This window comes from Cyrtonyx montezumae, unplaced genomic scaffold (assembly GCF_038088225.1).
Source record: "Cyrtonyx montezumae isolate F1298 unplaced genomic scaffold, pur_monq_1.0 scaffold_10, whole genome shotgun sequence".
Lineage (NCBI taxonomy): Eukaryota > Metazoa > Chordata > Aves > Galliformes > Odontophoridae > Cyrtonyx > Cyrtonyx montezumae.
Genome location: NW_027071826.1, coordinates 56,967,672 through 57,111,850, shown reverse-complemented (window position 1 = coordinate 57,111,850; position 144,179 = coordinate 56,967,672). Strand labels below are relative to the sequence as shown.

The 144,179-nt window shown below is 41.8% G+C and overlaps 4 protein-coding genes across 6 annotated transcripts; 1 reads left to right on the top strand and 3 right to left on the bottom strand.

Moving 5' to 3' along the window:
• Positions 1-862: 862 nt before the first annotated feature.
• HIPK3 (homeodomain interacting protein kinase 3) lies at positions 863-54,922 on the bottom strand. 2 transcript variants are annotated; one of them, XM_065755468.1, is made up of 16 exons: positions 54,765-54,922; positions 41,653-42,748; positions 17,273-17,396; positions 14,456-14,575; positions 12,733-12,819; positions 12,280-12,464; positions 11,354-11,513; positions 10,881-11,004; positions 9,118-9,239; positions 8,801-8,925; positions 8,534-8,695; positions 7,430-7,726; positions 6,418-6,558; positions 5,844-6,079; positions 5,439-5,566; positions 863-3,924 (listed from the first exon to the last, which is right to left on the bottom strand). In XM_065755468.1, exons 2-16 carry the CDS (start codon positions 42,744-42,746, stop codon positions 3,448-3,450), a joined length of 3,582 nt encoding a protein of 1,193 aa, XP_065611540.1. In that variant the 5' UTR covers positions 42,747-42,748; positions 54,765-54,922; the 3' UTR covers positions 863-3,447. The 2 variants fall into 2 exon arrangements, with proteins under 2 accessions (XP_065611540.1, XP_065611541.1); XM_065755469.1 differs by lacking the exon at positions 54,765-54,922 and adding an exon at positions 47,591-47,666.
• A 26,387-nt stretch (positions 54,923-81,309) lies between these two features.
• Positions 81,310-120,297, top strand: CSTF3 (cleavage stimulation factor subunit 3). The gene is made up of 21 exons (XM_065755467.1): positions 81,310-81,416; positions 89,528-89,629; positions 89,759-89,854; positions 106,928-106,960; positions 107,344-107,441; positions 108,827-108,893; positions 108,997-109,031; positions 109,136-109,262; positions 111,336-111,413; positions 111,596-111,758; positions 112,231-112,340; positions 112,750-112,866; positions 113,641-113,715; positions 114,484-114,627; positions 114,716-114,818; positions 115,120-115,189; positions 116,435-116,630; positions 117,668-117,821; positions 118,235-118,329; positions 118,455-118,515; positions 119,621-120,297. The coding sequence occupies exons 1-21, from the start codon at positions 81,387-81,389 to the stop codon at positions 119,821-119,823; spliced, it is 2,157 nt and encodes a 718-aa protein (XP_065611539.1). The 5' UTR covers positions 81,310-81,386; the 3' UTR covers positions 119,824-120,297.
• A 1,877-nt stretch (positions 120,298-122,174) lies between these two features.
• Positions 122,175-132,462, bottom strand: TCP11L1 (t-complex 11 like 1). 2 transcript variants are annotated; one of them, XM_065755465.1, is made up of 9 exons: positions 131,849-132,462; positions 129,878-130,010; positions 128,447-128,567; positions 127,846-128,066; positions 126,706-126,842; positions 126,097-126,284; positions 124,707-124,888; positions 123,924-124,096; positions 122,175-123,721 (listed from the first exon to the last, which is right to left on the bottom strand). In XM_065755465.1, exons 1-9 carry the CDS (start codon positions 131,997-131,999, stop codon positions 123,492-123,494), a joined length of 1,536 nt encoding a protein of 511 aa, XP_065611537.1. In that variant the 5' UTR covers positions 132,000-132,462; the 3' UTR covers positions 122,175-123,491. The 2 variants fall into 2 exon arrangements, with proteins under 2 accessions (XP_065611537.1, XP_065611538.1); XM_065755466.1 differs by having other exon boundaries at positions 129,878-130,006; positions 131,849-131,936.
• A 2,515-nt stretch (positions 132,463-134,977) lies between these two features.
• Positions 134,978-142,541, bottom strand: DEPDC7 (DEP domain containing 7). Its single transcript, XM_065755463.1, has 9 exons — positions 142,468-142,541; positions 140,437-140,824; positions 138,413-138,543; positions 137,528-137,717; positions 136,680-136,894; positions 135,899-136,041; positions 135,592-135,717; positions 135,425-135,503; positions 134,978-135,250 (listed from the first exon to the last, which is right to left on the bottom strand). Exons 1-9 carry the CDS (start codon positions 142,538-142,540, stop codon positions 135,033-135,035), a joined length of 1,563 nt encoding a protein of 520 aa, XP_065611535.1. The 5' UTR covers position 142,541; the 3' UTR covers positions 134,978-135,032.
• Positions 142,542-144,179: the final 1,638 nt, after the last annotated feature.

Here is a 144,179-nt window from a genome sequence, read left to right as displayed (position 1 = left end):
GAACTAGAAAGAATTACTATCGCAAACTGTAAGAGACATTACATCCATAAAAAATTTTCCCAGTCCTCATATTGTAATATTGCACAGTGCAATTGCTACATGGCGAACTAGTGTAGCATAGAAATCCAAAGCATAGAAAAAAAAAATAAGAAAAAGAGAAAAAAAGAAAGCCACGAGTCTACAGATTGTTAAACAGTAACAGTTCAAACTCATTAATCAAGTCTTTATCACTGGGTAATTCTAAAACAAGTCTTCCTACAGCTTGCAGTGTGATTTAACTTTTGCTTAACACAAACCAAGTTAGTTAGCAGTAAAAACAGAAAGTTTAAAAATTAAAAAAAAAAAATAATAATACAGTAGCATATTTGACCAATAAAACACCCTGAAGTTAAAAACCGAACACAAGAAATTCATATAAAATCTTGCAAATTAAAGTAATATGCAGATATGCAGTTCTGTAGTCATGCAGTGTTTTATTTAAAAAAGGCAATAAAACAGTAACGCGTATCAACGCTCCTCAGAGGATGACTTTTGCTCTCCTCCACAGAACGGGCCAGGTCCTCTGCCTAACGGTTTTGTTGTGTTTTTTTTCCCCCTGCAGATGGGCCCTGGACACAAGAATCCGTGCTGTCAGAATGCACTGCAGGATTGGGGGAAAGTCATCCAAACTAGGCTGAATTTGAGCTGTGGCAGAATCCCAATTACGGCGCCCGCTGAAATGCAGGCATGGCTAAAATTACAAGACGTAGAAAGAGCAGCAAGATCTAACGTGGGGCACGCTTACAGCAACTCTGTCCTGCGTAGGGTAGGGTACTGTTGACATACAGATAACTGTGCCAATCAAACAAGCACGGCAGCTTCAAGCACGTTAAAAAGGAAGGACAGTAAATACATCAGACCAATGACGATCCCCATGGCCCCGGAAAAAAAAAAAACCAACAACAAAAAATGACTTTTTTTTTGTTATCACAATACAAAATTCATTTACTCCATTTGCATTGGTGATTCGTGGTGTGTCCATTGCCTGCAATGGAGTAAGCACCAGAAAAGTGTCAATTCCCAGCACAAGGGAGCTAATGAAAAGCAATCTGCTGGACCACATAGCGCAAGTTTGAAGTGGGAAGGTGGATATCCAATTTGAGCATTCTCTCGACTCCGTGTGTTTAGGCTTTACATGTAGGTTGAGAAGATTTCAAATGAATCAGGATGCTCCTAGGTCCTAACACATATTTTGTATATACACTTGTACAAAATGCATAGAGAGTTGATTACTAAAAACACTGAAACTTTTGGGAAAAGTTAGGTCTCTTAATTTTCAGTGTGATTAAAAATGTACTGCTGGTATCTTATTTTTATGATCTAATACTGCTGTATTTTAGTTATTACTTAAAAAATAAATCAAATGTAGGCACATTTATTTCATTCAGACATTCATTAAATAAAACACTGCTTGTGTTAGTGGAGTAAAGAAAAAGTTTACCAGTTATTAGCTTATTGACAGAGTTAAACTCAAATGCTTTGCACTCTTATTCCAGTCAACATCGCAAAGATTGTATTCCAGATTTTGTTTTAAAAAAAAGTTAAGTCAGGCCTGCAAGATGCAGCTTCTTAAGTGTCTACACAACGCCAGTATGAAAACGTAACAAAAAGAAATTAACTTACACCAATACATCCATTTATATGCAGTGATGAGCTCAAAGTTAATGGAGATAAAATACTGATGCAAATAACACACACCCCCCCCCAAAAAAAAACAAACATATGCAATCATCTTTCCTCATTTACAGTATAGTAGTTACGACACTTCAAACATGAAAAAAAAAGATTAAAAAAAAAAAACAAAAACAAACAACCCAAAACCCGGCTTCTATTTCATGTAATTAGACTTGTACAGAAATCAGAAGGCTAAGAAAGAACTAGTTAATCACCTAATTTCACAGCTATCTGAAGTGGCAATCATTATATAGCAGCTTATCTATGATACATTCAAGATAAATGATACGATTTATTACTTGCCCATAAGCTAAAACACAGCCTCAGTTTAATACCTTCTTTAAATCCCATCTCTACACTACAGTATACTTGAGGTCTATGAAAAAAGTAGCTACCTTTTATAGGAAATGGATGATTAAGTCTTTGGTGCTGCAAAAGCAACTTCATTTGAACAGAACGAAAAACGGAAAGACACACCTCCTAAGGAAAAGGAAAATGCAAAAAGCATGTCATTTACGTCCCTGACGGAATGTATTAAATAAGCAAACACCCGCAACAGGCTAAAACAAACACTATCATGTAGAAGGACTAAAATCTCTCCCATGCATAAATGAAAGATTGCACACGAAGAACTCACATCTTTTCAAGCTTCAATAGTAAATATTCTGCTACGAGTTACTGAATACTGCATGGTTTGCTCAAGCTAAGATGAAACCGCATCGTGAGTCGATGAGCACTTGGCTTTTCTTTCACCATCTAGTCAGTCATGCCTACTGCTAACGTTCTCTTATACCCAATTAGACAAACACTTTGAAAACAGACTACTTTGATTGTATCGCAGTTCCATTTTACAGTATGGAACACTGTGCTGCGTGTCACTACTCGAGAGCTACTGAATCCATTTGTCTTAAGCACTACTAAAGTCTTTTCTTGAAGCTAGATCATTTCTGGGAAAAAAGACAGCAAAATTCAGCTACAGCAAAACATGCTGCCTTCTCGATAAGGAGAAAACACCAACTACTAAAATCATACCACACAAAACCCAAAATGAGCAATACGCTATCAAAAAATCAGCAGATCTGAATTTTTAAGTGCTGCAGTCCTCAACATTGATATATAAGTAATAACATTAACAACCTCAAATATTTAAGGCACTATGTGTGGGAACAGTTTACAATGCAGCTGAGATTATTAGGACGACGACATTTAAGAGCAATGTTTAGGCTTCTCTGCCCATGCAAAAGACACATGCAATGTGAAGAACAACAGCCCAACTCTTAGATAAGTGACTCAACATTTAAACACCAAGATACGTAGTACAAACAAGTTACTTCTACACCGTACTGCTGACATTATGTGCATCTGTTGCTCTAATTCTGTACACTGAATGGCTTCCAAATGTAGACGTGTCTTGCACTAGTTAGAAGGCAATTTTATAAAAAATAGCAGGAGCAAAACCAGATTTCTGCTCCCATAAGTCACCTGTCTAATGTTACTATATAAGAAGATAACATGACCAAAGACAAGTTATACCAAATGTGCAAAACACATTAAAAGTGAGTTTGTTTGTTTTTTTTTTTAAAGCTCAGAGTTGTTTAAATTGCACCCAAGTCTACATGATTCAAAAAAATAATTTTCCTGTTGTGCCATGGCTAATATTTAATAAATACCATGTTTCTTCTTAAGTCAAACTTCTGCGCCATTGAGCTTCCTCAAGATACTCTATTTGAGTTCTCACATAAAAGGATACTGGCTGAGTTTTGTTGGACTCAGTGGAAATCCCGTGTAAGCAGGTGATGCTGCAATGTACGAATGTGGTGGAAAAATAGGTTTGTACTGAGTCTGATGAATGGTTGGGGAAGGTAAAAGACGGGGATTTATGCCAACTGGAACCTGGTGCACTATACCACTGGGGTGAGAGATACTGTACGTTGGATGCTGCAGTAAGGGCCTCGAGGTACACGGTGAAGCAAGGAGGTGGGCAACAGGTGCAGCAGTACTAAGGGGTGCTGACGATGGGTATGGAAGAATAGCAGGCTGTCCTCCCAGGTGGGTGCTTCCAGAGAGATGTGCGTGCACGGTAGTGGGGTTTGGACTTCCTTGAGGAAGGGAGAAAGCGTGACTGGCAACGCTCGCTGGGATGTAGGCCTGCTGCCTTCGGTGAGCGTAGTTTCCATTCCACTCCTGCGGCGCAGATCCGAAAGGCTGTACCTGTCCGTGCACAGAGAAGGACAAGACTTACTATTTCTGAGTTTAAGGGCAGTCTGAAAAATGGAATAATGCACTAAAACTAATCAACTCAAAATCAAGAGGAAATATAGAGACAGGAATAATTAAACGCTTAAACAAACAAAAAAAAAAAAGAACATATTAGCTATTTAGATAGTAGCACAGACAGGAAATCTGACAATAAGAGATGATAAACAGAACACAAGTTATTTTAATGCTCTTGCAAAAAAAAAAAAAAAAAAGAATATGCCATGCTGGGCTGTTTTAACAGAAATACCATGTATCACATGAGCAAGGTGCTTATTCCACTCTACTCAGCACTGGCTTGGCATCAATTGGAAGTGCTGCATTCAGTTTGGGCACCATAATGAGGCACAAAGAGGACAAATAGGAGAGAAATTTTAGAGGAGAGCAGAAAAAATAATAAACGGATTGAAAAATATCTGAGACAACTAGGCAAACAAAACTCTAGGGCTATGGTCACAGGAAGATGTGGCAGTCATTTACAATTATAAAGACAAAGACTAAAAATCAATTACTTCCATTAAGTGACGTGGACTTTAAGCTACATCGGGCATCGAGCAAAGAAGGAAGGCTCAGCATAAACTTCTGTAATGAATATAATATCCTACAGTTTCTGCTAGGAGCTTGAGTAGTTGCAGCCACTGAAGAGATTAAAAATTAATACCACGCTGATCACATTAAGGTTTGCTTAGAATTCATTAAACCAATCCTTCTGCATAATCATGCTGAAGGGAAGGCAGTGTCACCACCCAAATGTTTCTCTCAATCTAAACTATTTAAGTCATTCTTGGTAAATCCTCTTATCTACATGTAGCATACTTGCATTTAATATTTGACTTACAGTTTAATATTCTGTTACTCTGAGAGACTTATGCAAACAGGTACTGTTCTCACATTAAATGTAGACATTCAGGTATCCTCCTCCCAAAAGCTCAGTGCAGCTACAGCTCAAAATTAATTAATTAAAATGAGCTTAAACTTAACGCTGCGGGTCAGCTTCAGTTCTCAGTCACAGCGGACACATTTACTACAACACTAGGTAAAAGTAGCTCCTAAATCAGCCTTGGGTATCTTCCAACACTGGACAGAACTATGATCACAAGCTCCTTCCACGCTGGCTCCCTTATCTGACCGCAAGGGCAAGGCAGAGCTGGCTTCTGCATACTCAAACTACAAGTGCTTTCAAGTACACTAACACAACAAAGACTAAAAGCTCACACCAGCTCCTAACGGCACGCTGGAAGCATTTTAACATTCAGATGTAGAAAATAAATACACCCATGCTTTTCACCTCATCCTGAGCTTATGACTTGTGCCCAGTAAGCTGCAATCCATTCCAAGATTTGAACACCTCTGCGCTCAAGTTGCTGAAAATACGCAGTTGCTATTTATGCCAATTCAGACTGTAAGTAGTCAGGGTGTTTGGGAGCAAAAAAGGAAAATTCTTCTGTGATGTAAGCAAGTGCACGTACCTGGCTGAAGTTTAAATGTTGCTGATGGAATGCTGATGCCAGTTTTTGCTGACAGTTTCCCACAGCAGAAGACTGGTTTACTCTTCCCAGGACAGACCGACCCTTTTTCAATGGCTGACAAGTAGCATCTTCCAAGATACAAACGAACAACATTACACTTTTGTTGTCTTTATTCTCTTCTAACAATTCAAAGACAAAATTTCATTTGCTTGAGCATACCAGGGGGAAATAATAAAAGAATACATTAATTCAAGTCTCGGAACCCCACAATTCAGAAGTGCTTATTTCAGATTAGCGGATACAAGAGTAAAACAAAATCTATTTAAGCATGGCTACTGAATAAATCATTCATGTTCCATTTTTGTCTACTGATATAGGAAGGAAAAGCCACCTTAACTCACTCACCCGTGTTCACCATCTGTTCGTCCAGACGCAGTCTGTTTTCAAGACTCATTGGTGGCACCACTACTGTGCAAACAGCTGATTTGGTTTCAGAATTAACTGATGCTCTTGCTTCCTTGTTTTTGTTGGTATTAGCTACAAAGCCATCTTCCACAAACGGGCTGTCATGTCCTGAAGAGTCTGATGTTGGAGAACCATCCACTGTATCGCATCCACTTTCCTGTTCATCATCTGACATACTATCAAAAAAAAAAGTAATAAACTCAAAAATGTCACAATACAGGCATTTTTTTCTTAAATAGCAACATGTATGTAAGAGAAATGACTTAGAAGTGAATAAAATGCTTCATTTTGCTTATACAAGGACAGGGATTTGAGATGGCAGTTGAATACTTACGACTCACTCCACCCACAAATGGTTCAGAGAAAGGATATAAATAACTTGTACATACAGATTTAGATGTGCAACTTTCACCTACTTCGTTAAATTGTTGTTTTTTAAAGTAAGCTTGAACTTATAAATCACCTGACTTTTTTTTTTTTTTTTTTTTAATAGAGAAAACTCCACAGCTTTTACCTGTTGGATCTCTTGCAAGGAGATGGACTAGACTGTCCCGAGGAGCTCGTGCTCAGAGTGCTATCAGGACTGCTTAGAGAACACACACGGTCAATATTCAGAGTATTCTGGCAGGCTTCACAGTCAAGGCTACCTTTGCACCTGGCACACAGAAAAAAGGTCAACAAACATGCAGTCTCTCATCTGTTCGTTCTATACACCACTGACCAAGGAGTTATTATAAAGGCAGCTCAAATATTAGAGAAGGTTCCCTAAATAATCCACGTAAATACTCCATTTGCTGCATTTTTTTTTGTTATTGTTTTGATGTTCTTTTTAAAGCATCCAACTCAGACTTGAAACATTTTCAGACTTCTTCTGGAAATTCCAGACTAAGCATGCATTTTCTGAAAAACAGTAAGTAATTATAAGCTGAAATGTTACAGAACAGTAGGTATTGGTTTTACTACGAAGTTCAGTGCCTTGATACACTTGGCAAAGTTTAGATTTAAAATAGAAGTTGCTCCAGTTGGGAAGTAAAAACAAGGGAAAATAAATTCAAATATCAAATTCTCAGGTCCTTACTTAAAATAAAATCCTTCCTTTATAGCTTTAAAAAGAAAAATCCTCTAGGAGACCGTGCTTTTGTAGTCAAGTACACACCTCTTCAAACTGCAAGCTAAGTCATTTTTGACCCTTATCTATGTGATGTTACCTACAAGATGCTGCTGCTAGAACGCTAACATCAGTCATACAAAGCCAGGAGATTGATCTTCAATACAGATACGAGGTATGGCAGTATTGAAATAAAAAGCATGCTGAACCTGAAAGTATTCTACTTCAAATAAGTCTGTTACAAAACAGCAGAAAACATAATTCTCCACTTTCAAACATCACACTGCTACAGAGCTAACTTCCGAGCGCAACTCAACTGAAGTGCATTCTTTATCACCTCAGATTCCTTGAAAACAGCAGCTGCATTGAGGCAGCTACAAGGAAGCAGAACTTAATAAAAGTACAGATCAGTTCTTACTCTCTCAGGGAACGTGTTTGATCCAAGTCATCTTCATCCGTGTCACTGCTGATGGTGATCACGCTGACTGCGGGGCTGGGGGAGCCTGCGATGAAGATGGCCTGTCGCTGCTTGTTGGAAAGAGATGGCTCAGGGTCCAGCCTGACCGACGCTCCACAGCAGTTCCTCTCCTGTCCATCTGAGTTATGATTGTCCTGTGCTTCTATACAGCTTATTCTCTTGACAGCCTTCAGGTTAATTATCTTTGGAGATATAAAGGCTGAATTTTGGATATTGGTATTCTGGAACACATTGCTCCTGTGAAGAAAACACACCATTTGGCATTTACTGCGTCTTTGCCAACCGACCTGAAAACTGTACTATTAAAAAAGTTGGCTGAAACACCCATTTGCACAAGGAGAAAAACACAAAGCATTCAACATAGCGATGAGTTTTTGGTTTTATGATTTTAGACGTCACACAAACTAATACGAAACATGCTAATTAGAAGCTGCATCGCAGCATCCAAAGTCAGATCTAAGAGTCCATTTTGTGACAAAATTCAAAATCCCATTTATTTACTCAGGTATTTTTAATTAGGAACAAAAAATAAAAGAAAACCCACACCTCTACAAATACTTCATATGGCAGTGAGATATTATTTTCTTTGGAAAGTAGCTGAAGTATTTTTGGCTCCTATTGAAAGAAAGACTGCTCTTAAGGCAATTGTGAGGCACAGTGCAGCCTTATTACCCAGCACCTCTTTATTTTTAGTTTTCTAAAGCTTGCATTTCCTCATGCATATAAGCTTAGGAGTATCTCATTACAGCTACCTCAGTATATTCTCACACCTTCCCAAAAGCAATAAAGACAACTTCGCTACCGTAATAGGCAGAAATTTATCAACAGGAGCTAAAACCTCTTGCTACTGCAAATATTTTTCCATCTAGTCTGTATGACCAAAAATAACACCGAATAATCAGAGCAGAAAGGACAAATTTTCCCAAAAGACATTTTTTTTTCCTCCCCCTCCCTCACTAACAAACATGCACTTCCACAGCTCCTACCCACTAAACAGCAATTACAGACATACTACCTTTGAATGTTAGAAATACTGTAACCCACCTGTTCTGACACAGTTTATTCCTCTTGGTAGCTGCAGGCTGAGGCCAGACGACATGTGCAATGCCCACACTAATGGGCTGAGGGGCAGAAAAGGTTATTTGATGTGTTAAAAGAGGCTGCGGCATCACTGAGTTGTAATGAGTGCCCTGGGTAATCATCTTCCTGAGGAAAAATAAGGGAAGTTTTAAACCAAGTCATTTGTATTGCATCTATCAGTCTTTGTTAAACCAAAGCCAGTAAGGCACTGCACAGAATGTGAGGGCTTACCCCCAGTCTCCAAGCCTTTGTGGGCCAGCCACAGGATCAGAAGCTAGAGATGTCGCAGGGGCCGCCACTGGTGCCACTTGCTGCCACGCAGGAACCAGGATTTGCTGGGTGTGGTTTGACCATGTCTGCCATGAAGCAGAGAAGAGATGATAACGCAGGGAATGACTGAACTTGCAATAGATCCTTCTAGTTCAGCACAATACAGAACGGGAATTGCAGTAGAACCCTACAGGGCATTATCGAAACGATTTTTATCAAACAATATTTGCTAGCTATTAGCAAAAACAAATTACATTTTTATTTTCAAGGAAGCCAACCTGAGAAAGGATTCCTGCTCGAATCTGTAGTGGCTGAATTGCATGGGCCTGGGTCACCAACGGAACTGCGTTGTCCACCCTCAGGGAGAAACTTGTGGGTTTACTATGGTTTGTAGTAACTCCTATCAGGAAGAAAAACACAGAGCCAGGCTTAAAGCAAAACATCAATCTTGCTTGATTTCTGAGTAAAGCCCAAACGTATTTTGTCTTGAGGTGTTCACTATCTAATCTTGTAATTCTGCCACCCAGAAAAGTATCACCTTAGCTCTGCCAGGAGTAGCAAGACTTAGCACTTAAGATACTCGACACAGTAGCCAAGCAGAGAAAACTTGAAGAGGTGCCAGACACCATTAATATCCCTTTCCCCTCACACCAGCAACTCGACTTGTCACCTATGTGATGAAACCAAAGAAAATTCCCCTTATCCAAGCTGTAGAAGAACTTCAGTTTGGACATACCATATTAAAAATACACATGTAACATTACTGAGAGAGTCTGCTGTCTCTGCCTTTAAAGAGATGAAGACTTCACGAGTTTTAAGTTTAGGTAAAAAGTAGGGAGAAGTTAGAAAATCATCTTAAGAAAAAAAACTTACAATAAAACTCATCATTTCAAGATCTGGTCTCTATAACAAAGTTGAACAATATCAAAACAGATACATTGCATTTTTGAAGATGGAAGACTATAATCAAACTAAAGGTAATAAGCAAACCATCCAAACTACCTTTCCCTATCCATAAATGACTGCTCCTGGGATAAGAAAGCTGTTTTTCATCAGTTCCTCTCTGATGGGCCTACTATAAACAGAAAAAAACCTACATTTTTTGGCTGATATGTTTTGCAATCAAACCAAACTTTCCAAGACTCCTAAGCAATAAGACCTGTGCTTGCATTATGCAAATGCATTTGTTTGGTAAAGAGGGGTCACCCACGTTACCATGTACCTGTCCAGAGGTGCAGATCTTTATCAGGTCATTTTCTACCTTACAGAAATGCTTCCCTGCAGGCCTTTCCACCTCACGTTCTTCAAGCTGTTTCTGATAATTAAGCCCTCAGCCAATTGTTTCTTCCTATACATAGAAAATTGTATACTCAAATCAAGCTCTCAAAGCTTAGATTGCTTTGTCCTGTGAGGAAACTGAACTCTTCCTTTACTAACTGAATTTTGTCCTTGTAGAAGTTTTTTAACCAGCAGAAAGTTGCAGCTGTTCTATGTAGTTGTCCTGATTGATCTTAACCATAGGACAGCACATCTGATACTACTTACACGGGGCAGCCATAACCTTAAATAAAGCCTCAAGATTCTAAATGTTTTGTTAAACACTAAATGAATCATCCAGATACATTTAGGACAAGAAGCGTTGTAGTTTCTTGCTCTTATTCCTAGGATATCCTGTATCTCTAGGGATATAGGGATAACTGTATCCTAGGGATACAATTGCAGCAACATTGATACTCTCCTCATCTTTCTTGTTTCTTTTCAAGTTTTATTTCAAGATACTCTCTCACTTTAGATTCCACATAAGGTGTCTCTGTTATATTCAGGTGTATGTATGTACATACATGTACACAAATGCAACAGGGGAGAGAGGGATAGGGAAAGCAGGAGGGTGCAGTGTATCTTATTTTGACTCAAACTATTTTTTCCCAACATAATTAATTCTTATAACACGTAGCTTAAGTAGATACAGTGGAAAACTCAAATGCTGCTATAGGAGAAAGCAACACACATTTCAGGAGCTAACAGCCACAGATAAACATACCTTGAAGAGTCGGAGGACATATAATCAGCATCTGTTGGAAAATGTCACTGCAACCAAACTGAGCAGTTCCTGCCTGCAGTGGTATTCCTTGGTGCAAAACTGAGTGGGCAGATGCAGTGAGAGCCTAAGGGAGCAGATTCAACACAGGCACCATTATAGCCAAGATGACACAATAGCTAGCATAATAAACAGCTAAAACGTTATAAAAATGGAAATTACAAATCCATTTGACAGGAAGCATTCCCATCTTGCCACGGGAGGGCACTGCAATACAGCAGAGCTCTACTACTACAATTCCAGCTTGTTGCAATTGGAAATGTATGAGATTCTAAAGCAAGTCTGTCTGGTTTCTCATGCACTACAGAAAAAAAGTAGCATAAAACAGAATATTTTGCCACTCATCAGATACACTTTCCTCAGTAATGAAATTAACAAAACCACATTCACTGTTTTCAATATAAAGATGTTTTTACCTGGCTTCTTAATGGGCCGATTTTGGTGAGGTTTGCAGTCAGATTAGCTGCACTGCCTGAGGCAACTGGTCTCATAAGTGATGCTTTATTGCAGTTGCTTAGGTCGTATAAATTTGATCTGCATTTGCAAACATCCATGATGTGAAAACAGGACTTCACTCTGTCACAAACAGAAGATATGCATGTTGTTTTAATTAGAATTGTATGCAAATGTACATAACAAATCCACAGAACAAGAAAAAAAAGTTCAAAGCTCACAGCTGCCAGTTCCACAGAGTGGCATCACATACAGAAGTATGAGTGTCACTGAAGCTGTGCTGTTACTGTGTCAAAAATCAAGACTTCTTAAAACTACTTAAAACTAAGTTAAAAAAAATCAGTAAAAAAAACCCCTGCAATTTTCTGCTCCTTGCACCCAACACTGTTTTCTAACAGCTGGATACAAGCAAGATAATCTAAATGGATGGGAAGCTTCCTCATTCCATACAATGTTTATATTTCAGGAAATGTACACTGAAAGATCTAGCTCCAGAAGTGCAAGAAAGCTTTCAGTATATCCTGTGTTAACCACTGTACAAAAGAAAGCACCTGAGTCCATTTGAAGAAGTGCCTAGCCTAGTGCTCCATGACTGACAAGAACTGTTTCTTCATACTTCTAAGAATCAAGCCCAAAATTTCTGCAGTGTTAGACTTCTATAATCCAGACAGAAAAATAACTTAAAACTCTTTGGTTTAATATTACTCTTCAGAAAAAATGACATTATTCAGACACTTGCTTTGACCTAGTAGATATATCTAACATGGCTAGCACATTCATGTGCTAAAATATTACAGAGATGACTGAAGATTTTTTCTCTGATAGCAGATGAAACACCAGTAATCACACACATTAATTGCTACAACATAAGACAACGTTTGGTACATACTGGTTGCTATGAGGAAAATCGAGGAGGTGCCTCATGGTAACAAAAGAATGGTTCAGTGTCTCAGCTGGAGTGATTCTTAAATCAGCATCAATCAGCAACATTTTCTTCAACAGACTGACAAACTCCCTCCTGTCTGCTTTCTCTGCCAACAGGTCACTTCCTTCCAAATCCATCACCATGTTCACCTGGCATTGAACGAAACACACAGAACACGCACGTTGGTTTGATTCCTTCTGTTATCAGACAAGTACCACAGCTTTACACAGACAATGACAAAGGTACATCTTTTTAGAAAGACAAAGTGACACAGCTGGACATTTTCCCCAGCACACCATACGTAGACACAGTTGGATAGGACTAACAGCAAACAAGAGTCTAAAAGACATTTACTTCTAAACAAGAATAATTGTTCTCATCCTTCCTTTTGCAAAGGGAGGAGGTGTAAATACTCACATGCACTATATCATCCAAACTGTTGAAAATATACTTCCTGGCCTCTTTAGACTTCATACCTGTCTCTGCCTCGTGCTCTTCCAAAGTCTCAAAAGAAAAAAAAAAAAAAAGTTGAATTTAGACATTGGTAACAGAGGACAACTGAAAGAGTCCAGCTCCTGAGTACATTTAAGCACTTACCAGCCTAAGAAGCCTGAAAAAAAGTAAAAATTAATTCCATTACATATTTGAGTTTTTAATATGCTTAACAGCTGACTACCTTCATTTTCTAAACCAAAATATGAAACTACTAAATCTCACAGTTAATTTAACACAGCACTGGATTACAATAGGTTTGTGAATCACACAGGAAACATTAAAAGCCCAGCAAAAAGGTTGGCTAATGATGTGTGTGTGTGTGTATATAGCACGTGGGTTATTATACGTCACAGGCTTTTCACCTCTTGTATCGTACTCATTTCCTTAAAATCAGACCCTCAATTACCAACAGCAGTAACATCATATTGCAGAAGGAGAAGAAAAAAGCAGGGGTTATACTTGGTTCAATTTCTATTTGCTGTGCCACGTTGTGTGATTGAAGCTAGCAGTGTAAGGAATTTCATTTTTTTTAAACATTCAGTTTACAGGAAAGTTTCTAAAATTAAGTTTGAAAACTCTGAGTAATGATTAGTGGTCCATACCAAAGCTACTTCTTCCCTCAAGACGGTGTTGAGACTGATGGGAAAAAAATGGAAATTCCTAAAACTGAAGAGGGCTGTTTGCATAAAGGACTCGTTCAGATTCTGACACAGAAAAGCCATCTCTCTGCTCAGAGCTGCCATCTCTCCATCAGCTGTGTGAACTGACTTGTTTTCAAATGGAGTAACCACAGCAGAATAATGAGAGAATCCTGAAATAGGGTGACCATGGCTGTCACACCAGCCCCAGCTACTCAGCCCACCACACACTGTGGGATTTACTGAGCTACTATGGGAAGTTATGCAAGCTGTGCTCTCAGCTTGTCAGCTGTTTGCTACTTCGGAGGCTTTATGTCAACAGTAACTGTTTCGTTACTCCTCCAAACCTCTGTAAACTCCATGAAACAGCAACATGAAGCAATTTAATTTACCCAAAACAATCTTTGCATGGGGAGTTATAACCATTTATAGTCACGTAATGTTGCTTAGAAAGAAGCAACGTAGACAAAATAAGTCTGCTTTTATGTTCTGTCTACTTTCACTGTGCTGCTTTCAGCCAACAAAGACTGTTTCTGTGTGAAATCTGAAGCAAGTGAATCATGTCACTTCTTGGATTCCTTTCTCTTAAGACTTCTGATCCTGAAATCATTTTTGAAGAACTCTTTAAGAGCAGTTTGGGCCTCAGAGACCAATTCTATACAGCAAAGCGAAAACCTGTGACTAAGCAAGAGGAAACCTTTGTTTAGTGCCTCAAGAGACACAAGGCTTAATGTGAAGCCCATGCTGCAGTCAGGCACACGTGCACTTGCCTCCAGCCTCAGCAGTATGAGAGCTGCACAAGTGCTCTCTGGCCAACCATGTCTTAAGGGGTGTCAATTTGGAGTGCAGCTAGTCAGAAATGAGGTGGGAAAGTGAACAAATGTAAGATACAGAGCAAGGACCAAAAAAAAAAAAACATCACCAGAGATGTGGAAGGGAGTTAATGCTATTGTAGGAAATCTGGATCTTTTTGGTTTCTCTGCTTTCTACTGTATTATACCGATTACCTTTAATCTCCAACTAGAATATGGTGCATCTGTTTCTCTACAGAAAAATCGTGCAGTTTTCGTTCCCATGCTTAACAACTGTTCTCCTGGCAAACCTTGAGTCTGAGAAATGTAACGAATCTGAGGAAGAAAAAAGAAATGCAGCAAAGAGTTTAGCTCCAGATTTTAAAGTACGAACCACGTAAGTTAAAAATTTACTTCAATTAAAGAAAAACAGTGACAAAATAAACCTGGAGTTCAACAGCTACATCTTACATGGGAGAAAAAAATAAAACTAAACATCTTATACTGCTTCTTCACTCTTTCAGAGGCAGCTGTGCAGAAACAAACCTCTGAACTGACCTATATAAGCAAGCTTTTCAAGTTCAGTCACAGCAACGAGGACCTGAGGAGAACTGCTGTCATCCTCAACCCACTCTAATCCTAAATATCATACATTAATTCTAAACATGAAAAATGGCACGAGATTGGCTTGTGTACGTAATTCTGATGGGTTTGTTTGTTTTTGCAAAGTCATTACTATAACTCCACAAAATCCTTTACCTTTTTCCACATTATCGTTGTTTTGTATGTCTGACACACATTCATTTCAAGTTCCTCTTACAAAACAAAAGCACGTACAATCTCCAGACAGCCAGCAAGAGATGCTCTCCTCATCTCAGAAAATGACTACTGAGCAGAATAGGAATGGAGCAGCTCTGCCTGAAAGACAGGTGCTTTTGTTCACTGAAATGATGATCATTCATTTATTTTAGAACTGGTCACTGTCCCAAACCACGAGCCTGCACAGAGGTGCAGTCACTGTAAGACTGACCCTGGTAAAGTTGGAGCAGTTGGGGTGTCCCAGAGAATGGAAGAAAAGGAAATCAAAAGGACAATGCAAGAAAACACCCCGAAGCAGAAACCAGAAGTGGAGCTGGATGGTAAATGAAGGACCTGAGAGCTAGAAGCACGGGAGAGGAAGAAAACTGGTGGGAAATAAAAAGGAAAGGCATCCACAAGGCTTCTGTCAAAAAAATAAACAGACAGAAACAGGGAAGGCCTGCGTGCAGCACCGCCAATTTCTGGTAATTAGTATCGTCTGTAACTCTTTACATCACAAAGACATTCCCAGTCTATCATAAATATTTCTAGATTGTTTAGTTATTACCTAAGAACTTTATATGGACTAAGAATTTAGGAGAGAAAAAACAAGGCATGAGTTCAAAAATTTAGCATTTAAGCATCCGGGCCATTGCTGGTGAGCATTAAAGCTCAGAAGATGTGGCTATTTCCTACTAAGAATATATTCACAAGCTCTGAGTTATTGCATTCATTTACTTTCAAAGGCTACAGCTTGTTGGTTGTCACACGCAGGGAGACAGGAAAAAGGCAACATAAGGCATGTGCCTGTTAATCCACTAGGTGACACACCGTATACCAGGAAGAAGGGAGTTTCCTTGAAAGCCATCTCCTGCAACTGCTGTACTCACGTGCACTGAGTGCAACACTAAAGCAGATTTTACTGCAGCACATTTTGCAGACCTGGCTGAGCACAATGACAACCTTGCCTAAAACAAGGTCATTGGTAGAGGTGCAGAGGAGGGGACAGCTTGTCTTCCAGTGTGAGAACCAAGTTGATATATGAGTTACCAGCTGATGCTTCTAGCAAACCCAATTGATAGAGCTGCCTTTAAAATGTGCCTGTGCTCCATACACAAGACTGCTGCAATGGGAGAAAGAAAGTGGTGGGTTTGCTAATTACGTATCTCTGAGAGACCACTTCAAATTCTTTTGAAATTAAATGTCTTCACTTTTTCATTAAAGAATACAATAAATAGTATTGCTGTTAGTTCCTTCTTTTTTCTTGCTCCATTTTAAAAGCAACACAGGGCATGTCCTCTACATGCTGGTCAGTCAATCCATGTTGCACTCACGGCTCACTTTCTACCCAGGAAAGTCAGAATTTTGTATAAAGGAGGGAAACAGTAAAATGAAACATAACCAAAACGTGCACAGCATCAATACATTCCCTGACCATGATTTGGACAAAAAGACTTTTAGTAAAGTAACTCTGGTCTTTAAACACAGAAAGAGCCAGAAGTCTGGGATATGAAGACCACGATCAGATTAACCTAAACAGTGTGTTGGACTAACTGAATGTTGAATCAAAGACACAAAAGTTAATAAGCCAGTGCCATTACAAAGGGAATTTTCAGGCACTTTCTTTTCTAAGTTCAAAATTGATAGGAAAAAACAGAATTCTGATTATGTCAAATCCAATTTTCCACATTATGCTGGAAAATAATACCTCTCTCTCTAAATGTTTTAAACAGTAACTTTTTTTTTTTTTTTTACAGCTTTTATTACCTTTTTTTTTTCCCAAGTCAGTTCACTAACACCAGTAGCTGAAAATTCCAACAAAGTAAAGGCACAGCTTCAATACATTCAAGCTTTACCACTGCACATATACAGTATTACAGCAACAGCTGATGCTAGATCCTCAAGAAGTGTACGCTCTCTGATTTTACAGCCATGTGTGATTTCCAGAGAGCAAATTCAAGTGCTCAGAAGACAACTGATCTTGACAACTCAAAAGGTTTTCCAGACTCCATCCCATCCTTGGCAATTAATTATTTTAAAGGATAAAGGCAAAATACTCAAGTTTAGATCAGAAAAGCAGCATAATATAGTTCATTCTAGAAAATTCATTCATGAAACAGACTTGAAATACTGCTCAGGAGGGGATGTTATTAGCATTTGAAATTCTGAGTTTAAGGATCTGAAATTAATAAACTGCATAAAGCGAGCATATGCTTGTGAAAGTTTTTCTACTACCTGGTCATATTCCAGTGCTCCTGGGTACAGTGGCCATCCAAGAAACAGCTCTGCAATCACACACCCTAACGACCACATGTCTATGGCTTCACAAAACGGCAATCCCAGTATGATCTCTGGTGCTCTGCAAATTAAATATGGTTACTGAATTTTTTTCCTTGGGGGAAAAAGAAAAGGAAATTCAACAATCCAACATGACAAAAACATCTGCTATTTGAAAACACAGGCTAATTGCTTCATTAAAACCGTAACATCAGAACCTGCACTTTTCTTTGTCTACATAACCAGCTGTAAGAATTTTGTCACTCTGGAATGTTATTTATCAGTTTCCTTCCTTTGTACATGAATATAACCAATATCCCTGAAAAACAGAACGCAACAAATTCAGTGTTTTTGCCTTTCCTCCAACATGTCCTGAACATTTGTTCTGTGTTGTACACCTGTGACTACATTCTAAACAAAATACAGAGATTTATCTCAAAGCAAAACAGAAAACAGCTTAATCTCAAAATGCACGTGCATACTTGCAAACTAAAGAGTTCACTCAAAGTTATTTTAAATATCAATTTAATTACATAACTGCAAATCCCTTATGCTCTCAAATTAATGCAAGATGAGCCATTTTTAAATCGCTTCAATGACACCACCACACTTGCTAAATAGACCAGGTCTTATTTTCCCACTTAAACCAAATGTGAATTATGTAAAAAACTGCACTGAAATTTATTTCTCTGCTCAAGAACTAGCAAAATTGGTATTGCTAAAGGGGCTTTTAACATTTCTGATCACATTGAAAAAAAACCTCAAGTTCCACAGACATCAGATTTAATTACATTTGCTCTTTTTAAGCCCTCCCCCCAGGTTGTTCAAGATATAATGTGATTTATTTTGAAATGACAATCTGTTCTTATCTTAGCATGTGACAGAACAGCATGAAGACAATTAAAACCAACACAATAATTCACGTTACAGCCGGGCTGAACAGCAGCATTCAACTGACCACGTTACGTGGTGCTGAGAAAAATCCTGATTGCTCATCTGTGTAAAAGCTTAAAAATGGCATGCTTCAGCATGTGTTGCTGTGTATTTAATATCCCACAGACAAAACAACCTCTTAACATATTAAATTCCCATTTATTTCATTTCTGTTCTTTCGCATTTACCTCCACAAAACATTCTTTTGTTCACAGAAATGCAATGTCTCGGGACCAAATTCCCGTTTTCATGCCATACTGGGACAAATTCCTATTTCATGCTATACTGGGATGAAGCTATTTCATAGCTGGAGAGCAGCCAAGAGCTGAACTATCTTTTTGACTTTTAGCATGCCTATGACCTAAAAGCAGCAATGGTTGGCCAGACACGCACGCTGACATACCTATGAGCACTGTCTCCAGGCCCACCTGTGCTACAGCTCATGTCTGCCAAATTTGGCTCCAAAGAGAGACAGATGTTCATGGTGGGGAAGGCTCCTGAAATTCTGCCCCATCACTGCCCAGCAAAAACCCCAAGGCTATGGGAAAAATTGGAGACTAACCAGCAATAAGAAATTGACAGGGCAGGACATTTTGTGAAACGTTGATACTTCCCACTTGCACCAATGCTTCACTTCTCACTGTGCTCACAAACCAGTTTAGATGCAGCTATATGAAGGATGAATCTCATCACTTGTAGGGAAACCAGCAGGCTCAGTTTCCCACTGTACTCAAAGATTTGCTTACGTTTACCTCCTAGAGCTTAAACATGCCTTTTTGCAATGCAGGATCATGACACTGCAGTAAGAATTAGCTAGTTTTGTTATCTGAGAAATAAATTTAATATATCTACATGCCACAAGACTGGAAATAGCAGTAAAAAAAAAGTCTGCATTCAACTGCTGGCTGGATGCCCCACTGCACCCCGTTGTTATAGATCTCTGTGAAAATATGCTTCCTTTTGTTGTATTATGTTTCAGCTCTGAATAGTTAATGAACATGCACAGAGCCTATGGATATAGCAACTTTAACAAATGCTTCTGCTAAAATAAGCTCTTCAGAAACCTCATGTATTTACTCAACAGTTAATATGCTTGCCCTACAAAAATAGCCACCGTCAGTCAGTCTGTCCCGCATCTCTTTTGAGGGATAGAATTGCAAATAAAAGGATACGGGTAGATACAGTGACAGAAAGCAGCAAGCTTTTACTGCATCTCCAAACACAATCATCCAAAAGTTCTTCGTGGGTACTCAGGAGCAATGTGATCCCACCATGAGTGTCACAGGCCCGGAGGGGGCCAGAGCCATGGCCCTCACAGCCCTACCAAAAAAAAGTACTTCGTTAAGCAGCAATTCCTAGGGGGTAAGATCTGAAATGCTTCTTTCTCCCTTGGAGCAGCACAACTCAATCCACCCCTCCTAAAGCAGACTTCTCCAACTGATGGAAATACATAGGTGGGAGATGCAAGTGAGTGTTTGCTTCAGTCTCATTGGGATGGTAACGCTTCTACTGATTGTGCCACAGAATGTAAATGTATGCCCTGCTCCACGTATATCTTGCAAACTTGTGAGAAAAAAAAGCCCCACCATTTCAGTTAATGTGCTTAATGAGCAGAACTTTTCATAAAGTGAGGTTCAGTGTTAGCCAGATTAGCACAAAGCAACAACAACAACAATCTGAAGTCAAATAATCCCTTAATAGAAGATCTAAAAAAAAGAAAAAAGGCAAAAGCTAAACAAAAAATTCAACTGAACAAAAACTCCCCTAACCTTCACGTTGGAGTAACAAAAAGAGCAAGAATCAATAACACCTCTGGACAAAAGGGGTAAGAAGCCTAAGCCATTCCCAATGTTCGTTATCTAAATAACACTGGTCAGAACTCTAACGTGGAGCAACAAGTAAATGCTAAAAACCAACAGTTAACTCCCATAATCAAAAGTGAAGAATAGTATAAACTACAATAAAACAGCAGCCTCCTAGCACTGCTCATACACACAAAATGCAGTTGAATGCAGAAAATCTTTCTGACACGTTCCCATCGAAGGCCTTGCGACAAGCACACCTCCTCACATACCAAAGAAATCAGAATGAAGATGTGGCAGACTTTCATTTTCTTTTCTTCGGCAGTACAAAGGCTGTTGGTACCCACTGCCCTCCACGTGGCACTGCTGTATTTATGGCACGCCAGGCTGAAGCACATATAAATAGCCCTCCTCCCCTCACATGTCCCACTCCTTTCAACACATCGAGGTTCTTCCCAAGACCAAAACCTTTAGCCACCACCTCTACCAACCTCCACACTTGCAGCTGAAGATAACAGGGCCTTATGAGGAAAGCAGAGCTGCTTCCTCTCCCCAGGTGCTACTTAGTACTCCAGACATGCCAAACACTGGGAATTCTGGCAGCTTGCCTCTTCATTACCAGTCCCACAGTAACGTTTTACAGCAATAATGCATTTTAAGTTTGAAATCTTAAGTAGCCCAAATAAATATTGTAATACCAGTTCTCCATAAATTTTGGCTTCTACACGTCTGGATAGATGAGGGCAAATGCAGACAAGGTTTCTAATATAAGAACGTAAGACAAAACACATACTCCTCCCATATAAGCCTAACATAACTACCCCTTCTTACCACTACTTCATTTCACAGTGCCTAATAATTCATCTGCTGTGGGTACAACGCAGCCACCACTATAACAAATACCACAGAAAGGAAGTCACCAAAAGGGCAGCACGTTTATCCTTTTTCAGTTGTTGCTAATGAGCAGAGTCAGTGTAATCTACACAAGTTCAAGAGCAACTGAAATAAAAATGGACTACAAACCTGGCTTTTTGGAACTATAATTACTCATAGAATGCAAGCATATACATTATCAAAGTAATAACAAGACAAGTGCTGTGAGATGTTCATCCTTCTTCCAAAGAAAGGAGGTCTAGGAGAAGAATGAAGAGTAATTAGATATAATAATTGGCACTCTAACCAATATTCTCACACCCAATTGGTCTTCTTCAATACCAGTTTATCATAAATGGAGGAGTACACATCTTAAGAGATCTGCAAGAACGTAGCAAAGATTGGAGGCTGGAGGGATCCTAATCAAATTACCAGCACTCAGTTATTTAAAAACACACACACAAGTACACTTAATAACCTGATGGAGGCAGTAAGACTGAATCAAATCATGATAAAATTTGCAGATGATGAAGGCTCTAAACAACAGCTGGTTCTCCAGTGTGTTTGTGATGGACTTCAGAAGGAATTTCAAATACATAATTGCAGCAGCACAACAACAGGCAGTAGAGCACTCACGGCGTACAGTAAAATATTGAAAATCAATGAAAATCATTAATTACTTATAAGAATATGTAGCTCACAAACTATATTTCCAATGAAAAAAATCTAGACCATTTGAAGAATTACTTAAGAAAAATATAATAAACTGGGACCAAAAATAATCAGGGTATCAGTTCTTATTTTAAAATAAGACATATGCCTTATATAAAACTAGTGATATCCCCTCACCTTGAATAGTGTGTGCTCACTTTTGATTTCTGAGTTCAGTTTTGGTCACCCCCATCTGAAAAAGGATACATCAAATAGAAAAGATGCAGAGAAGGATAATATCAATTAAAGAGCTGAAGAGACTCAGGTAAAAGAAGAAATCCTGATTTGAGCTACAAAACTTCAGGGAAGAATGACTAAGCAGTAACGTTACTCAAATTATATAAAAAAAATGGAAGAGAAGCAGCAAGGTGTTTTAATGCCCTGCCTCACATCAAACAAACCTGGGATCCCCCACACCCCTTTGAGATTAATAAACAATGCAAATATAAATATACTGTTGTGGGTTTTTTGTTTTAAAGCCAGAATTAAATTAGCCTTTCAACCATAGGTCAATATTGAGGTCCAGGTATACACTTTTGAGGAACAGACTGGCAGAAAATAAGATCCACAACTCCTCTAGACCTTAAACAATAAGGTTCTTACAGCACAAGGTTCTTGGTGTATTGACATACAATAAAACTAGGTAGAATAAGAACCTTCTGCTGTAGTAAGTTTTCCTGGACAAAACACCAGAGCCATGGATCCAATGACATGTATTTCTTATTTCCTGCGTACTAAAATTACTATCATTGCACAGAGGTAAGAGTTACTCAAGTTATCTCCTCGAGTCTTTGCTCTTCTTCATGGCTCTTTAACAGGTCACATTACAGGTTAAAATCAATTTAGTGAACATCTAAAGTCAAAACCAATCAGTCTCATAGTTCAACGGTCTTTTGTTTTTAAGCCCATCAGACATCAAAATACAGATTGATAGTGTTGTCTTTGTGTACTTTTTGTCTTTGAAATACAAGAACAATATACAAGCCAGATACTGCCCAACAACTAGTCATCCTCCTGGTCCTTTTAAGCATCATTGCTGTCAATGATGCTTAAAACAAAGCTTGATCTAAACACTCACAGACTGGCTTTCCCTGTACAGTTTTCCAGTGTACTCTCAACTATGCAATGATTAGACATTAGGCAGCACATAGCTAACAAGTTATGATTATTTTTGTTTGTTTTTAACTCTAAGGTAAGAGGATTTAAATTGAGAACAAAAACAAACACTCAGAAACAGACGCCAGATAGGGGCATCTGCTCCTTGGACATGGTAGGAAATAATCACAGATACTCCTTTACAATTCAGGCCATGCCACCATGTATCACAAAAGACAAGGAGGACAAATACGTGCAAGAAGAGATGAGAAGTAATCCCTCCTTCACAAATCCATTCCTCCTTGGAAGGAAGGCTGGGGAACAGTAGGCTGTGGCGTGGCAACTGATAGAGAAGACAGAAGGAGATGAGTCTCTATCTCATGCAAACTTCTAGGGGTACATTATTGCTGCAGTGTTGTCCACAGCACTGCACAAAAGGAATTTTTGTTTCCTGACAGAAGAGGCTTCATTTTAGCATAATCAAACTTTATTAGACAACGTAATACTCAAGTGCTAGAGAGACCCCAACAGCACCACAGCCTTCTACCACTACATACTTTATAGACATATATATATGCACGACTTAAGAGATTAATGTGCAGCTGCCACTAACTACAAACCTTAACCCTGAAAAAGAGAAAGGATTTTAAAACCCTATACAGAGCGTGACCCAAACTTCGTAGCTATTAAGAAAAAAGAAGCAATCACAGCAAAAAGAAAAGAAAAAAAGAAAGTTACTTTAAACATAGGGCTCAAAATGAAGAGGGAAGTACAACAGGCAACAGGAAATCAAAGCAGAAATCAGAAATTTACAAGTAAACAGTTGCCAATTTTATCAAGCAGAAGAATGCTACCCAAGTATTCTTTCCCAGCACTGATTAATTCTGACCTGAAGGTCTCATCACATACTTGTACCTTTTGATACACCTTCTGTTAGCACTCAAGTGAAGTACTACACACAGCATTCTAGAGTTTTTCAGTTCAGAGTAATAAAATAAGAAGCAATTTCAACTGATTCTTTCCCACTTGCTCACCATCTCTAGTGACTTTATTCAAAGCAAAAGACAGTTACGCTTCTGCCTTCCTCGTGATTTTTTTCCTTGCCTGTAGCTTACTAAGTCACTTATTTATGTACTTGATACAGTGAAGTGCTTTTGAACTAAATGAAAATTAAGCAAAGGAGCTACTGATGTAGCAATATAATGAAGAAAATTCCATGTATGGAGAAATTCTTCAGATGTTTTACTGGTGAATAATGTCTGCAACTTAATACCTTTTATCCATGTTTCAGATAGCACAGTCAATATGCAAAACACTAACTGAGCTTTCTTACTTCACAGTGGGTTAATGTAAGAGTAGAGGTTGGCAAAGGAAGGTGCCACCTGGACACAATCTCTGCCCTTGCCAGCAGCAGGCATCTAAACACAGCCCCCCACTGACAGACAGATTCAAGATGCTGCATGCAGTGTATGATTGAAAAGAAACCAAACACGTTCATTTCTGAAGAAAGTCTAGACAGAAGTTACCTAGCTTGAAATCTGGATAAAAGCTGAAGTGTGGACAAGCAGAAGGTGAAGTACCCAGGATGCACAGCCATCTCCACCTGGGCACAGTGTGACAACGTGCACACAGACACTGAGAGCAGCAAACAGTGCTCTCCAGCTCTAAATAAGCATGGAAGAAAAAGTACAACGATGCAGCCTGGCAGATTTGAAGGCTCCATACAGCAGAGTGCACACTAAGGAAAAGCAAGATCTTAATTCCCCTCCCTTTGCTTTGTTGTAATTGATTTTGTGGGAGGGCAAAGTACTTTTCTAAGTTCTTTAAGAACCTGCATGGACTTGCAGCACCCAAACATAAGCTGAAGATCATGACAGTGAACAAGCCATAGAGCTATCTGAAAAGCTTCAAAGATCTTCTAACATCCTCCTCCGTTGTGAAAAGAGTTTCACTGCTGATGTGCACCTGCCTGGATGATGCCCAGTGATAACGTGATGGAGTTTTGCAACCGACTGACAGCACTCGACTTAAATCACATTGATTGAATTACAGAAAGCTCACCAAAACCCAACACAAATATTTCTGAAGTCAGACTGATTTCAGGTCACTTATCTGCCTCATATTTGAGGAACACTCTGTATTCATACAAACTACCAGGTTTATCTTATTTACCTTTCTAATAACGTTCTACACAGTACTAGATTAAGAATTTCACTATCTACCATCCTGCCCTGTAAACTGAAGGTTGTTGCCTGTGACAGAGTCTGTCAGGAGAAAAAGAAGTTGTAATATCAGAAAAAAGGTCAGTGTTGTTATCTTATGCATTTCAAGCACAGATACTGAATTAAAGAAATTGTCACATCAGTGACCAAACACCAACAACACAACCCCAGGAAACTGACAGTAGTGTTAAGTCCCTCTGTTTAAAAAGACAAACAAGCAAAAGAGTTGTAGAAGAAATTAGCACTTAATAATTATATCAGATTAACAGTGACATTTGATCACTTAACATTTCCATATTCAAAGTATAGATAATCCAAAACAAAAAAACAAAAACAAGAACTGATGCCACAGCTCAACAGATGAGATCCACGTCCTGTTCCCCAGATAAACAGAGCACTGAAATTCAATTCACTTTGGATATTCCCCTATATAGCCATGTCAGCTGCTAAGCAGAAAAAAGAAAACAAGAAAAAAAATGAACAGAAGGATCAGTTCAATTATGGCAAAAAAAAAAAAAAATCCACAGAGCAGCAACTGGGGCAGGTGGGTAAACATACGTGAAATTAAATCTCTTTCCTCAAGGTTACCCTGATAGAGGCTTTTTGGTGAACAAAAATATTCTGAAATGCTTTCAGGTTCTAAGTTCACTGTTAACACATACGCCCAGCACAACATTTTACTCAGATCTGTTGATCCATACAAAAACGCACAAAAATGCTCCCAACATACAGTGATGTTCACCACCCTTTGTTTTCACTTGTGTAATGCTGTACTAATTTATGACGCTCTGGCAAGCGAACAGATTGGATGACCTGGTAAGTTTTTCCCCTTCTGGTTTCTATGATTAGATCTCTGGTGTAAAATACGACACCAGCAGAACAAGTAACCATTCTCACTAGTGTTTTAGTGACTTTTCAGACATCATCACATGGAAATACTACACAGCTTAAGCTTTGGGGCACCAGAGTAAGAAACTGACAGCACTGTGACTAAACTGGAAGTCTGAAAGGTTATTCCTTCCTCCCCATGCAACTAAACCTACAGACCACAGCAAGGAAAATTACTCGAGCCTATTTTTGTAGGCTGGACTGTAAGACTTCAGCCTTCCAGCATGCCACATCACCTGCTTGCCACCGTACCATGGCCTGCTGAAAGAATTCATACCTAACAGACCTCCACGTATTTCACTCCAGCCCTGAAGTCCAGCAGCCCCAATTTTGCACTTTTCTCCTTTTTTTTTTGTCTCTTTAGATACTTTGCTCTCTGATTTTTTCTCCCAACTTTTTTTTTTTCCCACTGGCATCACATTTTAATTTATTTGTCCTTTCCTGTTGAAAGGAGAGCCACTCTATTCTTAGAAGAGTTTCAGATCCTAAAATAAACTGCTTAACTATGTATCCATTACATCCAGATTGATGTCATATCAGAACCTGACAGCGTGCTGCAACAGGAATGCGACTGCAAAGAGCCCAGTGTTTCTGCAGGCTCTGTGCTGCAAATATTTTTAAAGCACCATTACGTACAAAAATTCAAGGCACTCTACCCAATCACTAAAGCACAGAAGTTCTCTTTGCCATTTCTTCTTCTCCCTACACAAACATTCTATTTTTCTTAGCTTCTCGCTCTGATTTCCCTTTTAAAGAGCTTCTTGTGTGACCTCTAGCACCAAGAGCAGGCCCTCCTACAGCCACACCAAAGAAGAGGAATGCAGGCTAAACTAGAATCCACCAGCCATTCGTTTCAATCAAGCAGAAAGTTATATTTTGCTCTCATGGCAAACGCAAGTTTAAAAGCAAACAGCACAGTTTAAAGAGGAAAAAAGGAGATAATGGCATCTCAGTAATAACTGGATAAAAATGGAGGACTTTCATTGAAGCAAATGCAGTCCAGGACACCTATAATTGGGAGCAGCTCATTACTTAGGGCTAAAACCCTTACTCTGTCCCTGCTACAGACATGCACCCAACATAAAGGCACACCTTTTGACAATATCAACAGAAGCAGCAAAGGTCGGATCCCCAGCAAACCCTGACTGCTCGTGGCCTGCTGTGGCCCCACAAGAAAAAGGAAATGTACACTAACTTCCCCGCCTGCTCTTCTCCATGTTCTGAGAAAATACAACACAGAATTTCACAGGAGTCTGCAGGAAACTCTGCTGCCCAAGTGTGAGAAACAATAAACATTTCCTGAACTTGGAAAAAAAAATAAAACAGCAGTAGTTATTTCAAGAACAAGCCTGTCCTTTCATTAAACTATGACAAATGCATTGATATAATACAAATAAGGATCATGAAGCATACTCAAATATGTACCAAACCAAGAACTGACATAAATACCACATAATAGCCATAATCCATTTAAGTACCATACTATTTCAAGAGTATGTGCTGGCTTCAACTATCAAATGACCGGCACCAAAATACAAAACCAAAACAACTCCAACTGAAAATTTACTAAAAATACCAACTGCTAAGAAAACCTGCAAAAATAAAACCATTGGGAATTCTCCCTATTTTATAGGCAACATAAACTTCTGCTAAACCCTGATTGCTGCCCTAAAGGCTAAGGTATTAAGGGAATCTAGACAGCAGGAATATTTATTCCTTTGGAAAGATGAAAGCTGAGGTTAGCTAGCCTCTTCTGGACAGGTATTTGTGATTTCCCTGGAGATGTGAGGGATTAATTTGGTTTGCTTGTAGCATTTAGGAACTCTGTAAGAAAAGAAAAAAAAAAACCTGCACCAGCAGTATCACCTTCTTCGTAGTAGCCCCAGGACCCATCCCTAACAAGGATGTGAGCAGAACTACTCTGACTTACACCCTTGCTCTTTAGTGAGGCTCCTGGCACCACTGGCTTCGCCGTGCCTTCAGTAACAGAGCCCACGTTCCCTTTAGTGTCAAGTCAGTGACATCCCTTTTAGTTCTTGTTGGTCACTGGTAATGGCCAAATGTTAACGGTGAAATCTGACAGCATCACTGCCATCATCTCAGAGGGGATTTCCCCACGATCAGTCTGAGACATTTGCCTAATGAAATCTAGATTTTAAGACTGACAGCAGTAAAGAGATCATTTTTTATTGACTAGATTGAAGAGATTACAGGCTAGCACGAACAAGTGGAAGTACAATACGCCCGAGGAAACCCCTGGCAGTAATTCCCATACGTTTGTCTAGGATTATCCAGAAAGAACTGCTGTCAAACAACTTTGAAGAGGCTCTATAAACAACACGTATGTTAATAATGTTGCCAGGACACAAGTGAGCAAAGTTATCCACTAGCATACAACCACTGAGAAGTTGGAATACTTGGGAGCCCTACATGGAAATAATATGGAATAAAGTTAGAAAAAAAGAGCTCCATCAGGAGTACATCAAAAACCAAGAGACCAGAGTCTGAGACCGGTAACATAACCTTATGAGGAAAAAAGTCCACTAGGGAACAATGATAAATATGAGTATTTTCATTAGCCATTTGAGAACAAGACTAGATGAGTGACTTACTGTTTTCATTATTATTTCCTGCCTCTGAAACTGTCAATACCCTCAGGGAAATCAGCTTGTACTCTGATTTAAGATGGGAGATTTTTGAAAACAGAAAATAACTAAAAATAACCAACTGGGAAAGACATAAAAACCAGCAGACGTCCAAGAAAAGCTGCAACTTTTCTTAATATTTTTTTTTTAAAGAATGGTGATCTGAAGATAAAAGTCACTATAGTTTACAAAACAAACGCATGCTGAGGATTTGCCAAGTCTTGATATGGTATTGAGAGCATGTAAAAGGCAAAAAGCTGCTTTGGTGAAGTACCAATTAAAAAGGTCTTCACCTGTTCAGAAAACTCAAGCAACTCATTTTTTTAGGGGAAAAATAAAAAGGGAAGGACAGTCCTAATCCAAAACAGAGATGATGACATTCTGCCTACCTTTTGATGTTGTCCAAGGACAGCCAACATAGTATCACAGACACTTCAATGTCTGTTACGTGTTACGTATCAATAAAGTACTATGATTACAAAGGTAGTTAAAACCCCATAGAATGAGAAGTGCTCACATATAGAACCATAACAGAGGATTATATTGATTTTGTTTAAATCTGATACAGGCAAGCTTATACGAATTACAAAACCGTAAGTGTGAAGGTTTCTTGAAAATACCAAATCATTTTCTAGATCATCATTTTAAACGCAGTAAAAACCTACACTCACTACCAACTGTGCATTGCTTATGCTCATACACATTTCATAGCAACAGTCCTCATTATCAGAGTTTTACTGACCAAGATGAAGCTCTTAACTTTGATTAGTTTTATGGGAAGGGAGCAACACAAAACAAAACCTGATATTCAGCCCTAAACAAACAGAAGCAATCTACAGCAGTATCCTTTAATCAACAACAGCACAGTCATCTTAACAGTGCATCGTGTTACCAGCTCTACCAAGTCAAAAAGAGCTACCACAAACAGGCTTTGCTCTACAGAATAAGCACATACCTCACTGCGTTGTATATTTCTTATCCCTCACTGGTGCCAGAATACCCACTGAAATGAGAGACAAGTGAAATCATAGAGTTTCTTTGTTTCCACTCTTCGGCGTGGATAAATAACGTTGAAACAAAATCTACAAATTCAGAAATGGAATTTAAAACAGATAACTGAATTAAGCAATCGCACATTTAACCTGGTATCTTCTTGATTCCAGCTGAATTAAAACGTCACTTAAGTGTGAAATTAATAAACTTGTCTTCATGGGGAAAAGAGAATTAATCAAGCTGCAATTTGGAGAATGTTATAGTGAAAATCCATCTCTGGAGACGCCCTCTTATAAGGCAGGCCAAGTACAGAGCACTAGCTTTATAAAATTCAGTTCATCAATATGCATAACTGCAAGCTTGCCATGATTTAAAAACTGTAGAAACACCCAAGTGCAATTACCATTGTCATACTGTTCACTATTTTCTAAATAGTAAAAGGAATGGGCAAAATCTGGTTAACTCTCATCGTTCAACACACTTCTAGATTTGAACATTTCAAAATTACTCCAGAGGCCACCAAGTGTGCTACCACTTGGACAATGAGTTACTGCTGTGCCATAAGCACATGAAAACAATCACAAAAATATTGAGGCAACGTTTACAATTTCTATGATTACTTTAAATGTAATTATTTAGCTAGACCACATGACATGTATTTCCCTATGAAAGGCTCTCTACTTAACTGGATTAACACACTATTGATGGCTAAATTCTGCTGCCAGAGGCTACTGTCAAGTCATCATTTCCAGAACAAACCTATAAGCTATTTTCTTTATCCCATGTACGACTACTACAACAAGCTCATCATGAACTGGCTCCCAAAATGCTCTAAAAATGCTGTAAAGAACATTCAAGAGCAGCATGACACAGGATTACCTGTTCTAATGAAATGAGAACATGCATCAGTCACAGGTTAGAAGGCTAAATACACTCAACATCTGATTTTTTTCTACATCAGTGGGTTTTTTTTGTGGCTTTTTTCTTGTTTAAACAGAAAAGCAATTCCAAGTTCAATGTCATAAAAATTGACTGTTGACTCACAAATAGGTACAGTTACTTTCTCCACCCACTTCTTAACACACACGTGCTACCTAGGAGATTTATTAATAGCTGGATAAGCAAGCTAGAAGGAGAGAACTGAAGCAACCACTTCTAGCACTGCCAAACACTTAGGGTAACATGCCCTCATCTCTGTAGGGCCTTCTTCTTCCTTCCCTTTCTGCAGGGCAGCAACAGAAAGAGAGAACAATTCAGAGGAGCTTCTGATGCCCTGTTTACACAAAGGGCCCAACAACAATTTAAATACAAATCTGCTTTTTTGTTAATTCATTTCCATTTGCAGCATCCGACTTATAATGCTGTAACACAATGGGAAACAGAGCAATGAGAGCAGGGTAGCAGAATCCCAGGCTACAGCAAGTGAGAAGCCCAAGTACAGCAGCCATGGATACAGAAACACAGGAAAAGGCTAAAGGAATAACATAAGGAAGCTCAGGAGCCCCAGACAGAGAAGCTGGGTGAACATCTGAGAAGCCACTGACACAAATGAACCTTCCTCTTAGCCTTCACTACTGCACCTCTCCTGAAGTTTTCACTGTCAGCCACTAGAAAGACTGAATACTGAATAGATCTTTGATCATTCAGAGCCAGTGTTATATTCTTGAGCAAATTATTAAAGGCAGATGCACACATTCTGAAGCCCTTTGCCCCCTCCCACCTGTTACTGAAGGGTTATACTGGAGAAATAATGAGATTATGCAGAGCCAGAATCCCACTGCCTTTAAAAAGTATATCCTACTGCCATCTAGGTCTAATTGTAAGACATTGCTGGCGTGTGCTTAACACTTAACTTTGTAAAATGTATTAAAAACACACCCCTACATCTGCATTTCTGAAACGTACACATTTCATAAATCACATTTTAAAGCATTTACCAAGTTTTCATGTGTCATAAGCAAGCTCAAAGAAAAGACCACGACTAACAGAAAGAACACACTCAAGATGTAGTTTGACTATAAACAAAAAGATGCCAAAGTTAAGAATCTTTCCTTAAAACAGAGTTTAAATTAAAAGTTAACATTCACAGAAAGAGGCCCCGTTTAACCACACCACTATGAATTAATACCCAGAAAAAGGGTAAGAATTCCTTTCAGCTATGAGTTATTTAGAAAGAAACAGCAGTCTATTCCACATGACAACAAAAGCTACACATAGCATAAATGAAGGCCAAAAGATTTAGAAGTAAATAAATAAAAAGAGACAAAAGAAAACTCAAAAGCAATGTTCTTAATTACACGCAGACCATATTCAACTCTTCTTGCATTCCCACCTCTTTTCCTTTCTACAAACCAGCATGCCACTGAGCCTCGAGCCTGCAAGCCGCGTGGGAAGGCCCCAGTTATGTAAGGTGTTATTACAGCAGCAAAGCTGTCTGCTTACCTGAAGATACTTAAATACTCCAATAATAATCACAGATTAGTGAGCAACTGCCAGAGAAAAGCATTACCTACCTGTAATGTAACCAAGAGCTCCTCAAACACTCGCCACTTGCCATGTGTAATCTCTTGTAGGTATGCGTGCCTTAAGGGCTTCAAGTTGAAGATGTTGGGTCTTGCACGTTTACTACAGGCCAGCAGGCAGAATAGGACCGAGCACTATTCTCTGTACACCCACTCAGTTCCAAGTTAAGGAGGATTCCCTAGCCAAGGATCTAATTATATCAACAAAGCCCATACACAAGCACATATATAAATTAAAATTAAAACAAAAAACAACAAAAAAAAACCTTGTTTTACAGGCAAAGTATTCTTCCTTAACAGAAGAAGAGGAACTCAGACTCCTAGAAACACCTAGCAGCACTCACACCCCAAATGAAGCATATGCTCTAGGTGCTTTGGTTACAGAACAGTGCCCAGTGGAAATATGCAAGGAATCCCACCCAGCAGGTCTTTGGGTGGTATTCTGGAACAAATCTGAGCCCATTTCCATTTTTCAAATTCTTTCTCATAGATTCAGTCTCACAGAAGTTTGCCACAAAAATTAAATACAGCTCTAAGAAGATCATTGGGAGCAACAATACAGAATAAATTACTAAATGTAAACAGAGCTGTGATTCTTAAGCAACTCGGTTGGACCTCAATTTACCCTCAGTGGGCAAAGGAGCAAAGCAGGCACTTGAAATGTCTAGCTCACGTCTCCTCTTGACCAACTGAGCCTTTAAATACAGACATAACATCTCAATAAATTACAGGCGCTGCGCATTACTTGGTCCAGTCTAACCCCAAGGTCAAGACTTTACAGGACTGTATGTCCCTCCACTTGAAGAGGACAATTTTCTTGCACAAATTTCCTTCCCATTTTCCATGTGCTCAGGTTGAGAAAAAGGACACTTCCTCTGTGTAACCTTCCCTTTCCCCTCTTCCCTTTTGGTACCCAGAACTCCACAGCCTCATAAACACAGGTACATAGAGCTTTTGTCCCTAACTTCCATGTCCTGACAGCACAGCATTTTTCTTGGAGTGGAACTCCCAACTATGAACTCATTACTTCAGGAGCACCACCACAAGGCTACCAACCTGCTTTCCTCACCTACTCCAGGTCCCACTGCATTCCCTACCAGCGCTGCAGAAGTGGATTAAGGGAGCACAATGGACTCCTCCAGGCACTAATGACTCATTAATTCCTGCTTATCCTTTTATTTAACACAATACAGTGCTAGAATTTTTTTCCCTCTAGTTAAATATCTGAGTGTTTCCTGCTATTTTGGTGTGTGTTAAGCCCATGCAGATCAAAACCAGCTGGTTCCAAGATTAAGCATTATGTTAAAGAGGGATATTACAGAGGACAAGACGTAAGTGGCACTGATAAAGGAAAATCTATATTGTGTGTCAATTCTGTGTGACAAAAGACTTGCACCATTCAACTGGTATTGAGGCAGTCAGATCATGACAGAACCAGCAAGAAATAAATTTTATTAAGAGTTAAACACATGATTTTTGTTAGCATCTCTGTATATAGAAATTAACAGGGTGATCCGTTCTATGATGGGAACACCATTATGTATTGCTATCAGTTTGCAACCTTCAGCATACCCTAACAGCTCAAATCAATTTTAGAACTTCTGAATTGATAACGCTGTAGTAATGTTCAGTTTCAGAACTTTTCATAAAACATTACTTATACATAAAAGCACGTTGTAAGCTCAACAGTGCACGTCGTTTTTCAAAGTTATATAGTGCAGGCATCTAGAACTTATCTGGATGGGGAAAAAGGCAAGATTGGCAACAGCCCCTAGGCTGCAGAGCCGAATTCCACAAACATCTGGGTTTCAGTACTGACAAAACTGCTTTCTTTGCAAGTATCCAACTCGACTGGATAAATCTCAACTGCACACAAACTGCTTTCTCTCACAGCTTTAGATGGTTTCAAATAAAACATCTAAAGCAGCTGCACAGCCAGGCAGGCACAAGGGGCTGCAAGTCTTCTGCTGGGTGTCAGGCACTCAGGCAGAAGGCAACCACAGAACAGCTCGCCTTCAGAGCCAAGGAAACATGCCAGGTGGAAAAGATGCAGACTGAGGTGCAGGCTTCAGTTTCCATCATGTTGATTTATATCTGCAACTTCCTGCTCTTACAAAAGAAAAATAGAGCCGTGTTTTCGAGACAGGCACAGTGGGAAGAGCTAGATGTAGTATTTACCAATACAGCTTGACAGTTTCCACTGCTGTTTTCTATAATTAAGATACCTGATAGACTCCCCCACACACAGAGACGTGAACTGAGCAGCAAGTCTTTGTGACCTATCAGGGCAGTGACAAAAATGACCACATCTAGGTAAAAACTTATGCTTAAGAAATAAAAGCTGCTTCTCAAAGCTTCCCTCGTGACAGATTTACCAGATAACCCCAACAAACAGAAATACAACAAGAACAGAGCTCTTTCTCATTCAGTTTTATACAGGTTCCCCCTTCTCTTCAAACTGTAGCAGTTAAAACACCAGAACTGGCATCTGTGCTCCCACTTAAGCTGCTGCTGCTACCATCACGATTCAGAATTCAGAACATGGGCTGGAATTGCTTGCATCTCAGTGGACACACAATACCTTCTAATGCTTCACGTGTGTTATGCCTGCTGGTATGACTCAGAAAACCTCTCGCTCATAAAAGCGGCAACCAGAAGGCTGGCCACTATTTCACCCTACCCCCTCCCCACCATACTCCTTCAGGACCTTGGAGGGAACAAGAACAGCTGTAAACATGCAGGAACCCCACCAGACTCTCCCACAACAGGAAAAATAAAATCCAAAAACCCCACAAAATACCCACCAAAAACTATTCTTGTTTTCTACTTCTGTTACAGAGAATAGTAAGTTACGAGAGACTACAGTACGTTGACAAGAAAATTAAAGTGAAACTACGTTTATTATCTCCTAGATAGATAAACAAGGTTTCAATGAGCCAAGATTGCCACTCCCAGAGGGCACTTTTAATGGCTGAGGTTGGGTCCCAGTACTCACGAAACAGAAGTACACAACAGGAAGTCAATTAAACAATTAATGAGCACTGCACACAAAGTGCAAACAGACACTTGCCAAATCAACAAAACAATTTGTTTTCAAGCACGAGCCTCAGAAGCTTATCTTAATATTAAACACTGGCTGCTCAGATAAGGAAATAAACCAGCAATCACAGCCCTGAAACTTTAAAGGGGGAAAATGGTTCGGAGCACCTCACGTTCACTCCCAAGAGCAAATCTGTACATTATCATGTTATCGGGACTCTCTTCTCGTCTGTACCACTGACAGTAACCATGCTGGCAAATCTAGCAGCTGACTTTGAACACGCTGACCTTGAGCAGGCAAATGACCTTAGCAGCATGTACTTCTGGCTTATTTCACTGCTGCAGCGGAGCAGCCTCACCATCTATAGTAGTCTAGAGCCTCTGGCCACCACCCCTGACTATTTTAAGATATCCCAATACACTTCAGTGATGCACAGTTCAAAGTGATAGAATAACATCTGCTAGCATATTTAAGTGTGAGTTGTTTACAGAGGAATTTTTAGCTTGTTCTCATACTTCGCTTCCCTGACAGAACACTCAAGTTTATTACCAGAGCTTTACTTCCTATTTCTATATCTAAGAAAAAAGTGCTTTTTTCTTTTTTTGAGCAAGAATCATAGGCATCATGAAAGGAGAAAAACAAGACGTCCCACTCCAGATGAAGCCTATTTTGAAGGTTCAAGTATGTGACAGCAAGGGGTGGACTTCAAAAGCAGCTGCTTCCTGAGACATGGATTCCTGCATGACTTCTCCCAGTGATAAAGAAAGCCTATACTCATGTTTATTCGTAAACCAGTTTTCAAAATGGTATTTTATACGTGTAAATTGTCTGTTGATCTGAAGTGAGAGCTAATTAACAAGTTATACTGATGCAATGGATTCATGTGCTACTGCTGATCTGTAATAACCCGTTATGCCTCCAATCCTAATCCACAAAAGGAAAAAACCACTGCAGGCAGGTACTGCTGACTGACACTCTTTGGAGTAACTGGAGCGACATAGAGTACACTTAATCACATTTAATCAAGTTACAAAGCCCATCGAGAAAACAAGTCTGGCCAAGAGCACGCAGACACCATGATTTCTTTCTGATTTCAAAGGGTGTGCAAGAGAGAAAACAGCAACTGCATAAAACTGAAATAGCAACATACATTCTTCCTGGGTTTTTTTTTTTCCTGAAGTTAAATACACAGGTGAATGCTTATAAGTAAAAAGCAGTCTGAGTGCAATAGTCTCAGAGCATGCACATAGCTCTCACTGTAGTCATGGATGGTAATTAAGGCACACAACTCAGCTGCTTTGCTTCTTCCCCCAAATCCTTTAAAAGGGAAGAGAGGGCACTGGATCCAGTCACTACTCCCAGCCACAGGACATCTATGGGCTGAGTAAAACCCACCTACAGCTCCAACATTTATCATAAGGGCAGCCTCGAGCCAGTGGCAGTTCTCTTGACAAGTATGCTGGGGTTGAGGAGGAGGGGATGGGTGTGGATTTATGTACCAGCAGCATGAGGACCGCAGAATGCAACAGATATCTCTTTTTCCATCCCATCAGACCCTCCATGGGAGAGGAGTGTAAAAGGAACTTGTGGAGAGGGGGCAGGGGAGTGGGAAAAGACTACTCCATCCAGCAGGAATACATCCAGCCGTGATTTTTTCAGCTCACTGAGCTCTGCTGCAACACTAGTGACTTTTGGCATTTTGTCTGGAACAGCTCTGTTGATTAGCAACAATCCTTAGTTGGAAAGCAGGAGGAAGGATATCACTGACTGATTCAAGAATGAGCGGACTCCACTTACTGCTTCTACTCATTTGCTTATCCTCACGGGCACACTGCTGAATAAATTGGTATCATATTTTACCACTGTCACCACTGGAGCAGAAAAACAGTTCCAAGCTGGAAGCATTCCTTTAGAGTCGAAAACTTTCCAGTCTGCAAGCAATACCCAGGGCCCCATGAGCCCACCACAGCTTCAGCCAGACCCTTATTTTATAGAGAGGTCACTTATGTCGCTTTCTGTTCACTTCATTTTCCCAGTTACTTCAAACAGTGTGAGCATGGATCTTTGGATGCCAGGGATAGCATCCTTCCATCAGGAAACCGATTCCTCACTCCCCAGAATTACTTTTCAAATGATAAAATTTACAGCAGCACAAGCTGAAGAGCATGATGAAGCAGGTGTGTTTTTAGAAGGCAGGAGATGAAAGATAGGAAATTTAACCACAAGTGCAAATACAAGCAATGAGATTGATGCACATTAAACTGCCTTCTGGGGCCACATGTGAGGAACACACCATGAATCACACATCAGTTCTTACACCCTCAAGTTTGTGGTGCTGAGGCTTTAGGAACACTAAGCATTGTAAGGTTTACTGAAGACTTGCTTTCAAAACCTCATTTTCTGGAGGACAACTGCAAAACAAGCCAACAGAAGCATCATTTCCCTTGGAAAAAAACCCAAACAAACCCAAACAAAACAAAACCCAAACAAAAGCTCCTCCCAATCAATGATGTTGGTTTGCAATCACAAAGCTCTGCCCACACCAACACTGATACAACACTGCTGCTACAAACTCTCCCTTAGCAACCGATGCTCAGCTTACAATGTAAATACGAGATGCATTTTACGAATTAAAAGGTAAAAAGTGGAAGGAGAACAACACTGGAGAAGAATGAGGCTTTATCATCACCAAACCCTGCTACGTAAACGCTATTAGATGCATCCTTTAAATAGTGGTGGTTTTTTTTTACCTGCTGGAATCCAACATTCTGAAGCCTCTCTTCTCACCCTCTTTTCCCAAAATACGTATAACCTTATGAGAGAGACAAAGAAAAGGAAAATGACTCCATGAGCAGAAGAATGCCATGCCTTGGAAAAGCTTTCTACCTCAGTGGATGAATATGAGACTAAAGACTCAGAAATAAGAGACAGCTGTTGATTCCTCTCCTTCCTAACCCACACTGGGGGAGGAAGGCGCTTTTAGTCTCGGATGAAACGCTCTCGTTTTCCTGATTTAGGGCACTGATGATCAAGAGAATAGATGAGCAACATGCTAACAACACTTCCATCTGTGACAAAGGCCCGATCACATACGCTGAACATAAAAGGCTCTTTTTTCTTTCCAAGAAGTATACACTGCTTAGATCGCTCCTAAAAGGTCAGCAGTCTTCAAGCGTGAGACCAACAGCAAGGAAAAGGCTTCAAATACCAGATCCCTCTAGTCCATAAATATTAAAACCCAGGCCAGCATGAAAACCCTGTGTAATCCAGACACCGTCTTTTAGGTAAACAGCGCTTGGAATAACACTTCAACTTTGAAACAAAAAAGAAACCCACAACTTAAGATAGCGCCTAGTGGTTAGCGTTTATTTATATTGACACTCTCTCTCCTTGCAAGTAAATAATCTAATTCCCAGCAGTACTTTCCAAAAGGTAATAAAAATGTAAAGAAGTATTTCTGTATTTGTTTTTAACCACACCTCTTTCTCTGCCATTGACTGAGAGAAGGTGAAATGTAAGCCAGCCCCATTGTCCATCCACCCGGCTGCATCCCAATCCCTGCTTTAACTCTTACTGTGTGTTACCACTTCTTTTTCCAACTTAATACTCACTTCCACTTACAGACCCCAAATACCACACTGCCACTCAATAAAAGTCAGCGTAACAGAATTTGCTGCCTCCTCCATTCTGGCAATGCTTCATTCATACACACAAGAAAAAAAACAACCAGCATTGTGATCAGATGAAAGTGTTTTTATTCACTTCAGCACAGTTTCTCCGCTTCGCTCAACAGTGGTAGGCATGTGCTTTCAGTACAGAAAACACGCATCTCATTTCTGAGAATGGCTATGGCATAAGTAACCCAGAAACCCTAGCAAGTTTGTATTTCTTCCAAAAGAGCTCCTTCCTTTCCCCCACAGCAGAGTACAGATTTAAAGGCATTTTACTCCATCCTTCTCTGCAGTCTTGGATCCTAACACAGCTGTTTAAAAGCAAAACAAAATCCCTCTGCTTCATACTTCCCTCTTTACATTCTTGAGCGTGGCAGGGTGTTTTTGCAAATCAGAATAGTACAAGTTTTACATTATGCTGTTATTTCCTAGACAGCGTGCTGTGCTTCTCACTCGGTGAACATAGATCTCATGTGCTGTCATCTCTGAACAGACAGAAGTCTCCACCAGTAAGAGCTACAGGTGAAGTTCATGGTAATACATACACAGGTTAGCACAGAAACAACTTCAGAAGGCTCGATACAAAAATACAGATGTGATCACACTAATAAGAGAGGCACTGGAGGGAGCAAGCATTTTTTAAAAAGCATTTCCCCTTTGAACTGTAAATGGGTTAATTTATTTTGAGGCTTTAAGCAGCAGGAAAACTCTGCATTTACTTCGATTCATAAGTGATTAAATAAGCATACAGCACCAAACTGAAGAAAAGGAGTTCTCAATAAGTCTCAATTGCTGCTCAATCTTTTTGAAGGGTTTGTTTCAACACGTCATAAGTCAAACCTGCACCATCACTCCCACCCTCTCATAACACAAACACATTTAAGCATATTTCATGTTTAAATACACAACAAAACCCACTAAACTCAAACCCATTTCAAAGTGACCTAAACCAACATTTACCCTGGAGATAACATCAGAACCATTCAAGTAAATAGGCCCTACCATAGCCATGTCAAACTCTTTCTCTCTTTATGTTAAAGAAATAAGTCTTGAGTTAAATGCTGCCTTACAGTCAGACTGTAAAAGGACACAGGATAAGGAGTATATTTTACTTAACAGTCTGAATATTTACAGTGCACTTCAGTGCCACTTAGTAACCAGGAATTTTAGGTGCACATTATATCTCTCTATAAAAATATCACTGTCTTACATAGGCTCCGTTCTGCATTAAGTTCCCACCCTGAGCCAAGGAGAGCACATAGGCCTACAAGTTTATATTTAAAAGAGGAGCAGAAATAATACTTCTGAACACCAATGACAAACCAGGCTTACACTTTAGCACACGTAACGTAGTGCAATAATCCAAACTACACACGAGGCACAGAGGCCTGCTCCATAGGTCAAAATCCTCTATGAAGCATAGCTGTTAAGGAACGTAAGGCCAAATAAAACAAAGCAAAGTTAAAATGTGTATATGAGCAGCTGAATAAGGTTAACAATGCTCTTCTCTTGCTTCGCATGGCTCACACACAGCAATGTGAAACTAGACTCCACAGAAAGGAGTATGACAATAGGACCACCCAGCCTGGTTGCCTACAGCCGCTTCCCTTTGTTAGTTGTTGGGCAGAGGGAGGGGGGGAAGAGATGGCAGCAGCTCACAGCCATCTGCAATCGTGTCCATAAATTAAAAAGGCAACATAAGTGCTTTCAGACTATGCATCTTGAGTATCTGCTGAATTATGGATCTGCACACAACAGCTGATGTTAAGAATTTGCATTCACATATAACCCTGCAGAACTCGCACTGCCTTTCCAGGACTTGCACACTTCTTCTGTCTGAGGAGCCTGAAATGGTGTACTTAGCTGCAATTTGTAATTAAATAATATGGAAATGCAAGTGATTAGGAAGAATATTTTAGGTAAGGACAGGCCATGAAATGTTCTTGTTTACGAGCTACAGTTAAATAACAGTTAGATCCTTCTGGCACAAACCACAATCACCTTCATTTCGTCAGGCCCAGAACTGCATTGCACAGGTTTTCACTTCCAACATGAATAGCTGAAGCATATTTAAAATTGCCTTTAGATTACTCACAGTCCCAGCTTCCTAACTTCTGACTGAGTTTGCAGAGACAGGCAATATGCAGGACACAAAACTGCCAACAACACAGTGGAACTGAAAAGGGGGTTCAATCCAGAAAACTCAGCTTATAAAGGAAACTAATGCCCTTCAGATGGTAAGTACTAATGGCTTTTCAACACCGATGGGACTGCTATGCAAAGAAAGGATTAAAAACAACATCAGAAATATACAACCATGTTGAGGCCAATGGAGAGTGCAACCATTTACCAAAACCACTTTAAATGCCCACCATGTAAATGTTTAAGTACCCTCTCTAATTCCAGAAGCTCCCCGAAGTCCGTGCTGCTGAAAGCACTCAATCAGAATTACATTTATAAGAACAAGGCAAAATATTTACAAGCACTGGAGAAAAGCAGAGTTCACATCATCTTTGGCAACAGTATATAAAGTAAAATATGGCCTTTCTAGTACACTGTCCAGCTGCTTACAAAAAAAAAGGTTATATTAGGAAGGCAGAAAAGGAATGCTAAACAAGCAGGTGAAGACTAATTTTTGTTCCTGTTTGTTTTTTCAAGTCTCATCAGAGGTGTCAAGATAGCAATTAGTGATGGCTTCAGACGGGGTAAAACAAAACACACGTCTAGGAAAAAAACTAGGGTTATGAAAATATTCAGGACAAATACTCGTGTTTAAAACGGTAACCAACCACTTAACCTTGGGATCTACATCGCCTTCCTGTTCCCCAAATGATTACTAATTACTAATTATCTCAAAGAGTAATTACTTAAACCCTTAACTTCAATAAATTAAAAAACAACAGCTGCCCATTAGAAGTTAGAAACAAAGTAAAAGACACCTACCTATAATACCGGGATTGTAAATAGGTTGAACAGATAGTCTTTGAAACATGGCTGGCAGACCCAAAATCTATTACTTTGACCCGGTAAGGCTGCCGAACAGGATCCACCAACATAATGTTCTCTGGTTTGAGGTCAGCATGGATTAAACCAAGACTTTTCAGTTTTTTCAGTGCAGTGGCCACCTGTTGCAGAATAGGCCGTATTACTTTCAGTTGCAGGGGGCTGAACTTGTTTTGCTTCAGGAAGTCGTATAAATTCTGTTCCAACATCTCAAAAACCAGACAAGTGTGGTTACGATGCTGAAAGCATTCGTAAGCTCTCACAAAATTGAATTCATCGGCATTTTCAGTACTTAGCCTTGCTAATATGCTCACTTCTATTTGTCCTTGGCGTGCGTACGAAGGATGATTCTTCAAGATTTTGATTGCCACAATCTCATTTGTCCCCCTTTTCCAGCACTTCACCACTTGTCCGAAGGTCCCTCGCCCAAGGAAATCAAGAACCTCGTAAGTATTTTTCACAGAGCACAAAACCTCGTGCTGTACCAGCTGGTAGTCTCCATCTCCACTTGTACCAGTTTGCTTTGAAGCCGCAGCAGTTGTCACAACTGTCACTGGGTTTCCTACATTGGTCTGCAACATCGCAGGCAAGATGGACAGCTCATCAACAATCTGCATCGTGCTGCTTTGATTCTCTAGCTCTTCGCTCTTACGCTTCAATCCACATCGCTGGGGTCCTTCCAGTATATCTACTCTGCTTCCTTGTGTCCCAGTCCGAGGTGCTTCCAGCTGAGCCTGCTGCGCCTGCGCTGCCAACGCTTTTGTAGCACCTGCAGTATTTTTTAAAGCAACAGCATTTGACTGCAACAAAATATTCTGTCCTCGAGGTCTGTCAAATGGGTTTTTAGTCTGAAGGAAAGCACTAACCCTGTGGGGAGAGATTCCAAAGTTTTTACCATTCACACAGATTGGCGGGTAGGCTCTTTCGTGGTACACGCAACTGCTTGGTTCTAGTTTGAGTTTTTTCACACTACAAAAGGCACTTGACTGGGTTTGATAAACATATGGTGGATAGACCAAGACTTGTGAGGCCATACCTACAGAAGGATAGAAAGAGAAAACACAGGTAAGAATTTTGCATTCAACATTTCTGAGGCTTGCAGCAGCTTCCTCGTTTAAAACAAGCAAACAATCGCTACAGAAGTATATTTACCAAGCTAGCTAACTTAAAGCAATCCTGCCTTTGGTTTCATATGGCAAAATGCAAGGTCCTGCAGCAGCATGCAGGAGGCCATGTTTTCACTCACCACACAGGGCAGAAGTGAGACAGTTCACAGCAGGCAGTGCTAATGATTTTTGATGTGGAGGGACAACCTTTGTGCTTAAGGACACAGTTCTCATTTCAAAACTTCCAGCATTTTCACATACAAAGACACCACAGTCTTCAACAACTTAATAACTACTTCAAAGTAAAAAAAAAAACTTAAGGGTCCTTATTTGTGAGGTGACTCTGCCCATCATCCTACCCGTTCACCAGAAGTACCAGCAGACTTCTAAGAGAAGATGGCCAAACCACACGACCATCAGTACTCCAGGAATTTCACTGCCAAGAAAGCAGCAGTGCATGACAGGGTCCAAAATACCTTACATGTGTACATGCTTACATAAACAACTGTCACTGCCTGGATAAACCAAAATGTAGAGTAATTACTCCACACACACACGGGCATATGCATATACACACATCTCTGCCAATACAGAGATTTTAGCAATCCTTGCTAAAAGAGAAGTGAAAATTAAAATAAAAACCACTGTTGATCATTTTGGCTTTGGAAGTCACAGAAAGGTCGAAACCAAAGGTTCAGTCCCATTGACTCTACCTTTCTCCAGGTCATCCCTCTTTCAACAGCCCTTACAGCTTCTCAGAAAGAGCCACTGCATCTCAGAAAGCACAAATAAAATCCTGCTTTGTGCAAAGTAGTGCCACAGGAGTTTCCAGGGATGGCCTCTGCACGGCACAGTCCTTTTCCAAACCCAAAGCAGAGTGAGCCAACAGAAAATCAGAGAGGAAACAGCAGCACCGTGTCTGCACATACAAACAATCCCAACTCCACCTTAAAACACACAGACAGAATACCTCACAGATGCCATACCTCCCAGCTCTTCCAACCCTGCTGTGTACCACTCCAGATCACCAACACAATCTCAAAACATCAGTGAACGTTCTCCAAATTCTGGAATCTTGTCTTAAATAACATGCCCCATTAAAAAGCACCGAGCTGTGTTCAAATGGAGAAATATTCCTCAGTAACCCCTACAAAGCTCTAACCTAGATAGTTTTTAGTCTATCAACGTATCTACACACTTGTGGAAATTATGCTGAGTTTATCTTCAGACCCACATTAACAACAAAAAGCAAACCACAATGCAAAACCTCCCTTAAACTAGATGAAGTTCATATATAGAAGGTAAAGCTTCAGATAAATGGACCTTACATTTGTTTTAAGTAGTAGCAAAAAGAGAAGGCTTTCTACTCGCATCAGACAACAGAAAAAACAGGAGTATTTCTAGTGGGACTGTGCAAAGCCCCCTTCCAGAAAAGTAATCATGCCTTGTCAACACTCACAAAGGAGACTGGGAGGGGGTAAGCTACTGCACACAGCTGTACTAGCTCCCATCCAGGCTATCAGCAAGGAACTGAGTTACCATAGCTCAGAAGGATATATCTGAAGCACAACTCCCAGCTCCCTTGGATGCTTTTTCCTCCCCTCCTAAGACTACAGCATAAAAAAAACCAGAATGAATAATTAAATAAATAAATTTTATTTCAGTTCGGCTTATTTATTTAAGATCAATTCTTCAGTGAAATCCTTCTAACAACAACAAAAAAAAACCCCTTGAAATCTTGACTCAGCTCAGGAAATGCTTTAAAAACAAGCAGCAGGCCTGGGCACGGCCCTGCAGCTCTCAACTGTCCCGACAAAAGGCAAACTCTCCACTGAAGCACTGCTGTTGCTATGTGAGATAGCATAACCTAGGTGCTGCCTGCTCCGCTTCACTTCCACACCCCCATAAAGCTCTGCTTCACACGAAGAGCACACAGGGATTAGGGAATAAAAAAAAGCCTGTCACAGCCACCCTGCAGCAGGCCCAGCCTCCCGTTTAGATGACAAATCTAAACATGAAGCAGACACAGCAGCCCAGCCACGTCACTAAGCTCCTGACAGCTCCAGCGCTCGCTGCCAAAGCTGCACCCCGTGCCCGACCCACAGGATGAGGGGCACTGCACTGCACCCTCTGTGTCTGCCTCAAGCCCAGACAACCTCACCACCCCCACTGGAGGGGCAGGTGTCCAGGTGGCTGCTTGGGGAAGGGAAAGCAGCCCCCAGCTTACAGCTCCAGCCTCCACCGGCAGCTCTCCTCCCAGATAATAAGTGTTTATTGAGCTATTAGATGACAGACCTGCGAGAACAACCTGTAACGCAACCACGGTGGACTGAACTAACAGACAAATTTCACTCCAGAAAAATAAAGAAGGGTTTTGAAGTTCGTTATATGCTCATAATCTCTTGCTTTCCCCTACCACTCTTCCCTCACCACCACTGTTCTGCTGTTTCAGACAGCGGTGCACTCCCTATACTAAGGCGAACGAAACGCAGTACATGAGAACAGCACGCAGCTCACTGGGCATGCTGCTGCACGAGGTCTCCACTTTGAGAAGCTAAGGATATTAAAAGGATGAGTTCTCCCCACCCAGCTGAAAACCCAGCTGCATACCCAGACAGCAGAGCACTACGAGCCTCAGAGAGAACAGGAAAACACCACGGCTTCCCTTCCTGCAACAGCACTGACACGGTGGTGTGGGGTTTTGCTTTGTGTTCTGGCGGTATTTTGGGAGATCTGGCTTACAACGTAGACTTACAGACAGCTACACTGCAAAGCAAAGATCATAGTGTTGCACTGCTGGTTTTCGTTGTCGAGAACTGCTGGCTAAAAGACAGCAGCATATTGCACATTTTCACCTGCCAGGAGCGGACTGCCCCCTACCTGGGCTTGTCACAAACCATTTCACTGAGCTTACCCATCTTTCAGTACGTTTCTTAACAAGACTGCTCCTGCTTCCTCATGCAAACTGCTTGTCAGATGACATCTATATTAACAAGTAGGCCAATACAACAGCACAGGGACCCACACGACAAAGCAGCCAGTGCTAAAGGAAATAAAATCATGCCATGCTTGTTTTGGGGAGCATACTCAAGCCTGAACACTCACGAGCAGCTGAAGTACATCTTCCAGTTACACTACATTTAAAACCAAGTCCAAACGTGTGCACAAGGCCACTGTAGCATGCAAACAGAACAGGTGGAAGAGTCACAGAAGAGCACAGTCCCCACACAAAGACTGCTAGAGCAGCTTCAGACCTGATTCTCACTGCCTCTACGCTCACAGACATCTGCCCATTCCCCCCCTCACATTTTTCCAGCACTCCTTTCCTTCCCCAAGCACGGGACAATCACTGCTCCATATGCAGAGGTGCACACACAAGCTGAAGGCAGCTCCTAGCTTGCCTCACATGTCAAACATGCCAGATGAGTTGTGCACAGGAAGATCTGTCTCACCACATTTACCCATTATCACAACGTCTAGGCAGCGCTTCTTCAAAGAGCATCAAGACATCTTGGCTCTAAGTTTAAAGTAGGTAGAACCGAGCAACCTGCACTTGGTCTTAGTGTTAGATTACACCAAATGAGCGATTTTCTTCATTAAAGACTGCAAATGTGTTCTCATAAAGTAAAGAAAAACAGGAGGCACTTTTCTGCCCGTCCCCTCCAGCCAAGCCTCTCTTTACACAAACCCAGCCACGAACCCACAGCCGTTGCCCGGTGGAACCGAACACTTCTGGTAAAGCACTGCTAATTTTCACCTAGCCGCACCAATGCGCTTTGCTAGATTCTTGAAACTAATTCTCCAGCCTTCTCAAGCAGCCCTCAACAAATCCATAAACATGACAAATTTGGCAGGCTGTAACAGCCTTGAGAAGCACAGGCTGTTCCAGGCTTGACCACCATTAATAATTAACTTCAGAATGACATTTCCTCCTGATAGAGAACGGGGGTGGGGGAGAAGAGTAATGAGAGTTAGTAAAAGCACTGTGCTCCAGTACAGGAAAAACTGCCACTGTGCAGCCTGAATTCTGAAAACTGAACAGGGCTTTTAAATGCCCCAGGGCCACAAGCCCTAAGCTGTGGGAAAAGCCCTGCAGCACAGCCTGGCCCCAGGCACAACCTAACGCTACAGTTAAAGTGTAACTACAGAAAACTTGTTTTCCCTCTTCTTTCACCTCCGGTCAGTGGGAATTGCTGCTAACTTAATGGCACCCTCCTCGCAAAGCAGCTGGACAACACCCATCTTCTGAACGTTCAGTAGCTTCCAGCAAACCAAGAGTCCGACAGCAGCAGCTCTGAAGCAGTTTATTTGCTTCATGCACCACTTAAGAACACTGTAAGGTTGCTAGCTACTATTATTCCAAGGTTAAAAAAAAAGCTTTTATTTTTATTAGGTGCCACTTGACTCTTGAAGTTACTTAGCAAAGGCACGACTAAATTAAGTCACCCTCTCTTTCCACTTTGGCTCTGGTAGCATCTCTGAGTTAGTGTTGGGTCGGCTGCGTAGCAGTACAAGCTGTACTGGGGACACTTTCATACCAGTGCCCTGCTGATGTCTAGGAACGCCCTTACTTCAACTGCACTATTTGTAACAAAGCGCCAGCAATCAAGAGAGCTTGGAATTTAAGAAGGAAAACACCACGAGTCCAGAAAGACAGGCCCAGGGAACCCAGCTCCCAGCTGTCCTGCAGCCATTCCTGCCCACCTGCAGTGAGTCCCAGCATGGCAGCAAAGCAAAGGAGAAGCACAGAGCGGCTCACCAACCAGCCCTACCTCAGGAATCGTTTCCTCCCAGCCCTGGAGCTGCAGACAGACAGGGACCACATGCCCAGAAGAGTGCGGAGGCAGACACACAGCCAGCACCGACAGGCACCTGGCAGCACGGCAGCGAGCCCTGGGAAGGCACAGCAGAGCACGGAGTATTGCACAGAAACGACGGGCAGGAGCTGGGAGTAAAGCCCGTCTAATTGTGAACAGACATCTCAGAGCTTTGGAATTCTTGTGGATCCTTCGCCTCCTGCCAGCACCGTGTGGAGTGGGCAGGGTCACCCAGGAGTTATAAAAGTCATAGCACCAAGCAAATGATAAAGCGATCAAGTTTTGCAGCTGTGAGATATAGAGTTACTACCTGCCCCAGAGACGTGTTACAAGGCTTGTTTGCGCAACATCTGAGCGCTTTCACAGGACACAGTAACAGAGCTGCAGTGATAGCAGAAATCATGCTTCACTTGCCCTGCTACATTCTTCAAAATAAAGAAATAAATCAGTATTTTGTCTACTCAACCCACACAGCGAGGTGTTCAATGCTGGGTGCCCGCACGCTTCAGGCCAAATATAGTTACCAGGTTGATTGAACAGCCTGCTTTGGACAAAAATAAAATACCCTGAATGAGAATGTGACAGATTCTGCTTCTAGCCTCTGAACTCAGGACTCGGGAAAGCACAGAGAGCTATCAGTGACTGGAGCAAATGTATTTCTGAGAAGAACCTCTGTTATTTTTTTAAGTAACCAATGCAAATAAATAATAATATTAAAAAAAAACAAAAAACAAAGCCCACCTCAATGGGAAGTACAAGCTTGCTTAACTGTGATACCAGCACCACAGCACCATCACCTCACTACTTGGAAACCCAACACCAGATACTTCAAACAACTACATTTCACATTAAAAAAAAAATCAGTGTGAACTCATGACTCAATACCACCACTTGTACCAGCAGCAATACTGGAGAATACAACCACTATATTCACATTTTCCACAAATGCCAACAGCTACATCTTATGATTCCAGTATGACTGCAACCACAGTTAAAAAGATAAATGGAACAATGTTTAAAGGAACTACTTCTATGCGAGGCAAGAAGCTGTTATGCAACCAAAAAGAAAGGAAATAAAAGTCCTATCTGCCACCCAATTAGACCACGCTCTCTACATCAGAATGTGCCATCATCAACACAAAAGGCACACTGCAACCATCCAGGGCTTCACCAGCCTAATCTCTTCTTTTAAGAGATTAATTCCATTTGAACCTGGAAATAGGAGATGCACTGAAATAAAAGTCTGTGAAGCCCTGACAGCAGCAAGGCCCTGCCCTCGGTGCTGTTTGCAGGCACAGGAAGCAGCATCCAGAGACATCAAATGCAGCTCCCCCTTGAATATAACCCTAGGGGGTATTTTCCTCATTGCTACTTCAGTTTGGAGAAAGGGGAAAAGGGAAAAGGGAGATGGACCTAAAAACAAAACAGCAGCAACAACCTGAGGAGGAAAGCTAATTTACTAAATAAGACATCGGAAAGCAAAATTACACAATATAATACAATATAATTGGAATTGAAGCTAATAATCAAATAAAACGAGCAAGAGAGAGTGCCCAATAAACCAAAGGCCTTATGCTAATGCTGAAGGCAAGATAGCAGTGAGCACCCACTGCTGGGTTGATCCCAAAGGAAAGAGAGTGTCCCGTGACCGCAGACAGTTTTTATCTTTCCCTCTGAGTGGAAATAGGTAAAAATACAAAGTCCTCTGCATAGTCCTCTGGGGAATGTAGTTCTTCTCTTCTGAGACAGGTATACCCAGAACTATCAATGGTCCACAGAGCTGGAGCATTAACTCCTTATGATGTGGAATACCAATACCAAAAATCATTAAGCCATTATAATTAGGCATTTTTATTTCCTTGTATGTAACCAAGAAGATAACACTGTCTGCTGACACCCCATTAGATATTAACTCCCTCGAAATGCCATCTTTCACTTCGTAGCAAACCAGTAGCAGTACTGTTATACTGTACTATTTCCCAAAGCCATCGGTGCAACAAATTTCTCCCTCTCCCCTGCACAGAACTTACTGATTTAAGCATACAGAAGGATGTGCAGAAGAGCGAGATTTATACACGTGATCCCAACAGCCAGAGCACAGTACTGCTAAGATTAAGCCAGTTTTTCACATGCTGTGTTCCCTTCCATACAATAATCTTCCCATTTGTAAAAGAAATTAGCTTTTAACATTCACTCTTGTTTCAAACCCTTAAGTTTAGGCACCTCCTTAATTGTGTTTTATAAGCACAGTCTCAAAGAGCACTTGTCACAAAGAGCTCCCAAAATATTCCTTGAGAGAAACACCCAGGTTACCCTGGCAGAGTCACAGTAGGACACTAGCTTACAGCATCGTTTCCAAAACCATACAGAAAAGGTCTTCAAAAAGCCATTTTGAGTATCATGAGAGCAACACATCCCTATCAGACTGAACACAAATTAAGTCCTCACCTCACAAAGTAAGTTTACACTAGTAGATAAGGAAACGGGGAACAATGAGCCTTTTCTCTTCTCTTAGGAACAAAGCTTGTTCCATCAGAAAGGATCCACAAGGGTTGCAACCACCAAAATGCCCACACTGGAGAGAAGTAAGTGATGGGGGTGGTTCTGGTTTCCTTGAGCTGAGTTTCTAGGAAAACAAAGGCAGGAAGACATTCGCAAGGCAGTGATGTACAACAGCAGCTTTTCAGTCCAAAGGTAGAAAGACATCTTATGTTAAAATAATAATAATTTTTTAAAAGTCCTGAAGATCATTCAAGTACCACTGATTATCTTTACCCAACTCAGGCAGAAGCAGAACAACACAAGAGGAAAAGAAAACTCTCCAGCCCCACATGGAGTGAGCTGTACTGTAACTGCAGTTCCAGCTGGAGGTGCCCAAGCAGAAGGTCTCCCATCCAGGACCAAGTTTCCTCTCTCCCCTCTTTATAACCAAGAGGTGGCCTGCTCCCATTTCACAGCTCATATTCCACACTGGAGTAAAGCACAGCTCGGGTACGACTCCTAAAGCAACCCAAGGCAAACCATCTCAGGTACCAGACCCAGCTCACACCGCAGCTTACACTCAGCAGTACTGTGCTCTGTTATTGGGATCATAGCTCAGAGCTGCAGCCACCCCCCCACACATGGCTGCTTTCATTCTTAAACCATGATGATGCAAGCAGGACTGTCAACAGGTGCTAGGACATGGCCTTTCTTGTCCTAGAATTTTCCACCTTTTGGAAAATAATAACCTGAATAGGGAACTACAGTCCTCACACACGTATCTGGTGAGTAATGGTTATACAAATAGGAAAGGATTTTCATTTGATAATAGCTGATGTTTTACATGAAAAGCATTAGTCATGTCTGTAACACGCTTAAAAACAGTACTAGAATAGTTTTTTAGTAAAGGTAAATCATATTAGTACCAATGGAAAGAGTCATATGAATGTGAGATGACTCATTTTAAGAAGAGGGTTTTTTGACAGCAGTGTCATTCATAACTATAATACAACATACTATAATAAACCTGCACGTAACAATCCTTTTAGTTTTTAATTATTAGGATAGTTCCTGTAGCTTTGGTGATACTAAAAATACACCAAAATATTTGCTCACCTGCTTTATCTGTGGATATTTCACTGCCTCTCATGTTATTGCTGTGTTTTAGAACTCAGGACTGCTCAGCTCCATCCTGTTAGACCCAAATGCTGTACCGTGCAACGGAGCCAGAAGGAAGGCCATACTCAGAAAACAAATGGCTTCTAAAGTTTCCTGAAAACACCAGGTAAAAAAAAAAAAAAAACACCATGCAAAAATTCACATATTTCTGAGTCTATTAAATATGTACAGTTAATAACAGTGGGAGAGTTCTGAGAATGAAATTTTAAACTGATTCCAAGTTACTGAGTAAGAGAAATTGAGAATTTAACTCCTTATCTCCCTTGCTATAGAGATGCTCCAGGTACGTGGCAAATCTCGTTTCTAAGCAACACTGCTAAAACAGAGATTGACCTCATTTTGTCTGAAGGTTACCCATTCTCATAACTGCAAGTAGCTCATCTGCTCGTCCACCATGGCAAAGTTAGGGCCATGAAAAGAAATACAGCTTCTGCTTCTCTAAAGACCTCTTAGAGACTGAAGCTCTAAATTAAATGGGTCTCTAGAAAGGGGCAGAAAAAGCCAAGAAGAGGTAACAGGATTTTCCATGCCTTATGCTTCATTCCAGGTTACTTCAGGCCGACTATAGGGCGCTCACTGCCTGCAGAAGTGAGAGAAGGTAAGCCACTGCTAACCCACTTCATAGCACTGCCTGCTGAATGTTGCTTTAAACGTTGCTATGGAGCCAGCAGAGCTTTTTAAGGCACGCTGCCCACTCAGCGGCCATCTCTAAAATGTTCAGTACTTATTCTTGGTAATTTCTTCCTATCTGAATTTGTGCGTGACCCAACCACAGTTCTCAAGTGGAGTTTTGGATATCTAGAGATCTCTTGCGCTTCACCCAAGAATGAGCTTTTCTTCCAGGACACAAACTAAAAGTAAGACACGCTTTCCACTCCTTCTCCCATTGCCAATCAGGAGAGCTGAAGAAGCAAAAATATTACTTCCATGACTTATGAGCAGAGACAGTAATTGTGTAAAAGTTCCCACCACCAAGTTCAGCTCTCTCCTTTTTCAAGTACAACAAAGGGTAAGAGACTGCCTCAGAATAAGTATTTGGCCAGCTGCTAATTTATGTAATCCATCTGGAGGAGCTTCATAACTTTGCTGAAGAAGTGCAAGGATGTTTTTTTCACCAGAGGAATCCTACATCAAGAGTTCTGGAATTCTTGCAGAGCTGCATGGCAGAGCTGTCAGAGGACAAGCAAACAGAAGCATACAAGCCTTTCTAAAGCATGGGAGGTAGGCAAGAGTTGACAAAACTCAGTGGTGAAAGCGTAACCAGGAAGCATTGGCATCACCACTGGGACACCCTACCTTCCAGCCTGATCCTTGCTGGATTCCCCCCTGGGGACCAGGCCAGCACCAGCTGCCCCACAGCACCACCAGTCAGCCAAGCAGCCCACCCCAGCTGTGACATTTCTGCACTGGCTCCCCACAGCACCCTGAACAGAAAGCCACGCTGCCCACACTATTTTGTACAAGGCACATCAGTTGTACACCACAATGCACTGAAGTCAGCTCAGACAGAAAGTTTTTTCTAGCATACAGCCCTGTGTTTAACATCAGCCTGAAATTCAGGGCACAGTGCTATTGTTTGGGCTTGAATATTAACGATGTGCTTTCCTCCTGCTTGTGCACAAAAGCCAAAAACAAAACTCTTGTTTCTAAAAGCAAGGCTTTGTTGAGAGCATCCCTATTTATATAACCAGCCCACTGGCGGAACAGAAACCAGCAGAAAGAGGATATATACTTCAATGAAAGTCGAAAAGAAAACCAGTGTAAGAGCATGACCCTCTAAAATAGCAGGGACAAGCACATTCCTAACCATGCAAGTTTAGGGAAGGAGGGCTCAACAAGCCAATGTGTTGGGGGGGGGGGGGGGGGGGGGGGCATTGGCAGCTACCTCTCTACCTCTGTTCTACCCACAGGGGGGTAAACCAGCACCGTGCCTTGGAAAGTCTCCATTTAGCTCTCACTGCCTTGAATGGGAACAATCAAACCCAAAACAGCTTCTTGAAAACCCCCTCCAGAACAGAAGGTCTGTTTTGAAGCTGCTGCTACAAGGTGCAGCATGAGAAGGGCAGCGCATGTGAAGTGTAAGACCTCTATGAATGATGCTGACCTCCAGGTGAGGAGCTGAAGACTGTTCCTCCCCACACCCTGTCTTTATTTTGTCTCCAGCACCTCGTTACGTAGCCTCCCTCACCTCCCTGCTTTACTAAGGAGCTGCTTCAGGCAGAAGAGAGAAAAGACACAAACACAAAAAGCTTCAAACAAAGGAAAACCTCAGAAGGCAGCTGAGCCCTGAATCAGGGTCAGCATCCTGAGCAGCATTTTAACCCCGCTTCACTGCCGGGGATGGCAGCCAGGTGACCCCAAGGCACTAAGACACACCAAGCAGTGCACCACAGCAGTCAGAGCATCTCCTCAAACACAGCTTCTGTGCACAGCCATGCCACACCCCACACAGGGAGCAGAACCAGCACCCCAAGGCAAGTCCCCAGAAAAAAGCACCGTGTGTAAAAACCCATCCCTGCTTCACATGGTCACATGCATCTCACCACACTGCTATAAATGGTTGGTGTGGGGACCGACAGTGCTGACACCACTGCCCCGTCCCTGTCTGTTTTCTCCCAGTAAGCCCACAGTAACACCTCACTCGATTTACTTGCGATCGCACCACGCTGCTTCATAATGCAGCCTTGACCTATTTTCCAGATGCTTAATTAATCTCTTCGCCGGCTGCCACGCTTACGAGACAGCTCTTTGGTGTGTGAATTTTAAACTTCGCTTACAGAAGCCTCCTGCAAATCATTCTGCTAAGGAACCGTCAGATCAGAAAGTAACTGATGCCAGACCAGCACTCCCGCATTGTTCTGGAGCCAGGGAGGGCATAAACTTTTTCAGCATGATGTAATGGAAGGTAACGCAAAGAAAAATCACCTTTTGGCACCGCCACGCCGACACGGCACAAGGGGCACGGCACTTGCCAACAGCAGCGAGGCCTCGGCGAGAAAAATAAATCATTTCTAGAAAGATAAACACGCAGCGTTCACGGTTGAAGGAGTTCCATGAATATGAAGCGATAATAATAACAAAAAACCTCCAAACCATACAGCTCCCTACGGTGCTAAACACACGCCAGTGTGACCATTTCGAGCGGGCGGACCGGTCCCGCAGCGCAGCCCCGCGGGAGGGGCGGCCCCGCGCTTGTTTACGGCAACCAGCGGCCAACGACGCGCCGCACAGGCCGGTAACGGCCACGGCGAGCCCCCGAGGAGCCGGGAAAAAAGAAACTTCGGGGCAAGGGCGGCGCCGGGGGTAAGGACAGAGGGGGGAGCGGAACCACCGGGGCCGAACGCCGGGCAGGCGGCGGTCAGCGCTCCGCTCTGAGCTCCTCGGCGCCCGGCCGTGCCGGGCCTCGCCCGGGTGCCCCTGCGGGAAGGGGCAGCGCTCTCGTCCTCGCCCCGCGTCCCCCGCCGCTCACCTTCATAGATCGGGCCGCGCTGGCGTCCGAGCCGGAGCTGCCGCCGCCGCGCCGGGCATGTCCGGGAGCGCCGCGGGGAAGTGCCGCGCTCAGCCGCTCAGTCCCGCCGCTCCGGCCGCCTCCCCGGCCGCTGCCATCTTGTCCTGGCGGCTGGAAGGGGAGAGTCCCTGCTCAGCCCGCTCGGCAGCCCGGGCCTCCGCCTCATCTTCCCGGGGAGGGACCCGGCCCGCCCCCGGCCGCCGCCTCCTCCGCCTCCGCCTCCTCCCGCCCCCGCCCTGCTCGCGGCGGCCTAGCGGCGCCGGCCGCGGCCCCTCACACCGCGGCGGCGGGCGAGGCGCCAACCGAAGGGACCCCGCGGGACGGGACGGGACGCTCGGGTTCGAGCCCCGCTCCGCCGCGGCCCCGCGCCCAGCCCGGGGGAGCCCTCCCGTAGCCGGGCCCGCGCCTCCGCCGCGCCCCTGCGGAGCTGCCCGCGGTACGAGTGTCCCTGTAGCGCCCCGTCCCGTCCCGCTCCGCTTGCTGCCGGCACCACGGCGTCGGTGTCAGGGAACAGACACTTTTCAGCCCCGCGCGACAGCAAACCCCAAACTCGTGCGCGGATGAAAGCAGCGCCCCGCCCGGCCCCGGGGTACCGCGCACCGACCTTCTAGGCGCAGGCTGCCATCGGAGGAGCGGACCCCGGCTGTTAGAGGCCGCCGTCACGAGCAGCGCACCCGTCCCGGGCCACAGCGGCTGCCCCGAGCGCCGTGCCCCGCGCTGAAGCTCACCACTCCGCCCCGCTCGGCCCCCGCCGAAGGAGCGGGATGCGTGCCCGGCAGCGGCGCGACCCCAACCCCGCGCATCGCTTAAGTAGCGGGGGTTGGCTGCAGGTCCGGCCAACTCCCGCTAACGGCATTCCCCACCCTCAATAGCCCTCAGCTGATGTGGGGCGAAGGAGGAAGCGCTGCTCGTACACGGAGCGCCGAGCCCCGGGAGAAATGGGCAGCCCCAGCCGGGCGCTTCCCCACCTCCTGCCCACAGCGGCCAGCAACTGCTGCACTTGCACAGCCACGTGCACCCGTGTGTTCCTCACACATAATTAAGGGGTGGGGAAAAAATAGGTGGGAGACGATGGCAGCAAATTATAGCTTTTACGAGCTGCTCACTGCATCTTTTACTAATATTACAGATTTTAATCCCGCTCATCTTCACACCGCTCCTCAAACAATCAGGTTCCTGCGGAACTGTTTGCATACACATTTCATTCCTGTGCCATCTAAGCTTCATTATTTAAGTACACAAACTCTAAAGCAGCTGAAGGAAGCACTGAGCATGCACCGATCCTATCCCTGAGTGCACTTCATCCATGAACAATGAAAGCATAAATAAATATATACCCCTTCTCAGCTATGAACTTGCCTTGGCATATTGTCACAACTGGCTTTTAGGAACTGAGTCAAACACTTCCCTTATTTTGGTCACAGTAAGCACACCCTGGCCTTGTTTCTCTGGTTCTGGCACGATGGGCACCCAAGGGGTTAACACGGGACCTCGTGTGACACATGTAAGCAATGCAGCCACCCATCCACGGGGAGTTCTGTTTCAGGGTACTTAGGTAACCTGGCACAAGGAGGCCCCTGTCATTGACATTCATTGATAGAGTTCAGTGCTGAAACACAAACCTCCTCGGGCTCTTTGTTCTGCCTCCTTTCCGCGATGCTGCCCAGGGTAAGAGTAGTTCAGTATTAGTGCCGCGAGTGGAAAGAAGAAACAGAAACCATGGAAGAAGATATTTCTAATAGATGCAAAAATATCATGCAGCAACAGAAGCTGTGAGGACAAAGCCGGGCCTGAAGCCCTTGGCAGCACACCTACCCATGACACTCTGTGCTATTTTGGTTATCAAAATCCCAAGCGTAGACAGAGACAGAAAATACTTTGGCTGGAACAATTTGTTTGACTCATTGAGCGGCTATAAGCTACATCGCCAAATTCTTTTTAAGGCCATTGTGAGTTGTTTATGTCAGCTCATGAGTTGTTTACATCTGCCAGATTCTTAATATTTGAATGAACCTGAGCATCAAAAGCCCTGAACAGGGCTGCTGGGGGAAGCAACACACAAAGGTAAGGCCCGGGGAAGGCAGGGCCCCACAGCTGTGCTCCCATCCTTCGGGACATTTGCAGCTGCTAACATAGGAGGGTGATGCCACAAACCAGTGAGCTGTTCTCTTATGACTTTCATGGCCTCCTCTCCCCCCACCCAGTTAGATTCTCCTGATGATCACCCTCCAGCACTGAATCCCCCATTTAGCAGATGAAGCACACCCTGCAAAAAAGTAGGCAGCTTTCTTCAGCGAGTCAAAAGAGCTCGGGAAGAAGCTCAACGAATGTCAGAGCTAACACAAAGAGGAAGGCAGAGCTTTTTCTCAGCACAGTGGTTACAGCTGCACTAACCTCAGTTAGGTTTTCTGGGGAGAAATGATGAAATCTAAAGAAGCCAGAAGCGTGCTGGTTGGGAACGCGCTGCTACGAGCACTGCAGGAGGGCTGGAACAAGATGATGGCTGAGGTCCCTTCCTACCCAAGCCGTTTTATGATTCTCTGAATCACTAAAATTCAGCCACAGGAACCCTCTGATGTCTCCTCTGATGCAACCCAGTGGAAGCAGGTTAGCAGGGTGAGCATTGAGGACCTGCAACCCATACTAAATGCACACTTCTCTCTCCTACATGCAATCAAGTGGTAACAAGTGGCTACCAAATGAGCAACAGCAGAACATGGGACAGCTGTATTTTTACATAAGAAAACTACAAACACATTGAAGGACTTGCTTCTATGACAGAGAAAAGTAACTTAGAAACACATTTTTCTTTATTTTACAAACTCAAGTTCCTACGATGCAACACTGGCTTTAAATCTTTTAATAGAAAATATTGTACTTACTACTGTTGTTTTGAGATGAGCATCATTTCCATACCCTACCCTTGTGAATGCTCACAGGGTGCCATCTACTAATATTATGAAGCAGTTCATTTTTTCAGTTGAGTAATGGCTTCTTTTTTTAGTGGCTGATACATTGCAAGATCAAGGGTTGCGGACAGATGAACACCACAAATGTTCTGGCTGACCTCACTTTCCAGAACACATCATTCCTACAAACAAACGTCATTAAACAGAAGCGGGCTGTCAGTTTACTGAATTTGAACATAATCTTGTGTTACTCAATGAGTAGATGCTAATTAGTAGCCTAATGACTTGAGTAAAACCACTTGAATAAGGACTTCTGGGGAAGTGCTTTTAGGGTATATTCCAAAGCACTTTGCAGGAAATAGATTCCCTAGCTCCAAGTAGGGCCCAATGCTGTGGTGTGGCCAAGAGGAGCAGTTCTGCCTTTGCTGAGACCTCCCTCCTGTGCAGCCTACTGTAGAGAACCTGGTGTAGCAAGGACCTTGGACTGGATGATCTCCAGAGCTCGCTTCCAGCCCCTACGATTGAGTGAAGCGTAGCTTGGCTCTGGCAGCACTGAACCAGATCTAAGTTTGCTGTGGAACTGCCTGGAAGACAGCCCCAGCACCTTGCCCTGGAAGCATGTGGGCACAGCCAGCATGTGCCTGCAAGGTCCTGTCACTCACCTGCCTGCAGGTCACTGCTTCCCTGAGCGGCAGTGCTACCAAGGGAACACACAGAGGGCTTCCAGCTGGCGGCCCACAGCCTCCCACAAGAGCTTAACATACAGCAACTCACCCTTGCTTTTTCTGAAAGCATCTATCTCTTGAAGTCTACCTTATTGCCCCTCCAAATGAGACGTCATTAGAAGCTATTTTTAACTGGCATTTGTCAAATATTTAAATTAACACACTGGAGACTCCGGTCTGGAATGAATAACAGAGCAGACACATTCTAATTACACAGGTTATGAAATGAGATCAAGCCATTAGAGGGGAAAAAAAACCCACTTCCTTGTTTATCAAACAATGTGTTTTCATATGAATTTGGTTATTTCCACATAAAGTATTGCAATTATATTTTTTCAAATATTACAAAATCATTCTGCACTTATTTTTTGTTACCTTCTGTATCATGTTGCATTTAAGTTATACCTAGTGTCCTGTCCCACACCACAATGAATGGTGTTAAGATAAAAACAGGTGAGAAAAAGAAGGAGCAGAGGCTGCAGAGCATCAGTGTTACCACTGCACCAGGAAGACTGAGCTTTGCTGCACCACAATGAGAACCTACTAAATACGTGCACGTTACATTATCCACAAGGTTTTGCACTGGGCAGTTACTCAATGTGTAAATTAATTGGTTCAAAAACAAAAAGCATTACCATATACTTATTTTTCTAGATGCAGCTCACAAAATAACGTTTAAATCAGAAAAAGATGTGATTTGAACGCAGCCAAACTTTTGAATTAAAAATTTGCATTGCTTCTCAATTCCGTTTTGTAAACATTAAATTGCAGTAAATGCTCCATGGTGCATGAAGCACACAACACCAAAAAAAAAATCAACACTGACAAGTGTTTTTATAATGAATAATCACTCAAAATGTGCTGAAAGGACTTTGTGTGAGGATGCCTGTCACCTATCACTTGTGTTTCACAAAACGGCTAAAAGCAGCTCGAGGTTACAGCTAAATGGGCAAGCATTAGGGCACAGTCTGAAATACCTAGATAGCATGGCATGAAAAAGAGCCATAAGAAAGCACTGATCAATAGGGATAGGTTTTTGAATGGAGTCTTCTATGTACATGAATTCAGATAACATATTTTAGGGTACTACTTCATAAGCCACAAGTACCTACTGTACATGCTAGTCCGGTTTCTGGAGGGCTTTACTCACTTGCCTGGGAAGGAGACAGAAGTGCTGGGGAGCACAGTCCCAGGCCATGGAAGCAGAGGGTGCAGGTGCCTGGGCAGCCCTGGGCATCCAGCTTCAGCAGTTACCACGGCAACGCTGCAGGGATCACACGGAGCACTAAACCCTACCTCCAGCAACACACCAAAAAGAGCACCCCTGCTGTCATCTCCTTTCTGCTTTCTTCTGCATGCCTCCCTCTCCCCTTAGACCTAGTTTTTCCTTCTGGATTGTTCATCACAAAACACTATTAGCATCACTCACATCTCAACATCCTCAGGAAAGGACCGGGGGCAGCAACACCCCACTGAAGCTAATGGACAGCTGTGGGCAATGCAAGCACTGCTGGCTAAGCAAGCTCCTGATGCAAACCCATTATGGTCAGTAAAATTATTTCCAGGGTGAGCAAGGCTCCAGATGCCTGGGGAGCCCTTCCCCAACGAAGGAGGACTGCCACAAAAACATGGGCACAGGCTTTCCATAGCCCAGCATCAGGGCAGCTATCTCCTGGTGAATTTAAAAGCAATATAAGTTTTTGGGTTTCCACATATGCAACTATCAATCCTCGAGCATTCTTTACCATTTAAATGCATTCCTTCAACAGATGCAAATTCATCTGTTACACTAGAAACTAACTACTCTTTCACAGCAGGGTGTGAGTCGCTCCTCATTCATATTTTATTAAACAGTTGTATCAATTACATGTGTGAAAGACTGCTCTAGCTGCTTAGATAAGGCTTTTAAGCCAGAATAGCATTCCACTCAGCAGATGATATTGAAAAGCACTAGTTGAATCCAATAATTACTACTTTAATTTTCTCATATTTCAATGCCAAGCTCAAAATATCACGTTAATTAAAAATACAATAGTTATCTACTTCTTCAGTGGTGTGCTTCTTAGCGTCAGGCACTTAAAACTCATTTAATCACTGTCTGTAGCCTTTGCACTAAGTGGTGCTTAAAATAAGCTGGTTAACTCCTGTCCTTTAACTGATTTGGTTTGTATACCTAAGAAACAAACAAAAAAAAACCCAGCTCCTGGCTGTACTTCTGATGATGATGGAGTATCAGGACTGCAGCAACCTGGGCATTTATCCTATTTCCCCTTGCACTTCAGTATAAGTATATTTCAATAGCAGCTTTCAGAATGCCTTCTGGACGAGCAGACTCAATGCTATCATTTCTAGCATCAATTGTATTGATGTTATTTACAATTACTTTACACTGATTTGTGTACCTTATCATCATGCTCACTAAGTGGCTGTAGAACCAAGCTTACTCGTGAAAACATCTTTGGCACAGCTCTTTTCTGTTTATTACTTTTCATTTAGTTTCTTTCCAGGGTATAATTTTTACAGCTTGACATTTATTACACAACCAAGTTGTGGGGATTCAGATGTGATTTATTTTTGAGACTTCTAACCTTCTAATTCAAGGCTTAATTTTTTAACTGATTTAACGTGAGAAAGTGAAACCTGTTTTTTATCCTATCCAAACTGAATATTAGCTCAGAGGACTATTCAATCTAATGTAGAAACCATATATTTTTACAATTAAAAGTAAGCTGTCACGTGGAATATACCCAATGCTGCTTTAAAACTAGTTAACATCAGGTCTACAGCAAGCTCCTGAATCGTTATTTTCACAAACAATGATGGGAATTATACTGCTTCTTTTCTAGAAACCTTAGAATAATTTGCTCTCTCTAATCCTCTGTGTATCAGTCTTGCTTAGTTGGTGCTAATGGGTACCTGGAAACGAGCTAGCTTATAGCCAAGAAAAAATCCTTCAAGACATATCTAGACAGCCTGCACAAGCGATGGAACTGAAGTACACTGGGAAGAAAAGTAATTCATATGCAGCTGTTTGATTACATTGCAACACGGTGACATTATTTATTGTAAAAGTCTATTAAAAAAATCACTGTACTCTCACGAGTCCTTCCAATTTCAATGAATCCGTCCTTCTCAATGGAAAACCAGATTTAATCACTATTTCCCAGAAAAGAATGGTAAACACTGCAAAACATGCTGAACCTTGGTTAGGCTTTAATCAAAACAAAAAAAAACGCTAATACTTGATTCTGCATGGGAACCCTTCAGACATAAATCCATCCCAGGCACTGGGAACGTGCCAGTCATGTACGTGTTAACAAAACCATGCTGCTTCTCCTTCCATCGATGGTCTTCTGACTATCATTAAAGCTCTAGCAAAAAATGTCTCACTAGCCCAGCTCCACAGCAGGGAGCAGTTAACCTAAAATGCCTCAGTACCAGTTTCAGACCAAGCAGCAGCTCAGGAAAAGCACGGCTGCTGCCAGTTGTGCATTCACCATAGAGCTCAGTTCCATCAAATGCTTCTTAGCAGGATGGGAGTGGTGCCCACTAACCACAGCAGACCTGGTGAGCTGCACCCAACCAAAACCTACAAGATGATTATCTCCCTCTTCCTAGCAGTGAGCTGATGCTATTTTGCCAAAGCCATGGAGGAAGAGCCAGACCACGCTCCCTGGGTCCACAGTAGCTGTTGCTTTATGTTACTGACAGTCCAACAGTGGGGCAGGACTGAAGAGCAGCCAGCAGTCAATCGAAGAGCAATGATGGAAAGTCATGCGATTTTTTCCGATTAGTAAGCTTTACTGTAAATTCACTTCACAATTCAGGGAAATAACAGTGTCCTGTAGCAGTCTGGCAGGATGTACAAAACCTAAGGTATTATCAGCAAAGTCTTGATTTTCACTGAATAAGAATAGAAGGTATTAATCTCCTCTTAAGAGCAGCCAGCACTTCAGAAATCTAGGACTGTTGTAAGTAACCACATTTAATCATTTTCTACACTGTATTAAGAACACTTTCTTCTCCTGGGCTGTGCGACTGTTAGTCAGCATTCAGAGCACTCCATCCTGCAAGTTTCTTTTTAAGCCCCTTTTCTTTCTCTCCCTATACCACAGATCTGATTTTCTCCCTGCCACTGCCATCGCTGCCTCCCACAGAGGTGCACTGCTGCTGCAATGCTCAAAGGAGGGAGCAAACTGGAGTAGCTCTCATCTTTCACAGGAACCAAATGAGCTCCTGCTTCAGTTCTAGGAATAGCAAGGCTATAAGGGCAGTGTTTCTTCACCTTCATTTCCTGCTTTGCCATTAGATGTAGTGTTCCAGTTGGACTTATCCTGCACCATAATACTCAGTTGATTCTCTACTACAGTGCATTGCATCCTCAGAATCAGATATCTATTGTAATTAGGTTTTACTTTGGTTTCGTCTTGGAACACAGCAGCAGCTAGCCCAACTCATTATTATAGATCATATTAGACGAATCACAGATGAAGACAAGTTTCCTAGGTCATTCAAGGTGAAAGAGAATTTCAGATTTAATGCCTTCTTACAGAACAAACAATACCATAGAAGAAATATTTGCAGTAAGTTATAAATAAACTGCGCTGCAGGAACAGTAGTAAAAACCCTAAGATACTGGTCTTACAGATTTTATCCTACATAGATCTTAACAGAAACAGAGCCTTGCCCTGCAACATACAAAACCCTGGATACCTGTATGAAATCCCAGCACTGGTGAAACTCATCACCACCCCCTGAAAAGCCCTATTCCTTCTGTATCTTTAGGCACCCTTTATTTCCTTTCTGTTATGATTATTTTGCTGCGCCATCTAGCTGCTGTCCTACAGCACCCAGTAGTTTTTGTGCCTTGAGGTGGGAAAGCCTTTGAATTCCTCTCCTTTCTCACCCCTCTTTCTCCTTCCTCTCCTTTCTTACTCCTAAGGAGTAGCATATTCTCCAGTAAAAAAGTAAAAAAATAAAAAATTAGGAAGCTCGGTTACTTCGTAGTGATGATATTACAAAAGCTCATTTCATGGAAATAAAAATCACAGTTTCACAGTGTAATGAGAGAGAAGGACAATTAAAGCGTGGACAGAAATATCAACAACATATGCTTTCTATGAAAAGCATGCTGCAGGAATCATCTGATCTCCATGAATAAGCATCTACTTACCCTTGTTAGCAGATACATATGCCTACTTGTTCTCTAATTTACCATCAAAGGCCAAATAAGATGATGTCATTCATCATTTGCTGAACAAAACAAATTAACTGCATGCAAATTTTACTATTAAAAAGACTTCTCTTCGACTGATGCCAGGTGATATTGTGCTTATTATTTGGAAGACCGTTAACATTTATTCAGTGCTTCTCCATTTTGACACAAAAAGGTGAGATGGAAAACAGAAACTGGAACAATCAACTCAACAGAAAGAAGTCATTATTAGGAGCAACCAGTGACAAACTCAAGTGTAGATCTAAGCGATGGCTAATCAAACCTAAGAGGATTGACTTAGTTAATCCTGTGTTGCACAGCTACCCAGATTGCTTTTCAGTCCAATCCATAATGTAACTACTCATTACTTACCCTAAGCTTTCTAGAAACAAGTGACGTATCACGTAACAAGCTAAACAGCATCACCTATTTTTGAACTGGTTTAAATGCACTGCAAAAATAGTTACAGAATCCCAAACTTTTCAGCTTTGACTTCTTCCTTTAAAACCACAAAACAAATGGTAACGGTAAAAACTGATTAATTGGACAGCAGTATTTACCCTTTAAAAGGGAACTGCTCCTAAAGAAAAAAAAACACCTTATATCTGCATTTCTCATGTTTAGTTCTGCATTTATCAAAGCAAACTCACGAGCTAACAAGTGCATTGTCAAAGAAACCCAAACGGTTACAGTTTAAAGGCCACTCTGATTGATAAATTTAAGCTATCTGACAAAGGAGCTTCAGAAGGCAGCAGGTGTGTGACATGTATAGTTTTACTGTCTAAGTAAAGCAAACATATGAACAGATTAAAAAAATAGATTAAGTGTTTTATAAGCTACTGCTAACCTACACTAGCCAGCTGAAGGCTTTAAATAATTTAATCCCTTCAGCAACTGCCAGTCCCAACTGCACAACTGAAACAAGGTCTGAATTCAGTTTGATACCCAACAGGTGCAGTCTAATACTGCTTCCTTAATTCAGCTAAGGATCTACGTTTATGCTTGCAGGGGACACCATATTCTTAAATTCACCATGGCATTAATTAAATTAGTCTAAGTGTTCCTGTTTTATCCCATCTTCTACTATCAAATTTACCTCAGACAGTACTCTGTTTCTGTCCCCTCCCTTCCAGAAATGCTCCTCATGCCAGATGGAAGACGCAGGCCTTTAAAATCTTTTAAAATAGGTTTTTCTTTGTATATAGTCTACATAAATGTACAAAACAGGTTGGAGAAACAACATAACACATTGAATACAAATACTAGTAGAACAAGCGTTAGTATTTAGGAATGGCAGGTCACAAGGCAAACAGAGCCTCTAAAGGTGGACCACCGCCTGTACAAGGTCACTTTGGATAACCCTGGCAATTTAAGTTGCCTAGCTATAAATGAGCTATTTCTCATTTTATATGCTTCTCATTAACACTGCCAGCATTTTCTAGCACAAGCTGACCTGCACTGACAGTAGTAAAAACTAAGCAGCCAACGAAAGGCAAAGAGAAAAGGCAGACCTACAAGGGCTGCCACAAAAGCATCGCTTCCTATTTTATGATGCTGGCCCACGACGTCAGAGGCAGATGTTGGTGGGCTGGCAGTAGAGGCTGAGCCTTCCCACCAACATGCCATTACACACTGTAGCTGTGTGGCAGATGGCAGCAGAGGGGCACTCTGACAGAATGGCATCTGACAAAGGCATGGAACTGAATGCCTCCTTGTGGAAAAAATGGCACCCACTGACATTCATCGATACTGAACGCTTACGGAGACCAGCCAGTGGATGTGAGCACAGTGAGGGGTGGGTGGTGTGTTTCTACAGTGGTGACAGTGGGTCACCTCTGTTGGTAAAGACTTCTACAATTGAGGCAGGGAGGTTCTTGTTCATCACTGGTGAACATAGCTAACAGTGGTGGTCTATGTTAAAAAAATAGAGTCTAGTAGCTGGAAGTTCGCCCAATCAAATAATGATATTGTGCTCTTTGTAGCTGCTGTAGTTTCCGTGGAAATAAATAGGAGGCATTACTTTGGGAGTGACTTACCCACTACAAAGCTTCTACTACAGTATCAGGAAAGGGCTTTTCCTCACCTTTCCCTCATAAGTCAGTGGCAGTTTTAACAAAACTGAAGTTTTAAGGCTAACCATCATTTTTCTGCAATTGTAGGACGAGAGATGAGGAACTTCCCACTGCCTCACTTCCACTCTGACAACAGTGCCAGAAGATGAGACAACTCCAGACAGAATTTCCCTTCCCTTTCTTGCAGCCTGGGGCATGTTCGTACTTGGAATGCATACAGGGAGCTCTCTCTCATAAGCAATTAAGCATCATGTTTGGCACATGCAAATGAGAGAGTAGCATTATCTTTTAATGCAAACTTAATTCAAAAAATTTTGCACGCTGAAGTAGTGAGCCACTGGAGCAGCAAAGCCAGCTCAGATAGCAGATCATAAATTCCATGCTATTCGTTCAATCAATCCTATAATATGCCATGCAGGCTTATGAAAATGAAAACAGATTAAATGAGTACCAAACCAAGATATTTCCCTAAATCCCAAGATGCTCAAGATATTAATAGATAGGTAAATTGCAAAGATTCCCATCCATAAAAAAATATTATTACAACAACAAACTGAACTTTGGTCTACAAACACAGATCTGAATTTTCAATAACTTGATCAGCACGTGAACAAGCAATATTCTTAAGTGCATTACAGGCATCTCTAAAACCAGACAAAGCATAATTACTTCCACTTTGGCATATGCATAAAATAACTTCTAACCACTATGCAACAGTAACTCTTTCAAGCATAGAGAGGTGTATTCAGACCTAAATATATGTCTTCTGGAATTTGAAATTCAGGCTCAAAGCATACTATGCCAGGATCATGATTTTCCAAAGAAGGAAGAGTCAGGAGGGCACAAAGGACAAGAAAATACACAGATGGTGGGAAGGCTTAGTCAGTCATTTACTAACAAAACCTAGAGTAAAAAATATCAGAAATCCCTAAACATACCCTAAATGTTATAAGTTATTTGGTATTATTTCAGTCAAATAAAATTTTATTCGCATTAAAACTCTTGATCACAAGAGCAATCACTGCATAGGAATTTCCAGTGTTATCTTCCAGGGGCAAGAATTTGGGGAATCATAACTTATTAAGTACTTAATGCACAGATGCTGATTTATGCTTCCAAGCATGGCATTGCAGTGGTAAAATAATATATTACCTCAGTTTTTTGGGGGGAAAATAGTGTCCTTATAAATACACAGCTCTACAGGGACACGCAGTATTGAGAAGGTGTGCAAGTGGTACCATGATATAGAAAGTAAAACAATTAACCAGACAAAAATCTCAAAATAATAATAAATAATGGGCTAGTTTAAATTCCAAGCCTTGTGTCTTTTAAGTTCACTTCTTTGCTCTCTTCTCTAAAACTGTTACTTAAAAAGAAAACTGAATTTAATATGTATTTTTCAGAGCAAGAAAAGCTACCAACTGCTATAAAACTTGGAAGAGAACCTCAAGACATGCCTGCTGCCTTCCATCAGAAGACATTGCAGCCTTCCCTTTCCACATCTTGTAGAAGACTGACATGGGAGACAGAATCTCCTCAGTCCTCCTGCCCATCTGCCTTCCAGCAATGCCTGTCTCAAGGCACATCTAGCAGGAGGAATTACTACTTTCCTACTTGCTGTGAGCAATGGGTATGCAACCTCATGGTAGCTCTTCTATCACCAGATGTATTTGCAACCTGCCTCTCCTTGAGAGCAGCATTTTCAGTCCGTTTTTCTCTCCATGCTTTTCCCTGCTGTTCCTGTTTTACTTTGCTGTAGATTTGTCCCCAGAAGAATACTGAAACAGGGTAGAAAACAACATCACTTGCTAGAGGCAGACATGACCCCAGCCACTACAGCATCCATTTTCCTCAGAGTTCTGCCGCTGTAGAAAATTACTGACTTGCCACAGTTCTGCCATTCTGTGTCCAGTCTTGGAATAAATGACAGCCTGAAAAGAGTTAGAACAATTTAAGCTTATACTTGTGGCAACGCCCAGCCCACTGCTACACTCCTTTGGACCCACTTGTCAGCATTTTGGGCTGTACAAATTTCTAAGGGATCAGGCATGATGTCTTCAGAGATTCCTGAATTCATAACAAATACCACTAAACCAAAGGGTGGCTCTAAAATGGCAAATAATAGTGCATGCCTTTGTACTGCATCTTCTAAGCCTGTAAACAATTTTGCAGATACACACACGTGAACGTTAGAAGACTGAATTTGTCAGTATAGAGAAATCCAGCCCTGTCCTACTTGCATCAGTGTGAGCTTAGTCCTTTGAAGTCAGTGGTGAAGCCCCAAGTGTCCACTACACCCCTGTAGAAAGAGTACTTATTAGGTTAATTATTAGCCTTGTTTTAGAAACACTGGAAATAAGACTAGTAAATCAATGCCTGCTCTCTTCGTTTTCTCATCCTACGCTCAGTGACCTCCACACATCTTCTTGTAGGGAAATAATGGTAGGACAAATATTTATCACACACAACTTGTTTCTTTGTCCCCTCCAGAGGAGGAAAAGAGAATCGTTATACCTCTTGTGCTTGGAAAAGTGGTTAGTTTTCTGTTAGCTCTTCATTACTGTGCCAATTAAGGTCAAAGGCAAACAGCAGCACCGGGCTGTCAAGGACTATAAGTGATACATGGTAAGTGATACATGGAACATAAGAAGCAGTCTGTATCCAGAACTGCACTCCTGCTACAAAAAGTATTATACCAAAGATGAACCTAAGCCATATGACTTCAGGTATTAGCCCACATCTGCCATAAAAATATACTGCAAAATGTCCAGGGTATGTATTTCTTCATTACGTGTTCCTAGGGAATAAAGCATCTGTGTGAGCTAACTCTTCCCCACCAAGTAAATAATAAATGAAAGCCCTTACAAAAGCCATCACTGCAACACACCTCCCCAGATAGTTAGTACATACCTAATTTTCAGCCCCTAACACAGCATTCCCTCTGTGTGAATGTGATCACTGCATCTTTCCCCTCACACAGTGGTCACGTGGCTCTGGTGAGCACCCTGCTGCCAGCCCAGCCAAGCCCACCCTCCACGCAGCAAGCAGTGTAACCCTGCTAAAAGCCAAGCATAAATAGAAGATAACATCCAAAAGAAGGTAGTCTTGGTCACCAGCAAACTGTGGCAAAAGAAGGAAATCTTCAAAAACTTATGATTTCCTTCAAGAGTGTATTTCAACTGTGTAATTTCATAAATATCTAGCACTCAAAAGTATTATTTTTCTCTCTTGACCTTGGTTTTCCACTAAAGCTTTCTCATTCTCACTCTACAGAATCTGTATCCAATTCCATTTCAAGTGTAGGGTTTAATCATCATCTGTTTGGGGGCCTCAAGAGAATCTGAATCATCCCACCTTCTGGGAGATTAGCAAATACAGCAATTACTAACAAAAATTCTACTGAATTTCCATTAATCGTGTTAATTATTCAATTGAAAAATATGCTGGAGTCATCAACAGGACATTTCCATCTAATGGCTGAACAGAGGAAAAAGTCTTCCAAAATTGCTCTAAGGCAATTATTTTAAAATTTGTTTCTCAGAGCTAATCTTTCTCCTGTACCCACATCCTGCTACAATAAAATCTGTGCAGGGGAGTCCACAGAGATAACAGCCCAAGAAGAAATGGCTCAGTAATTACAGAGGTCTGCCTTGGACACCACAGCTAAGACGAAGCCCTCACATATATCCATGTTCTCCTTCCCAGTGCTTTGAGCAGCATATGTTTTGTTTCTGCCAACCTTTTTAAAAACAGCCATGTAACCACATAATTAAACATGTAGCTATGATCAGGAACACACTTTGTAGTTAAACCAGGCCGAGAACCATCAGGAAGACGAGGTTATTCGGAACAGTTACTCTTTGTAGCACTTCTGAGCTTAAGCATTTGTTTTCCTCCCATTTTTGACCCTTCTCTTGGGGATCAGAGTGCCTATATGTTGGCTTACCATCTGTCTACAGTCTCAGGTGAGTCCACGAAGCTGGTGAGGAGATCCAGTGGCAGGTGGAACACTAGCCTGCGAAGGAGCCCTTCCCTATCAGGAATTAAAAATGCAGGCAATACATACACTGCAGTGCACTTCCTTTGTCTTAGGGACATGTTTAAGTGATGGTGGTGATGGGTTGATGGCTGGGCTAGATGATCTTGGTGCTCTTTTTCAACCTTACTGACTCCTGATTCCATCCAAGTATTTCTTTAAGCTGGCCTTAAACTCGTATATGCCCTCACAGTTTATCACCATGGTAAATTTAATTACTCCAAAACAACTCCAAATCCTACTACCAAAAGCCTGAACACACTTCAAAGGAACCTTTCGTTTCCAGGATCCATTTGTGGCACCTGCAGAACATAACGTGGAGAGCATTAGGCAACACACAGTGGTTTGCCAAAGCCATTTTGAAATGAGCTACCTCAACAAGCATGGAGGGTACATTACTTGTTTGATGACAAATATTTAGTCACTAAATAAAGATGCTCTGGAACCTTTCTGCTCTAGATTGGAGCAGAAAATGTGTCAGGTATAGCCTGTACATAGTTGCCATGCCATTTGCAGCTTCTGAAGGATAGTCAGGAAGACTTTCAAATGCAAGCCATCCTACAACAACATTACACATACCCTGCTTTAAGGAAGAAAAAGCAGATAACAGATGGCATATGCAGGAAGCGTGTCAGTGCAGAGTGCCATGTGCTCCTGGCTGCATGCTGCCCAGCTCACTATCAAGAGAAACACAAAGCACAGAATGGACTCTGAGGGACAGCAGATAAATGCTAGTCATGCAAACAAAACTGGGCAGGGATTACCACTAATGTGGCCTGTACTACATATTTGGACAGGTATTTTTATACATATAGTGCTTCAAAATACAAAACAAGGGTGAATATACAAGCTCCAGACTTTCTATTTTCAGGTGCATTAGCATCTGCTCTACAGATGCTAAAAGTTGTAAAGGTTGGACAAACAACTATATGCAATTTATGACTTAATATGAAAGAACTGCGTCAGCTGCCTATCTCTGAAGACTCTTCTTTCATTTGGGGCTAAGTGAAAAGGGTTGTACTTCCTATTTCTAGCCAAACATGCAAGCTCTAAGTTCAGTAAGACTACTTCTACCCCCACAACTGCACTCGTTTATAACAGCACACCCTATCTCTCAGTGGGTCGCAGTGCACGGACAAAACACTGGCGTTCCATGGAGAAATTTCTCCTTACAAAATGGTGTTGCTGCCAGCCCGACTTGGCAATGCTCCTGCTCAATCCTCATCATCACACTGCAGGTGAGGAGACAACCATTTGGTGAGGCCACTCACGCACCCACCAGCATCTCAGCTGGCCTGAGCTGGTGATTAGCAGCACTGCTTCCCCTACCCAAAACAAATTAGATACAAAGGGCACAAAAGTGAAGAGAAATGCACACATTTTTTAAAAAGCTTAAAGCGATCTTTTTATACGCTACTTTCATCTCCATTTTTCCTCAGTCACTGAGGGGATTTAACTACAACTAAATAAAAAAGGGCCATTCTCAGTCCATCACCAGTGTGTGTGTGCATAGGTCCCTGATCAACCCTTGTGACTTGTTTTTACAGGATCTGTACAGTAGTCTGTGTGCTGTCTCAGTAACAACTCCCACACCGGGAAACTTGAGGTAATTAGGGCATCATTTAATGAGTGCCATGGCACGTAGCCTGTAGTCCTAAAGCTGCCTCAGTAGTGGCTAGGATGAGGCTGTTTACTTGTTACCTTGACATTTACAAAAAGAACATGAAGCAAACTGTCAGCCATGACACACGTGCAAATCCTAGCGCTGTGTGAGCAACGTGACCCACTTACTGATATAAATTACACTACAAAAATGACCAGAGTACGTGCATCGGGTTTGGGGTTTCCTCCTAAACATCACCTACATTTCCTTTTTTATGCTGCTTGAACTCCAATCATTAAATTAAGCACTCTGTGTGAAAGAAGAAATGCAAGACAGAAGAAAATAGGCCACAAAAAAAAAAAAAAAGGAAGAATAGGAAAGACCTTGTAAGGAAAGTGTCCCAGCTCAGTAACTACTAGACCTGTAGACCACATTCTAGATTCCACTGCTGAATTGCCAAAGGAGCTAGCCTACAGTAAGGAAGAACTTTTAGACTGCAAGTGTACCATCAGCAGCACAAAGACAGCAATGAAAAAAGCAGGGCAGATGCCTTATGAATACCAGAGATGGATGTGGCAGGATCCTCAGAAGCTGGTGGAGAAAGTTGGAAAGCTAAGTAAAGGCACAAGCTAATACACCTTTTGCTGCTTTTACCTTTTTGCTTTATAATCAGAACCTTGTTGACAAAAGCTGTTCATTTCTCCCTCGAGTCAAACAGCCCAGACGTGCCACACCAGTCTGGACTGCCTGCTCTTATTTTTTTCTGGCCTGGAAGCTTGCTGAGGGTGGAGGTCAGAGTGACAATTCAATAAACATTTTACAATTTCTTCCAAAGAGAACATCAGAAAGCCAATTCCCAAAGAGATCTGAAGGGTCAAGGGATGGGGACAAGATGATGATGTTCTCACAGTTAAGGGAAACACACAACAGTCTGTAAGATCCAATGTGCAGAAAAGTGATGTACTCAAAACAAGACATACTTGGAATATGCAATAGCACATTTTGCAACCAAAATTCTGCCACCTAGGAGCGATTCTTAAAAGAAGCCCTGTAGTAAAATCTCTGCAAGTTTTACAACTGACTTTACTAGGATCAGAATTTCAGCCAAAGACAAGGACAGCCCAAGAAGAAATAAGGATCCTTCACTCAATATGAGATGATATCCGCACAGAAAGTGCAAGTTCTCCAGATGGTAGGTCTGGATTTATTCCTCCCTTAGTAACAGCTACCCGAGGTATGGCTGTTTACTGTACTTCTCAAATCACATTGCAATTTTAAGAAGCATTAGTTACTCTTCAATTACAGGTGGATTTGACTGTAAATTTCAGCCACAGTTCAAAAGCATTTACAGCTTGAAGGAGGAAGGATAAACAGTTCCTTCCTCCAAAGGAGACAGGCTTTGACACGTTGAAGATTACAGCTTTGTAGCTTACAGTTTTAATTTATAAAACTGGATAAAGAGAAAGCAAAGAAGGGCTATTAGTCTTTCCTACATTGATAACTTTGCAAACTAGTGAACCTTTCTTCTTGAGCACTTATTAACTGCTTAACTATGGCAGTTTCATTCTTACACATGGCAAAGTATATGAAATATAAACATTATTTCTGACAACTTCTTTTCAGTATGTGCCTCCCTCTCCCCTCTTCTTTTTTCTTTTTTTTAATTAGAAACAAACCACACCAGTCTCTGGTAAGAACTCAGAAGGCCAACAAGTCAGTTCTGTTCATCACCAGAAAGAAAGCTGGGCAACTCTTATAAAGGATACTCCAGATATTTACTCCTCTAAAGGATATTCTGCAGTGATTTACAGGTACTGACCATAGAAAATCATCACAAACCTTTATCTGAAATCCATCACCTTACGAGTACTTGAAGCATTGCCTCATAATACAAGCATTTCCATAACACAATTTTATTTTGAAAATATAATTGGAGAAGGTATTTATTCACAGTCTTTTGGAAATAAAATAATGATAAGTTCACATAATCATTCCTGAATTCGTAAAAAAATATACTATTCCTAAAGCTGAAGGTAAAATATTTTCCCTCAAATTGGCATTTCATTCTTCATTCTAATACTGGAATCCCACAGACATTTCTTGCTCACTGTCATGCTGATGTGTTACTGAAATGGACTGTGATACCACCAGAAAGCTGTGACAAACTGAATGAAATACAGTAGAATGAAGTCTAGGTAACTCTTTGATTTTACATGTGTAGATACAGGGACATCTCAAAAAACTGTATGGACATTTCCAATGTACTTACTCAAACCCATTCGTTCTCAGAGAGCAGTGCTTCTGCTTGATCATTAACAATGTGATCAAAGTAAGTTAATAGGAGAGGAATTAAATCACCTTCAATGGTTCTTAACATGTGATTTTCTTCTGAAGACCCAGAAGAGATGAGTAAATACATTCTCAAAATTTACTAATCATTGTAAAGGATCACTTCTGACCATACTTGCAACAGTGATGTTTTTCCTCATTACCTCTTGGTATTAATTCAAAGTTCTCACTTTTCTAAAGCAAGCAACAGTGCTTTTCCCTACAAACTCTAATATGTTTAGGAATGACATGCAAAGATTCAGTAGATAGAGCTGGCAGTACTTAATGCTGGTAACTAGCTCAAAGAGCTGGCTTCTGCAAGAAAAATGTGGAAGAGATCAATAATTCATAACACTATGAATTTTCAAAGCAAACTTGAAAAGGGGGATAGCAAAAGGAAGGAATGGGGTTTATTATGAAAAGCAGCAAGTAATTGTAATAGAACTGTATTACAAGAATGAGTCATACAGGAAAGGAAGAAGAAAAAAGCCAAGTTGAGGATAAAGATACAGCTGGATAAAAAAAAACAAAACATGTTGAGCTAGACCAACATACCCAGTGCAGTAAGCCTTTAAACTACTTTAACACAACCAGCCAAGCCTGCTATCTTTCAGCTTTTCTCAATATGATCACATCCTTTGAAGAGCAAATAAGTTACAAGACACTATTAGGTGCGCCATCCTTCAGCCTATCCCATATGCACACTGTCATCAGCCTCTCCTACTCCCTAAACATTTGTCCTCATTATGTGAGCCATAAAGAAAACTATCCCACGCTTTTCAACAGGGCTAGCATCCATACAACAGCACAAGGGCTTGCTTCGATCATCCTGTGACAACAATGATCCCTAAAGTGCTGCAGTGTTGAGAATCTGTTTGAAACCGGGAAAGCTACAGTTCTCACGATGAATACTTGGCCTCTCAAGTTCACCTGCATTGACAATACTCCCAGCACTGTCACGTTCACCTGGACTGCACTCCCAAGCTGTGCTGGGATGTGTTCACCCTTCCACGCTCTTAATTTCTAACTAAATACTCAAGTTAAAGGCAAGCTGTGGGATTCATCCACTACAGGTTTGGATTCCACCAAGATTTCACACGGATGTACACTTCTGATACACAGCAGATACTGCTCTGTCACTTCAAGGAACAGAACCAGAACAAACTACTGCAAGTGTGGTAATGCAATGGCTGAGCTATGAGAAACAGCATCCTTACATTCTGGATAAGAATACATGATAAAAACTGCTTTGTGGTCTGTGTGAGCAGTTCAACACTGGGGGCTGTAACTGCCTCGCTGTATAGCCACAGCAACTCTCCAGAAGTAATTGATAACATGTACCATAATCAGGGAGCAATTTTCCCCCCAGGAACTGTCCCCAGACAGTCTCTGGAAAATTACTGCCTGGAACATGAGCAGCAAATATGTAAATATGACTTCTGTTGGACATTTTTTCCACCTCATTGCCCTCAGTATGCTAATAAAATGAAATGACTTTTCCTAGAGTACACACTCACCCATTCATTATTTTTAAAAAGTCAAAATAATAGAGGAAAAAAAAAAGAAAAATGGATAAATGTAACATGAAATGAACTGTAATGAAACATTTGTTCCAAGTACAATCAATATGTAATTAGAGCTGCAGAGAAGAGGCAATATTTCTCATGCTGCTGACTAGAAAGAATATTTTTTCCTATATTTATGTTGAGCCATTTCCTTTAACTAAGATTGCACGCTACGTTAATTTAGAAAGAGAAAAAAACAAAACAAATTCTCCTCTAGCATGTGGTGGCTGAGCTGCAGTGCTGCTCAAAGGCAGTAACTTGACTGCTAACTACTAGGTTAGCTAATGAAGAAAATTGAAAAGCACTTCCTCCCCTTTGTGTACCTATTAATCTGCTAAAATACAGTGCATACCTAATACCTGAAATCACCTGTTTTACTACAGAACACAGCCCTGGTAACATGAAGCCTGACTTCTTATGAAAAGATACCTGGCACTGCCAGCTTATATTAAGTGCAAATTTATCTGTCTGCTAGTGCGATCTAATCACCATGGTACCCAAATGCTTTATAGATAACTACAAAAACATGAGCCTTAATTCAAAGAGCATGTGATCTGCCAAGGTAAATTTACAAAGGGATGAACTCCAAGCTGTAATTCCAAGCACAGCAGGCAGGTCTAAACCCAGCCTGGGTAAGGTCACCACTATGAGGGAATTTGCACAGAAGTCAGAAAGGTTTGTTATTTCTTCAAAATAACCTTTGATAATAATGAACTCTAATGGTAAATGCATTTAGAGATGTATCTTAAGGCAGGTACAACAGACCCAGCAGGACTGGAAGACGGAATGAAGTGAAGAATGTTTTATGGATCAAGTTGTCCAGCCTAAAAACCAAGTGTGGAGACAGGTGGTGACTGCTGTGCAAGCACCCAGGGGTACTGCAGTTAAGATTTGTCAATCAAGCCTGCCTAAAATAAGGAGATTCAAACAACCTAAGAATTCATTTTTTCTTACATTTATTCTATGACTTTAAAGGATTGGGACATACTCTGTTCACAAAATCAATTTTTTGTTTGCAATACAACAAAACTAACTTAGAAGAAAGTCTGATTGATTCTTAATGTAAACCCTGGTTTCCTGGAGCTGAGCTTTCAAGTAAGACATCAAATACTATAGTCGCATAGCAACCTCCCTGTCCCCCACACAGGTGGACTGGTTGGCCAGTTCCACCTTTCCTGTTTCTCCAGGCTGCACAAACACAGCACTTGACTAAGGGAGGATTTATGTCAGCAGGGTGAGTTTCATGCTCACAGTTTGTACTTCAGAAAGCAAACACAGGCACCCACAGCTCCATCAGGTGTTCAGAACCCCATGCAGTCTGATTCTGAACATCTCCAGGGATGGGGCATCCACCACCTCGCTGGGCAACCTGTGCCAGTGCCTCACCACCCTTACTGCCAAAAAACTTCTCCCTTACAGCCACTCTAAGTGAACTGCAATTAATCACTACTGTTTTCAAGGCACTCCAGCATTATTTCTGGTGATCACAATTAACAATAGGATCGGAGTTACTAAGCTTGTATCAGAAATAACTATTGCAATCCACACTGTGTTTTTAAAAGGCTTTGCTAAAAGCATAAACACACACCAGAAGACAACTGCAGCTGAATGCACATGAAAGCATGAGACACCAGGTAAGGGAAGGAACATTTCACCCCACTTCACTTTGTTCTCCTCTTTATTTGCTGGATGACTGTGCTAAATACTTGGAAATTCCCCCTTTGATGCCTACATTTTCTTTCCGCATGTTTCTGCTTCCAACTCTCATGACTGCTTAGGGCACAAGCAGGGTGCCACGACTCTGCAATAAGAGAGCCCTGAAGCCCTCTGAAGCGAGGAGAGCAGCAGCATGGTGCTCGGCCGCCGCCTGGCGGCCCAGTGCGGGAACACGGCAGCGCCCGGCTGCGGCACGCAGCCCAAGGCTTTACCTGGTGCTGCTCGCTGATCGTTAAGCCTCGTTCCGCAGTTGGAGCTTCCCTCGTTTTCTGTGCGTGTTCCTGCCTGCAAACTCCATCCCGACCTCGACCTAAATGGGGATTATGTGTATTTCGCTGGGAAAGCTGATAAGCTGCTCACAAAAATGTTAATTGTCACATGTTAAATGACATTAAATGATAGGCAATTCAAGCAAAGGAACTCATGATGGGAAACAGGAATTCAATCTATCACTTTAGCATCTTATGACACTATTCGAGTGCATTACTGCAACTATGCAGTTCACTACGTACCCTAATCATTCAATAATCCATTCATGTTGGTTCTCTCTTATTCCTAAACTAGTTTCCTTCCCTTAAACTAATTTTACAACTGGACACATTTCTCTGTTCTACCCAGAAGAAACTTCAGTTGAATTTCACCTACATCATTCAGCACTGCATGTCAGCAATTCTCCTATTTTAGCAGCAAATTAAGCATCATAGCCCTCTGTAGCACTGTGTAGAGCCTGACACAGAGACCAGGGAGAGAATATTACTCAGACAACAGATCCAATGCCACAGCTCCTACCTATCACATACTGATGCAAATGGTTTGGTACACTGACACTCCTGATAGCTGAAAGGCCATTACAGGCTCACTTTCAGCTGAGTACTGTTATATTCTCATCACTAGCCATATACCCAAGGTTGCTTCCTTCTGTTTTCACTGCAAACTCCAGCAGCGCCAGTGCAGACTGCAAGAAAACAAACCTAGCAAAGCTTCTTAGACTGGCTTCTACTTCCTCATCTCTGCAGTTGACACTACCAATTAGAGGAACACCTCACTCTAGAACAGTGGATGTCAATAGGGAGCAAAACCAGTTTGACAGATACATGAATTTAATTCTTAATTACAGCCTATGGAAATGGATGTTTAGACTATCTTCTTCAGTTTAGAGAATCTCCATGTATGTTGACAACTACAAAAGCCAAGGGACAGACTATAGGCTCAACAGGAGCACTCACCTCCTGCAGAACTCTCAGTTGAAGCAACAACGGGGCCTGGCAACACTCCCAAAAGCAGTAAGCTTGGGTCTCTTGGTTTCCAGACAAAGAACCCTTCACCTTACCCATGCTGAAATCCATCCTGGAGAACAGGTGATGAAACCTAAAAGCTTTCCGTGATATGATGATGGAGTAGCAAAGTCAATCCCCTCCACACTCAGGCAGGTTGAGGTGGAGCACCAACACAAATGGGAGAGCTGTTAACACTCTCTCTGCCTTTAAGCAATTATACCCGTGATTAATCCTATTCAAAACCCTTTCCAAACAATGTTTTCAGTAGTTACAGTTTTTTTTACTTAACTAAAACATTTAAGTACCACTGAATTGCTAGATGAGTAGTAGAAATCTTCAATTCTTGTTCAGTTTCAGATTGTTTTCAATTTCTGACGTGTAATTTCAGCAAGTCTCTTACTAAGCAATCAAATCCACAACAGTTCACCCACAGCCTGCCATTCAGCTTTGCATCAACTGAATCAAGCATGAATCAGAAAGCATCATACTTATTAGCAATGCCAAGCTGCTTTCATACCACAAACCATATGAAAATTGAAGTGTAGCATTTTCCAGAAGACAGGCCTGTAATCGTGTCTTCACCACTCCAGTTACCTTGGCTGGACTAGAAGCTGTGAGCTACTTAATCCACTCGACGTGACACAGCTTCAGAATAAACAGAAGGAATTAGCAATGAACCAGTTGTGATAAGTTCAGCTGCTGCATCCACATTACTTGCTCCCATGCCATTAGCAGGAAAGCTCCAAATCTGCCTGTCAAATGGCTCAACTACCACAACACACTACTGTACTCAAGTTAAACTTTCACACAAGGCCCCAGTAGAAGACACAGTGAGAAAAAACATAAGATAATTCCAACCTAATGAACCTATAAACCTAATCTAAGATTAAGAAACATTTTGAAGCTACTCTGAAACGTAACCTGCTGTTTACACACAGAAAAGGATATTGTCTCCTGACAGACTCGTATGAGAAAACAAATATCTTGGTTAACACTCAGGTGTGAAAAGCTTCACATTTAAATGCTAACCAAGGCAACCTACTAGGGCTGAAGTGATAAGGAATAGCATAACAATACCTAAATATTAATTTCCTTTCTATAAGTTAGCACTTCTTGGAATGTTCTCCAACTAATACACCAACTAATAACACATTACAGCTACTGCTTGTGCAAGTTATCACCCAACACTTGACAGAAATGCAGCACATACTGGCTGTACTTAGAGCAGCTGGGTTTTGTCTAAGGCCTATTCCATGCATGCAATTACACAAATGAAAAGCAAAACCAGTTTAAGAGACAGCACAATATTTATTTATTTGGGGGATGTGAGAAAGCACTGTAGGAGGTAAGGGATTGAAACTCTCACTAGCATCATTTATTTCCCTTTCTAATTTGTTCTAGAAGGTGAGCAAGAAGTCAGTGATGATGTCACCTTAATCATTTCAAGAAATTGAAAAAAAAGCAGCCCACAAAAAAATAAATAAAAGAAGCAGATGAAGCAGAAATATATGAAGAAAAAAAATACAAAGGCGTAGATCAGAATTTCACCAAGGCCACTGAGTCAGTTGACGTTCTACAGGCCTAGAAATAATATATTAGCTAATGAGCAGTTCCACCAGCATTGATTTAAGTAAACTCTTATAAGGATCTGGGTCCTACGTGGGAAATAGAACAACATAACACAGATGAATAAAAAAAATGCAATTTTTTTTTTTGAATGAAATTATACTCATATCTCAAACACTTTCAAAAATTGAATGTGGAATGGAAGACTCAATGAAAAACAAGTTAGCCAGGTATCACAAAGTTATCATTCTTTAAGAAACTTAAGAACGTAGATTATCTATCAAAACAGATTGATAAGCATACTTGTATTTCACCTCTGGCAAGCAAAATTAAAATTACATAGAGTTGAGAAAAAAAATGTTACAGACTGGTCAAATAAATGCTTACCATTCCTTTTGCATACTTTGATTTTAGATCATGATCAAGAAAAGGCAATGACTGTTTTTCTGATTTCCTTTTTGCACACGACTGCAGTTTAGCAAGGGGACTTTCAGAAGATGAAGGAGAAGGGAACAAAGAGTGGAAACATCATTTTAAGTATTTCAACATAAATACAGCCATATGATACAAGTTAAAGAACACTTACGCTGCTGTTGTGAAGGCAGCGAAGTCAGCTTTCGGTATCTGCCAAGTCTCCTTGAACGGGTTTGCTTCCTACAGCAGCCTATTTCTCAGCAACGGCCGTTTCACAGCCCCTCTCTCAGGGCAGACTGGCGGTTACTTGGTAAGAATTAAGCAGCGTTAGGGGGAGCCGCCTCTGGGTTCGTTGAGGTGTTAGGAAAGGAGGACGTCTCAGCCCGTCCCTTGAACTCACCTCCTCGGTTAACGAGAGCTCTCGTGAGGTGGAAGCGATGGGCCTGCCGCTAGCACACATCGCTGGCGCTACCTCAGAGAGGGCAGGGTGACAGCTGGCTGCAACGAGGTAACAGTTCAAACGGCAAAGCTTCGCTAAAAGAACAACACGCGACCAGACCCCTAGCTAGAGGCCTCCGAGCCATCCCAGTCGCTGCTGCTGCCCACTGTCCATCGGGGTAGGGACAACGAGCGCTCTCACAAGCAACGGGGAGCGAACGACGACTGAAAACGCCCGCACTACACCCGCTACAAACGCCATAAGCGCGACTTCCGCAACCCCGGGGCCCGGCAGGGCCGCTTTTCGAAGAGCGCCCCGCTCACAGCTCCGGGACATCCCAGCTCAGCACATGCCCCGGCGCCACACTCAGCCCCGACGTGCCGGGACCCCGTGCCCCGCAGCGCCGTGCAGCAGCCGCGAGGACCAACCCGCGAAACCGCCTCGCCGCCGCTTCAGCGTTCCCTCAGACGCCACTTCCGTCCGCCGCTGTAACGCACTTCCGCCCATTCCCGGCATGCTCCGCGCCGCTCCTCCCCTCTCCCCCCGCGGAGCGCAGTGCCGGAGGTGTTGAGCTGCCATTTTGTTGGTAGCAGCGCTGCAACTGCGGGCCGGGCGCAGCCCAGGAGCTGCCCACGGCAGCGGCGGCGGCTCGGGGCGCTTTTAAAAGGGATTTTAATCCCTCCGGGGCCGCGTGCCCCAGCCCTCTTTTAAATCCACCATGTCTGGCGACGGAGGCACTGGCGAGCAGGTGAGCAGGAGCATGGGGAGCCCGCACGCCGCTCCCTCAGCACATACGGGAGCCGCGCGCGGTGTGAGGCAGGCAGCGGGGCCTGCTCTTCAACGGTTCCCGCTCTTCAACGGTTCCCCTCAGCAGCAGCCGGGCCCGCGGGGGGAAGGGCTGCGGGGCTTCCTTTGATGAAGGGCCTTTTCGTTGTTTTTCTTATTATTTTGAAGGTAGGGTCGTTCTTACCTACGAGGAGGGTGTAATTCTTCATTGACTTTGACTTGGGTTACTTCGTGCGCCGGAACACCAATTTTCTTCTTTTCTAGAAAGATGTAGTTAGCTTTCTGTGTCTGATACTGAAATCTAGCATTATCGCAAAGTATTTCCTGTTTACAGATAGCATTTCTCAGTACAGATCACTTAGTTGTTAGGGTTATGCTTATAATACGCGTTATTTGGGATAAGGATGGTGGTTCCCAACTGGTAGAGAAGCAATTGATGCATTACAGAGTGCCCACATAGCCCTCAAAAATGCTTAAATTTCAGCTGCTGACTTAATACTTCTTAGAAGGTTTAATTTTGGACGAAAGTCTCTTTCCAAATTAGGTTTGTGTGTGGGCCTGCATGGTGAAAAGGTGGAGTGTAAGCTCTTGGTAAGATCCAGCACTTCTGTTGGGAAGTGTTGGGAATGTAAAACAGCCCATTTCTTTCTCATTAAGAAACCATGCCGTAAATGACTGCCCTGTATGCTCAGGGTTGCTCAGGTCAGTAAATGTGCTCGTATATGTTCAGGTGAGAGGCCCTTCAGCACGGGAAGAGTATGTTACAATGAAATGTTTGCAATCCTTTGTGTAGTAAGGATTGAATGTGTAATAAATTCCACATTTAAGCTACCTGCTGTAGTGGGTGTTTTTTGTATGTGCTTTTTAATTTACACTGTCAGGTGTGATTGTATAATTAAAACTCAATTAAAGCAGCGTGTTCATTTCTGTAACTTGTAATATACTACTTTTTTTGCTTAAAAAGAAAGTTAGCGCTGCCTTAAGGCTTTACTTTCTTTCATGAGGGAAGACATAATGTGTGAAAGATGGAATGACTGCATACTGAAGTGGAAGGTACTGTTAGGTGCAGTAACGTGGTTCTGTGTCATAGGGGGCTTTAGCATTCAAAAAGTGACAAATTATTTGTGGCACGCATGAGGTATAAAGTTTAATAGATGGCTTGAGGTTTTTTATGCCTATTAACTTTCATTCTTGATTGTGGTTTTTTTATTACTATTTTCACATTGGGCACAATTGAAATAAATGAATTAATATTTTATAGTTTATATACCATGCCCTTTATGAAGGCCTCTGTGCTCTGTTCTCCCAGAGCTTCTCAGAACTTGTTACAGTCAGCTCCTTCCATCAGTTTATTTCAGTTTCAGGAGGTTGCCTTCTGCAGTATTATTTTCCTTACCCTAACAGACTCCAGTTTCTTACTCCTGATGCTAAACTAAGGTTATAATTTTATACTGCTCTTTTGAGCAGTAGTACCATGAAGGTTCCAGGTTAACAACTGTCTGGTTGTGTTTTAGAGTAGGTGTTGATGAAGTAAATGTTTACCTAACTGCTGTCTTTACACAGTTATCTGTCGGCAGTGCTTCTGCTGGAAAAGGAACAACTGAGTGCTGTGGCTGGAGCAGCTGTGCCTTGCTCTCTTTCCCCACCTTGCAGCTGATACAGATCACAACCTAGTGCTGTCTGGAGGTCTCTCTGTACATGCAAAACAATCTTGTGGCTTTAAATGTACCTTTCTGTGAGATACTGAAGTTAGACAGTGTGCATCTGGCATTCTTCTTTAGGGCTTCCTCTGTTGACTCTGACCAAATTCTGGGTTTTTGAGTGCCATTATTGTTTGCACTCATATACTAAAACTGGTATAAGGATTGTCTGTACAGGTAACCTTCATCTGTATTGAGCTCTGAATGTGCGTGTAATATAGGATGTAGATGATAAAGTAACTGTTAGAGCTGACAAGTCACAGGGGTGTCTGCCTCTTGCTTCCCAGGCCTTAGGTTTGGAGAGGATTTACAAAGGGAGCCAAGTGAAAGACAGACTGCTGTGCTGTCTCTTGCAAGCACAAAGTTATGGCTGTGCAGGAGAGAAGAACAGAGAGTGGAGAGTTGGGTGTAGATATTGTAAGGTCAGAGTCCCAGCTGGTTTTTGAGGCTTCATTACACCAGGTGTGGTGCGGCTGAAACATGTTTTCACTGCCTTCGGGCTGAACTAAGGCACTGTTAGGCAACACACAAGCTGTGTAATGGAGGCTGTCTGCTTGCATTGCTAGCCTAGAACAGAAGGAAAGAAGGGAAGGGGTGTGGGATAAGGGAATGTGGCACAGCCACCACCATTGCATGAACTACCTTTGGAGTCAGAATAGTTTCAATTTTAGCACTGCTTGTTGTGTTGGACCCAAACTAATTTCAGCAGGAACAGATGGTGTTGTCAGGACTTAAAATCTGCCCGCTAAACTCCTGATGAGGTCTACGTGATGTTTATCCAGACAGAATTTCTAGGATTGGTTTCTAGAGCACCAAGCATTTATATCCTAGAAATCCATGTTTCACAGACTGGAAGGCTGTTAGCATTTGCCATAAAATTCCCTCATTTTATTTGACAAGTTGTGTGCAGTCTCTTCATTTGTCAGGGTTGAAAAGAGTATGCTCTTACAGCCATGTGTTTCTTTAGATTTTTCTGGACCATGATGTATCTAGTTTCCTTTTTCAAGGTCATTGCTTCCTGTATTCCTTACCAAGGCCTAAATTCTCTTCTTGCCTCTTTCTGCTTTGGCAGAACAAGTTCCCTTATCCATTTAATAAATACAAAGTTGCCAGACATCAGTTTTATCTGAAGACTTGATCAAATATTTGTTTTAGCCTGCCTTAGATGAATCTTCTAAGGCTGGAAGCATGCAGTTAAGGCTTCCTAAACTGTATGTGCCTTGCTCTGTGGTGCAGGTTACTGTTTATAAACCTGTTCAGGACTGAACTGTGGAAAAGGCTGTGCTGTCTCCGTGTCACTAGGAAAGACCTAAAAGCAGTCTGTTCTAGTTTCTTCCTGGTGTTTTCTGTCCTTTTCTGTTTCTTGTTCATACCTCGTGTCTGCTTGGTATGCTCTACAAGGTTTTGAAATCTGAGTGCAGTAGTAAACGCTGAGATAGTTAACATTTTAACAAGGTATATCATTGGTGAGCACGATACTGAAAGCAAAAGTTCATTTTTTGCAGGGTGACGTGGGCTGAATATCTCAGGAAGAGACATTTGGAAAACCAAGCCCTTCTATGAGCATGTTATTTTGTATGGTACATAGCTGGGTTTACTGTTACTGTTTATGGTTACTGTAGGAACTGCTTGTAAATAGAATGTAAACAAGGATCGATGGAGGGAGACTTTGAACTCAGTTATGCAGATGTTCTCAGATACACAAAGAGGAAATGAGAGTGGGAAATATGTCTCCACACTGACATTTGGGAAACAGTCTCATGAGGGAGGGATACTTTATCTGAAGCTCTGATTTGTACAGAGATAGAAAACAGCCCAGGTTGTGTGTGTGCAGGTTTTACCTGTAAAAGTATCCTAGTAAAAATTATCTGAGTAATTTACTGAGTTATATTTGCTAATAGTAACCCAGTGTTCAAGGGCAAAAATTCTTCCACAAGTGCATTGGCAGCTGAGTTTACAGAGCAGTAAAAAGAAGTCAAAACTTTAAGGATAGGTTTAAGTCTTGTCCATGGGAAATACCCTTCTCTTTGGTACTGTTTGTTGATCTGAGGACAGGCTGTCTAGTTTCTGTGCAAGGTGATCTGCAATGTCAAGTGGTTCTGGAGTAAGTGTCCAGCTGGGTACTTACTCAGGACTGAGTGGCTCTGTGGTGTAACCAGTGATCTGAAGCACTAGATGTGGGAACTGAAGAGAATGAAAAACTTGCTCTGTGCACGTATAACTGCAGCTAAGCTTTGAGGAACAAACTTAGGCTAGCCAAACTGTAAATGAACCAAACTGAAAAACCAGCAATACTTGCTGAGTTGAATGCTAATGCATTTGAAGTTACATTCATCAGCTGTGTTACAGGCTGGGCTGTGCTAAACCACAGCGAACAGCCCAAACCTCCATCAGAGAACATTAAACTCCTTCCATGTATTAATTCATTTGACTGATACAAATGTTAGAATTGCTTTCTTTTTGTGCTCAGCAGCCTGTCTGTCTTGTTTGTAGAAGATCTCGTTGCTTAATAGGTGGCAGTCTGTAAAACATCTTAAACAGCCACTTCACAGGTGAAACAACTGCTGCAATAAATCTCCCTTTTGCTGCAAAAATATCCCTCAGTGGAAACAGGATGCCTGAAACAGTTGGGTGCATTATGTTGTGTGAATGCCTGGGACAGGTGTTGGAGTATTGGGCATTGCACTCTGGAGTCATGCTTGTTTGTTCTCAGAGGCCTGGATAAGGTCTTGTTGCCTTTAGAAGTAAGGTTTAAGCCAAAGTTTTCATTGAAGGGGTTGAGAAAACTTGGAGTAAATATTAAAAGTCCACTCTGTTTCTTGACATTTTATGAATTGCGATGTGGCTTTTCTACAGTTGACTGATTTTGCTGTCTTGATGTCTATGAAACTAAGAATTAGTTGCCATTTATTTGTGTACAGATAATAAACGCTGTGAATCAGACTAGATGTTACAAGTGATACAGGCATAGGTCTGAGAGTGCTAAAATAATTCAGTGACCTTCAGAAGTTTGTGGGATAGGAGCCCAATTATGTGGTGTGAAATGATATGTCACAGCGATGGAGCACCTGGTGGGAAGGCAGGGCCAGCCCAGTGGAGCTCAGGTGCATGCAGTGCACCTGAGTGACCAGAAGGGTGGAGCCAGGATCCATCCCTACCCAGCCCTCATTTAAGGGCTGGCAGTGGAGGTGAGGGCATCTCTTGCTGGAGATCCCTGTGTGCCTGAGGCTTTCTAGAAGTAAGCAGCTCTTTTCCTTCATTTCTGTATCTGTGGTTGCAGCATTTGGGCTTGTTATCTTTGCTGTAGCCCAAGACTTTGCCACCCCACTATTGTTGTGGTACTTTTCATCCTACTGAAGTGTGACACACAGGAGGCTTGCTGCATGTACTTATCAAAAGAAAAAAAGTACTTTTCCAGATTGTATGCAACATTTTTTTCTGGATGTTAAAGAAGTGTTAAAGGCCAGTATCAAAGGGGGTTTTATAGTAGTTCAAGCTGATCTAAGTTGGAACTAAGTCCTATATTATTCTGAATCTTGTATTCTGCATCCTATCTGACTCTTATAGCTGGGAGCTGAGCTGGTGAGGAAGCTTACTGCTTTCCTAGTAGGTTTTTGTATGTGTGTGTGCTTTATTAGCTCCCTAGATGCCTTGTTATAGAATGAGGCATCTCAGTGTGTTGTAAGCAGCAGAAGGAACCGAAAATGCTTACGTAGGGGCAGGATCATTGCAAGGAACAGTGATTTAAGTATTTATGCTTGTGGATGGTGACTGCTGTGCAAATAGCGCACTTCCAAGTGCGTAATAAAAGTCACATGTTCCTACACTGATTAACAGCAACTCTAAGCACTGTGGTAATGTTCAGGTTGAAAGTTTCAGCTCCTTTCATTGCTTGCTTACAGGAGGTGTTAGTCCTCATAGATCTGATGTGTAACTGAATGCATGCATTAACTTGCATGCTGTGCCAATGTGGTCCAGGTCTTTCAGTTTTTCAAGCAAAAGTAAAAGTATGGCTTCTTACATGGATTAGTTATTCTGCTTCAAACAAAAATATATAAGATTATTTAGCATTATGCATCATGTCTAGTTATTTTTGCAGTGGTTTTAACTTGTTTTGGCTGTTCAGAGATGATTGCTTTAAAACCTGCAGAGGTTGGCTTGACTTCCAGGGAGCCCTTAAAGTGTTTCACTGTTGTGCCAGCTGAGTGTGTCATGTGGAAGGGTTTGCAGTAGTACAGCTGAACTGCTGCTACTATGAAGCAGTTGGTGTGCTACAATGCTTCTTTCTATGCTACTGAGTTTAAAAGTGACTACAGAACAGGAGGCTGCAGTTGTTACTGTAGGCTGCGTTTGTTTGCTTTATTGTAGCCAGCATTAGCAGCAATGCTGAGAACTTGGGGCTTCAGTGACAGTGAATCAAGAATAGTACTGGTCTTCATACATCAACTCCTACCAAAGAAATTCCGATGTTTTTCCCTTTTCCTTTTTACTCAGGACAGTTCTGCAATATGTTTGATAATTTTTCTGTTTCTCAATTAAGAGTCCTCATTTGAGGCAGTGTTTTAAGGGAAATACCTTGAATTATGTTCTGCTATTAGGACTGATGGCACAATTAGAAATGCTGACAAGTGTTTCTAAATACTGTAGCTTCTTGAAATGATGAATTTGAATCATAATGGAGAACATAAGCAGCTGTTGTCTAGTAGTATATTCTGGAACAAAAACAATGTATGTGCCTAGTTGCCCTCTTTCCTTTTCTAAGTGTAAAACGAAACCTTTGGTAGAGATGAGTATCAGTCCTCTCTGTCCCATATGCTACTTTTTGTCACAGGTCAATATTGATCCAGATCCAGTATTTCAATATTAAGAGTTAAAATGATTTCTTGGAAATAATCTTAAAACTGACAATTTTTTTTAGAGTATTCTGTACAGTCATCAATCATCGTGTTCATACCATTCAGAATGGTGTACTGCAGCTTGTATGGGAAGTGTTGAATCACGGCCTGAACCACTGATTGATCACCTGAGGTGAGCACTGAGTCAGCTGCAGGAGCATGGGTGAAGACAGTTCACCTTTGTTACTGGAAGGGATGGAGTCTGGCTCCACCTCTCCCAGACCCCATTTAAGGGCTGACCACCAGTGGGGAAGGATCTCTTGTTGGAGATCCCTCCCCTGTGGAGTTCCAGGTGAGCTTTGACCTTCAGTGACAGGTGAGCCCTTCCTAATTTACTGGTTGTCTTTATACCATCTGGATAAGCCATACAAAAATATACTGTCCATCTTCGTTATTTTGTGTGGGTACTATTCTTTCAGGGTATTCACCCTACACAGCTATAAATATGTAGTTGTAAAATTTCTCAAGATGGGTCTTGTGGTAATAAAATAAATGCAGTAAATGTGTCTTGCTAGTTGTTCTTAGGACAAATAATCATGTGACTTGGGACTTTGAACATTTACCTGAGAATGAATCAGGTTCAGAAAGTAAATAACGTTCTGATCTGAACTCCAGAAAAGTTATTTCCCATTTTATGCAAAATTCTTGATAGTTATGCTTGTTACAAGCATGCATTTAAAGCTTACGTGAATGTGATCATCATAAGTAATTTATTTTCATTTAACTATTTTATCTAGAACTAATTTTTACTAAATATTTTAAGATATATCCACCTATGTTTGGGGGCTGGAGAACACCTTCAACTTGTCTTCATAGCTACTCCTGCACTATAAGTTAACGTTCAGGTCATGAAGATTTTAGTATCCAAAAAAAAAAAGCTTTTAAACTCTTTTGAACGTCTGAGTGTAAGGAAAGCATTTCATGATGGACAGTGCCAAAGCTACTGGAGGGCAACTGTAAGAATTTACTGATTGAAAGATCAGAAGGTTAGCAGTGAAGTTGTTTGGTTTTTTTTGGACAGTGTGTGTTGCCACTACCTCCCTTGTTGTATGGTTGAATTTGTAATTTCTGATATGAAATATTTACTGTCTTGCATGAGCAGGATGACTCGAGCAGTAAACTGGATTTGTTTGGCTAAGGGATTAATACAGAGATGGTTCTGAATTTACTTTTTGCATCTTAACAGTTTCAGGTCAGTAAAACTGTTCGGAATTAATAGTTCAGTTAAGTTTTCTGTCAAAGTTGAGTTTGTAGTGTTTTCACAACATTTTGCTTGGTCTTGCTTTCCTCTGGCTCACTGGATACTTAGCACTTTTAGTAAACATACACAATCTTCCTGAAACAACATGCTTTTACAGAACAAACCCTGACATACAGAATGTTACGTTGTCTGAATGTTGGTGCTAGTTTGGTCTTGTAGCTGGGACTGAATTTGAGGAACTCTGTGATCTCTAATGTCTTCTCTTTAATTTTTCTAGGCTGCTGAATATGTCCCAGAAAAAGTGAAGAAAGCTGAAAAGAAACTAGAAGAGAATCCATATGACCTTGACGCTTGGAGCATTCTCATTCGAGAGGCACAGGTTTAGTGACATAGGATTACATTTCCTTATCTATGGTCCACTCACACTATTTGGTTCTGGAGTAAAATCAGCGTATTCATTTACATAAATCATAATATTGTAAATGCTGTTTTGATTTTCAATTTTTAGAATCAACCTATAGACAAAGCACGGAAGACCTATGAACGCCTTGTTGCCCAGTTCCCCAGTTCTGGCAGATTCTGGAAACTGTACATTGAAGCAGAGGTTAATATTTTACCATTCTTTCTTATGACATTTATTTAGAGTTTAAGTTTACACTCTCATATGCATAAGTAAGATAGGCACATAAAATCTAGGGGAAGGTGGGATTTTAAGTATACCTTGCATTTATTTTGTAAAATAGGTACAAAGGAGTAATTAAAATGAATTCTAAAGTATTTGGGTCTTTTATGAGTTGATGATTGTTGCATTATATTGAATTGCAACAACATTAAAACAGTTTCAATGGTATTGGAGTGCTTTAGCCTTTTCTTTACTTGTCGTGTCAATTTATTGCCTCCCGTGTCATTTATTTAGAGGACATTTATTTTTATTCATATGTACAAACTTATTTGAGTGACTTTCTGTGGATGCTTGGCTCTCTTAATATCTTATCTTCCATAGATAATTGAATATTTCTGTGAGTAATGTTTTCAGGGAGGGTGTGGGAGGGATGCTGAATTCTGGAATGGATGGGAGAATGTGTTAGCACAATTCATTAGCTTCTAGAGATATCAAAGTTGGGGTTGTTTACTTAATTATGTAAAACAGCAGCATTTGTGTTCCCATTAAGTGCATTAAGCATTTTAGTAGAGTGATGTGCTGCAAAATCCACTTCAGTGTGTCTTTTTTTTCAAGTTTCCTGTAACTGATATATAATTTTTTTTTTACCAATGCACATACGTTCATGGGTATATTTTAGCTGCACATATCTCTTGAATCAAATCTTCTACATGCTAAACTACAGTGCTGGGGTCCTGTGTTTCATAGATTAAAAACTGAGGTAATTTTTTGTTTGATTTCATGTGAAAATTGGTAATCAGCAGTGAGTGGCAAAACTGCATTGTGTAGGTGTCCTGTCTTATTCAACCTTAAATTACAAATCCAAGTGTGTTCTGGCAGTAAATACTTGAAGTGTCTGAAATAAAATTGGGATTGTGGGAATATAACTGTAAATTGTATCTTGCAGTTCATAGCAAGATGTAGCAGTGCAGCCTAAAATGATCGATATACCTAATGAAATACCCCTGAATTTACACTGTTTGGTTCCTAGTCATTTGTGGTTAGTGGAGTGTCGATGACTGGGTGTATTTGGGAGATTGTAAATGCACTAACACATCCAGGTGTGAATTTTTCCTTTTGGGACCCTACATCCACATCTGTTAGCCTCTCGTACCCTGCAGAATTTGCTTCAGAATCTAGTCTTTAGAATCTTAACTTAGTTTGAGGATTTCATGAAACTCTACTTGATTTCTGTGGGATTTAGGACTTATTTGAAACAAGTACCTTTCCTGTAACTCAAACTGAAGAGGTGAATAAGACCACCTCAGATAGTTTGTGCTACATTATCGATCTTTCATCAGAAAGTACTGTTATCTGTAAGTTTTCTTGTTTGAGGCTTCTTGTCCTGAACCACAATCAGAGATTAAATGGTAGACATTGCCTTCCTTAATCATTCTGATTTATAATCTGGTACTGTATACAGATACTAACAGTGACAAAGCTTGAGCAGTCCAGGATATAATTCTTAAGTGCTTCTTCAAGGAAAGAAGATCGCTTTCTATCCAGCTCATATATTAACCATGTAAAACAAGGTAAACTAGAGGAAGAGGCAGTTAGCATTAAGATCACTGTCTCATGCTTGTGTGCATGTGTCTGCAACTACATTCAAAATATGAGAAAAAATAGAGGACATTATTCTGTTAATAAAAAACATAAATGGATGAACGTGACCTGTGGAGTTTTGATAAAGGTTACTCTCACAAAGGGTTCTAGCTGAAAGAAATGAAAGAGAGGGCTCTTCAGAAATGTAACTAATGAGTAGATCTTTTTCTAACTGCAGTTAGTACTGAAGTTTTCAACTATAATGGTTGTGGTAACTTCTCTCAAAACTCACAGCATTACTGATATAACTGATAAGCAGCGTGCTTATTGCTACCTTTTTTTGGTATGTCTAACCCTTTGTAACTTTAAGATGAAATAACTTCCTGGTTCCTAATTCTTCTCTGTAAAAAAAAAAAAAACAACACACAATTGTGCACTGTTTCCAATGTTAAAGCTCTGTGTGTCCAATAATGTCCAAGTAAACAAAATATTCTCAATCAATCTTTTAACAGTGTGAATAGAAATGAAATTTAATAAGTTAGCTGGAGATAGCTGGAGGAATTTCTTGGACACTTCTCTAATTACACCTTTAAAATGTACTGGGAGTATATTCTCCCCAAAGCTGTATTTCCCTGGAAATCTTAAGTGTTCTTCTGCTGTCAGGTTTCTCTTGGATACTTCTTGTTCCAGCCTTGAGTTGGGAAAGTAAACTTGTGGTAAACCTTTGTTTAGCATTGCTTTTGGTTTGCTTTTTACTGTCATGAGTATTTAAATCTGGGAATTGCTGTATCTTCAGTTATCTGTAAGCTAAATCTTTCCTGACATCAAAACAAGCATGGCACTTTTCCTCTTTAACATAACTTATTTCCTCTTTGCACCACAGAGAAAAGGCCAGAGGGAAATGGGAGCTGTTTCTTGGCATGTTGTCTTAACTGGGGAGTTCTGTCCACTGAACTACCTAAGTCTGAGATTAATCATTACGTAGTGCTGTTCTATTATTGGAGGGTGAGCTAGGGTGGAGATGACGATTGTGGCCTTGTGAAAATTGATTTAGCCTTGTAGCTGATGTAAAAGTTTTATACGGAAGAAGTCTCTAAACTTCCCTTTGCTAAACTTGAGGAACATGATGGTTTTAGTCGCTTCTGTTCTTCGGGTAGAAATCTTTGTTTATAAGCTACATGAACAAAAACTTACCTTGCATATGTTAGCTTACATATATAAAGCTTACTTTATATAGTACAAAACTTTTAAGTGCAAACCTTACTGCTGTGGTTTCTTTTTTATGGCAGTTCTTGTTACTCACTGCTTTCTTTTTCCACGTGGCCTGGTTTCTTAGTGAAATATGTTGTAAAGCAGTGCTTAGCACTCAGTATATCTAATTCTGCTCTCTCTTATGACTTTTGGGCAGTCAGTCAAACTTGGACATTAACTGGAGAGAGTGTGCTTCCATAGTATGCTAATAGGAACTATAATATTAAAGTTGGAATTGGTCAAAAAAGACATTCTGTTTCTGAGACTGGTTCTTATCACTGTGTCTTGCATCTGCTTATTTAAATGTCCAAAATAGCAGAATTGGATAAAAAGTCTGCCAACTCACAGTGTTCTGGGGTCATAGCATTTATACCTAAGACTTGTGAGAATAGTTGATTTTAGTGGATCAAAGTTGTCAATTTTTCTATGCATTGGCAAGTAAAAATAGCTTGCTATTCTATTTAGCATCCCCTAAAATGGAGGAGTTAGGGCAATAATGTTACTGTTAATATTCAGGCTGTTTTCTCTAGTTGTTCAAAGCACGGTTTTCTCCCGATACCTTTTCTGTAATAGCCTACTTACAGAGAACTTGAATCAATTCACATATCAGTGCCTCTTTCACAATTTTAAGAAGGATCATGTAGGTCTCCCGTGTGTGCCATAATGTTAAATTCACAGATCACATGATCTGGATACTAGCCTGCTCTGCTGATTTGCTCTGACTTCCTGGGTAAGTTACATAACCGGTTTTGCCATGCTTAAAACACTGATACCTACCTACCTCACAGGGTTGTTGTGAGGCTCATTTTAAATGATTAAAGTGCTTTTGGCATCTGGCTAAAAGTTGCTGCACAAATGTAAAAAGCAACAATAAATTCTGTTGTAATACACCCTCTGATTCTGTAGGCCCAACTGTCTATTACTGTTTCTTCTGTCTCTTCAACTGTTTGACCCATCTTTTAGATGCAAAAAGATCTGATCACGCCTTTCATACACTTGAACTTTCACTTCACTGGCCACGTAGGTATTTCAGTAGTGCTGCAACCAACATTTGACACTGTCACCTTTTTTACCTCTAGTTTTCCTTTTGGATTCACCAGGTCAAAAATCTTTTCAAAGCACACTTATGAAACTGTTTGTATATTTGCAATGTTTTCTATGAATTTTCAGTTCCTGTCAGGTTACGTGGACACTTTAATCTGTAATTGTCCTGAATGCTTTAGGTCAGTTCACACCACACCTTCTTACCTTTTCTGTTGTTGAACATACCTTATTATGTCCTGGTCGCTTTGAACTGTTGTTAGTAGATGCTGAAAGGTTGCTACAATTAAAGATTAAAAAAATCACAAGGTAGTTGTGACAAACACCCCCCAACTCTAGAAACAATACGTACAGCACTAGTAACATGCATGTCAAGTATTTGGCTGTTGATATGAATTTTTTGCTTTGCACTTTTTTTTCCAAATAAGACTCCTGTGTTACTGCTCGTTCTAAAGAAATGCAACTAGATATATTTGTTCAGGTAACTTCTATCTGATAAGAACATTTGGGATTTTAGATGTCTCAGTAGGAAAACAGATGCTGTATGATGGATGGTTCAGGTGGTGGGACCAAAGCATAGGGCTGATTTGTTTTGCATTTCATCGTATGCAATACATCAGTACCTTTAATTCGTGTAATTTGCACTGGTGTGGATACTAGTCAGAATGTATCATTAACATACTTGTATATGAAAAATGTAAATAAAACCATTTAGAAAAATGATTGCTTTTGTTTAAAATGTTTTGTGTTTCTTCAAAGCATTTTCTTCCCCTGTTTTGCTTTGTTTCCAAGTTCAGAAAATGTGTTATAACTTTTGCATGCCAATATAATTCTCTCTGGGGAAAAGTGGGGACTGACATCTGTCAGGATGAAGTTGGAGTGATCAGAAGTCAGAGTAAAGTAGACTTCTTGACTGAGATTGCTTAGTGCTACTTTAAATTGTAAATACTGTATATATTCCTAGCTGATCTCTGTGAACTTCTTAATGGAAGATATGCACATTATAGCCCACACCACTCCCTTCCAAATGCCCACCTCTGCCTTTTTACCATGTTTCTTATAGTAAACTTCCAATTTTGAGAAACTGTTGTTCAGGTGCTCTGTACAAGCATCCATACTGCACGTTCTTGACTACTTCAGTCTGAGACACTAAATCTTTTACAACTGTATTTATGATCTTTTCTTATCCGTGTGTGGACTTGTTCCATTCCTGTTAATAAATGTTGTTCTGTCTGTGTGATTATTGTAGAAATTACATGCAGCTTCTTTCCTGTCTTTTCTACTCAATATGTAATTACAGACATGTATACCTTGCATAGTTGCTGTGGTCCTACAAGCTATGAAATATCAAAGTTACACACATAATTCATATTGGTAGTTTCAGATTATGTGTGGTACAACAGTAGTGGATTTTTATTTAACGTATTTCTGTATTTGATCATAAAAATAACATGATGGGGGAAGTGGTAGGAGTTTTAATTTCTGAAGTGGGAGTGATACCTGGTAAAGAGATGACTGTGGACCCTCTTGTGTGTATAGTGTTGCTGTTCTCACACAAATAAACATGGACTGCTTCCTGTTCTGTTGTATTCTTTCAAGGTGGGGTGACAGAAACGTTCCTTTCAGAAATACTAGTTATATGAAACACTTTTTCACAACACTCTTGAAATCTCACTTTCATATAATGAAGTCAGTGAAAAATGTTTTTTTGTGTGCTTTCTCTTTTTTTGAGGTCACATGCTTATTCTTCTACTCGTGTTTTTGAGCTCTGGGGGAATTATTTGTGTCAGGTCAGGCACAAACTTTGGCTGTTTTCTTATGTCAACCTGAAAGAACCTACAGTAAATACAGATCTTTCCTATGGATCCTATGGCAGCTACAGCTTGGTTATCTTCATCTGAGTTGATGAAGGAGCTGTAATTTGAAGTAGTCTGTCACAATTTTGCATTCCTTCCCACATCTCTTCCAGCAGTCAGCTGGTTGAGTTACCTGTTGGTCTTTCTTCAGGTTATCAGAAGCCCAATGGCTGTGAGAACACTTTCTGTTAAACCTTATCTCATAATGCTACAGCATAAGATAGTGCTTGACTTTAATTCATTCCAGAATGTCTTTGCAGACTGTGAAAAGGCTTTGAATTGCTGCTACAATGAGATGCAGTGGTTTCTATTAACTGTCAACTTCTGAGAAGGCAAGTCATTAATTCCCACGTTCCTGTGTGCTGTTAGTACATGTTCTTGGAGTGTGCATTGTTTTTTCTTCTCCTTACAGTATGCTTTTCATCCCTGATAGTTTGTGTTACATACCTGGTAATGATTTTGGGTTTCTGCAACTAAGTGTTGTGTAGCCAATATTATGAGCTTTGACATTTGTCCTTTCTTACATAAAAGAATTCAGAAGTGAGGAGAAATGTGCACAGTGTGCATTGGTACACGCCTACCATTGCACAGAAGGCATTGAAGCTTTTTTGCATGTTATATATATGCACCATTACCTACACGTAAGAAACTCTTAGAGTGATTGGGATCTGATTCGTATTGAAGTTTAATTGTAATTTTGTAATAACAGGCATTCATAAAAGCATGGGGACGTTTGCAGAGATCAGTGGAACTCTGCAGTCAGAAATATCTCAGTTTGAGCATAGGCATTTTGAGTAGCAAGATGATCTTATTTAGTTTGTGGGCAGTTTTCATACTGTTATAGTGTTACAGAAGTCTTACTGCATCTGGGTACAGGACTGTACAATAGGGCCCACTATTAACCTGAAGTGTGAGCACTGTATGGGGCTCTAGGTCTGTTCTCTTGGGATTATGTTGTTGTAAGCCCTCTGACCCACGTGCTAGTACTAGTTTTTACAAGTTCCAGTGAGCACTTGTTACTGCTCGCAAATGAAGAAAAGCTTTTTAGTAGAGCCTGTAACCAAAGGCTTTGTAGACAGACAGCTAGGCTGGTTTTCACTTCATGGTTGAGACATGCTCCACTTTCTCCAAAGGGAGGAAAGCTGAAGGTGTTGGGGGATTGTGATTTTATTTATGCTTTCCCCCTTGCTGTGTTTAAGTGAGACAGCTTATGGGTGTATCTAATTTGTATAGTCTTTATCATTATGAATGAATTCAAACTCTTCTCTGAATCAGCTGATTTTCAAAGCTTGGCAGTGTGATGATGGGTCAGCCATCTTACCTTGTTCCTATTGTATGACTGCATGAACCTTTCTAACTGGGACAGTTTGCTCTCTTCGTATCCCCTATTATTTGCATTAGCTTCTGAAAGAGAAAACAAGAAATAACCAGTGTGAAAGCAGAAAGAACCAGTACGTGCTTGGAAATGTTAATCTGTGAGCACAGCAGAACGAAGTTACTGAAAACATGCTATTTCATTTTTCAAATGCTTTTGAAGTTGTGCATTTGAACTAGGAAGATGACTTTCCTTGTAATGCGATTTAGTACTTTGGGTCCAGACTGCAACAATTATGAAGTTAGCAGGCAGACTACCTTCAGTGTGCTCAACAAAGCTACATTTTTTATGTAAAGCTAAGTATGTTTTAAATGGTTGTAGCGTGACCCAGCAGGAAGGAGAGCTCAGCTGCAGCTCAGCCTTTGTTCCCTTTTCCTGAAGAAAAAGGGAGATGCCTTCTCAAAGAAAAACATCCATAAATCTTTTTCCTCTGCTCTGTCTTCTCTTTCTTTTTCTTACTTGGAGGAAATAAAATGCGTAACAATTACATCGTTGGTGGTATTTTATGGTGTATATAAGGCTGCTGGTACAGTTTTCTTTGAAGTTCTTTCTTAATTTAGGAGCTTAATTAAGCATAGGAGTCCTATGCTAGTGTACTGTTTCTCCTCAGTCCTCCCCCTGCCTCTGAGAAACTGAGAGTATGCCTGTTTGAATTTATTTTTAAAAATGGGTTTGAATTGGATTTGACCTCGTAATTGCCTTGTCCTAGCTTAACAGTGCTACCATTCATCTCAGACCAGCTGTCAGGCTGCATGAAAGGCAGGAAACAAATGCATTTGGATTCTCAGATTCTGCATCCCTACAGCTTCTGTTGAGACTTTGGTGCTCAATGTGTACTTATGTTTATTTACTGACTAAATGATGGGTCAGAAGTCATCAAACAAGCATTCTTGGTACTTCAAAATGTCTAAAGCATCTGTCAAAGTCAACATTGAGAACTCCTTTTCCAAAATGGGATTAAATTAGTCGCTGTGGCTAAACTGAAATATAGTATAGGTTCCAGGTGGATTCAGGTTGTGTATTTGGGGACTGAAACAGGTGACTCCCAGAGGGCACTTCCAACCTGAAAATAACTTCTGTATAATCTTAAAGTTGAATCTATTGATCATTTCTGAAGTCAATTTTTTGTTGTATACAGCTTCAGACATTGAGCACGATGATGCGACTTGGTGCAGTATGTAAAGGGGGAAAATTGAGCTAGTTTTCCTGATTTACTTTTTTGATCTTGAAATTTTAGCTGAGTATTGTCCTTCCTTTTCCCTTTTCCTCTCCCTGTCCATCAACAAAACATTTTGGTATGTTTTCAGTGAAGAGAGTTAGAGGTGTGTTTGCTGAAAAATTGTGAACTCTATACCTTAGTGCAGTAGAAAGTGTCATGCCCTTACCGTGTACCCATCAGGTGATGAGGGCATTCCAAGAGTCCTTGTGAGGAAGCTGTCACTGGACAATTGAGATGTGTTTTGAATTTAAGAAGCATGCTTCTGCTTCCTGTTTTTGATGGGTCAGAAAGGGGGGAATGCTCCATAGGGAATGAGTAATGTATTGGTAGCGTTTTCAATTTTTCTGTAATTATCCTGATTTCTTTAATTCCAAAACTGAACTCTGACATCCTGATACTGCACAAGAAACCTAGTGCTCTTAACATCATTGAACTATGCTTGTGCATCTGCGTGGCTGCTGGAGAGATTGCAAGGATATGGTATTTGTCATAGGTGCACAGTTAGCAGCCTGTGCTGTGCAGTATGGTGCACGAACAGCTCTGGATTCAATTGAAACTGTACTCAAAATGTAAAATTACCCAGAGATCCCTGAAGTTTACTTACTCTCTGCAAATGGAAAGAAAAAGTATTATTTGTATGAAAGAATGTAAAGTTTCAAATGGACAGGCTTTGTATTGGGGTGACTCTTCAGAGGTACAAATATGTGCCCCTGACAGACTTACCAGGTTCTTGTTTGTAGTATAACTGCATAGTTAACAGAAAGGATGTGTGGATGCAAACCAAAACATTTTAAACAGAGGAGTGTCCCTCATCCCTTCCAAAAAGAAAATAAAAAAGGCATTGCAGCCCTGGTAAGTGCTAATTATCACTGCCTAGTGCTAATTATCGCTGCCCAATGGCCACTGCTCCTCAGGGAAATACAGTCAAGTGCTCTTCGTATGCTTATCCACTGAAATGCAGCACAACAGTACATGAGATGGGGGCAGTATAAGTAGTTACCTAAAACCTTAGAGCATTCCAGTGTAATTGCCCTTGATAGATTTTCAGTGATGGGAAACGTGAGCAAGAAATTGATTGTAGCATTTGCTGTTAAAGGTTAAAACTTTGTTTCTCCAACACTTAGCTGTAACTAAATGCTATTTTAAGCTTTGCATTTCTTGTATATCTGATTTAACATTAGTATTTTCGAGTGATATCACGTGCTTTTTGTGTGTTAGAAAGGGTTATTAAAAGAGAAGTAGTGTGGAAAATTAAAGTTGATTGGCAGTTTAATTGAGCAGAAGTGTTGCACTAAGAGCAGACAGAGGTAAGTTTCTCTTTTCACAGTTTTTTTTTTATGTTCCTTAAATTCAGTTTTCCCACTCGGAAGGAGTTTTGTGATATTATTTCTGATCAGTCTGTTTTTTAATAGCAGCTGCATTACCACAATATATACACCAAAAATCAGTGCAAACAGCATCTTCCTCTGATGCTAAGGTTTGAGTGAGAGGAAATTTACCACCTCCTCTTTAGAGCAATGCCTGCCTCACTTTGAACCCTATCTTCTCAATTTGGGTAGCTTACACCATATTTTAGTTGAGGTGTCCTGTATTTTACTTAGCCAGATATTTTCTGATGAGGGTGATTGCTTAAACTAGTGTGTTAATTACATGTCACTTGTACAGATGATGGTGTTTCTGTGGCTCAGTGTGCTTAGATGAGATCAGATGCTGCTCGTGCCATCCTGGTTTAAGCCAGGCAAATAAAACAAAGGAGAACTGTCGTGGTTTTATTTAAGCTGTGCATCTGTAAACTAGGTGCAAGAAATCAACTGACATTCTATGTAGTATTTTTTAATTCAATGCTTGAAACTGGCAGATCTTTAATGCAAATCCTTCCTGAACACATACTGTATTCTTCCATCCAGTCTTTATCAATATAACAATGTCTGTGTGCTTAACTTGAGGGGTAGGGGAAGGAAAATCAAACTGACTGTGTTTCTGCTGTCTTAAACAGCAGCTTCACAGAGTATGTTCAGTGCTGTACGGACACTCCTCAGTGTCAGGGTGTAGGAGCCAACCTAGGTTTTCATTGTCAAAAGCAACAAAAAAGTAAATGATTGATATCAAACTTTTCATTACTGATATGAATCTTTAGAGGGCTCTCTGGCCACTCGTGTTTCTTACTTCTGTACCGGTGTACGTATATTCCTTTCACATCCCTACTGGATGCAGGTTGTGTGTGTAAAACTTCTGACATAAGATTCTTACATTCAGAAGTTTAAAGTTGTCCTTTGAGAGTTGGTCTGTATTCAGATAACTCTTAAGTCCTTCAGTTCCCCTTAGCAAAGGTTTTGTTTCATCTGAACTGATGATGTGGATGATTTAAGTGGATTCTCTGTAAAAATATGCATAAATGCTTGTGCCTGTTTGTACAATAGATGATGTTTATGAGTAAACTACAGGTTACATCATTTAAACTTATCAAGTTTGAATTGAAAATACCTTAAAGATATTTCATTTATTCATTCTTGTGTAGGTAGCGTATTTAGCTTGAATGTATTTCCCTATACGTCTGGTATTTGAGTTTTGAAACGGGGGGCAGTGGGTGGGAGCTGTGATGTCACTTGTATTTTATCTGTTTTGCCAGACTCTGTGGGCCACAAGTGTCTGTGTTGCTTTTATAATGGGCTTTCACATTCCAGCTTTCTTGTGAAATAAACTGTAAATGTGCCTACCTTACTGTGGGTTAAATGAATGATAGAACACGACATTTTCATTTTGCTGAAATAAGTAGCTGGAGCAGCCCTTCTCACTGCTAATCTGCTACTTCAGTGTGCTTGTAAAGGCAATTGGCTTAAATAGGCTTTAATCTTAAAACTGCCTGGATTGGTTTTTTTTTACAGAAATCCCTTTGATCAGATGAAGAGTGGGAATGCATAATCTGTTTGATTTTTTCTTTTTTAGTTATTTTCCTAATTGAGTTTTTCCTCTATTCAGATTTGCTCCTTCAGTAATTATCCAAGCATAAGGTAGCTTAATAAGTATCTAAGCACCAGTATCAGCTCTCTTCGATTTAAAGTAGATACACATAGATTTGGGGCTGTGTGTTTCATGAGTAGTGTAACTTCCTCTAGATAAAGCCTAGCAGGCTTAGCTTTCATCTTTAAAGGCATCAAGCTGAAGCCTGAAAGAGAAGGGAAGCCACTTGAAAAGCTTTCATAGCACTGAGTTTAAGTGGAGGGAGAGAATCACGTATTTTAAATACACTAGAGAAGTGTTGTTTATGTACTAAGCAGTATGATAAGCTGGCATAGTAATTCATGATGCTCAAATTCAAGTGGTATGGTATCAGAAGTGCCAGAAGTGTTGGGCAGAGTCTGTATCTATCACGTAAATAGTTACAGATCAAATCTTCAACCAGACTGATGTCTGTTGTTCGTGTGGTTCCAGTTTGTGATCCAGATGCAGTAACTAGATAATGGGAATATGCTACAATAAAACTTGTGCATTGAAACAGACTATTAATTCTTAGCACTGAATGCTACTTCTGTAATGAATTTCAGCTCCATTACCAAAAAACAAAACCGTGACCGTTTACTTCTTGACTTTTCAGGTATAGTCATTCCCTGTTTCAATGCTGTGGATGCTCCTTTTCACTACTAACTGTGTGCATTCTCAGGAAGAAGTCAGTAGAGAAACCCTTTTTTTCCAACAGATGTACAAGGATTTTGATCGAGGCAGTCAGAAGAATAGGCTGATTCCCTTTACTTCAGTTGGAATGTTTCATTGCTGTACAACAAAAAGCAGCTCAACCAAAAGGTTCATCTTACGTTATTGAGGCTGTGATTATTTTCCTGTGTAGTAAATGAATGACAGAAATGTTTCTGCTCTGTTTCTTAGGACAACCACAGTAAAGCCAAGATCCAAACCCACATCCCTTCTTTACAGTGTCTGCAACGTTGTAGTTCAAGTGCACTTGGTTTCGTTTTGCTGTGTAATGGTCTTGTCAACTGCAACTCAGAACGTGAATACAATGCGTGCAGCCAAATTGCAGAGCATTACTTGTGTGTGATCGTTATTCTCCATTATTAACTTGATCATTTCCAATTCTTAATTTGCTCTGATGAGACAGTTGTCTTCTCTGGTTGAACATAAAAGCCCATAGGTATCTTTGGAGTGTTGGGACTGGCCTCCTGCTTCTAGCAGCCTTTGGCTTTGGACCACTATAGCAACAAAAACTACTGCCCGTGTTCCAGCTGTGGAGACAACATTACAAACAATTTGTTCTCTGCTGACAGGCCAGGCTAGTCTTGTGCTAGCATCCTAGCCATAAGGAGATTACACTGTATTGCTTTACATTGCATCTTCTAGTACCATTTTTTTCCCGTTTGAGAAACTTCTGTTCCTTTTCCAAACTTGTTTGGCTGTTTTTAATTCGGGAAGAGCCTTATTAAGACCACTTCCATGCTAATGAACAGTAGGAATTAATGCATGGTCTCTAAATGAATTCGACCCCTTCAAGGAAGTAGCAGTTCTTCCTGATCCTAAGATCTGATCATTTGGACTTAGTGGACCTTTTCATAGTCAGCAGAAACTCTGTGTAAGGTAACTACTCCTTTCTGTATGTTTTGTTTGGTTGATTTTTTAAGTACATAGGTATATAAAAAAATGCTTTAAAAAATAAGGCTTCTATGAAGTTCTGACTTTTTCATCTGTATCATGAATACATGTTGGTGAACGGATGGAAGGCTATTAAAATCTTCCACGTAAAAAAAATGAAGATTATTTTAACTTCACCCTATAAATACTCTGGAATGTAATTAACAGTAGGAAGTAATTACAGTTGTTAAACTTATTTTATGCAACGCATCAGAACTGTCTGTAGGCATGCAGAGAATATTGCAAGAAATCAACTACTGTCCTGATAAGGATCACACTGTCCCCATGAGTATCCTTTTTTCTGCAGTTACATGATCAGGTTGAGTAGAAAAATCTCTTTCTTAACAAATTTTGCTTCTTTACATTGACTGAGAGACTTTGAGGATACCAAAATCAAAAAAGGAGCTGGTTTTTTTTTTGTTGTGCACTGCAGTTATGAACGCTTATTTCCAATAGCTGTCAAAAGCAGCTGAAAGATTTTGAATCAGGGGTCTAAAGATAGATGTCAGAGCTTACTGTGTGAGATCTGTGGTGAAGCAGCTGGCTTTTAGTGCTGTTTCTTCCAGTTAGAGATGCTTCACAGGTCCCTGAAGTAATCTTTTACAGCGGTCCAATCCCTGTGTTGCTTTTAAGGTCAGTATTGCAGGAAACTTTTAGTTAGTATTGCTGGGGAGGTCAAGGCAGACTGTGTGTGTGTGCTTCTCAGTTTGGAGAAGTTGCTGTGCCTGTTACCCGTGAACTAGACAATAAAACCACTGGAGGAATGTGTTCCATTGCCAGTGCAGAGGGATTCTCCACTCATGGTGTGCAGATGAGGTAGATATCTGGTGTGATTTATCTGAGTTTGGAAATCGAGATTGATGGGACAAGTATGTTTTATGCTTACATCTTAATTCAGCTCAGGGCATTTTGTCACTGAGCTCTATAAATTTATTAGATTAAAACTAGGTGAAAAAAAAAGCACTGATGTTCTGTGAGCAGCATGCTCGCATAGTAGCATCCTGCTTCCCACTGCTTCTGTGAAGTAAAGAAGGTGTTGAGAAATAGAGATGAGAAGCAGAAGGGAGCTAAAATACACAGGAACAATGTGCTTGGGGCAGGAAGGCACTTGGCAGGACTGTGACTGTGGTGATGTCTTCTGCTGTGGCTTTAAAGTGAGTCTGAAATGAAAGAATAAATGAAGAGCCCTCAAACACGTTTAAAATTGACTTTTCCTTAAAGAAATTGCAGACACCTTGAGAGTCTCATTGTGAAATGTGGCTGCAAAGGAGTGGATGACAGGTTGTGTAGCATTTGCAAGTTGCATCACAGTTAATTTCAAACGTGATAGCAGGGAGATATTCAGTCAAAAAGTGTGATGATTTTTGTGATTTGGAGAAGATACAAAAGAATGGGTAAGGGTTGTAAATTGCCATATATGAAGACGTGTTGTACAATAAAATACAGACTGATACTGAAGCAATTGAGAATCAACATTTCTCTTAGAAATGTTCAAGAAAAGTAACTGTAGTGATAATGTATATGGTTGGTTATAGTATATAGCTGGTATAACATGGATAGATGGTTATTGAGAAGGAAGAAATGACAAATGGTCAGCACATGTGGATTCAGTTATGGTGAATTTGGTATAGACTGATTTTCAGTATTAACTTTTTAACAACATATTACCTAGTGTGGATGAACGATTTTTTTCTTCAGAAAATAGTTGCTGGAAAAGGACAAGGATTTGAAATACAGAAATATCCCGAGGCCTCTGGAAATTGTGTCACAGCAGAAGAAGCTGTGCTGATCCATAAGGAGCATGTGCTAACCTTACTTGCTTAGGAGCTTGGTCAAAGCCAGGAAACACTGAGAAGGTTAAACAAAACCAGTAAGCTTTTGTGTTGTCAGACAACTGCAGATAGTCTGAAGTCTCTACAGGACTGAAATGTCCTGCTTAGCTTTAAATGCTACATTTGTCTTCATAAGTCTACTAAAAACGGTGACGTGTGATGTCATCTTTTAATAGTATTCAAGAGTGGAGGGAAATGCATTAGTGTCAGTCCTTTAACACTCTGTATGCCATCGCTGCCTGTTCCCGCAGTGCTGAGCTGGGAAACCCCAACAAAGGCCCCCAGGAGAGCAGGCTGCCCTGCCCTCTGCACTGCAGCAAGCTGAGAGCAAGCGGTGGGATGCACGCGGTGAGCTTTGGCAGTGCTGCTCTTGTTTTGCTTTTCCTTTTTATGTTTTAAAATCCTGTTAATCTCCAAGCTCCTAACTCCAAGATCTCACTGGCAAGCTGAGTTTTCAAATACCCATATCAGAGTGCTTCTGTGGATTAGATGTTGGGGATGAGTAATGAATACGTAAGGCTGGCTTCAAGTCTAAGCATGGACAGCAGCTTTTCGTGTATCAGGTAACTCGTGTAAGAGAATGCCGTGTTGTTTGGGTCACACGCAAGAATACTGATTGTTCTCAGCAAAATATTTTGAAGGTCTTGAGGTGAAAGTTGGTTCTTTGAAAGCACGTGTAACCTGCTTGGTTAGCTGTTCTGCTCTGTCTTGTGCTGCTGCTCAGTGATGGTGCTGCCACGCAGATAAAATGCTTTGGTAAACAATTGAGTGGGGATGCTCTGTGCTTATCTGAGACCTTAACTTCGCTGGGATCAGTTTGAAGCACAGTGATGTTCTCACAAGAAGCCGTGAGAAGGCAGAAATGAGACTGTACGTGGACAATGTTAGCTCAGCACACGTAGGTGCTCCCTGCAGCACTGCCCAGCCCTCCTGGCTTCAAGTCATGCTATTGCAGAGCAGCAGCATCTCTGCAGTCTGTCACTGCTGTGGTCTGCTACCTCACAGCCAAAGAGTTTGCAGAATAAGCGTGTGAGACCTGTGTGAGGTGATGAGGTTTAACTCCCTGCATACTGGGGCTTGGTGAAATCATTCACACGTGGACAAGATGCTGCTCTGGTTTGAACAGAGCGTGAGGTCAGCAAAAATCTCTTCAATTCCTCCGTTTTTAATCTTGTTTCAAGAGCAAGAGATGCTGGGAACCTGTGCAGAGGGGTCTGGGGAGCCAGGGCACCAGCAAGAGCAGGGGAGCTGAGGAGGCAGCGGCCCAGGCAGGATGTGTGCTGTGCTGTGTGGCAGAGATTGACCGTAGGCCTCCTGCAGTCTGCATTTCCTAAAGCTCCCATTAAAAATTCTCTTATGCTTTAACATGAGAGTCATATTGAGGCTTCATCCCATAGTGCAGAACGGGGCACTGCTGGAGGAGTAAGCAAAAGGCAGTGGAATTTAAAGGCTGTTTTGGTGCTTAAAGAAATGCAGTGCAACGTAGCAAGTCCTCATCTTGAGAAGGGTTCTTCCTTTCAAAGCTGATAACCATCTTCTAGAGGCTGTGTGGACTTTCTTGCTTCCTCAGTGCACACAGAGTGTCCAGAACGCTAACATAACTGGAGCTAATACAGGAGCTGTGTGTCAGTGTGCTCCCTGTGTGTCTCACACTTCCCCGTGTCCTAGGAAGCCTGTTCCTTGGGGGCTGTGTCAGCCTGTGCCCTGTTGACGTGTGCTGCCTGAGTGCTTAGATGTGAGGGCTTTGGTGCCTCGGGGACGGGGCACTGTGGCTGTGAAGCATGTGATTATTCTCCTATTTAGCATCAGCATGGCGTATCAGAGTTCACTCAGAGAAATGAGCGTTCAAATATAAGTTAAGTTAAGCTCTTACTTTAGTAAACATGGTATTTTAACGTGGATTTATGAAACCTTGTTCTGGAGGCTTCAGTACCTAAGTCAATACGTGTGCTTAAGTCAACTAAGTTCCTCAAAATAAGGGGTTAAGTGTGAGCATCCACACCTGGGCACAGGGAAGCAGCTTTGCCTGCTCAGACCTGGATTTTGGCCACGGTGGATATCTACAGTTAAATATAAGAACATTTGGAAAGTTGGGTCTATGTTTTTTAAGTACTTAATTGTGTTTTTGCAAGATCATGTAATGGCAGAAATAAATTAGTTTCAACAGCCAAACTGGAATGCTTAGTACTGTATGCAGAATATATTCCTGCTATTCTTAAATAGTTTCTAAGTCATTTGTTTTTTTCTGCTTCCCTGTAGATTAAAGCAAAAAATTATGACAAAGTGGAAAAGGTGAGTCCTGTCAATATATGCCATATATCTCTATAGCAAGAACAAATACCTCGTGATTTGGCTAACGCAGATTGAAAAGACCAAGAGCTGCCACTGAATGTGCTATTGAAAACTAGAGATAAGAAGTATCAGTAACGTAGATTTTGTTGTAAGTGAGCTGTAACTAGCAAAGTGAGCAGAGGAATTTTCTCTGCTTAATTCTCTCCCGTCTCTGTGCACAGTGTACAGGTGGTTTTGTCAAAGGACGGGTCATTTACCTTACTGTTTCTTACAAATTTCAGTTTTAAATACAAAGAAGATTTTGTTTGATAGTGCATTGTGTTAAAAATAGCAACTTACTATTTTCTGGAATCCTGATGACATCTTCTTGATGTATTGAACAGTTATTTCAGCGATGCCTTATGAAGGTTTTACACATTGATTTATGGAAATGTTACCTTTCCTATGTACGAGAAACCAAGGGGAAGCTGCCTAGTTACAAGTAAGTTGACAGCATTGCTCCAAATTCTTCATTTTATATGAGTCACCATTTAATTTTTGATGAGGAGGTGGGGGGAACTTGGTAGTAGAGTGGTGTTTGTGGGTGATTACGTATAGTCTGCATTTCGGAAACACCTTATTTAAAGTTTCTCTAATTAAACTTGCTGGGTGAAGGTGCTTCTCAGTCTGGGTCTGTGTGGAGAGTTGGGATGGCAGCAGGGGAGCAGCTGGAGCACCCATGTGTTCCCCCACACCCGAGATTGGCACTTGAGCTCACCTGGAATACGCCTCAGTCACGGTCTTCACTCTTCTCCCCTTTCTTCTGTGTTTAGGGTCTCCACAACACTCAACGTTGCTTCCAGTCGAGGTGCTATGTTTGAATAGTAAAAGTAAACCATTGATTAGAGAGAGGTTGGCAAGGCCTACTGAGCATAAAAAAATCAAGGCGTTGAAATGTGGAGATCTCTTAATATTCATCTCTTCTTGTTTCCTGCACTTGGCTCGTTTATAACGCCACAGCCAGTTCAGCACTTCCCTTCCTCCTTGAGGTTTCCAGAAATATCAGTACCCTTCTGCACTCTATGAACTGTTTCTTTCCCAGCCTACCATAATGCATTCTACAACCATCAAAATGATTGCTGATCCATTCATGAAAAGATATAGTTTTTAATTATTAAAATACTCCTTTGAAACAATTTGTAAGAAGCATTTTCCTCTTCCACCCCGTATCTTTGACTCATTTAACTTCCCTCTATTTTTTTCCTGACAATACGGACACAAAAAAATGTGGAGAAATAATGAAAAATATTTGAGGGAAGGAAGCAAAAGATAGTGGAAGAGTAAAAGGTGTTTTCCTTGGAAGTAGAGCAAGGAAAAAATGCTGTGAACATCTTAGGAAAATCACTTCGATTTGGAGGTGGTTGGGAGATCTTATGAAAGACTTCGGGTGGGTTCCACATGTGGAGCTGCTACTCACTGTCCCAGGCTTCAGTGTTTGTAGAGAATTACAAGGTCTGGGAGTTTCTGGGAGGAAAAAGGGGACAAGGGGTACATCTGCCAGCTAGGAGCCTGTAGAGAGCCGTTGTCTCCTATCTCCTCTGCTTACTCTGCACTTCGTATGCTTGGATTTGCACATTCTTAAGGAGGGGGTCTCAGGAGCCATTAATATGTTATATTGCCCCCAATAAATGTGGACCAAACCACTTTCTTCTAAACAAAACTCTAAATGCAGGATTGAGAGATGTGCCAGTGTGCAGCTTTGCTCTCAGCTGTTGGGTGATGCTTTTCGTTCCTCAAGGTTTGCTTAGACTTTGCTGCACAAAAGAATGCAGAATAAAGATTTTAAATACTGAAGCATTGCTCTTTGGTCTTTGTTCTTTTCCTCAGAGAAAAAATGGCTCAGGCATATGATTTTGCTCTGGATAAGATTGGCATGGAAATCATGTCATACCAGGTATGTTTCTTCTATGAAAACGCAATTTATTTTTCAGTTTATATCAATTGAAGTACAGTTAGACACTGATTTCATTATATATTAATATTTTTTTCTTGCATAGATCTGGGTGGATTACATCAATTTTTTGAAGGGCGTGTAAGTACCTCTAAAGATTTTTTTTCTTAAGTTAATGCAGTGTTGATGTTCGTACTGGTTATGATCTGTAACAGCTGACATGAATCTCTCTCCCCACTGTTTAGAGAAGCTGTAGGATCTTATGCAGAAAACCAGAGGATAACAGCTGTCCGTAGGGTGTACCAGCGTGGGTGTGTGAATCCAATGATTAACATAGAGCAGCTCTGGAGAGATTATAACAAATACGAAGAGGTAATCAAAAGCTTAACACTTGTTTGTGACTTAATAAAAAAAAATAATGGCCTTATCATCAAGTATGGTGCCCAAAGCTGGGTAAATTAGGTGTAAGGGGTGACAGCTCCTCTGCAAAGAGGCACTGCTGTGTGCCCTGAAAGTGGCCAGACTCCAGAACAGGCTTCCTAGTGAGGTGGTTGGTGCCCCGTGCCTGTCAGTGTTCGGGTAATGCCATCAGTAACACCCTGTGCCTTCTGCTCAGCCCCGAGGCGGTCACGCTGTTGGTGAGCTCTCAAGGGCTCTTCCAAGGGAACTGCTGTCAGTGTGGGCATTGTCACACCCAGTAGCTCATGAAGGGACAAATGGCATTCAACCGTGATGGTTTGGACTTCCTCTGCAGTATTAAGTTGCACGTTCTCAAGTACATACGAAATGCTCCTCACTGTCCTCCACCTGAGGCCATTACAGCGCTGACTCAGGTGAGTCTGCTGCTGTCAGCTATGTCCTCACTGTCCTCAGCTCAGTGACCTGGAGGCTGGTCTGTAGCTGCACCTCTGCAGTATTCATAAACACTTCTGGTTACGGCCTGTTAACCCCCTCCACTCACTCAGCTGGGAGTGCAGGACCGGGAGTTGATGGTACAGTGCACACCCACATCCCATATAGCACCCAGCACTGCCACGCCATAGGTCAGCCACGTACTGTGCAGGGAAGAAGGGAGCATGTACCCTTGTTTCTGACGATGCCAGCTGTAGGACTGATGACAGGAATAGGGCCACTGTACTTGGCTGGCAGGAGTGCGTCCTGGCACCCACAGCCCTGAGTGTGTCCTGCCCGGTGCCACTCACCACCGCCACTTGGGAAGCTCCAAGTGATGTGCCCTCTCTGCAGGGAAATGCCAGCGGCCTCCCTGTAAACCCCTTCCTCTTCCCCTCCCACACAGTAAATGCCTCTTTCTATTTGCCCCTTGCTCCTACCAGTTCTGTTAGTACACAGGGACGCTGTCAGAACGATGGCCACAGCCTGGCCTGCACTCCCTGTGCATCTGGGTGGGGTGAGGAGGGCAGGGCAGGGCTGCTCTCCAGTCACCGCTGCTCACCTGAGGGCTCAGGGCGGGGGGAGGGGGGAAGCCATCCCCGCAGCAGCAGCCCAGTGAGAGAGGCTGTGAGCAGCTCTTGGCACCAAAGGTGAGCAGGTGTTTGCTGCAGATAAAATGCGCTCGAGTAAAGCTTGCCCGCTGGCTCAGTCAGTAGCAGCTGGGCAGCAGTGCCACGTCAGCTGCATGGCCTATGCGGGGTGGTGCTGGGTTTATGTTCTGTGACTGTCCCAGATCTCTCACCTCGGGGCCAGCGGGTGCCTTTCCCACCATGTTGGTACCCAGCTCGGCAAGCACTTCAGGAAAACCCACCCTGACCCAGTCCTGAGTGAAGAAGGGAGGTTGCTTGTCCTGCCATCAGAGCTGCTCTGTTGGGGTAGGCGCTCCTGGGACCCCACAGTGTGGCCCGCATCCCCAGTGGTCTGAGCCATGCCCTCAGCAAGGGACAGTCTGGCTGGGCATCACACTGGGTGCTTGTGGGTCTCACAGTGGGGCAGGTATGGCCATCCCTGCTTCAGGATCAGGGTGAGCTCTCACAGAGCAGCGAGCTTTCATTTGTCCAGGAAAGCTGAACAGTGCCTGCCATCCTCATCTTCACCTGGCAGACAGCACGCAGCGGCCGGGCACTGGCCAGGATTTAAAAGGAAAGTTCTAATTCACAAAGACATTCAGTCTTCTGCTTCCTCCCCCATCTGGTTTAATGTAAAGCTCGTTATGTTTTGAAAGCTGTGCTAAGATTAAAAATGTACTGGCGTGCTTCAAGTCACCTGAATTTTAGTATTGCATTCATTCCCTTGCAAATACGTTCCTGCCCACGTGTGAAATGTTTACCAAGAGAAATCCACAACTTTGAAGGTCAGTGATTGAAGATAGATAGCTTTCGCCTTCCTGCTCACTTCTGCATCCCGTTTCAGGCTCTTTCTGTATGAAATAAGATTTGCTACTTTCCCACTGAACTGGTGTGTTCCCAATTCCTTTGTTTCACCTTTCTGCAGGGAATCAACATTCACTTAGCAAAGAAGATGATTGAAGACAGGAGTAGAGATTACATGAACGCACGGCGTGTAGCAAAGGTACAGACTCCTGCTAACTTCTGTTTCCTTTCTACCAGCGGGCACTACGCGTAGTTCTTACTTTTAAAAGAAAACGTTTGTTGAAGTATTAAGCTTGGCTTGCTGGAACAGTTGTGTCAGCTTCATGAAAGGAGTTCTTATCATGTTTGGATCTGCTGTTCAGAGCATCATTTCCGTTCCAGGAGTATGAGACAGTCATGAAGGGGCTGGACCGCAACGCCCCGTCTGTGCCCCCCCAGAACACCCCGCAGGAGGCTCAGCAGGTGGACATGTGGAAGAAGTACATCCAGTGGGAGAAGAGCAATCCTCTGCGTACAGAGGATCAGACTCTCATCACAAAAAGAGGTAATTAGCTACTGCTCTAGGATACGTAGGGTTCTGTTTCTTAGTTGGTGGTCTCCAGTGTAAGTGATGTTTAAGGGATTGTGGTTTAACAGAAGTTGGGTCTTGTTTTTTCATTCCTTTCTTGAGCTGTGTGAATGTATTTTCTGTAGTCTTTGCTTAAGGCAAGCTGAAAGCCACGTGTGGGTTTGGGGTACAGCACTGTGGCTGTGTGCCACCAAACTTTAGAGGCCACAAAATGGTGGACCGCAGCCTGACCTCATGGCCGGTGTTCCCGAACAAGTCCTGCTCCCCCCTGTGAGGAGGAGGCATGTTGTAGCTGCCAGTTGTGATTCCTCATACAGCAATTGTGATTGTTCCATTGGAAGCCTGTTGTAGTGCCTAACTTAATCACTGTTTTCTCTATGTCATTGTGCAAGGTAGTACTATTTCTGCAATAATACACAAGGAATATTTCTTACATTTTTCCCCCTAGTTATGTTTGCCTATGAGCAATGCCTCTTGGTTCTGGGACATCACCCAGATATCTGGTATGAAGCTGCACAGTATCTTGAGCAATCTAGTAAGCTGCTAGCTGAAAAAGGGGTAAGGAGAATGTCAATAGCTTTATTTATTTAATTGCTTTACGGTGTACTGTTGTTAATGTTTCCTCACATATAATAACCATGGGGGGAGTGAAAAACCTCGAGCGTCTTAAGTAGTGTCACATTTGGAATTTTAAATTTGGAGCTATTTTAATTTAAAAACAAAACAAAACAAAAAACTGTACCTGGGATGATAAGGATTATGAAAAGCTGTATTAGCACTGTCTGGTTTTAGGTTGGGGTTTGTTTTGCTGTGAGATTTTCATTGACATCTCCGATTCCTTCAGTACTGGGGAGATGAGTTCTCTGTATTGGAGCATTGTGAGGGTGCTCAGTGGAACCTGAGCAGAGAAGATAATCCACGGGTGGGCCACAGGTACTGAACAGTTGTCGTGTTTATTTCATGACAGGACATGAACAATGCTAAACTTTTCAGCGACGAGGCTGCTAATATTTATGAGAGAGCCATCAGCACTTTACTGAAGAAGAATATGCTTCTCTATTTTGCATATGCAGATTACGAAGAGGTGAGCAAAGAGTGACATACTGCCACAAAACCCAAAGGCGTCTCTCCTCAGTACTGTCGTACTCATGAAACATACCAAATTCACAGACATTCTGAACAACTAATTTACTGGGCCTTCTAACTTTAATCCCATCCAATGGTTCTGAGACTGAGCAGACAAAATGGGGAGGCTAAAAAAAACCAACAACCATAGTTGTAATTGCTTTGAAAACCTAATCTCTTTCCACTTAACTCTGTTTGTTAACTCTATCTTTCAAACTGCTGTGAAGTTGAAAACTGGTGAGTTGACTGGAGCATCAGTTTCTTCAGTTTTACAGTGGGGTAAGAGAGCACCTGTGCTGTCTAATTCTTGGGGGCTACATTTTCCCATGGCTCCCATGGTGTTGCGTGGACTCGATGAGCAATGCCCAACACTGGTTGGTTTTGCACGTGGGCCATCAGGAACAAAGACTGTGTCCCACTAATCACATAAGGACCGATGCGTCCACAGTACAATGTATTTTGCCCACTTGTTGTAGCTTGGGAGAGTCTTTGCAGGAAGATGTGGAGCACAAAATCTTCATCTTTAAAAGAAAAAGCCTCCCTTGGCTTTCAGGGCAGCCTCAAGTATCCAAAGCATACCAGCTATTGAAGTTTTTCAGTGTTGCACAATGCAACGTGGAGAAAAGAAAACAAAACTTGTTGTTTTTTTTTCTTCATTCTGATTTTTGCATCCCCAGAGGTGGTTTGTAGCAGTGTTACTAAGCAGTCTGTATTTCCTGTTTATGTGCTTTAGAGTCGAATGAAGTATGAGAAAGTGCACAGCATATATAACAGGCTGTTGGCTATTGAAGACATCGATCCCACTCTGGTAAGATAATCTCCTGTATTGGGTTCTTCAACGCTTAAAGAGAGAGCAGGAGAAGGGAAAAAGTCTGAGGTCTAAAATTAACCAGGTCGGTGCCAGAGGAAAGGTATCCATTTACTGACATATTCTATTCGTTAAGCAAAGATCACAAGGCTTTCCTTATATACGCATGCTGAGAAGGCACAGACGGGCTCCTCCCGTTGCAAGAATGCAGTTATTTGTGATCTAATTGTGAGTGGAGGAAGAAATGCAAACCACGAATTAGCCCATGAATTAAATAGCACGTTCTTAGCATTTTGATCAGGTGTAGCTATTTGCAGACAGCATCACCTGTGTCTTGGTTCCGTACTAAAGAGCAAAAGGTTTCTGTGGGCTTTTTGCCTGTTCTTTAGCCAGTGGGGTGTCTTCACTTATTGGAAAGCTATTTTGACAGTAAATCTTCTTTCTCAGAAGGCTTATGGAAATTACATTTATCTTCTTCCCTTGCCTCTTCAACTTACTTCCTTTTCTCCCCCTGGGAAATGCGTGTATGAACTGCTGTCGCTCCAGGGGATCGGCGTTAGGAATTTTCCAGTTTTTAAAGCCATATTTGGAAAATATTGCCTCGTATTTTTTAGCATAGCAACACAGAGGCACAACACAGTCTTGCTTGTTTCTAATGCAACTTGTTAGCTGCGTGTGGCGGGTAGGGGTTATTTCAGACACAGCCACAAACTGCATATCCTAGCATTGTGTTATCACTGATGTTAACGTTAGTATGCACCTTTATAGGTTTATATCCAATATATGAAATTTGCAAGGCGGGCAGAAGGCATAAAATCTGGAAGAATGATATTTAAGAAGGCAAGGGAGGACACCCGGACCCGCCACCACGTCTACGTTACCGCGGCTTTAATGGAGTATTACTGTAGTAAGGTAACTACAGGTGCTCAGTTTGGTGTTGAAGAAGCATGGGATGATGGTGCACATCTCACTGAAGCTTGTAACTTTTTCACGTTGGCAGGATAAGTCTGTGGCCTTTAAGATTTTTGAGCTAGGGCTGAAAAAATACGGAGACATTCCAGAATACGTACTGGCGTACATCGACTACCTGTCTCACCTTAATGGTAAGCTCCACGCCCCGCGATGCCCGAGGAGGTGTTAGGCTGTCTCCTCTGTGAGCTGAACAGAGGTAGAGCTTTGTTCTTCTGCTGCCTGTAATTGTGCCAACAAGAACAGATTTGCAAATTTTGAATGCGCAGTAGAATCTGACGCTGTCACAGCGCCATATACGTGTCCAGATTTTGTTTTAACTACAGAAAATCAACTCAAGGTATCAGGATGTCAGTCTTCAGTGCAGTGAAATGCTTTTAAACTCTCTGCTTTATTTTGCTCAGTGTGATTTTTCTTTCCTTTCTCTTTTTGAAGAGGACAACAACACAAGAGTTTTGTTTGAGCGTGTTTTAACTTCGGGGAGCCTCCCACCTGAGAAATCGGGGTACGTCTGCAAAAGCTGTTTCATTTCACTAAAACTCCCTTTCAACTACAAATAGCACAGAGTAACAAAGGACAAAGAAAGAACAGTGGGACAAAATTAGCTACGGATATTCCTTCCCCCCCTTAATGCTGTCTAAAATAGCAGCAACCAGGCAGGTTTGTACAGGTTCCTATCCCGCTTGCTGTGGGTTGGTTGGTTTGAAAGCCTCATTGACACAGAACTGTTGAGTTTAAAGTGCAAAATCCTGCTGCATGGCAAGGACTCAGTAGTTTTAGCAGGGCTTACACCACGTATTGCTCATGGTGCTCTGGACAGATGAGGAGAGGGAGCATTAGATCAGAGAAGGTGAGTCAGGAGCTTATTGAAGAGAATGCTGAACGGTGCTCAAGCAACCAAAAATAAAACTATGAAAGAACCAGAAAAGGCTCAAATCAACCACTCACTGGCATGCTTTCCTTACTGCTGTTTAAATTTACTTCTCTACTGAATAGTTGCTTGACTTTTTGCATCTCTGGTGTTCATCATTATTATTACTGTCAGATATAAGCTTCAAAACTGAGAAATGAAATATTGCACTGCTGTGCACGATCGTTCTGTGTCTCCCTTAAAAGAATGGGGAAAAAACCCCAACAACAAAACAGATCATTTAAAAGATGTATCTTCTTCAAAGGTGAAATCCAAAGCCACAGCAGAAGTTGAACCACGTCCTCAAGTATGGTCAGATGTTACTCAAGTTACACGTGAGATTTTGCACAAAGAAAGAGGCAGCAATGATATACCTGTTAGGTGAAGTAAATTCTCACGTACTGCCTCTTCTGTTTTAGGGGTATTGCTCTTGCCTGCTTGAATGTGCTAGTCATTGAGGACAAATTAAATCACTGTGTGCCTTAGTTGACAGTCCCTCACGTGGCAGGGTCACAGTGCAATCCTGCGTAGCAGAGGAGCAGTCTCTGTGCATCTGACATTGATAAAAGCTTTACCTCAGTTGCTGATGTCAGTTCCTTTGGTAATCCTTTTCATGATGGGGTCTATTGCAGGGATGTGCTGAGCGTATAGTGTTTGAAGTCCTCCTTTACCCAAATACATAAGGCACTGGGATGGTAATGAATGCTATCGATCAAAAATAATGAATTCTAGAAATGGCAGTGTGTTCTCCAATTTACCTCATCAGAATCTCTCATTTGGAGACCTTTATTAATGTGGATTTTTTCCTCCTTCAGTAGCAGTTTATCTGTTCTTTTACAGGGAGATCTGGGCTCGGTTTCTAGCTTTTGAAAGTAACATTGGTGATCTCGCTAGTATCCTGAAAGTTGAAAAACGGAGGTTTACAGCGTTCAAGGAAGAATATGAGGGTAAAGAAACAGCTCTGCTCGTGGACAGGTATAAGTTCATGGACTTGTACCCTTGCTCTGCAAGTGAACTTAAGGCTCTTGGTTATAAGGTAAGTAAGTGGATAACAGTGCCTCATTTTACTGTTACTGCTTTCATAGCAAACTTAAGCAGTTCCTTCTTTAGCGCTTGGTTTTCTTTCTTGATAGGATCAACCTCCTTTTTTCAGTTGTAAATGGCAGTTACAGGTTCTTCAGTGCTCCTTTTTGGTATTTAAACTCGTGTATTTAAGTGGTGTGTTAATCCTGTGCAAGTCCACAGAGCTTGGGAAAACAGAGAGATGGGAGTCCTGAGTAGCGTGATGTTAAGGAGGCTGCCAGGGGCAGAAACAGCTCTGCTGGAAAAACTGCTCTTTCCTTCATATGAGTGGGAACAGAACCTTAAGCTCCTGTCTCAAAACGAGTGCCTCAACTTCCTTTTACGTCTTATGTAGAAAAGTAACTTCTGAGAAGAAAAAAAGGTCCCTGAAGTTAGTGAAACAGCTGAATGGTTGGCCTTCCCACAGTTCTAAAGTGATCTGATGTGTGGGAAGGAGTCACAGTGAGCCACCGAATGCTTTTGTCTTAAAGCACTGCCACTGAGATACTTTGAAGTTACAGGTGTGTTTGAAAGAGCACATGTCTTAGATCACATATCTAAGATCATTCAGGCCAGGGGCTGGTTTCTGGTGCTTGTGACATGCCATAATAGAATCACTTGAGCTGATGCACGTGAACTGCCATATGATTCATTTCTTTTCCAGTTAGAGCAAGCTAGGGAATGAAATGAGGGAGAAAAGGTAATTGTGAAGCTTAATGGTCTGCACCTGTTCACTTAAATCTTCTGATCTGAAAAGTGGAGCCATTCAGAAATGCTAAATATGGTCCCATTCTGAAACAAAACCACGTGTTTCCATTCCCAGCTGAACAGTCCCGCTGTAGGACTGAAATGTGTGGTGCCAATAATGCAAGCTTAGCCCAGATGGTCTTCTAAGAGGGCAGCTGTAGTTGTAATGATGACAAAGTGCAAAGAAGTGAGTGGTTGAGAGAGATGTTTTGTTCAGTAATGTAAACAATGCCAAGTTCAAAGCTGTCTCGTTGGCTTTCGCAGGACGTCTCCCGTGCCAAGTTGGCAGCTATAATTCCAGACCCCGTGGTTGCGCCGTCCATTGTGCCTGTGCTCAAAGATGAAGTTGACAGAAAACCCGAATATCCCAAACCAGACACCCAGCAGATGATTCCATTTCAGCCACGACACTTAGCACGTAAGTTGACTGAGCACTGTCACAGGCGCAGTCAGCAGCCGCCGTACTTTACGCAGCAACAACGTATAAATGGGGATGCTTAGCAAACCTAACCACACAGACATCCTAGAGTCACACCAATTTGTACTTAAATTTGAGGCTGGAGCTTAAGTGGATGGCTGAAGGCATGCGTGTACGTTTTACCTAAATCTAAGGTCACATGAAAATAAGTGAAGTAGATCTTGTGTCTGGCAAGCGGTAACAACCTGTTACATACACTGCTCGTAGACTTTAGGTCAGTAACTCAACCAGATGTAATTAGTAATTAGGCAGAAGGGACAGAGTAGTAATTATCTGCGCCTAATAATAGTGCTGTTAAAGCAATACAAGTCCTGCTGTCTTGCACTGCATTCATGTACTTTTTGTTCCCACAGCTCCAGGTTTACATCCTGTACCAGGAGGTGTATTTCCTGTTCCACCAGCAGCCGTGGTCCTAATGAAGCTCCTGCCACCTCCTATTTGCTTTCAGGTGTGTTATAAGAGTTCTGAAAGCTTGAATTCGTAGAAGTTATTCCCATTTGACAGAACCACGTTATATATGCACTCTGTTTGAAATATTTGCTTTTTATTTTTTTTTATTCTTAAACTAATCAGGGTCCCTTTGTTCAAGTGGATGAGCTCATGGAGATATTTAGAAGATGCAAGCTGCCAGACAGTAAGTCAAGCTGTTTGTTCACTCTGTGGTACTGTGCATATGACTTCATTTTGCATATGGATATTGCTGTCTAAAACACAGACCTCGTTTATAGCTGCAGCTGTGTAATTATTTAAGAGCATACTGTCGAATTGGCTGTGGTTGTAGGCTGGAATCAATCTAGAGATGCTTGTTCAACTGTGCAGGAAATGAACAAAAGGTAAAAAAGCTGAAAATCACCAGCTGCTGCTTCGGTGACTACATTCTGGTGGTAAGCGTTAAAAGAAATGCAAGATTTTCAGAATTACCCCTCCAAAGAAGTAAGGCATTATTTATAGCAGCAAAATAACTATAATTAATGAAATTACACATTTGCAGCATCGTTATGGGTTACCTTGCAGCAAGATATTAACCAGTGCTAAATGCAAACGTAATTAGAGGATGTTCCGAGTCTGTGGTGATCTGACTTGGTGCATTGGTGGGTGCAGCTCTGCCTGCACACTGTAGAGAACAATTCAAGAACATTTTCTCAGCTCCCACCACGAAGGTAGAGTTCTGAGGTGTAGAAAGAGGACAGATCTGTACCCTGGGCTTCTGTGGGAGATGATGCGCACGCTGCGTTTCATGGTTGAAGAAGCAAGTGATGTTGGAGGAGGCTAGGATTTCCTCTGCATTGGGGGGGAACACAGAACACCTATTTAAATGATATATGGTGTTTTTTGAAGTTTTCTCTGTTCTCAAACTGGCTTGCTGTGCCTGTTTGCTGATGAGTGAGGAACTAGGGATCCAGTCACCTATAGGCCTTGCTTTGTTATTAAGCTTGCAGCTGACCTCACTAGATGGGTATGGAGGTCACGAGCTGATGCAGCAGCATTTACTTCATCAGTAGCACTTGCCACAGCTCCAGGTTCTGGACAGATGATTTTAACTTCACAACACTCACAGAGCAGTGCAAGCAAACGTCTTTTCCTGAAAGCTCCAGCACGACTCTATCTTGCTGTCCCTGTTGGCATGCTTATTAGTTTCTACTCCCCAAACATGCCTGTAATTGTACTCAACCTTGCTTAAACAGCTTTCTAACCGAGGCATTTGGCTTCACCAATTTCATCTCCTTCTCTTTCTGAAGCTGTTGACGAAGCCATACGGATAATTACTGGGGGCCTACCTGAAATAGCTGTGGAAGGCAACGGACCCGTGGAAAACAATGCTATGCTCAATAAGGCTGTCAAGAGATCCAATGAGGATTCTGATGACGACGAGGAGAAAGGTTCAGTAGTTCCTCCTGTACATGACATCTACAGAGCACGACAGCAAAAGAGAATCCGGTGAAACAAGCATGGAGTTCTGCTGGGACAAAGACTTGCGTTGAGTTTGTCAGTCTCTTAAACGTCACACATTTAAAAGGGACAGCTGCAAAGAAGAAAAATCTTGAAAATGGTTTTGTTACTGTGGTGCCTCTCCCCCCCCCCCATGGTTCTTGACCCAAAAACAGACAGAACAATCTCAGAATGTGCTCTGAACAAAACTAGGTTTTCAAAACCAAAATGTCCAATTGTATTTTGTTCAAGGGTGTTCACATCTACCACTTGAAATCTTGTGGGTTTTCAGCAGTTTTATTTTAAAAACTGGATGGCTTATAATTGTGAAGCATTTTTAATTCACATTTTCTGGAAGACAGCAGTTTGTCCATGTAGTGTCCTGCCTTACCAGTTGTTTTTATTTATGGCAGAATGTATGGAATCTGTTTTGTAGCTGAAAATGGGAAAAAAAACATTCCTTTAAAATAAAAGGATATCGATAACATCATACCTCATTCCACTTTTATTCAAACACAACAAATTACTTTGTAAATATTACTCGGCCACTTCGAAAGCAATGCTATCAAGAATTGAAACCATCACAGGAAATTGATCAGAGCGTACATACTGAAAAGAAAAGAAAGCTAACTCCTGTTTTTCTAGAGGAAACAGTATACCTTTACTTGGAATTCCATGGCTGTTTGAAGAAGACACCAGAGTAAGACTGAAGTACTAGCCACTGCAGTCTGTTCCTGGACACGTGCATTAGTCTTCCACTTCTTAATGCACAAAGCTAGATGTTAATATATTAGCTACTGAGGTTAACTGGCTACTTTCAAACAAGCTAATAAAGCCACGTGAGCTTTTGAAGCAGTTAGTATGTATACTTCAGATTTGTTGTTGGCTGTTCAGCTCTCCTGAGACAGTAAGAACCCCCATGAAGAAGGGCAGGGAATTAAGGTATTCAGTCAAGTCTTAGGACATTCCCACCAGCAGCAGTAGAGATAACTGTAGGTCACTGCTCCTGTCTACCAGACTGAAAAGAAGGAACAGTGCATGTATACCTGCACAGATATGGACATGGAGATAAGGTACGGTGGCCTCATCAATCCTAGCATTTCTTTTTTGCTTTGTCACACAATTACATTTGCCTATTAAAGACAATGAGGATTGACAATCATTAAAAATGACCAGGGAAAAAATCACTAATGGGATTTGTCGTGGGTACTTTTTAAAGTCTCTTTTAGACCTTGTCCTGTTGCCAGGCTTACAAAAGCTTAAAGAAACTGAGGCATTCCAGGTTCCCAGTGTGTAACCTGCAAAGGTGAGCCCAGAGCCAGGTGTGAGCACTGCACTTCTTCCTGCACTAAGCCCCAGGACAGACTCCTGCTGAGAGAAGAGATGAACTTAGTGTATGGAGTAGCAGCACAACCTGTGCTCTGATGTCACAGCAAGCTGGAGTTGGCAGTCACAGGTGGAGCTCTCATGTAAGATCAAGTAAGTACCATTCTGTTTCTAACTCAGTCCCACTTGGTTTGGCATCAGTCATGCACTTTTCAAAGGCCTCTCCTCCCCACGTCCCTCAGACCAGCACCTAACAACATCCAACTTCTTCTAGGCTTAGTCTGGGGGCCTTTGAAAGCAGCCTCTTGGGAACAGTAAAATGTGACATCACAGCAGCCATTTCTAAACTTCAGCAACTCTCAATTACTAAAAGGAAAACGTTTCTTTCCTGTTGTGTTTTGTTTTTTTTAACCTGCAGAAGTAATGTTTTGGGTAGCTCCTTTGTTACCCAGACTGCTGAAGGAATTTTTTGAAGCTGCAGACCTAGAGGTTGTATGACAAGATGGATTCTGCACTAATAACTAAGTACAGTAAGCAGATGCAGAAACCTCCAAGGCCTCTGTAGTATCCTTTGATCATGCCAAAAAACAACTCCAATTTTTTGCTGGCTAACCAACCTACTCCTTCTTGTGTTACCAAAGACACATGCAAAGACAGACATCCACGCTGCTATTTGAGTAAACTCAGCCAAGGGAAAAAAAAATCACGTGTCTGAGCTGTGATCTCTTACTACAGAGTTCTGTAATTTGGGGATTTTTTCCCCCTTGGGAAATGCAGGGTTGTAATGGATTAGGAATAAAAACAAAACAACACATCATAGTTGCACAGGCTAATACAGAAGAAAAGCTCTCGCTTAACCCACCTGCCTCCAAACTCCTCAAAGCAGTCCCTGCTGACGTACAGAAGAAAGCACCGACACTGATGCACTTTCTCCTAGATGGGCTGTGCCACTGCCTGACCCACTGATTAATAACACGAACCTGGATGTCAGCAATAAAAGGGCCATTTATTCATTTTATCTAACTTTTTCTAAAGACAACCTCCTGTTTTGGATACAGCCTAGTGTTTTGAATGCTTGCTGTCTGTAATTACAAACTTCGTTTCCATAAATTCATCAAATTTTGATTACTGTAACAGCACTGCGCTCAAGAGCTAGAGGAAAACTTGAACTGCACTTACCTCCTAGCTGAGTTAAAAACTGCAATAAGGCTGTAAGATCACTGAGCTCTTCTGTGAACACTCGTCTATACAACACGTAACTAACGAAATTCAAGACCTTAAATATTTAAGGTTTCAAGATCACCTGTGTAATGTAAAAGAGAAAAACCTATTGAAAATATTCCTTGTGTATTCAAACTGATCTTAAATAATGCACTTCCCACCAGAATTTAAATTCACTTCACACTTGTGACAGTGCTCTGCACCTCTTGAGTATCTTTGGAGATGTGATTGAAAACGCAACCATCTCAAGTTAGTCTTAAAAAAAACAAGTTTCAGCCCAAAGTTTAACACGCTTAAAATCCACCTCCTGTAAATGCCAAAGTTTACTTTAAAAATCAGTATCTCACATAAAAAGGAGTAAACTACTAGCAAAAGAAAAAAAAAAGGTAAGAAATGCCACTTTTTTATCAAAACATTTCAGCTCTGCCTTCCTGAAGACTTTACAGGGGAATAAATACAGCTGCAATCTATAAGATTGCCACCTTGTTAAGCACTGTACAAAGCAGAGGACAGTTACCCAATAACCAGAAAATTTGCTACAAAAATATATTGTTTTTGTAACATCTGCAGGTAAACAGCAAAAAAATGCTATTAAAAAATGCAGAAAATTGCTGAAAGAAAAACCTAGCAGCCTAGCACGCTAACCATAACGTCACAGTAAAGTGCTGTTTGGCTTTGTTTTTTGCCTGTTAAAGTTTCTCTCACCTACTTCAAAGTAAGATCTTTTTAAAGCCGCATTACCCCTTGCAGGGAAGGGCCACTGCTAACCTGCTGTGGGCGAGCAAAACTAAATTCATGATAAATGAGAACAGAAAGCCCTAAAATGAGCCACTTAAAGTTTGGTTGCTCAACTTATCCTACGTAGCACCTGCCTGAAGATCTAAAAATTGCAGCCAGAAAGCTACCACAACGCTCCCTCACAAAAGTTGCATACTTATGTTAAGAATGTATCTCTCTTTCATCATTTATCTCATAACCCCTCTAATTCACATGTTTTCCTCATCAGTCAGCACTAGTGATTGAAAAGGAAATAGTGTTTACATGGAGAGCTGTTTTCCCAGACAAACAGTGGTGCAATTCTTCAAAACAGCCGACAAAATGAATACTGCATTGGTACACACACGGCCTTCACAATTATTCTGACTTCTCTACAAGCTGGGGCTCTTCCTTAGTCAGTATTTTGCCGAGAATGGTATCATAGTAAGGACTGAAGACCATTTTGTTGTAGTTGACGAGACGAACGTATTTGACAGCAATCTCTTCCAGCTCTCTCTGAATAGGGCCTAATCCTCCAGGAGCTGCAGGTACTGCGTTGTGGTGACTAGATGCAAGGTAGTTCTCCAGAAACTTCTGAATTCGAGAATCTGGAAAAAGTGGACCAAGAGCTTTGGTTTGTTTTCAGAAGAGACAGCCAGCTAGAAAGATTCAAACCCCACGTAAAACACAGAGCGTAGCAAGTACGCGCTTGAAATAAACTAGAAGAGAAACCACGCGTGACGTGCCACCACCACTTCTAGAAACAGAGGCACTCTGTCACGTGAGAACAGTACTTTTGTCGAGGCATACCTATTAGTTTACAGATGGTGTTATCAGGGTTGGCCACCGCTTGGATCTGTCCTTTCAGCACAGTCTCTCTCTCAGCTGTGAATGGTGCAAAGCCATGCTGGGAAAGGCAGCCGTTGACTTCAGCACACACCTTTTCACCAATGGTAGCCAAAGCCTCCTTCAGGTTAAAGGAGCTGGGGAATGTGGAGTAGAACATTACTTAGCTACTGGAGTTGCTCACTGTTCCTCCAGCTTTTGAAAATAAAGTATCCAATTACTAATAATAAGTCTTTCTTATCAAACATAATGGAAGAAAAGTAATCCAGACAATGCAAGAAACATGAATATATTTTATATACATGAAAATCAAGTTGAGATATAACACGAGGAGATGGGATGGCATTAAACAATCTCCGGCCTGTGCAATCCATACAAGTACGACCTGACTTTCTGTCTACAGACATGTCAGAGCAACACGAGGAATAACTGTCAACCCACAATCTGTACAGCAACCTGAACCTGGGGGCAGCTAAATTGTGCCACACTCGGTCTTGGTGGAGCCCAGCCAAAACTGTGAGCAGGGTTTGGTATCTAACCTGGTGTGCATGTCGTATCAAAAAGAACAGAGTGAAAAAAGATGGCTCCGTATCAGTAAGGTGAATAAAAGCTGTCAGCCTGGGCTAATAAGAAGCCCTCATCACTTCCCCCACATATCCCAGTCCATAGACAGAGTGAGGCTGAAACTGATTACTTAGTGGGGTCATAATGAAACTACAGATGCCCACGTGAACAGGGTTCACTCACGGAAGATGCATTCCTGTCAGCAGCACCTTGACAATGGTTTTGATTTTCTCAGCAAATCCAGGCACATCGATGAGAGCTGCGCCTGCTGCGCTGAACGTGACCAAAAGGACAGTCCCAGCCACGAGGAGCTGCTCCAGTTCCAGCTGTATCTCCTGAAAGCGGCTCTGGTCCATGAGCACCGTCTGCAACGAACGGAAAGCCAGCACAGGATGAGATTTGGGAAGTGAAATGGAGATGGCAGCTAAGGTAATTCAGGTAGCTCTGAGACCTTAACTCTTTCTCAGCATTTACTAAAAGCAAATAACAAAAGAGGTCTCATTCTACTCACTAGACATCTTATTTAAATAAGGTAGTAATCAGAACCATGTGCTAGGCTGAGAAAAATAACAGCAGAGCTCTGAAGATCGGACTGGTCGCTCTCCAGCTGTCCCTTCCACTCTAAATTATTCTCTGATCTGATCCTATGGATATAATGTGGATCAGGACTAGCTCTTCTGCTCTCCAAAACACTTCAGGAGGTTGGAAATACAAACAAGCACACACATTTTAAGATGCCTGTATTCCAGCCTTCAACTACTGAGTTCATATGGAAATGCATGGTCATTTACTCAAACTTTTTTTTTGCAGTTACTGTATTCCAGAGAGGAGGATATTAGCTGCAAACTTACTGACAAAACCATTTGCATTCAAAGGAGAGCTGAGGGTTGTAGGCATGAAGGAAGTACAACCCAGTGCCACACAATCCAGGAACACCCAGAGTTCTGTCCTACCTCAGGCAAACTCCATGAGCCAGTGAGCTATCAGGGGGAGATGCAGGCACAGAAAAGAGCAAAGGCAGCTCAGCAGGCAAATATCAGGAGCAAAAGGGAAATAACTGCCTCTTTTTCAACCAAGTTTTAATGTTTGTATGGGAACTGTTGTATCGTGGCCTGAACCACTGATGGATCACCTGAGGCGAGCACTGAGAGCCACAGGAGCACCAGTGAAGACAGTTCACCTTTGTTACTGGAAGGGGTGGAGTCTGGCTCCACCCCTCCCAGACCCTGTTTAAGGGCTGACCACCACTGGGGAAGGTTTTCTTGTTGGAGATCCCTCCTGTGTGGAGTTCCAAGGGAGCCTTGACCTTCCCTTCCTAATTTATTGGGTGTCTTTATACCATCTGGATAAGCCATACAAAAATATGCCATTCACCTTCATTATACTGCGTGGGTACTATTCGTTCATGGTATTCACTATACAGTATTTTAAGAGAAACACTTATTAGAAAAGCCACAAGAACTTTCAGTCAAGTGATCAATGTTTTAGTGTTGTAAATTCACAGAGCTTGTTACATTCCAGGAGCAGAAAATTAGTAGAAACACAGACATCAAGTTTCCTGACAAATACCTACTTCTGGGAAAGGCCTGTTTGTGTGATCCCACTTCAGCAGCTTCAGATATGCCTGATTCTGTATGGCACTGGAGCACAATGCAGAAGCATCACCAGCAGCACTGCTGAGAGGAGGTAACCTTTTGTATCTCAGCTTTGCAAGATCATCTGCTGCCTCTTGCAACCAGTCTGTGACAAGGTCTAAAGAATCTGTAGGAGACAAAAGGTCTCGTTAGGAAACTCCTATCACTAATTTCCAGATAAAGCTGTTAGTTACTATTCCCAACTACCCGTGATACCACTTATTGACATGCATTTTATTTACTGCATTAAGCAGAACAGTTAAAACAATATTAACACCTCACAGCTACAGGAAATCAGAAGCGAGCAGATGCTAACTAATTATGCCCTTCATCACACTGAAACAAAACTAACTGCCATGTACTAAGTGCACATTTATTGTTTCAATAGATTTTTCTCAGCCCTCAATTTCGGGGCACGAGCTGTCATTTATCACAGGAATTATATATATATGTTATTATAAAATCAGATTTATTTCTACGACCTACAGGCAAAGACACACCATCTACTGAGAGGTAAGAGAGGAAGAAAGAAAGGAACAAAGTCGTACTTGGCTGTTTCTCAAGAAACTCCTGAAACTTCTTCCTTTCATATTCAGCAGACTGCTGCATTAATTTTGGCCTAATACTACTGACAGCGAAGTTTGCCATATCCATTTTCATTAGGTCTAATACAGAGAAAATTGCTCTAAACAAACAAACAGAAAAAGTTATTCAAGGCTGCAGAAGTTTAAGAGGTTATATGTACGAGATTTATTGCAGACTGCCTAAGGAAAGAGCAAAAACCATACATGGGAAACATTAACAGGGTGCTTAAGAGACAGAAAAGAAGCTTGGGCAAGCATTTGCACGCGTGTATGTGCATCCCCCCACTTACAAAGCAGTACTTGTTCTCCCAAAGAAAGGTCTCCACAGAATTAACTTTACTAGTTCCATAAATTACATTCCCCAAATTTTACAGTGCCATATGCTGAATACACTAAAATGTCTGAGTTTCCAAGCTCATATACTATCTGCTGGCAGCCTATACAGCCAACCTCAGTGGGAAGTAAATAATTAAACCCAAGGAAAACAAAAGCAAACCCCCTTAATTTCAAAGCAACCTACTTCCTTTTGCCAGTGTTTCTGCCAAGTCAAACCTTAACTCTTGGAAGGTTATCAAATTAGAAGACAAGGTTCTAATAAGATTTCCTCAGACTATCAGGAGCTCAAGCTGTTCAGCTGAGAACACAGTGACGAAGCAGATACCTCTATGCTCCTGGGAGAACTAAAAGCATATTGTACTGGGAGAGATGGAGCTCAAACTGAGGGGAAAGGAAGAACTAGCTGAAGAACACTAGTATGGATCCCCTACTCCCACAGTTCCTTTTCCTTTCCCTTCTGCTGTTGATACTAAATCCTGATACAAACTGCTTGCCTGTTACCTGATAGTTTACACACATCTGGCATTTAGAAAAGATCCTTCAGTATCACGCTGGAGCCAGACAGACACAATTCACCCAAACAGGAAGGGCCCTTGTTACAAACTTCTGGAGCATCTCTCCCCTTCCCACCCACAACCACATCCCTCTGTAGCTCTTTCATTTGTAGGAAGATCTGCAGGTTATTCTGATGGAAACTGTCCCTGCACCACGCATCTCTAAAGTTATTTGAAGGACACTCAGTGTGACTACTAAGAACCATTGCAGTACCTGAATAAAGGAACTATTTCATGAATATCTTTCAGTTTCTTTATTTCTTCATCTCGAGCTGGAGCACAGAGAGTCCCCATCATTCCAATAACAAATTCCACCAGCTTAGCAATGTCCAGAGCCCCATTCTCTGCCTCCTGTTTTATCAAATCCAGATCAAGAACTTCAGTAATCTGGTTTCTTAATCTTGTATGACCAGGCAATAAAAAAGACAGAAGATTCTGAAACAGAAAGTTTTTAACAGCATATTAGTTCTCAGTGTAAAACGTTGCAGAGATCAAAGCAGTTACTGAACCACTTCTTATTTAAACTAACTGCCATCTAAAAGCAGAACTGCATTCTTCTGAACAAGGCCACAGAGTCATCTGTCAACTCCAAATTCAAATGTCTCACCTTGATTCACTTTACATGCTTTCCCATTTGTTTGTCCATTCAAATTGCCCTCCTTGGCTTATACAATTCACTTAGGAGCACAGAAAATTAGACAGCAATGAAAAAATCAAGAGCCTTTATAAACAAGCAAACCTCTACTTCTTTTCCCTATTCCCATCAACGCACCTAGACAAATTCAATAACCCACTTTGGTAGCATATGACCTCACCTCTTTAATTTCTCCCAATAGTTTAATTGCGTGGTCATATGTTGGTGGATCTTCCTTCAGCTGAGCTTCCAGACAATCCCAGAAAGCTTTGTGCACAATATCTCTTACTTTTTTTTCCAAGCTGTGGGTAAATAAGACCAGTTAGAAATAGCTATATTTATCTCTGCACCACAACACACAGATAGCTGCAGCTCCTGAAGAATAGCATGCAGTACTGTGAAAATAATGTAATAATGACTATTTGAGGAATGACAGAGAAGAAAACTATCATTTTGTCACTCGGGCAAGATAAACTAGGCACAGGACTGGGCACGGCTCATACCCTAATAAATGGTTACACGCAAGCAAAGAAGGCTACCAATTAAAATCCTTGAAAGTACCTCTGAAGTACACCCCTGGATTAATAAAAAAAGATAAAAATTAAACCTCATCCTCAAACAGTACTGACATTCCTTTGAAAAGCCTCAATAAGTAAATACACTTTGACTAAGTAAAATTCATCAAGAAAACTTAACAGAAATGGAGCAATGACATGAAAGCTTTTGTGTTTCAACACATAAATATGGCGACTGCTCTGAGTTAAAGGCTCAGTTTGTATAAAAAAAACATGAATTCCAACTGCTTTCTCCTCAAACCACTTCACTACACATACCTCTCAGCTGTGGGAGACTCCAAACTATACATAAACACAGAAAAGCAATTAATCTAAGGAAGATTCCAGAGTGCCTCTTCAGGCAGAACCTTCACTAAACAGAAGGATCTTGTACTAGGAGCAGTCCTGGCAGACCATTAAGCCCAGGCACCCTTGGTAAGATGATCTCTGTGATATATCTGTTTCATTGATCAGGAGAAGAGATGCAAATCTGACACTGTGGTGAACAATTGCAGCCACCGTTAAGAATCTGTGAGCAAAAGCAACCAAACGACTGAAGCACAGGGTTGGTTCTCACCCCCTCCCCCCCTTTTTTAAGGGAGGTGGAAAGAAGAACACATGGAAAGAAGAAAATTTGCTTAAAATCCTTCTCCCCTGAAAAACGCTGGGATAAATTTCATGGTACTGAGCCATATAGGCCCCATCACTGCCTGTTTTCAAGTGAGAAAAGCACAAGAAGGAAAACAAAAGCAGACACTGAATTGAAAAGTGCAGCATTAACTGTGGCATTTTACACAAAGCATTTATGAAGCATTTATTGTCAGTCATCAAGCACAAGCAAAAGACACCAGATGGAAATTCTCCCAGAAGATGCCGAGACAGAAGATAACACAGAACAGGGAGCTCTGCACGCCTTAGGCAGAGCTCTCAGCATAGACAGATATCCCAGCTCGTGGGACCACGCATGAACTGTGCACAACTTGCGTGAAACATGACACAAACAAGGACTGCACAACAGTGCAGACTGTTCCCCGACTGTTATCTGGTAACAATCTTACCTGTGTTCTGGTAACTCAGCTGGTTTGATCTGGAAGTCTCCATTAACAACAATTTCATGTGCTAGTGCCATGTTGGTTACTCCTTTAGCTGTTTCCATTAACTCTTCTACTGACACAGGCCGAGGAGGGCTAGCTGCAACATACATTAAGACAATTATCTGGAAAAATCCGTGCAGAAGAGTCTGCTGGTAACAACCATGTGAAGAAACAAACAAAAAGCCTAACACCAAAGAAGTATTGCTTAACTGCATCCCTCTCTGTACCACAGGAAGAGTTCATAAAAAGACTAGCATTGTCACTGCAATGCTCCTCTAATTATTGCGCAGACGCTGCCATTTCAGTTTCATGTTTTTCAAGGAAGTGACTTGATTTCTAAACCAGCCAGCAAACAAGACACCACTGACTTTAAGCAATAATTATTCCCACTAGTGGCACCTCTCCAGACTCTTAGTAAATTTCTTCTCCTCCAAAAATCACCTAGCTGAGCAGGAGGAGGGAACTGCCTCTACAGAGTGGCCACGGTGGATCACTTCCTCTGTCTGTATTTCATTCACCTCAATTGCAGCACGGGCACAGGAGCGATGTATTAATTCCCAACATGAAAGAAATGACCCAGGCTGAGTTTACTGAGAGGTTTTAGAAAAACCAGCACGACCACCTCCAGTTTGACTGGACTTAAACTAGTAACGTAGAAAAGATCTTTTAAAACTAACTGTCCTTCCCTTGTCTGCCTTTCAAAGCTGTTCCAAGTGCATACAGCATAGTTCCAGCAATACACGCAGTGCTCTATTTTCTCATTACCATCTCACTCTTTTCATGCAGCACTCTCAAGCCCAGATTTCCTTTTGCCTGGAGGTATATCTTGAACAGTGACTCTGGGAACACAGCAGGGATTGATATCCAGAGAAGAACCAGTAGCACAGCAAGCTTACAGCTGAATGAGTGCGCTCCTGTCCAGCTGCCAGATGACTTCACCCAGTAGATGCACTCAAAGCTAAGAGACTCTTTCATTTACCAAAGAATGCTCTTAAATCATGTTACTTCATTCTCGTATTATATCTGCTCCCTTCCAAGAGAGAATGGCTTGAGATCAATGACTTTTCTTGTGGTGCAACGGAGGGCAAGACAGGGCAATGCATTTCACTTTAATGTGTCTACAGTCTCTCTCCATAGAGTACATCTATGTGTAACATGACACTAAGAGAAACATGAAACTCAAGCAGTAATAACTATTGCAATAAAAAATAACACAACAAATAAAACCTTACATCCTGAGACTCTCCCAGCAGAAATCTGGGGTTAGCTATGTGAGCGATTCTGTCCCTTCGATCTCCATTTTAGGGAGCCAAAAACTTCATTTTATCCATAGATTTGCCAGAAGGAATAATAAATGTTGCATCTAGCTCCTGGTGTTGAAAGCAGAATGCCAAAGAAAGACATGCCCTAGGAATAAACCTGGAGTACAACCATCCTGCAACCTCCTTGTTAGAAGAAGCAGTATTAGGATTAAAAAAGCAATTCTCTACCTGCGTCTGGCTGGGTAAGAGTGGAAGAAAATGGCAGGGCGTGACTTTGTTGATGACAGCCTTCCTTGCTCTCTGGCAGAAACAGAGGCTGCAACAATCCAGAAGGGTTGGCTGATAACCCAAACAGCAGCACCATTCTGGCTACAATGTACCAGAGTAGTGCTTATCCTTTCTGAGAGCGCAGAGCGGAAAGATCTAAGACATCTGCGGCTCAGAAAAGCATGCTAACCGTGAACAATTAAACACTAAAACAAAATGGGGGGAAAAGCGTGTGTTAAAAGCAGCTTCAAAGCAAACAATCAGGAGCTGTATAATATTAAATTGCAAAGCAGTCAAACTTACACTGAATACTATAAATTATCATCACCCCATTATCATCTCCACTGCAGAAGACACAGAATTTACTTTCTTTTTTTTTTTTTTAATAGAAGGCAGTTTGGCTTACACTTCGGTGTATCATCCCTGTGTGAACCTGGAACACTCTGTCGTATTCTCTTCCTGACAGACTGCTCTGAGTTGTCCACGCTCTCCTGATCATCCTCCAAAGAACTCAGCTTCTCTTCGCTTGAATGTGGTTTATGGGGATTCTGAGCCATTTTCAGTTGTTCCTTTTCAGAAAAAGAAAAAAAGTTGAAAAAGGGAATGAATAAGCATTTTATAACATGTCTGAGTGAGAAAACATTCTCTTGACTGAGAAGAAAATGAGAATAAAAGAAATCTTATGAGGAATTATATGATGTCATTCCCATAATGGCAGGGGACCTGGACTAAATGACTCACTTCCCATCTCACACAGAAAGATGCTTTCAACACAGCTACCATTTAATCGATCTGTATTCCAAGTGAGTGCTGAAAAAACTGAAACTCTTCCCCTGCCTTACTATCTTGTGATAGAAAAATATACTGAGCGAGCACTTAAAAACATCATCTAAGCAGTATTACAAACATGTTTTGCAAACAGATAATGCCAAATGAGGTCTTTTCCTATCACACAGCGACAGTAAAGCATTCTGAACTCAACATCCTCCTGAACTGCAACGTTTTCCAACCCATCAGAACTTATACACCCTCACTTCACACCACCCAAGTGAATTAAGAAGCTGAAGAAGGACTAGAGGCAAATATCGAATCATCCCCCTGCAATTTCATTCCATGAAAACAAAAACAAACAAACAAACAAACAAAAAAAAAACCATGAAGGTAGTAAACAAAGGAGTAATGGTATTTAAAACACAGGCATACTAGATGCTACATGTTTATATTACATGACAAAAAATTGCAGCATGCTCAACAGCGCGCTGAAAAAATGAACACCAGAAAAGCAGGTAATCTTCACTTGGTTTACAGTCAGAAATAATTTGCATGTCTTACCACTGAAAACTCAGTATTATTATCAGGAGGCTGCTGTTCTGACTGATATTAGGAATAGCTGTTACGAGCTCTCTGACATACAAAGTCAGCTCGTAGGAAAGCACCACCTTCCTCCATCACCTACATCCTACCTCTCCAGCAACCACCACTTTGCAAGTGTGAAACATGCTCTCAACAAGAGATGCAGCTTCCAAAGGCACCTCACAGCTACGAGAAGAAAAACACTTAGCAGCACCAAGGATTACAATGAGAAGGGTGCAACACAAACACAAGCAAGCAACCACACGGGAATGTGAGATGCACACTGTTTTTCTCGGTACAACAGCTGCAATAACTAACCCTGCTCCATCAGTGCTTCAACTGAGCACACCAATGTGATTCTACGAGACAGCCAGAAGACTTGGCATTTAAAAAATGTTTTCATTCTACAGCAATGACTCAGGATCATCATCTGGCTAGGTGCACAAGATGCACAGCAACACTTGTCTACAGTGATGCAAGGTTGTTTTTTTTTAGACAAGAAACTAGAACACAAAAAGCATAGGATATATCTACACAGGAAAACTAAGGCATCAGTGTGTGTACTGTTAGACCCACGTATCTGTCCACACCTCTGGCTCACACACACAAACAATGACATCCCATCTCTGAGCTCCTGATCCTCTCTGCACTCATGTGCACAGCCAATCCCAGGCAGCACAGGACAGCGTGAGCACAGAGCTGTGGTCCCATTGCTACCCTTTAACTAAAGGGGAGTGAACTTGCAGCTGGGTGCAACATGAGACATCCAAACAAGCACACAGATATAAAACCAGCGCAGCACAGCACAAGCAGGGCTGGATCTCCATTCTAGAAAACAGAAGGTCTAGCTACTGCCAACACTCCGGCAGCAAGAGGGCGGGATCTGGCAATAAGGAAGCCACTACGGGTAGAACAGCAACAGCTGAAACAGAAAACTTAAGATGCGACAGATGAAATAGAGGAGGAAAAATCTGGAATAAAAGCATTATCATAGAGGTTTCCAGTTATATTCAGCTAGACTCAGTCACTCTCCCACAGAGCATCCTCCTGAAGTGAGCGATGACTCAACTCAGACCCACTTAGCTCTCCAACACACATGACACTTCACAGCCATGCGCAACCTCTCCCTGTTTCATCTTCACAACCCTCCCCAAGGTACTCCAACACTGTAAGGCGGCTTGCTGGCTGATGGGAAGCAGCTGTGAGCTAGGGGAGCTCCTCAGGGCTCCACAGGTGAGCAGCAGGCCACAGTGATGACCAACCGCTTCTACCACGCAGACCACACCCGACGTAGTGCTTTTCCTAAGGGTTTTATTGAACGTGCCAAACAAACCCAAGCCCTGCTGCAGCTGCCGGAGAAGCGTGGAGCAGCAGCAGGCCGGCGGCAGGCGCTGAGCTCAGCAGGCCCCACACTTGTTGGCTCAGCTGTTCGGTTCGCAGCAGCCCATTTTCTGCTGGACCGCCGCCACTGTTCTCCAGAGCGCTTCCAGAACAAACCCCCCCTTTTCCACGTCGTAAATAAGGCCGACAACGCCTCTTCCAGAAACAGCTCCTTTAGCACAGCCCGCTGCTCGGCAGCTTCCTCACGCAACAGAAGCGCGACGAGACCCGTGCTCCGCTGGGCCCAGCGCGGCCCCTCACGTTCGGGGCCGCGTTTTCCCGCCCGACGCGGCGCCCCCAGGCCCCACACCGCGCCCGCGGCCTTACCGGCGCACAGCGAGCCCACCGCACCGCACCGCCGCCACAGCGGCAGCCGCTCTCACTGCGGCCGCGGCCCGCCCCGGGCCTCGCCCCGCCCCGCCGGAGGCTGCTCCCGCAGAGCAACGGAGCTATAGCTCCGAGTGGGTGGGGAGAAGGCGTTAGTTCAGCTCTATTACCAAGGAGTTCACAGATCAGCGCAAGACAGAGCTTGCTACAAGGCCAGCAAAGGGGAGCAGGGGAGCAGCTTACTGTTTGCTACCCAGGCAAGAAGAGATCTCAGCCCTGATGTTTCCAATCTTAATACTTCCATAGTCGTCCTCAATACAAGAGGCTTTAAATGAGAATAAAGGAAGGTTTGGGGCCTACAGCAACTAAGAACACACAGAGAAACTATGAAGTACAGCCCAAACCTGGCTTTGGTAATAATTTAACAGCATGAACTCCATCAATTTCCATAAAATAACTTTATTAGATACAGGAATACAAATGATTTACAAATATATTAGTGTTTCCAATACTGCAATATAGAAAGTAATTTAAAAGTCACACACATTATTAACTCTGTCTCCAAAATACTGCATAAAAATGCTTGGATTGCTACTATGAAACTGACCTAGCAGTCTCTTTTTCTCTTTGTCAGAGAGCTTTGAATCTTCATCAATAGCTTTCAGCAGAGACAACAGCTCATCTTTCGTGGTCTTCTCTGTGTTCAAACGGTACTCTCTTTCGTCAAGCTTTTGGCAGAAGGTATAACCTAGAAGGAAATACAAAGCATGCAGCTGATGAACACCACAGCCCACCACCTTCCAATTCTACAGACCCACCTTCCTTCAGAAACATGTCTTGTCATTGTTACAGGAAGTAGTTTTACCTCAACTCTGTCCCATTTCCTTTGCATCTGTGTGTGATAAGTTCAGTTCACACTCACCTGTTATCTTACCAGGATCTTGGCCCTCCTGCAAAGCCACTAGTTTATTGCTGACCATTTTATGCAGTGCCCCTGGGATCTTGAATAGAGAAGACAAACAGCAGGTTAGAGAAGGCAATTCTGCACAAGCAAACAAGATAAAAATCCAGTCACTGTCTAGCTCTTACCTTTAACACATCTTTTTGGTGGTCCACAAGGAACAAGATCAGAAGGTCAGTTTTCCCTCTGGATAGGGATTTATTGTTGATGATAGCTTTAGAGAAGGTTCTTTTCACAACCATCCTGTTGTCACTCTGAAGAACAACATGAAAAGAAATGGGAAGGCTAGTTCTCCTAGGCATAAAAGGGCAGGGCATCCTCTTCTACAATAGTTACTTTTCCTGAAGCCACATGTGTTTTCTAACCTATACCTGGGATATCTAGATATCAGTAAAAACTGAAAGCAACGTAAAAGAGTTAAGTAAGCACATTTACCTCCTTCTGTAGTTTGAGCTCAGAATTATGTGCAGCAACAGCCATGAAATACAGTAATCTTCTGAACTCCTCCCTGATTTGGCTGTCAAGAAGTTTTAAATAGAGTTGAATAGCTTCTAGAGACTGCTCCATCTTCCCATTCACTGGAGGAAAATTAAGGCATACATAAAAATAAATATGGCAATAGATAGAACACCTGAATTGGACACTGATGAGTTCACCTCTCTAAACAGAAGAGGATGAAAAAATTCCTTCTCACGAAGTTCTGAGGCTGATGATAGCTGTTGGCACACAATCTTAGAGAACAGCCCACTCCCAAACTTCCCAGTACTTAAGTTGGTGTACTTCCAGTTAAACTCAATGAAATCCCATTCATTGTGGCCAAAATACTCCAGAAGTGTTCTGCTGGGTTAGCAAAGTCTCATAGAAATAAACGATCTCCCAAGAAATAAAGTATCCTAGATAAATGGGATGTGAAGTGTGATGTGTGATGAATTAATTACAAACTGTTACGTAAAGCACTGCTAAGTTTTAACTTAATTGGCCAAAAAATAAATTTGAGATGCATCTATTTAAAATTGCACTCACCTTTTCTCTACTACATAGACAGGAAGAGCCAAAACTAAGTGTAAAATACTCCCACCGACAGAACATTTTCTCTGAGACCAGATTACAATAGCAACTCAGCAGAAGCCACGCTTCAGGCTTAGAACTGACATACTAGGCGCTCAGCTTGGTAGTACCCACCTCACGTAAGTTAAGCAGGTCAATTTTTACTCACCTAGTAGTTCTGCAATTCCTGAATGAATTTCAGGTGCGTGGCTCAACAGTGGCTCCTTTTTCTGGCCATAGTATCTACCAATGTTTTCAAACAGCAGTAGTTTCCATGTGTCAGCTTTATCCAGTTGGTCAGGCACGTTCCTGCTAATATCTACCACCATGTGATCAGGAAGATATTCCAAGCAGTCTATTGCTGATGAGAGCCATTCATCTGTTCTAGAAGACAAAGTGGTTTAACTCTGTAGTATTACTTACTGGTGCCTTTCAGAGGTGGTTGGGCTCTGTCACAGACGTGAGTTTCTCAGTCAGTGGGCACCACGTGTGTAGGTCTTAGAATACATTACAATTTGGCACAAATACCACTTGGCCTGACCCACCCACATCACAGCCACCTGTCCCTTTGTTTAGCTGGGCAGGTTACTAATTACTCACCTTGATTAAATGATAACAGTCATAAGCAGTTAAACCTAAAGTTAGTGACGTCCTCTACTTTTATAGACAAGGACAAAATTGCTGCCAGATAAACAGAAACCTGAGCCTTGATCTGATTCCAAGCAGCAAGGTTTTTCAGCCCGTACTTTAAAATGTATTTATACAGTTTGGGGATCAGCTTTCTTTCACTACCTTAAAAAGGCTAAAAAGCTGAACCATCCTCTCACTCATCCCATTTGTTGCTTAACTCAGAGTTCAGCAACAGCTCTTCACTACTGAATCTGGTTTAAGAGATAGGAAAACATGCCTGTTCACATCCTTTCTACAGTACTGCAGACTATTTCATTTCTCCTTCAAATTGGCTGTGATTTACTTGGAAAATCTTTCTGTCCTGGAAGGTGTGCAGTGAATACTTACTGTGAGTCACTGAAAGCCTTGAGAATCTCTCTGTCCAAGTAGTTGCTCGTGATGACATAGCCAGAATCCTTCTTCGGCTGTGGAAGCTGAGGCTTGACTGCCTGGTGCTCAAGTAAGGAGTCAAGGAGTGGAAGGTCTACAAGCTGCAGCAGACGAGCAATTGTTTGCTCCCGCCATACCTCATTAATAACTGGAAAGTGGAATACACAAAACACAGATTAAGTGAGCATGATAACGAAAATGGCAACTCCCCTCCCTCCCGCCAACCCAAACGCAAGAGATTATTTTTTTCTGCTACTGTAAATCTGTTCTGGTAAAGTGTATCCCTTATCACTTGCAAGTGCATTTTATCACTGCTAAAGGAAGGAATTAGCCATTTGTTTAGTTAACTCCTAGAGTAGGAGAGCCACTCTTTGGATAAGTCTGAAGTGCCTTACATTCTTTGCACCCTAACTTGCAAGCAGTCTTTGTTCTAGGTAATGGATAACAGTGTAGCAGCTACACTCTAACCTTATCTTCCCCAACTATGACCCCACTCCAATCCTGAGTGTTTTTATGATGCCTCAGCATCTTTAGCCAAATGGAAAAAAGCCACACTAGACTATAGTCCAGTCTGAAAAGATGCACATCCACATAGGCTCTTCATTGTTGCATATTCTTCTTCACAACATTCAACAGCACTTAATTTTAACTGCACCACACATGTCCTGCCTGATAAAAACGAAGTTAAAAGCAAGCCTGCTTAGTCACGTAATGGCATTCAAAATAAAACACTGCAAGAGTCAGTTTGACTCCATCTCCATTCCGTCAGCCATCAGTCCTTCCAGTCCCACACTTACAAGCTTCCTCCTCCCACATGAATAAATGAGGCATGTTTCTGCTTACCTCGACGAGACAAACTTTCTGAGATGTTTACTTGAGGGGAATTTGCAGGTTTTAAACTCAGGTTTTCCCAGAGATCCTCCAAGCTTTCTGCTTTGACAGGAGTAGTGTTAAACAGCATGTTCTTCTGATGTCTGAAAAGAAAAAACATACGTATATTCTCATCTATGTATTCAGGTAACTGAACACAATACACTTAAATGTGAATAACCATCTAAGATAAAATATTTTAAGACTCCCCTATACACGCTTTCCCTGTCCAAGATGTACAAGAGAGCAAGCATTATCTTTAAAACAAAAAGCTATGTGCAACAGTTGCACAAAAGTATATAGTTCCTCTCTTAGGGCACGTCAGACTTCATTAGCAAGCTAACTCAATTATCACCAAGCACATACAAGTGAAGAAAGGAAAAAAAAAGACAAATAGCACACAGTATCCTCCTAAGCCCCCAGAACAACTCCGAAGTTTTAATACATTATTCATAAAAATGAAATCAGATGAAAAGTTAAGAGGTGTTCATGGAAAAAATAGGTGGCTACTACTTAGCAACATCTCTCTGGAGCTAGGCAGCTAGTTTAGCTAACAGAGGTTTTCAGAAACCTGTTCCCCATTTCTGGGTGTTCATATGTTATCAAGGAGAAAAACAGTGCAACATCTTCAGCCATGAAGTTTCTATTCCTCTTAGCATATTTAATTCCAGTTTGTATAGATTCTTTCTTTTAGGGCAATACAAAAGTCCTTTTTATATCAGTTATTTTTGCTATTTATGTGACAAACCATACATATCAACAGATCTGTCATTTTCAGAAAAGAAAAAAAAAGCAGTTGACCTGTGCCCAGCCTGGAAGGAAAACACCTTCCCTCTACACAAACAAAGTGAATCATCTTGCTGCACAACTACTTGTCAGGTATGTTCCAAGTCCAGCTTAAAGACACACTGTGATCAATCCACGTTGAATTTCACACAGTTGAAGTAGTTCATTCCTCTAGAATTTTTTTTTTAAAGCACTACTTCATTTTCTCTATTAGCACAGATCAAGAGCTAGTTCTGAGGAAACGCAGGAGGAAGAACAGGACAGAGAAACTGTTCTTAATCTCTGCTACTAGAATATTCTGTCAGTTGGGTTGATACACTTGAGTTGTTTGAGAGGAGCAAACAAACACAACAATCATGCTTGGTTTTGGGGCTCTTCTGGCCCAGTCAATAATCATTTGTGATTTTAAAGTGTACTTTATCAGAAATAATGCAATAACTGTGTTAAGATAAATCCTTGCAAGAATGCCAGAATACGTGCAGAGGTTAATGTTGGACACAAAAACTGTCAGGCAAGCTGATCTGGCCAAGTGTTGCCTACATGGCAGCATGTTCTGTTTTACAATGGTTTAGATAGTTCAAGAGTTTCTACCCACTCCTGAAGAGGCAGCGAAACAAGCCCTTGCCATTATGCTTCCCTCTGGCTCTGTGATGGCATGCATTAACATAACAGCATTGTAACCTGCTACTTAGCCTAGAAACAAGTCACATGCACACAAAGAAACAGCTGAAAATATTGCAGAAAGTTAAATTTGAAGTCTACTCAAGCTAAGGAAACAAAAATCAGCAGTTTTATCCCATTTTTGTTTTAAAGCTGGATTGATTATTGATTAGTGGCTTAAGACACAACTAGGCAAGCAGTGCCCAAGGTTTTCTCAAGTGTACGGCCTATTTGATGCACCTGAACACCAGCTGTTACACTTGTTTAGATGCCAATAGATAATAATCTGTAAGGCACTCAACTTCCATGCATTGTGCTTTCCCTGAAAGGGATGTGGGACAGAAAACAAGTAACCATGCAGGCTCAGCTTCAAATTTGTTTGCTACCTACCCTCCACCACAAACACCCATGAGTAGTTACTTCCCCCACCCCCGCACCCAGGTCCTATAATTACACTGCCCCTTCTTATTTCCCTCTTCCCCACAAAAAAAACAAACATAGCATTTCCCTATTGTAAAATCTCTTATCTCCAGAGTCCATCATGTACCAACCTTTGTGGCGTGCAGTGCTGGTAATCTTTATCAAGATCCACATGGCTTGAGGTGTTTGTGAATCTGTAGAGGCTACTGCTACTGTCCTCAAACACAGAGCGTTTGTCTTTTCCAAAGACCCTCCTTGAAACAGCCTCAAATACTTTGTAGTCCATTAGTGCTTGACACACTCGCACTACTTTGGCGCGGGAAATATCAACGTCTCCAAAATACTTGTTCTGAAGGAGATGAGCAAACACGACATCCACTGCATCTGATCCAATAAAGCAGTCATGATAGCACTTCAGGTTCTGACGACGCTTTTTCACTTCCACTTGAGTTTGAAGTGCATTGATAATGCTGCTCCAGACATACGTTGCTCCAAATGGTTTCTGGGCCAAGCTAAAGCCTAATGATACAAGAACAGATAAAGCACAAAGATTAAACTCTTGCTGCAATTATTAGAAGAGAACTGTCCCCTGTGTGGCTCCTGGTTTTAAAGAAACTTGCAGGGATTTCAGAAGCTCGAGGCTTCTTGTTTGGTTTGCATTGAACCAGCCTTAAACAAAGCGTTAAATACTTGAACGCTATCCTTAGCATGTCTGCCTGTATTGTATTAACATAACTCACTGGGTTGCTGTCGTTACAGGAGTCTGCAGTTCAGCTCCCTATCCAGCAGCTTTCCCTTCCTCAGCATGCTGTTCCATACATTACCCCCTACATGCTCCCTTCATTACCCAGCACTGACACTTGTGAGCACACTAGTTCCACAAAACCAAAAACTAACCCTACTTGTCTGCAGCTCCCCAGTTTCTTCTAGTAACAGAGCACACAGCTGTGAAGGGAAAGAGGGAGACATGAGAACTTTGCGCACTGCAAGACTGCTCATACACACAAGGTACCTAGTGATGCACTGACCACACCAAAAAGCCACGACACATTATTCACTGGACACTAACCCCACAGAAGAGACTCCTACCACTGTGGCTCCAACTGGGATTCATGCTCTGTGTACTCAAAGCCACGTCCTTGAGCCAACCAGCCTTCCCTCCCCCTAATAAAACCGCTGAACTATTACTCATTTACTAACCTCAGGTTCACAACATCATGCTAGCAACAGTGCTAGCAGTGGCTACAGCTTGTCTCAGCAAGGACATAAGGCAGAACACGCGTGTAAAATCTGAAGGTGGCACCTAGCTGGTAAGAGCTGCAGCCACACGAGAGGTTAGAATTAGAATACAGGTTCCTCAGAAGTCAGACGAGCTACTGACAAAGAGACCCAAACAAGTGGAGGAGACAAACACTAAAGCACAAAATAAGGAATGAAGGGTTGGCAGCAACCCTACAGAAAGCCATGGGGGTTACGACAGACCTCAAACCTAATGAGCTAACAGCATGAAGCAGGGTTTAAAAAGAAAAAAGAAAATAATAATAACGGCACACGACTTGTTCTGGAACATATTAGAACGAACGTTTTCCACAAAGATACAGGAGATCTTTTTTGTGCTCAGTCTGAAGAGGCGAAGGTCAGAGGACTGCATCCCATCTGGGGCACCGGGGCTTGCAGCTGGACCACGTCTGCCAGGGAGCCCGGCAGCGAGCAAAGCGGGGGGAGACGGGGGAACGAGGATGCCTTAAAGGAGAAGAAAGCAGGGAACAGAGCAGCGCAACGCGCAGCAAGGCGCAAGCACTGCGCGACCTCCGCTTCCCGCTTCGAGCGGGCAGAACGAACAGAGCAGAACGCGGTAGTTCCTTCCAGCCCTACTTCCCAAGAGCCAACTTGGAAAGAAAAGAACAACCCGAACCAACGCGTCCACACGGCACCGCCGGCTTCACTCGCTAAAACGCACGCTAATTGCGGCACTGCTCCACCGCCCATCCCCACCTGCCGGCCCCCGGCTGCGGTGCTCGGGAAGGGGCAGAGCGGGACGCTGGGCGGAAGCGGGGACAGCGGCCAACTTTTAAACTTCGGCAGAGAGAGAAAAGCCGCCGGCTCCGACCGCTCCCCCCGCTCATCCACCTCCCCTCCCAACCCCCCTCCCCGCGCCGTACCCGGCGGCCTGGCGGCGGGGCTGCACACCGCGCTCAGGCTCAGCGCTGCCGCCTTCTCCCGCACCGTGGCCATCACCGGCAAGAACCGCTCCGCTGCGCGCAACGCCGCGCCGCCCGCTGAGGTATCCCGCCGGGGGGCGGGGCCGCCGCGCCCGCGCTCCCTCCATTGGCCGCGGCGGCTGAGGGGAGAGGCGGCCCGGCTGAGGGGAGAGGCGGCCCCGGCTGAGGGGAGAGGCGGCCCGGCTGAGGGGAGGTTTTTTTTTCAGAGGGTTACCACGCGCTGTACGCTCCACATTGACACCTCACGCAGTCAGACTATAGAAGGCTCTCTCTTCTACTTCCAAGCTTAGATTTCAAGTGTCTTCCCGTTACAGTACAAACTCAACTACACATCAACGTCGTTTAAATGCACAGAAAATCGTATTGCCGTAATAGCGAGGTTCTGTTGCAGTCAATCTTCGTGGCTTTGTTTCTGAAAACAAGCACATCAAATAATGCTTACCGTCAAAATTTACATAAATATTCCAGTTATTCAGAATAGTCACGTTTTTCCCCCACTTAAATATAGACAATGCCTGCATTCATTGCGGTGCTGAAGCTGATGAAAGAAGAACATTTTGAACAGTAACCCCTAAAATGTTGCTCTATTCCATTCATCAGTCATGAGTTACATTTTTACATGCATTTCATAGTCTCACATACATAAATGAGACCAACAGCTTTGGTTACAGAAATTACAAGTTTCTAAGACACAAGTATCATGATATTATCACATCTCCCCAGTTTCCTTGCATGAAGATTTAAATCCAGGCTTTGGGATACAGTGATGCCATCCTGCAACATTCACACCATGATGCCAACCACATCTGCTCCACTGTGGAGAAGCTATGTTCAGTTGCACAGCTTGGGCAAGAGTATGATTTACTCCTGAAGCACAAACTTCGGTATTTTAAAGCGATGAAATCTGTTAAGGATTCCGCCCTTGCATTTTTAAAGTGTTTAGAACAATAAACAAGTTCCCCAGACAGAAGCTTTTAGATGACTGAATGTTTGAATTAACAAAGCGTGCATTGTTGGTGAGTGCAATCCTTCCATTCCTGGGCTGGAATACCAATGTGGCTTCAAGACAAAGTCAAGCAGTACACCAGCAAATAAAGGGCAGGAAGGCGATATGCTGAGCCTGGTGCACACTGACCTCCAGTGGAACACACTGCACTCTGTGAGTAACTATCCATGCACGGGGGCTGGAAAAGGAGCGAGTCAGAGTGAGAATTACTCGAGGTAAATTACTTGAAGGAAGCATAAAGGAGCAAAGACTATAAGCAATGTGACCGAAACCACAGCAATGTGCCTCTGCTTCCCAATTTTAATAAACAATACCGACTGTTGTCTTAAATGCACTTTTCAACTCTTCCAGAAGCCCTCTGAGATGTTCAAGATGATTATACATTATAAGCAGACACTGAATACAGTATGCCTAAATACGTTCAGCTCAGCATAGTGCTATCAACAGTGCCTGGGTAAAGGCTCCTCCCAGAACAGTAGAGATTCGCTACCATCTGCACTCCAGAAACCTGATCAACCAGAATGCACAGTCTCGAGCACCATCAGACACGAATAAGTGATATGCTAGAAGGTACAGTCTGGTCTGCCCCGCTGGGAGTTACTGCTTCACAGGTGAGCTAAAGTAACTGACTGAACACTGCAACGCA

What these genes read in the sequence shown, in the direction of transcription:
- HIPK3 (XM_065755468.1), bottom strand. Translation starts at nt 42,746, where the DNA reads ATGGCCTCACAAGTCTTGGTCTATCCACCATATGTTTATCAAACCCAG. An exon ending in GAGCACTGGAATATGACCAG is followed by an intron (nt 14,576 to 17,272) that starts GTAGTAGAAAAA and finishes TTTCTTCCTCAG; the next exon opens with ATTCGTTACATTTCTCAGAC. An exon ending in GATTTTCCTCATAGCAACCA is followed by an intron (nt 11,514 to 12,279) that starts GTATGTACCAAA and finishes TGTTTGTGACAG; the next exon opens with AGTGAAGTCCTGTTTTCACA.
- CSTF3 (XM_065755467.1), top strand. Translation starts at nt 81,387, where the DNA reads ATGTCTGGCGACGGAGGCACTGGCGAGCAG. An exon ending in ATTATAACAAATACGAAGAG is followed by an intron (nt 109,263 to 111,335) that starts GTAATCAAAAGC and finishes ACCTTTCTGCAG; the next exon opens with GGAATCAACATTCACTTAGC. An exon ending in TGGAGTATTACTGTAGTAAG is followed by an intron (nt 114,628 to 114,715) that starts GTAACTACAGGT and finishes TCACGTTGGCAG; the next exon opens with GATAAGTCTGTGGCCTTTAA.
- TCP11L1 (XM_065755465.1), bottom strand. Translation starts at nt 131,999, where the DNA reads ATGGCTCAGAATCCCCATAAACCACATTCAAGCGAAGAGAAGCTGAGT. An exon ending in GCTGAGTTACCAGAACACAG is followed by an intron (nt 128,568 to 129,877) that starts GTAAGATTGTTA and finishes ATTTACCCACAG; the next exon opens with CTTGGAAAAAAAAGTAAGAG. An exon ending in GTTTCTTGAGAAACAGCCAA is followed by an intron (nt 126,285 to 126,705) that starts GTACGACTTTGT and finishes TGTCTCCTACAG; the next exon opens with ATTCTTTAGACCTTGTCACA.
- DEPDC7 (XM_065755463.1), bottom strand. Translation starts at nt 142,540, where the DNA reads ATGGCCACGGTGCGGGAGAAGGCGGCAGCGCTGAGCCTGAGCGCGGTG. An exon ending in AGGAATTGCAGAACTACTAG is followed by an intron (nt 136,042 to 136,679) that starts GTGAGTAAAAAT and finishes ATTTTCCTCCAG; the next exon opens with TGAATGGGAAGATGGAGCAG. An exon ending in ACCAAAAAGATGTGTTAAAG is followed by an intron (nt 135,504 to 135,591) that starts GTAAGAGCTAGA and finishes TCTCTATTCAAG; the next exon opens with ATCCCAGGGGCACTGCATAA.